General features: G+C 44.5%; 5 protein-coding genes across 10 annotated transcripts; 4 read left to right on the top strand and 1 right to left on the bottom strand.

Annotated features, from left to right (window-relative positions):
* Positions 1–34,734: 34,734 nt before the first annotated feature.
* Positions 34,735–42,779, top strand: LOC112218123 (potassium channel subfamily K member 13-like). The gene is made up of 4 exons (XM_024378718.2): positions 34,735–35,089; positions 39,633–40,186; positions 41,773–42,000; positions 42,506–42,779. Exons 1-4 carry the CDS (start codon positions 34,753–34,755, stop codon positions 42,665–42,667), a joined length of 1,281 nt encoding a protein of 426 aa, XP_024234486.1. The 5' UTR covers positions 34,735–34,752; the 3' UTR covers positions 42,668–42,779.
* Positions 42,780–66,759: 23,980 nt separating this feature from the next.
* LOC112217937 (26S proteasome regulatory subunit 4) lies at positions 66,760–75,439 on the top strand. The gene is made up of 11 exons (XM_024378557.2): positions 66,760–66,893; positions 67,371–67,424; positions 67,560–67,656; positions 68,104–68,228; positions 69,157–69,342; positions 71,227–71,355; positions 71,733–71,829; positions 72,102–72,291; positions 73,177–73,328; positions 73,734–73,888; positions 75,136–75,439. The coding sequence occupies exons 1-11, from the start codon at positions 66,891–66,893 to the stop codon at positions 75,268–75,270; spliced, it is 1,323 nt and encodes a 440-aa protein (XP_024234325.1). The 5' UTR covers positions 66,760–66,890; the 3' UTR covers positions 75,271–75,439.
* A 4,353-nt stretch (positions 75,440–79,792) lies between these two features.
* LOC112217936 (calmodulin-1) lies at positions 79,793–100,845 on the top strand. Its single transcript, XM_042300985.1, has 6 exons — positions 79,793–80,166; positions 85,345–85,375; positions 86,867–87,010; positions 90,772–90,878; positions 91,227–91,362; positions 99,857–100,845. The coding sequence occupies exons 1-6, from the start codon at positions 80,164–80,166 to the stop codon at positions 99,883–99,885; spliced, it is 450 nt and encodes a 149-aa protein (XP_042156919.1). The 5' UTR covers positions 79,793–80,163; the 3' UTR covers positions 99,886–100,845.
* On the top strand, positions 92,822–94,557 carry LOC121839992 (adventurous-gliding motility protein Z-like). Its single transcript, XM_042300986.1, has 3 exons — positions 92,822–93,663; positions 93,735–93,923; positions 93,973–94,557. Exons 1-3 carry the CDS (start codon positions 93,627–93,629, stop codon positions 94,158–94,160), a joined length of 414 nt encoding a protein of 137 aa, XP_042156920.1. The 5' UTR covers positions 92,822–93,626; the 3' UTR covers positions 94,161–94,557.
* A 32,770-nt stretch (positions 100,846–133,615) lies between the features above and the next one.
* On the bottom strand, positions 133,616–140,606 carry LOC112217935 (breast cancer metastasis-suppressor 1-like protein-A). 6 transcript variants are annotated; one of them, XM_024378551.2, is made up of 10 exons: positions 140,272–140,604; positions 139,942–140,032; positions 139,664–139,791; positions 138,135–138,214; positions 137,677–137,773; positions 136,407–136,496; positions 136,237–136,301; positions 136,109–136,157; positions 134,926–135,052; positions 133,616–134,705 (listed from the first exon to the last, which is right to left on the bottom strand). In XM_024378551.2, the coding sequence occupies exons 1-9, from the start codon at positions 140,360–140,362 to the stop codon at positions 134,976–134,978; spliced, it is 768 nt and encodes a 255-aa protein (XP_024234319.1). In that variant the 5' UTR covers positions 140,363–140,604; the 3' UTR covers positions 133,616–134,705; positions 134,926–134,975. The 6 variants fall into 6 exon arrangements, with proteins under 6 accessions (XP_024234319.1, XP_042156918.1, XP_024234322.1 ...); XM_042300984.1 differs by having other exon boundaries at positions 136,109–136,148; XM_024378554.2 differs by lacking the exon at positions 134,926–135,052 and having other exon boundaries at positions 140,272–140,606.
* Between the last annotated feature and the right edge of the window lie 3,573 nt (positions 140,607–144,179).

The raw sequence follows: 144,179 nt of genomic DNA, 5'->3' as shown, positions 1-144,179 counted from the left end.
AGTCCCTCCTGCAGCAAAGCAACCCCACAACATGATGCTGCCACCCCTGTGCTTCACGGTTGGGATGGTGTTCTTCAGCTTGCAAGCCTCCCCTCCCCTTGATCAGACCAGATGACATTTCTCTATAAAAGTACCATCTTTGTCTCCATGTGCAGTTGCAAACTGTAGTCTGGCTTTTTTATGGAGGTTTTGGAGCAGTGGCTTCTTCCTTGCTGAGCGGCCTTTCAGGTTATGTCAATATAGAACTCACCTCTCCTTCTCCTCTCTCTCAACTCTCCTCCTCTCTCTCTCACCTCTCCTTCTCCTCTCTCTCACCTCTCCTTCTCTCTCTCATCTCTCCTTCTCCTCTCTCTCAACTGTCCTTCTCCCTCTCTCCTCTCCTTCTCCTCTCTCACAACTGTCCTCCTCTCTCTCAACTCTCCTTCTCTCTCTCACCTCTCCTTCTCCTCTCTCTCACCTCTCCTTCTCCTCTCTCTCACCTCTCCTTCTCCTCTCTCTCAACTCTCCTCCTCTCTCTCTCTCACCTCTCCTTCTCCTCTCTCTCACCTCTCCTCTCTCTCAACTCTCCTTCTCTCTCTCAACTCTCCTCATCTCTCTCAACTCTCCTTCTCCTCTCTCAACTCTCCTTCTCATCTCTCTCAACTCTCCTCCTCATCTCTCTCAACTCTCCTCCTCATCTCTCTCAACTCTCCTTCTCATCTCTCTCAACTCTCCTCCTCTCTCACCTCTCCTTCTCCTCTCTCTCACCTCTCCTTCTCTCTCTCTCACCTCTCCTTCTCTCTCTCTCACCTCTCCTTCTCCTCTCTCTCACCTCTCCTTCTCATCTCTCTCAACTCTCCTTCTCATCTCTCTCAACTCTCCTCCTCTCTCACCTCTCCTTCTCCTCTCTCTCCTCTCCTTCTCTCTCAACTCTCCTCCTCTCTCTCAACTCTCCTTCTCTCTCTCAACTCTCCTTCTCCTCTCTCTCACCTCTCCTTCTCTCTCTCTCACCTCTCCTTCTCCTCTCTCTCAACTCTCCTCCTCTCTCTTCTACTTCTCCTCTCTATCACCTCCCCTTCTCCTCTCACTCAACTCTTCTCCTCTCTCTCTCTCCTTCTCCTCTCTTTCTCTCACCTCTCATTCTCCCCTCTCTCACACCTCTGCTCTCTGTAAGGTGATCTGTCACGACTCAACTGGCAACCCCCGCCAGGCAACTGCTCCTTTTGTGCCCGCACAAACACACACTCACGCCCGCTGCTGTCACACAGATTTCAGTTAACCCTGTCTCTGTCAACTATCCCTGGGAGCGGCTAGCTAGGGCTAGTACCGCTGGCTGATTTCTGTCACACCAAAACTCCCTGCTAGTGCCACTGTCACATCAAGACCCCTGCTATTACCACTGTCACATTGGTCTCTGGAGGGCCTTTATCAACCACAGTCCCGACTCCTCTTTCTTTCAGCATCACCACAATAAAGAGACAAAAGAGAGATGGGAGGCCATCTGATGCTCAGAGGAGCAAAAAGTAGACAGGTAATGTGTGCGTGTGCATGTGAGTATGTGTGTCTCTGTGTGTGTATTTTCCCAGTGAAAGCCATGTAGAGTTCAGTGTTCCAGACAGTAATGGAGGAGTATATATATAGATATAATATAAAAAAGAATCCTCGGTTTAGGAAAAGGTTATCTTTAGAAGAAGAAGGATGAATGAAGAATGAAGATGGATTCTAAAGTTCTTTTGAGAAGGATTCTAAAGTTCTTTTGAGAAGGATTCTAAAGTTCTTTTGAGAAGGATTCTAAAGACCTTTGTCTAATACACAGAAAGTTGTTTATTCAGAGACAACCTGTTCCAAAAACACAATCTAGTTATGTTTCCGTCATGCATTAGAGTCATGAAGGAACCCCTGTATAGCCAGTCCTGCTGAAATAAAAGTAAAAGTAATAATGTAACCTGGTGATAGCCTTCATAATGTAACCTGGTGATAGCCTTCATAATGTAACCTAGTGATAGCCTTCATAATGTAACCTAGTGATAGCCTTCATAATGTAACCTAGTGATAGCCTTCATAATGTAACCTAGTGATAGCATTCATAATGTAACCTAGTGATAGCCTTCATAATGTAACCTAGTGATAGCCTTCATAATGTAACCTAGTGATATCCTTCAAAATGGTACCTAGTGATAGCCTGTCCTCATTGAATGGAACCTAGTGACAGCCTGTCCTCATTGAATGAACATAGAGATAGCCTCTCCTCATTGACTGGAACCTAGTGACAGCCTGTCCTCATTGAATGGAACCTAGAGACAACCTGTCCTCATTGAATGAACATAGAGATAGCTTCTCCTCATTGAATGAACATAGAGATAGCCTCTCCTCATTGAATGGAACCTAGTGACAGCCTGTCCTCATTGAATGGAACCTAGAGATAGCCTGTCCTCGTTGAATGGAACCTAGAGATAGCCTGTACTCATTGAATGGAACCTAGAGATAGCCTGTCCTCATTGAATGGAACCTATTGAAAGCCTGTCCTCGTTGAATGGAACCTAGAGATAGCCTGTCCTCATTGAATGGAACATAGAGATAGCTTCTCCTCATTGAATGGAACATAGAGATAGCCTCTCCTCGTTGAATGGAACCTAGAGATAGCCTGTCCTCATTGAATGGAACCTAGAGATAGCCTGTCCTCATTGAATGGAACATAGAGATAGCTTCTCCTCATTGAATGGAACATAGAGACAGCCTCTCCTCGTTGAATGGAACCTAGAGATAGCCTGTCCTCATTGAATGGAACCTAGTGACAGCCTGTCCTCATTGAATGGAACCTAGAGATAGCCTGTCCTCATTGAATGGAACCTAGAGACAGCCTGTCCTCATTGAATGGAACCTAGAGACAGCCTGTCCTCATTGAATGGAACCTAGAGATAGCCTGTCCTCATTGAATGGAACCTAGAGATAGCCTGTCCTCATTGAATGGAACCTAGAGATAGCCTGTCCTCATTGAATGGAACCTAGAGATAGCCTCTCCTCGTTGAATGGAACCTAGTGACAGCCTGTCCTCATTGAATGGAACCTAGAGATAGCTTGTCCTCATTGAATGGAACCTAGAGATAGCCTGTCGGTGGTGTCCAGTGCTCTTAACACACAAAAGAGATCCCATCAGATAATGCTCTGGTGGTCAGCCATTGAAATTGAGAAAGAAGGGAAAAAATCTTGATCATTCGTTAAATGAGATGTGTAGCCTTGAGGAGTAGAAGTCAAGGGCTGTGTGTAGCGTCCAGTGTTAATAGAACACAAGTCACGACATCAGATGATTTTATGACTGTTTGGTCATAGAAACAGAGAGAGAAGAGAGGAAGGTCCTGGGGGATATTAGAAGTCATGATAATACTCATCGTCCTGCTAATGTGCCATCTGGAAAACTGACAGCTGATTGGTCCTCTGACCCCACCTCGAGCCCCAGTGACCCAATGATTGACAAGGATACACCTGAGGGTGCCAGGAGCCCAATGTGCCTGTCCCAAACATAATGCTATTCCCAGTGTAGTACACTACTTTAGACCCTATGTGCCCTGGCCAACAGCAGTGCACTTTGTAGTGAATAGGGTACCATTTGAGATGCAGAGAAGGCTATATGTCTCCATAATCATGCTCCTAAAGCGTTACTTTATGTATCTATAATCATGCTCCTAATTTGACAAGTGTTACTTTATGTATCTATAATCATGCTCCTAATTTGACAAGCATAACTTTGTCTCTATAACCATGCTCCTAATTCAACAAGCATTACTTTATGTCTCTATAATCATGCTCCTAATTTGACAAGCATTACTTCATGTCTCAATAATCATTCTCCTAATTCAACAAGCATTACTTTATGTCTCCATAATCATTCTCCTAATTCAACAAGCATTACTTTATGTCTCCATATTCATGCCCATATCCAATGAGCATTACTTATCAAGCATCCACACCTCATCTAGTGCTTTAACCTAGGAGCAACGAGGACAGGCTTCTCTCATCTCTGTGAAATAAAATAACATGCCACCATTCTCTGTTCTTGCATTTTGGTGGAGTGGTTTGGGCAACAGTCAGACAGCCCTAAGTGTGTGTCTCTGTGTGTGTGTGTGTGTGTGTGTGTGTGTGTGTGTGTGTGTGTGTGTGTGTGTGTGTGTGTGTGTGTGTGTGTGTGTGTGTGTGCGTGTGTGTGTGTGCGTCTCTGTCTGTGTGTGTGTGTGTGTGTGTGTACACGAATATGTGTGTGTCTGTGTGTGTGCTTGCATGCATGCTTGCTTGTGTACATGTGTGTGTATGTGTGTGTGTGTATGTGTGTGTGTGTGTGTGTGTATGTGTTTGTGTGTCTCTTGTCATAAGACATCCAGGACGAAGAGGAGGCGACACTCCAAACAGGATTTTACAAATGTAAAATGGAGATGATTCCATTCCAGTCATTTGCATTGTGCCTTAACGAAACCAACACAATAAAACACATTGTTTCTAAGAAACTGTAAAGAAAAAGAAGATTATACGTATTTTAGTGTCTTCTATACGTCTCTTTCATTGTCCTCTCTATATGTAATTGATTTTAGTCCATTTAACTGCCCAGCAGTTCTCTCATTTGGTCCACAACAGCAGAACACAACAGTGTGACAGACAGAGAACAAGAAGCAGGGTCATATTCAATAAGCACCAGACAGAGAACAAGGAGCAGGGTCGTATTCAATAAGCACCAGACAGAGAACAAGGAGCAGGGTCGTATTCAATAAGCACCAGACAGAGAACAAGGAGCAGGGTCGTATTCAATAAGCTCCAGACAGAGAACAAGAAGCAGGGTCATATTCAATAAGTACCAGACAGAGAACAAGAAGCAGGGTCGTATTCAATAAGCACCAGACAGAGAACAAGAAGCAGGGTTGTATCCAATTAGCACCAGACAGAGAACAAGAAGCAGAGTTGTATCCAATTAGCACCAGACAGAGAACAAGAAGCAGGGTTGTATCCAATTAGTACCAGACAGAGAACAAGAAGCAGGGTTGTATCCAATTAGCACCAGACAGAGAACAAGAAGCAGGGTTGTATCCAATTAGCACCAGACAGAGAACAAGAAGCAGGGTTGTATCCAATTAGCACCAGACAGAGAACAAGAAGCAGGGTTGTATCCAATTAGCACCAGACAGAGAACAAGAAGCAGGGTTGTATCCAATTAGCACCAGACAGAGAACAAGAAGCAGGGTTGTATCCAATTAGCACCAGACAGAGAACAAGAAGCAGGGTTGTATCCAATTAGCACCAGACAGAAGAAAACAAACAGCAAAATTGAAGGGATCTACACTACATGACCAAAAGTATGTGGACACCTGCTGATCAAACGGGGCGGTAGGGTAGCCTAGTGGTTAGAGCATTGGACTAGTAACCTCAAGGTTGCAAGTTCATATCCAAGAGTTAACAAGGTACAAATCTGTTGTTCTGCCATGAAACAGGCAGTTAACCCACTGTTCCTAGGCCGTCATTGAAAATAAGAATTTGTTCTTAACTCACTTGCCAAGTTAAATAAAGGTTAAAAAAAAACATCTCATTCCAAAATCATGGGCATTAATATAGAGTTGGTCCCCCTTTGCTGCTATAACAGCCTCTTCCCTTCTGGGAAGGCTTTCCACTAGATGTTGGAACATTGCTGCTATAACAGCCTCCACTCTTCTAGGAAGGCTTTCCACTAGATGTAGGAACATTGCTGCTATAACAGCCTCCACTCTTCTGGGAAGGCTTTCCACTAGATGTTGGAACATTGCTGCTATAACAGCCTCCACTCTTCTGGGAAGCCTTTCCACTAGATGTTGGAACATTGGTGTTATAACAGCCTCCACTCTTCTGGGAAGGCTTTCCACTAGATGTTGGAACATTGCTGTTATAACAGCCTCCACTCTTCTGGGAAGGCTTTCCACTAGATGTTGGAACATTGCTGTTATAACAGCCTCCACTCTTCTGGGAAGGCTTTCCACTAGATGTTGGAACATTGCTGTTATAACAGCCTCCACTCTTCTGGGAAGGCTTTCCACTAGATGTTGGAACATTGCTACGGGGACTTGCTTCCATTCAGCCACGAGAGCATTAGTGAAGTCAGACACTGACGTTGGGCGATTAGGCCTGGCTCACAGTCAGCGTTCCAATTCATCCGAAAGGCTTTCGAGCAGGGTTAAGATCAGGGCTCTCTTCGCTTTGTGCACGGTGGCATTGTCATGCTTGGGCCTTCCCCAAACTGTGGCCACAAAGTTGGAAGCACAGAATCATCTAGAACGTCATTGTGTGCTGTAGCGTTATGATTTCCCTTCATTGAAACTAAGGGGTCGAACCATGAAAAACAGCCCCAGACCAGTATACCTCCTCCACCAAACGTTACAGTTAGCACTATGCATTGGGGCAGGTAGCGTTCTCCTGGCATCTGCCAAACCCAGATTTGTCCGTCAGACTTTCCCATTTAGAAACACTTGTTTTCATTTTACATTGCAAAGCATTTTGCCGCGTCTAAAAATAAGGTGCAGTAATGAATGCAACCCAGGGAACCAGCAAAAACAACCAGCTGATTGAACTGAATGGGGATTTAGCCTTACTGTTATTTATCCCTACTGTTACGTCTCTTTATTAGTATTATTGTTATATATTTACCATTATAAAACTAGGTAGTTTGAGCCCTGAATGCTGATTGGCTGACAGCCGTGGTATATCAGACTGTATACCACAGGTGTGACAAAACATGTATTTTTACTGCTCTAATTATGTTGTTAACCAGTTTATAATAGCAGTAAGGCACCTCGGGGTTTGTGGTACATGGCCAAAATACCCCGGCTAAGGGTCTGTATCCAGGCCCTCTGCGTTGTGTCGTGTGTGAGAACAGCCCTTAGCCGGGGCATGTTGGCCATATACCACACTGTATCCAGGCCTTAGCCGGGGCATGTTGGCCATATACCACACTGTATCCAGGCCTTAGCCGGGGCATGTTGGCCATATACCACACTGTATACAGGCCCTCTGCATTGTGTCGTGTGTGAGAACAGCCCTTAGCCGGGGCATGTTGGCCATATACCACACTGTATCCAGGCCTTAGCCGGGGCATGTTGGCCATATACCACACTGTATACAGGCCCTCTGCATTGTGTCGTGTGTGAGAACAGCCCTTAGCCGGGGCATGTTGGCCATATACCACACTGTATACAGGCCCTCTGCGTTGTGTCGTGTGTGAGCTGTATCACCGCCTGGTATGGCAACTGCACCGCCCTCAACCGTAAGGCTCTCCAGAGGGTAGTGAGGTCTGCACAACGCATCACCGGGGGCAAACTACCTGCCCTCCAGGACACCTACACCACCCGATGCTACAGGAAGGCCATAAAGATCATCAAGGACATCAACCACCCGAGCCACTGCCTGTTCACCCCGCTGCCATCCAGAAGGCGAGGTCAGTACAGGTGCATCAAAGCTGGGACCGAGAGACTGAAAAACAGCTTCTATCTCAAGGCCATCAGACTGTTAAACAGCCACCACTAACATTGAGTGGCTACTGCCAACACACTGTCAATGACACTGACTCTACTCCAGCCACTTTAATCATGGGAATCGATGGGAAATGATGTAAATATATCACTAGCCACTTTAAACAATGCTACCTTATATAATGTTACTTACCCTACATTGTTCATCTCATATGCATATGTTGATACTGTACTCTATATCATCGACTGCATCCTTATGTAATACATGTATCACTAGCCACTTTAACTATGCCACTTGGTTTACATACTTATCTCATATGTATATACTGTACTCGATATCATCTACTGTATCTTGCCTATGCTGCTCTGTACCATCACATATATCCTTATGTACATATTCTTTATCCCCTTACACTGTGTATGACAGTAGTTTTTTTTGGAATTGTTAGTTAGATTACTTGCTCGTTATTACTGCATTGTCGGAACTAGAAGCACAAGCATTTCGCTACACTCGCATTAACATCTGCTAACCATGTGTATGTGACAAATAAAATTTGATTTGATTTGATTTTGAACAGCCCTTAGCCGGGGCATGTTGGCCATATACCACACTGTATACAGGCCCTCTACATTGTGTCGTGTGTGAGAATAGCCCTTAGCCGGGGCATGTTGGCCATATACCACACTGTATCCAGGCCTTAGCCGGGGCATGTTGGCCATATACCACACTGTATACAGGCCCTCTGCATTGTGTCGTGTGTGAGAACAGCCCTTAGCCGGGGCATGTTGGCCATATACCACACTGTATCCAGGCCTTAGCCGGGGCATGTTGGCCATATACCACACTGTATACAGGCCTTATTGCGTAATTCTACCTCGCTCCTAACTAGCCATCATTCACTTGGCTACTTGTATATAACAGTACAATGACATAGTATATTTAAGGCATATTCTGTACATTTTACAATATATCATTCTTGTTTATATTACTTTCTTTTTTTATTACTATATTCTCCACTATTTTTCTGTACATTTTTATTTTTGACATAGTATTTGTATTTGTGACTGTTCTAGTTTTACTGCTTGTTTATACTGCTTTGTTGACGAAGCTCTCAAGTAAGCATTTCATTGCACTGTTTACACTCTATCCTGTGCATATGATGAATGAACTTAAATTAGATTTGATTTACTTCAGCGCCATCTGTTGACTGGTGGAAGCACTACGTTCAGACTGTAATTCATGGATAGATTGATAGGCTGTCTGGCCTCTCTGTGTGTACAGATGCACAGAGGGTAAGAACAGGACAATGTCATTCACTGCAGTCAATCTGTCATTCAGTTTAGAGTCAATCTGTCTGGACTGAAACAGAGTGACATCTGTTGTCAAAGGTTCAACAGCTAACTAGCAACAGAGAGAAAGCCTAAATCTGTAACTGACCCTTAGCTCTTAACCATAACCTTTACAAACCCTTAACTGTGTCCCTAACAATAACCCTAACACTACTAGCAGATACACTTCGACCTTCAGTCATTGTGCTAACACTAACTAACATTGACTTACAAAACTTCCCATCCTTCATACTGGATACAGTATCCATGAGTTCATCTGACTCTGGGGAAGTAGATAAAGGGCCTCATCGCCAGAGATCTACAGGACAGTAGATCTCCAGGAAGAGGGTTGGTCTGAAAACCCACAGGACGGTAGATCTCCAGGAAGAGGGTTGGTCTGAAAACCCACAGGACGGTAGATCTCCAGGAAGAGGGTTGGACTGAAAACCCACAGGACAGTAGATCTCCAGGAAGAGGGTTGGTCTGAAAACCCACAGGACGGTAGATCTCCAGGAAGAGGGTTGGACTGAAAACCCACAGGACAGTAGATCTCCAGGAAGAGGGTTGGTCTGAAAACTCACAGGACGGTAGATCTCCAGGATGAGGGTTGGGCAGCCCTGGTCTATATAGCTCTTTTCCTGCATTGAAGACTCATATATTGAACACACATTCTCTATTATTATGTTATACAGAGAGATAATATTCTTTATACTATTATTATGTTATGCAGAGATAATATTCTTTATACTATTATTATGATATACAGAGAGATAATATTATTTATACTGTTATTATGTTATGCAGTGATAATATTCTTTATACTATTATTGTGTTATAGAGATAATATTATTTATACTGTTATTATGTTATACAAAGAGATAATATTCTTTATACTATTATTATGTCATAGAGATAATATTATTTATACTGTTATTATGTTATTATGTTATACAGAGAGATAATATTCTTTATACTATTATTATGTAATAGAGATAATTATATATTATCTACCTCACTTGCTTTGGCAATGTTAACACATTTCCCATGCCAATAAAGCCCCTTGAATTGAATTGATAATATTCTTTATACTATTATTATGTAATACAGAGAGATAATATTCTTTATACTATTATTATGATATACAGAGAGATAATATTATTTATACTGTTATTATGTTATGCAGTGATAATATTCTTTATACTATTATTGTGTTATAGAGATAATATTATTTATACTGTTATTATGATATACAGAGAGATAATATTCTTTATACTATTATTATGATATACAGAGCGCTTATATTCTTTATACTATTATTATGCTGTAGAGATAATATTCCTTATATAATTATGATATACAGAGAGATAATATTATTTATACTATTATTATGATATACAGAGCGCTTATATTCTTTATACTATTATTATGCTGTAGAGATAATATTCCTTATATAATTATTATGATAATTAGAGAGATAATATTATTTATACCTGGTCAAGAGTGGACTTCACTTGACAACCATCTTGGGGACAGAGAAAGAGGAGAGAGGAGAATAAAGTGACCATAGTGCAGTGGTCCCAAACTTGCTACACACAGGCCACCAAAAGTGGCTTGTGGGCCATATGTGGTTTGTGAGCCGGGAGTTTGAGACCACTACTTATGCAAAACGAATCAAATCAAATCAAATCAAATCAAATGTATTTATATAGCCCTTCGTACATCAGCTGATATCTCAAAGTGCTGTACAGAAACCCAGCCTAAAAACCCAAACAGCAAGCAATGCAAGGTGTAGAAGCATACATACTTTGGTAAAATTGATATATCATGCATGAATACAGAACTTAGAGAAAACCCATAACACATGGAGTGGAGGCCTCTCATCCCTCTATTGCACAGCAGATGTTGTTTCTCTAATGTTGTCATGCCCCTATTTTCCCACTAGATGGCGAAACTCAACTGGAAGAGTGGACATCACCACACTGTAACTAGTGCACAGGGAAGAAAAGTGGTTTAAGAGTGTTGAACGAATACCAGGAAAAGAGTGTACCATGACATTCATTGAGTCTTAATATTTTACAAACAGTGGCCCTAAAAGCACCGAATTCAAAACGAGTTACTTGACCATGTATAGTATCTAACCAGGTCACCCTATAAATCAGTATTAGACGTCTGAGGACGTTGGGAGATGACGTGGAAACCAGCCACTAGGGGCAACAGTGAGCGCTGTTACCTTCAAGTATGAAGCGACGGAGGAGAGCGTTGAGGATTGTGGATGAGCATAAGCATAAGCATCTGATTCCAAAGGTTGAGAGTAACATTAACTTAACCATTTAAGTTAATGCTTAACCTTAAGAATTTGGCGCTAATGCCTGAACTTACATCAAGGTCTCACAGTCTCACGTCAGAATTAGATGTTCATCAATCTTTCTCAAAATGTCACATTTTGAAGTGTTTAAGATTAAGGTTAGACATTAAATTCTATTTTTTTGTTTAGGGTTAAGTTTAGGCATTAACTCGGAAATCCTAAGGTTAGGGATTAACTCTGAAAGGTTAATGTAAGGGTTAAGGTTTGGGATAGGCATAAAACAAAAATCTCAATAACATCTTTGCATCACTGGATTCAAACATGCAACCTTTTGCCCCAGAGGCAGAACGTATCTAGTTGAAGGCAACCGTGCTCACTGTTGCCCCCTAGTGGCCAATTTCCACGTAATCTCCCGATGTCCTCAGATGTGGATGGACGTCTAATATTGACTTGTATCAAGGGTGACCTGGCTGGAACTTAACCTTAAACATTTTGAAATGTGACGTTTGACAAACATGGATGAATGTCTAATTCTGAAGTGAGACTGTGAGACCTGGTAGCAGCAGCTGAGTAATATGTTTACTTGAAAGAGTTGGCTCATAAATGACATATGAGATGACGTAGCCACTTAGCAGAGCCTCCAACAGTTAGCTAATCTCTAAGACAAATTCAACTTCACAGCCACATTATACATTATATATCCAGTCATTAAATCTGGCATTTACTTCGCTCTCGACGGGAACCACTAAAATGGTTGTTTATAGTTCAGGCCATGATTACACTATGACGATGAATCACAAGTAGGTAGTTTGGTATTGTGCACCTAGTGTGTGTGTGTGTGTGTGTGTGTGTGTGTGTGTGTGTGTGTGTGTGTGTGTGTGTGTGTGTGTGTGTGTGTGTGAGGAATGATAAATGCCATGAGTAAACTGTTTAACATGTGAACGTATATATATATATATATATATATATATATATTTTTTTTTTTAATTGACCACTCAACCAAATGTATTTATAACAATATGACGTGTGAAAGTCCCATTAATTCAGTTCCAAAAAGTTGCGTTATTGGAATTCACTCCACAATATAATAGCCACTACTAACAGGAGCCCTGCACTGTCGACCACCTGTCGAGGTGGGGGTTATCATGCCTGTGTAAACAGGGCCTTCGGAAAGTATTCAGACCTCTTCCTTTTTTCCACATTCTGTTACGTTACAGCCTTATTCTGAAACGGATTAAATCAAATGTTTTCCCATCAATCTACGTACAATACCACATAATGACAAAGCAAAAAGAGGGTTTTAGAAATGTTTGCAAATGTATTAAAAATACAAACAGAAATACTTTATTTACATAAGTATTCAGACTCTTTGTTATGAGACTTGTAATTGAGCTCAGGTGAATCCTGTTTCCTTTGGTCATCCTTGAGATGTTTCTACAACTGGATTGGAGTCGACCGGTGGAAAATTCGATTGATTGGACATCATTTGGAAAGACACACCCACCTGTCTATTTGGGTCCCACAGTTGACAATGGTATGTCAGAGCAAAAACCAAGCCATGAGGTCGAAGGAATTGTCCGTAGAGCTCCGAGACAAGATTGTCGGGGCACAAATCTGTGGAAGGTTACCAGCATTGAAGGTCCCCAAGAACACAGTGGCCTCCATTCTTAAATGAAAGAAGTTTAGAACCACCAAGACTCTTCCTAGCACTGGCCGCCCGGCCAAACTGAGCAATCAGGGGAGGGAGGTGGTCAGGGAGGTGACTAAGAACCCTATGGGCACTCTGACAGAGCTCCAGACTTCCTCTGTGGAGATGGGAGAACCTTCCAGAAGGACAGCCATATCTGCAGCACTCCACCAATCATGCATTTATGGTAGAGTGGCCAGACGGAAGCCACTCCTCAGTAAAAGGCACATGACAGCCAACTTGGAGTTTGCCAAAAGGCCCCTAAAGACTCTCAAACCATAAGAAACAAGATTCTTTGGTCTGATTAAACCAAGATTGAACTCCTTAGCCTGAATGCCAAGCGTCACATCTGGAGGAAACCTGGCACCATCCCTACGGTGAAGCATGGTGGCGGCAGCATCATGCTGTGGGGATGTTTTTCAGCGTCAGGATCGAGGCAAAGACGAACGGAGCAAAGTACAGAGAGATCCTTGATGAAAACCTGCTCCAGAGCGCTCAGGACCTGAGACCGGGGCGAAGGTTTACCTTCCAACAGGACAATGACCCTAAGCATACAGCCAAGACAATGCAGGAGTGGCTTCGGGACAAGTCTCTGAATGTCCTTGAGTGGCCCAGCCAGAGTCCGGACTTGAACCCGATCGAACATCTCTGGAGAGACCTGAAAATAGCTGTGCAGCAACGCTCCCCATGGGCTTCCTGTGTGGGCTTCCTGTGTGGACTCAGTGTTTGGGGCCTGCTCCCTAGAGCCTGGGAGCTGGCAGTGTGATAACTCTACTGCCTAAGCATGGTACAGCATAGGCCAGATTTTCACTGACTCCCACTCAGGGTCAATAGAGTATGTCTCTCTCAGCCAGGTCAGTATTGACGTCCATCCATGTCTGGGGACGTCGGGAGATGACGTGTAAATCGACCACTAGGGGCAACAGTGAGCGCTGTTACCTTCAATAAGGTTTTGGTTTTGTCTGGGTGATGAGGATGGGGTCTTTTACTCCAGGTTGGTCTCCCTACTTGTCTTTTACTCTAGGTTGGTCTCCCTTCCTGTCTTTTACTCCAGGTTGGTCTCTCTAGCTGTATTTTACTCCAGGTTGGTCTCTCTCCTTTACTTGTCTTTTACTCCAGGTTAGTCTCTCTCCCTTCCTGTCTTTTACTCCAGGTTGGTCTCTCTCCCTACTTGTCTTTTACTCCAGGTTAGTCTCTCTCCCTTCCTGTCTTTTACTCCAGGTTGGTCTCTCTCCCTACTTGTCTTTTACTCCAGGTTGGTCTCTCTCCCTACTTGTCTTTTACTCCAGGTTGGTCTCTCTCCCTTCCTGTCTTTTACTCCAGGTTAGTCTCTCTCCCTACTTGTCTTTTACTCCAGGTTGGTCTCTCTCCCTACTTGTCTTTTACTCCAGGTTGGTCTCTCTCCCTACTTGTCTTTTACTCCAGGTTGGTCTCTCTCCCTACTTGTCTTTTACTCCAGGTTGGTCTCTCTCCCTACTTGTCTTTTACTCCAGGTTGGTCTCTCTCCCTACTTGTCTTTTACTCCAGGTTGGTCTCTCTCCCTACTTGTCTTTTACTCCAGGTTGGTCTCTCTCCCTACTTGTCTTTTACTCCAGGTTGGTCTCTCTCCCTTCCTGTCTTTTACTCCAGGTTGGCCTCTCTCCCTACTTGTCTTTTACTCCAGGTTGGTCTCTCTCCCTACTTGTCTTTTACTCCAGGTTGGTCTCTCTCCCTACTTGTCTTTTACTCCAGGTTGGTCTCTCTCCCTACTTGTCTTTTACTCCAGGTTGGCCTCTCTCCCTACTCGTCTTTTATTCGAGGTGGAGCCCATATTAATCCTGGTGATACGGTAAATCGGGCTGTATCAAGAAGTCCTCCAGGAACAGAAATTAGGAGAGGAAATGAAAATAATAGCAGCCATTTCGGAGCCGCCAACCTGCTTATGCACAATAGTAATTTAGTCCTTAAACAACAATAATAGATAGAGAAAATAAGAGTGCACTGGAGAATCTATCTTCTCTTCAATATGTGTTTCTCTCTCTCTCTCTCTCTCTCTCTCTCTCTCACTCTATCCATTCTCTCCAACCCGTCTGTTTCCCCTGGCTCTGTAAGACAGATGGGAAGCTAAGCCCTCTGCCATGTTAGTACACATCAGTCATTAACTGGTTCAGATACATCATAAAGTCGGCGCTCTAGCAATCAATGTAACTACTTTATAAAATCTATAAAAAGGTATACTCCTGGTAATGTCTTACTCTCTTTCTCTCTTCCCCACTTCCTTCCCCCATCCTTTTCTCTATCTCCTCTATCTCCACCATATTCCTATCCTCACCACTCTATTTCTCCACATCCCCTCTCCTGTCCTCCCTCCCCAACTTATCTCTCTCTTTATCTCCCCCTCCTCTTCCTCCACTCTCCATCCCTCTAAGGGTAGCCATGCCTTATATTTACCCTCTTAATCTTCCCCTCCTGCCTCCTGTCTCCCTCCTCCTGCATCTTCCCTCTTTGCTCTTCCCTCCTGCCTCCTCCATCTTCCCTCTTCCCTCTTTGCTCTTCCCTCCCCCCTCCTTCCTCCTCCCTCCTGCCTCCTGTTTCCTCCCTCCTGTTTCCTCCCTCCTCCCTCTTCCCTCCTCGCTCCTCCCACATCTCTCTGGGACATGAGACCTTTTCACACACCCACCTACACCTCCTTGAAGTGTGTGTGGGTGGGAGGATGTCTGTGTGTGTGTCTGTATATGCCTGCATGTATTTAGCTTTGTGTGTGTGTGTGTGTGTGTGTGTGTGTGTGTGTGTGTGTGTGTGTGTGTGTCTTTGTGGCTGGATAGGGGGATGCGCCTTTATTCTGTCTTTGTCCCCCAGGGAGATAGCCTCCAGACCAGACTCTATACTTTATTCCTTTATTCTGTCTCCGTCCCCCAGGGAGATAGGCTCCAGATCAGACTCTATACAACATTTCTTTATTCTGTCTTCATCCCCAAGGAGACTCTGTATTGGCCAATTAGATTATTCCTTCTGTCGTGAAATAAATAAATTGGTTTCAAATTCAATAATAGGAACCCTGTGAATTTCTGCACTGTTATGAGCCAATTTGAACTCTAGTTGATATACCCCTGTGACAATATATTCATCTTGCTGGAGAGACAAAGACAGCTTGAGAGTTTCTGTGTGTGCACGTGTCTGCTTGCTCACTTGAAAGTTTCTGTGTGTGCACGTGTCTGCTTGCTCACTTGAGAGTTTCTGTGTGTGCACGTGTCTGCTTGCTCACTTGAGAGTTTCTGTGTGTGCACGTGTCTGCTTGCTCACTTGAGTTTCTGTAACTCCCCTGTTACAGAAACCCCTCCTCTCCCCTGTAACTCCCCTGTAACTCCCCTGTAACTATTCCCCTCCTCTCCCCTGTAACTCCCCTGTAACTATTCCCCTCCTCTCCCCTGTAACTCCCCTGTAACTATTCCCCTCCTCTCCCCTGTAACTCCCTGTAACTATTCCCCTCCTCTCCCCTGTAACTCCCCTGTAACTATTCCCCTCCTCTCCCCTGTAACTATTCCCCTCCTCTCCCCTGTAACTCCACTATAACTATTCCCCTCCTCTCCCCTGTAACTCCCTGTAACTATTCCCCTCCTCTCCCCTGTAACTCCCTGTAACTATTCCCCTCCTCTCCCCTGTAACTCCCCTGTAACTATTCCCCTCCTCTCCCCTGTAACTCCCCTGTAACTATTCCCCTCCTCTCCCCTGTAACTCCCCTGTAACTATTCCCCTCCTCTCCCCTGTAACTCCCCTGTAACTATTCCCCTCCTCTCCCCTGTAACTCCCCTGTAACTATTCCCCTCCTCTCCCCTGTAACTCCACTATAACTATTCCCCTCCTCTCCCTTGTAACTCCCCTGTAACTATTCCCCTCCTCTCCCCTGTAACTCCCCTGTAACTATTCCCCTCCTCTCCCCTGTAACTCCCCTGTAACTATTCCCCTCCTCTCCCCTGTAACTCCCCTGTAACTATTCCCCTCCTCTCCCCTGTAACTCCCCTGTAACTATTCCTCTGTAACTCCCCTGTAACTATTCCCCTGTAACTGCCCTGTAACTATTCCCCTCCTCTCCCCTGTACCCCTGTAACTATTCCCCTCCTCTCCCCTGTAACTCCCCTGTAACTATTCCCCTCCTCTCCCCTGTAACTCCCCTGTAACTATTCCCCTCCTCTCCCCTGTAACTCCCCTGTAACTATTCCCTGTAACTCCCCTTCCCCTGTAACTCCCCTGTAACTATTCCCCTGTAACTCCCCTGTAACTATTCCCCTGTATGTAATGCTCCGGGTGTCGTGGGTGTGGAGTCAACTGCAGGAAACAGAATTTCAATGCTGTGCGTCTTTTTAATCGCGCTTAACACACCACAGGGTGCTCACAAAAGTAACATACAAAAACACAACAGAGCCGAAGGTTACAATGAAATAATCCCGCACAACAACCAGGCGGGCCGGCTGTCTAATAAAGACAAACTAATTAACCCTACACAGGTGCTACCACTAAACATACAAGGAGGGGAGGAAAAAACAATCAGTGGCAGCTAATAGGCCGGTGACGACGACCGCCGAGCGCCACCCGCCCGGGAAAAGGAAACACCCTCGGTCGGACTCGTGACAGTACCCCCCCCCTGACGCGCGGCTCCCGCAGCGCGCCGACACCGGCCTCGAGGTCGCCCCGGAGGACGAGGCGCAGGGCGATCCGGATGGAGGCGATGGAAATCCTTCAACATGGAGGGATCCAAGATGTCTCTCACCGGTACCCAGCACCTCTCCTCCGGACCGTACCCCTCCCAGTCCACGAGGTACTGCAGGCCCCTCACCCGGCGCCTTGAGTCCAGAATGGCCCGGATCCTGTACGCCGGGGTCCCCTCGATGTCCAGAGGGGGAGGGACCTCCGGTACCTCACTGTCCTGCAGGGGACCAGCCACCACCGGCCTGAGGAGAGACACATGAAACGAGGGGTTAATACGATAATAGGAAGGGAGTTGTAATCGATAACACACCTCGTTTATTCTCCTCAGGACTTTAAAGGGCCCTACACACTGCGGACCCAGCTTCCGGCAGGGCAAGCGGAGAGGTAGGTTTCGGGTCGAGAGCCAGACCCTGTCCCCGGTACAAACACGGGGCCTCACTGCGGTGGCGGTCAGCACTCCTCTTCTGCCGTCCACTCGCTTGTCGTAGAGAGTCCTGGACGGCCCTCCAGGTCTCCTTGGAGCGCTGTACCCATTCCTCCACCGCAGGAGCCTCGGTCTGGCTCGGATGCCATGGTGCCAGGACCGGCTGGTACCCCAACACACACTGAAAAGGGGACACGTTAGTAGAGGAGTGGCGTAGTGAGTTCTGAGCCATTTCAGCCCAGGGAATGTATCGTGCCCACTCCCCTGGCCGATCCTGGCAATACGACCGCAGAAACCTGCCCACCTCCTGGTTCACTCTCTCCACCTGCCCATTACTCTCGGGGTGATAACCGGAGGTCAGGCTGACGGAGACCCCCAAGCGTTCCATGAACGCTCTCCATACCCGAGACGTGAATTGGGGGCCCCGATCAGAAACGATGTCCTCCGGCACCCCGTAGTGCCGAAAGACATGGGTGAATAACGCCTCCGCAGTCTGTAGGGCTGTAGGGATACCGGGCAACGGGAGGAGACGGCAGGACTTAGAGAACCGATCCACAATCACTAGAACCGTGGTGTTCCCCTGAGACGGCGGAAGATCGGTCAGGAAATCTATGGACAGATGTGACCATGGCCGCTGTGGAACGGGGAGGGGTTGTAGCTTCCCTCTAGGAAGGTGCCTAGGAGCCTTACTCTGAGCGCACACTGAACAGGAGGAGACATAACCCTTAACGTCTTTAGCCAACGTAGGCCACCAATACCTCCCCCGAAGGCTCCCACTGTCCTCGTCACCCCAGGGTGACCCGAGGAGGGTAGGACGTGAGCCCACCGAATCAGTTTGTCCCGAACACCAAGCGGCACGTACCTTCGCCCCGCTGGACACTGAGGAGGCGCGGGTTCAGCCCGTAACGCCCGCTCGATGTCCGAGTCCACCTCCCATACCACTGGGGCTACCAACTTTGAGGCGGGAAGGATGGGAGTTGGTTCGGTGGACCCATCCTCCGTGTCGTAAAGGCGGGACAGTGCGTCAGCCTTTACGTTCTGGGAGCCCGGTCTATAAGACAAAGTAAACCGGAACCGGGTGAAGAAGATGGCCCACCTTGCCTGACGTGGGTTAAGTCTCCTAGCTGCCCGAATATACTCCAGATTCTGGTGGTCGGTCCAGATGAGAAAGGGGTGCTTAGCCCCCTCAAGCCAGTGTCTCCACACCTTCAGTGCCTTAACCACCGCTAGCAACTCCCGGTCCCCCACATCATAGTTACGCTCCGCTGGGCTGAGCTTCCTTGAGAAGAAAGCGCAGGGGCAGAGTTTTGGTGGCGTACCCGAGCGCTGTGATAGCACGGCACCCACCCCAGCCTCGGACGCGTCCACCTCCACTATGAATGCTAGAGAGGGGTCCGGATGCGCCAACACGGGCGCCTCAGTGAACAGCGCCTTCAACCTGTTGAATGCTCCGTCCGCCTCGGCTGACCACTGCAAACGCACCGGGCCACCCTTCAGCAGTGAGGTAATGGGAGCCGCTACCTGGCCAAAACCCCGGATAAACCTCCGGTAGTAGTTGGCAAAACCCAAAAACCGCTGCACCTCCTTTACCGTGGTCGGAGTCGGCCAATTACGCACGGCACTAATGCGGTCACCCTCCATCACTACCCCGAGGTGGAAATGCGATATCCCAGAAAAGAGACGGCTCGTTTAGAGAACACGCATTTCTCAGCCTTGACGTATAGGTCATGCTCCAGCAGTCTACCAAGCACTTTGCGCACCAGAGACACATGCGCGGTGTGAGTAGCCGAGTAGATCAGAATGTCATCGATATAAACAACCACTCCCTGCCCGCACAGGTCCCTGAGAATCTCGTCTACAAAGGATTGGAAAACGGCTGGAGCATTTTTTAACCCATACGGCATGACGAGGTACTCATAGTGGCCTGATGTAGTACTAAATGCGGTTTTCCACTCGTCTCCCTTCCGAATACGCACCAGACTATACGCGCTCCTGAGATCCAGTTTTGTGAAGAACTGCGCTCCGTGGAACGATTCCACCGCCGTAGCGATGAGAGGTAGAGGGTAACTATACCCCACTGTGATGGCGTTTAGACCTCTATAATCGATACACGGACGCAAACCTCCCTCCTTTTTCCTCACAAAAAGAAACTCGAGGAGACGGGTGAAATGGAGGGCCGAATGTACCCCTGTCCCAGCGACTCCGTGACATATGTCTCCATTGCCAACGTCTCCTCCTGGGACAGCGGGTACACGTGACTCTTGGGAAGCGCAGCGTCTACCTGGAGATCTATCGTACAATCCCTTCCCGGTCGATAAGGTGGTAATTTAGTCGCTTTCACTTTACTGAAAGCGATTGCCAAATCGGCATACTCGGGGGGAATGCACACCGTGGAACCCTGGTCTGGACTCTCCACCGACGTGGCACCGATGGAAACTCCCAAACACCTTCCAGAACACTCCTCTGACCACCCCTGGAGAACCCCCTGTCTCCACGAAATTTTAGGATTGTGCCGGGCCAACCAGGGAGTCCCCAGCACCACTGGAAACGCAGGCGAATCAATAATAAAGAAACTGATACGCTCCCTATGATTCCCCTGCGTCACCATGTCCAGTGGGACCGTGGTCTCCCTGACCATCCCTGACCCTAATGGCCGGCTATCTAGGGAGTGCACGGGGAAGGGAGAATCTATCGGCACCAGCGGAACCCCTAACTTAAGGGCGAGTCCGCGATCCATAAAGTTCCCAGCTGCGCCTGAATCGACTAGCGCCCTATGCTGGGAAGAGGGAAAAAAAGTAAAGGAAAAAGTTAAGACAAACATGTGGCCAACAAGGGGTTCTGGGTGAGTTTGATGCTGACTCACCTGGGGTGACCGAGAAGCGTTCCGCCTGCCATCTCTACTCCCAGACGGACCCCCAGCACCGATCAGACGTGTGTCCTCTCCGACCACAGTTGGTGCAGGGAAGGCCTCCTCCTCCGGTACCCCTCGGCGCAGCCCCTCCCAACTCCATCGGAATGGGAGCGGAGGGGCTGGGTGGTGGAATGCACAGGACCCTCTCTGAACGCCCGCGGGCAGCCAGCAGATTATCCAGTCGAATGGACATGTCAATCAGCTGATCCAGTGACAGAGTGGTGTCCCGACACGCTAACTCCCGGCGGACGTCCTCTCGGAGACTACACCTGTAGTGGTCCATGAGGGCCCTGTCGTTCCACCCAGATCCGGCTGCCAAGGTCCGGAACTCCAGCGCGTAATCCTGGGCGCTCCTCCTCTCCTGCCTGAGATGAAATAGTCGTTCTCCCACCGCTCGGCCGTCTAGAGGGTGATCAAACACGGCACGGAAGCGGCGGGAAAACTCTGGGTAGTGCTCCCGCGCTGAGTCTGGGCCATTCCAGACTGCGTTCGCCCACTCCAGAGCACGACCCGTGAGGCAGGAGATGAGGACACTCACCCTCTCTGCTCCTGAGGGAGTGGGTCTGATGGTGGCCAGGTATAGCTCCAGCTGAAGCAGAAACCCCTGGCAACCCGCCGCAGCTCCATCATAAGCCTTCGGTAGCGTCAGACGGAGGGTGCTGGAGTCGGGAGATGGAGAGTCCGGAACCGTGGGTGCCGAAGGTGGAGAGAGGAGACCACTCCTCTCCCATCGGTCCATTCTCTCCATCACTTGATCCATCGCGGTTCCGATCCGATGGAGGACGGTGGTGTGGTGGAGAACCCGTTCCTCCATCGATGGGAGAGGGTTGGCTGCTGCTCCTGCTGACTCCATTCAATTTGATAGGTGCGGGATTCTGTAATGCTCCGGGTGTCGTGGGTGTGGAGTCAACTGCAGGAAACAGAATTTCAATGCTGTGCGTCTTTTTAATCGCGCTTAACACACCACAGGGTGCTCACAAAAGTAACATACAAAAACACAACAGAGCCGAAGGTTACAATGAAATAATCCCGCACAACAACCAGGCGGGCCGGCTGTCTAATAAAGACAAACTAATTAACCCTACACAGGTGCTACCACTAAACATACAAGGAGGGGGAGGAAAAAACAATCAGTGGCAGCTAATAGGCCGGTGACGACGACCGCCGAGCGCCACCCGCCCGGGAAAAGGAAACACCCTCGGTCGGACTCGTGACACTGTAACTATTCCCCTGTAACTATTCCCCTGTAACTCCCCTGTAACTCCCCTGTAACTCCCCTGTAACTATTCCCCTGTAACTCCCCTGTAACTCCCCTGTAACTATTCCCCCTCCTCTCCCTGTAACTATTCCCCTCCTCTCCCCTGTAACTCCCCTGTAACTATTCCCCTCCTCTCCCCTGTAACTCCCCTGTAACTATTCCCCGCCTCTCCCCTGTAACTCCCCTGTAACTATTCCCCTCCTCTCCAATGTAACTCCACTATAACTATTCCTCTCCTCTCCCCTGTAACTCCTCTCCCCTGTAACTATTCCCCTCCTCTCCCCTGTAACTATTCCCCTCCTCTCCCCTGTAACTCCCCTGTAACTATTCCCCTCCTCTCCCCTGTAACTCCCCTGTAACTATTCCCCTCCTCTCCCCTGTAACTATTCCCCAGGTCGTTGCTCTAAATGAGAACACGTTCTCATTTAGAGCAACGAGGAAGGGAATAGTTACAGGGGAGTTACAGGGGAGAGGTTACAGGGGAGAGGAGGGGGTGAATGAGCCAATCGTAAACTGGGGATTATTAGGTGACCGTGATGGTTTGAGCGCCAGATTGAGAATTTAGCCAGGACACCGGGGTTAACACCCCTACTCTTACGATAAGTGCCATGGGATCTTTAATGACCTCTGAGAGTCAGGACACCCGTTTATTGTCCCATCCGAAAGACGGCACTACACACCCTAAATATGAGTGATCTTCAATCTGCATCAAATTCACATACAGACATTCTGTGTTTCTTAATGTCACTGGGGGTCCATAATCCTGTATGGAGTGTTACAGTGCTACAGTATCTATGTTCGGTGAGGGGGAGGAAGACAGGGTTGACATGAGTGTCCGTGTGTGAATGTTACAATCCTCTGAGTAATGTGGTTTAGTTCACCAGTATGTTCGGAGGAATTGGGGTTTGAACGTGTGTGTGTGTGTGTGTGTGTGTGTGTGTGTGTGTGTGTGTGTTATATAGATCCACCTGTGTTTGTTGACATCACCGCGGCCTCACTGGGTCCACCCGAGGTAGATGGTGTGTGTGTTGTGTTCACCTGGTGTCCCACATATAAATGACTTCCTGATTAGACCTTGATTAGATTGTGAACAGTCCCTGATTAGAAGGGACAGAAAGGAAACCAGAAGTGTCCTCCAGGACCACAAAGCAGCGTGTAAGATGGGCTACATCTACTGCTACTGCTCTCTGCACTACAGATACACATCATCTGTACGTAGTAATAATGTAATGACATGTCATTTAGCAGACGGTTTTTCTTATGGTTGGCCCCAGCAGGAATCAAACTCACGACCCTGGCGTTGCAAGCGCCATGCTCAACCAACTGATCTACACATGATCTATACGTGATCTATACATGTGATCTGCACGTTATCTATATGTGATCTATATGTGATCTACATGTGATCTACATGTGATCTATACTTAGTCTATACATGATAAATATCATAAGCTGTGGTTTGTAACATGTAATAAAACCCACAGCATCCTGAATGTCAACTGTGTTGTCTAGTCAGACTGCTACTACAGCTTCATCCACAAGACTCTGCTGAATGTCAACTGTGTTGTCTAGTCAGACTGCTACAACAGCTACAGCCACAAGACTGTTGTCTTCTGTTGTTTCTGCCTCAGACGACTTTGTCACTTTCTACAATAGCACTTAGATGCTTCGGAGACCAAAACCGAAAGCATCACTTCCACTGTGCTCTACTGATCTTTACTGGAGAGTAAAAGAAAAGTAAGAGAGTAAAAGTATTGTTGACAGTGTTATGACAACCAGTGAACTTGGACAGTGAATATTCATTGTTCAAGTCTGAAGGTTGTCTGGCAGAGTCTGTCAGACAAGTATGTACGTTTCTGTGACTGTGTCCCAATAATCTCTCCTTTCTCTGGAAGTGTGCACTTCTTTACATCCATTCATGCTTTTGGAAGGAAATTAATTGTATATCAAACTCCCTCTCTCCCATGCCTACGCCATTCCAATGCTTTTTTTACATTTTGTGGGGAGTACACTCTAGAACCTAAAATGATTCTTCAGCTGTCTCCATAGGAGAACCCTTTGAAGAACCCTTTTGGTTCCAGATAAGTTCTACATGGAACCCAAAATAGTTCTACATTGAACCAAAAAGAGTTCTACCTGGAACCAAAAACGGTTCTACCTAGAACCAAAAAGGGTTCTCCTATGGGGTCAGCCGAAGAACCCTTTTGGAACCCTTTTTTCCAAGAGTGTGTGAATGACTGCACACTTCAGGAAGGAGACACTATTGGGACACATTGTGTGATACAACGAATTGCAGAGTATTCATAGACTTCCAGATGGCCTCTGATTGGTTTAGTTCACCATCTGTGTTCTCTGTCCTCTGATTGGTTTAGTTTAACAATCTGTCTTATCTGTTCTCTGATTGGTTTAGTTTACCACCTGTGTTATCTGTTCTCTGATTGGTTTAGTTTACCATCTGTGTTGTTATCTGTTCTCTGATTGGTTTAGTTTACCATCTGTGTTCTCTGTCCTCTGATTGGTTTAGTTTACCATCTGTGTTCTCTGTCCTCTGATTGGTTTAGTTTACCATCTGTGTTCTCTGTCCTCTGATTGGTTTAGTTTACCGTCTGTGTTCTCTGTCCTCTGATTGGTTTAGTTTACCATCTGTGTTCTCTGTCCTCTGATTGGTTTAGTTTACCATCTGTGTTCTCTGTCCTCTGATTGGTTTAGTTTACCACCTGTCCTCCCCTATTCTGTTACGTCATGTAACTGTTCCAGGTGCTAGTATGAACCTGGAATCAATAATAATTTGTTTGAGGATTTCTCTGACAATTGGGGCATCAAAGACAGAGGTGTGGCCCCTGGTCAGACACACACACACACACACACAGATATACAGAGACACAGACATACTTCAAAAGGCTCATTGGGGCTCACGATAGAACACTTGATCAGCTGAAACGTTAGCGTATGCTACCCTGATGCAGTGAAAAATCAGAAAATATATATTTATTTTATGAAGTAAGCAGGTAAGTGAGAGAGAATGAAAGACTAACACAGAGTAGGCCATCTACTGCCTGTAAGGTCTGTATGCCAGATCCATACCAATACAAAAACACAGCAGACTCACTGGTCTAGTGAGTGTCGGTTTTGGGGCTTAATGGAGAGCTGAGGAGAGTCTGGTCTGGTCCTGGGTAGCCGATTAGACATGCAGTGACTATTGAGACCCTGTTACAGAGGTGTTACCGAGAGCCATAGCAACAAACCCCAGCTCACACACTGACATCATCAGTGGGTCCATTCACTGCATGTCACAACAATGCTTGATGACAACAGCTTGATGACAATGGGCCACGTTGGCAATTTAGCTTAATTTAACACAATCATGAAATGACATGAGGCTCGTTGATTGAACCTCAATTACCTCAAGTCATTGTGAAGGAATCATAGTACTGAACAATATCCACAAGGAAGGAAAATCAACAACAGTGCAGTTCAGCAAAATCACTTAATCACTTAACCACTTAACCACCTTAATCACTTAACCACTTAACCACTTAATCACTTAACCCTCCTGTTGAAATAGTCCCTGATACATATACGCACAAATATGGATTCATTCGTTTTTTACAAAAACATATATATTTTTTTTTTGCATGAACAACTTGTTATTTGTTTATTCATGCAGTATGGAACCGTGGACTACATGGACTTAAAAAAAGGTTGGACTTATGGTAGTTCAGAATGGGTACGATGAACGTACCCTTTTTCTATCTAGGCAATATGGAGCTTGGGGCTATTTAGACGTAATATCAGGTTTTGATTTAGGGGAAGGTGAAGATGGGTAAGGCCGACCCTTTTTCTATCTAGGCAATATGGAGCTTGGGGCTATTTAGACGTAATATCAGGTTTTGATTTAGGGGAAGGTGAAGATGGGTAAGGCCGACCCTTTTCTATCTAGGCAATATGGAGCTTGGGGCTATTTAGACGTAATATCAGGTTTTGATTTAGGGAAGGTGAAGATGGGTAAGGCCGACCCTTTTTCTATCTAGGCAATATGGAGCTTGGGGCTATTTAGACGTAATATCAGGTTTTGATTTAGGGAAGGTGAAGATGGGTAAGGCCGACCCTTTTTCTATCTAGGCAATATGGAGCTTGGGGCTATTTAGACGTAATATCAGGTTTTGATTTAGGGAAGGTGAAGATGGGTAAGGCCGACCCTTTTTCTATCTAGGCAATATGGAGCTTGGGGCTATTTAGACGTAATATCAGGTTTTGATTTAGGGGAAGGTGAAGATGGGTAAGGCCGACCCTTTTTCTATCTAGGCAATATGGAGCTTGGGGCTATTTAGACGTAATATCAGGTTTTGATTTAGGGGAAGGTGAAGATGGGTAAGGCCGACCCTTTTTCTGTATGGTTTCTTCTTGATTTAAATTGACGACTGCAGAAATAACAAGGCTGTTTTTTTAGTTTGATATGATGTGGCCTAATTGTAAAGGTCAGGTATATTACGACTTAAAAGCTGTTATATAGTGGGGCCCTTGTTCGCCGATGTGAATCGGAAGAACAATTAGCTCTTAAGATAAAACTTAATATGCATTTATTTAGATTTATTATAGGGCTAGGATAAAGGATCATATGATAAAAAACCTGCCCAGGTTCTCTATTGGAATAGGTCTGCACGATCCTAAAATAATTGGTGTTATTACACTTTTACATTTAAAAACACATCTCAATATAAAAAAAATGTAAAGGATGATTATTGTTCCGATACACACCGGCAAATTGATTAGGTATTGTCAACAGGGTTGTTGTCTCCATTAGTGTGTGGTGGGCTGGTTAACACTGGGATAAACTGATTAAAGTTAACAGTAGAACTAACACAACAACTGGCTAATGGAAGCGCTTCTCTAAGTGAGAGAGTGGTATATTATATATTTTTATTTAAGTTAATTTATTTATGCTACCTTTTTATATTTTTGATATTTTTGGCGGAGAGAGGGTTGGTTTTACAGGATTACTCACTCTGGATTGTCAGTACTGCATGTATCCTTGGCTATCGTGCCATGACTGCGTCAGAGTCGATTGTAAGTTAAACTTGGGTATTCCTTTATGGGCAGTGTAATGCATAAGACATTACACTGCACTATTTTTCTCGGAATATAACAGGATATAATGTCTTGCATGTAATGGTGTCAGAAGGTGGGTGTATCTGGTGCATGAAGTCAGGCGCAGGAGAGCAAAATGAGTGAGCAACGTACTTTACTCAAAAATAAAAAGGCACAAAGTAACAAATACACTTAACCAACAATAAACGGTAAATATAACTCAGCCGTCGAAAAACCAGCCATCATGAAGCGAAATAAACATAGAAACAATCACACACAAAGACATGGGGAAACAGAGGGTTAAATACATGAACATGTAATTGGGGAATGAAAACCAAGTGTAGAAAACAAAGACAAAACCAATGGAAAATGAAAGGTGGATCAGTGATGTCTAGAAGACCAGTGACGTCGACCGCCGAATGCCGCCCGAACAAGGAGAGGTACCGGCTTCGGTGGAAGTCGTGACAAATGGACATTAAAAAAAAGGACTGGTCTTGCGATATATTCAGATTGTTTTCTCTTCATTTTTTTTTCCCGAACAATTGAATCAAAAGAACTGAGCAGGCTGGGCTGACATGTTGGGACTCAAAATATGAGCTTTCTGACAGTTTTCCATGTTATTTGGTCATGTCAGGTATCAAGGTAAGACCTTGATGCAGACTGTGTGAAGTAACAGTGTTTCTTGTAACAACAGGGGCAGGCAAATGACAGGTCAAGGCAGGCAGGGGTCGATAATCCAGAGTAGAAGCAAAGGTACAGGACACGGCAGGCAGGCCCAGGGTCAAGGACAGGCAGAGGTTGGTAATCCAGAGTAGAAGCAAAGGTACAGGACGGCAGGCAGGCTCAGGGTCAAGGACAGGCAGAGGTTGGTAATCCAGAGTAGAAGCAAAGGTACAGGACGGCAGGCAGGCTCAGGGTCAAGGACAGGCAGAGGTTGGTAATCCAGAGTTGGAGCGAAGGTACCGGACAGCAGGCAGGCTCAGGGACAGGCATAGTGGTCAGGCGGGTGGGTACAGGGTCAGGACAGGCAAGGGTCAAAAACGAGGAGGACGAGAAAAAGAGAGGCTGGGAAAAGACAGGAGCTGACAGGACAAATGCTGGTAAGCTTGACAAACAAGACGAACTGGCACCGACAGACAGAAAACACAGGTATAAATACCCAGGGGATAAGTGGGGAAGATGGGCAACACCTGGAGGGGGTGGAGACAAGCACAAGGACAGGTGAAACAGATCAGGGCGTGACAGGTTAGTGCTCATAAGCAACCTCATAGATATTTATGTTATCATGGGACTGCCCATATTTCCCTCTGGCCAACGTCAATTGGCGGCCAAGGGTTTGTCTTAGTGACAACGGACCTACAATACCATTCAAAAGTTTGGGGTCACTTAGAAATGTCCTTGTTTTTTAAAGAAAAACACATTTTGTGTCCATTAAAATAACATCAAATTGATCAGAAATACAGTGTAGACATTGTTAATGTTGTAAATAACTATTGTAGCTGGAAATGGCTGATTTTGAATAGAATATCTACGTAGGCTTACAGAGGCCCATTATCAGCAACCATCACTCCTGTGTTTCAGTGGCATTTTATGTTAGATAATCCAAGTCTATCATTTTAAATGGCTAATTGATCATCAGAAAACCCTTTTGCAAGTATGTTAGCACAGCTGAAAACTGTTGTCCGAATTAAAGAAGCAATATAACTGGCCTTCTTTAGACTAGTTGAGTATCTGGAGCATCAGCATTTGTTGGTTTGATTACAGGCTCAAAATGGCCAGAAACAAAGTACTTTCTTCTGAAACTCTATTCTCATTCTAAGAAATGAAGGTTATTCCATTAGAGAAATTGCCAAGAAACTGAAGATCTCGTACAACGCTGTATACTACTCCCTTCACAGAACAGCACAAACTGGTTCTAACCAGAATAGAATGAGGAGTGGGAGGCCCCTGCAAAAGCAGTTTAGGTCAAAAGAGATTAGACTAATAAGGGAAATATAGGAAGTAACAGATGTTCATGGAAACTGTACGATAGAGGCACAAAATAGGTTAAATCAAATCAAAGTTAATATGTCACGTGCGCCGAATACAACAGGTATTCTTACAGGTAACCTTACAGTGAAATGCTTACTTACAGGCTCTAACCAATGGTGCGGGGAAAAAAAGGTATGTGTGTGTGTGTGTTGGTAAGTAAAGAAATAAAACAACAGTAAAAAAAAACATTTGAAAAAAAGAGTAGCAAGGCTATATACAGACACCTGTTAGTCAGGCTGATTGAGGTAGTATGTACATGTAGGTATCGTTAAAGTCACTATGCATATATGATGAACAGAGAGTAGCAGAAGCGTAAAAAGAGTGGTTGGCGGGTGGTGGGACACAATGCAGATAACCCGGTTAGCCAATGTGCGGGAGCACTGGTTGGCCGGGCCATTTAGGTAGTATGTACATGAATGTATAGTTAAAGTGACTATGCATATAAGATAAACAGAGAGTAGCAGCAGCATAAAAGAGGGGTTGGGGGCGGGGAACACAATGCAAATAGTCCGGGTAACCATTTGGTTACCTATTCAGGAGTCTTATGGCTTGGGGGTAAAAACTGTTGAGAAGCCTTTTTGTCCTAGACTTGGCACTCCGGTACCACGTGCCATGCGGTAGTAGAGAGAACAGTCTATGACTGGGGTGGCTGGGATCTTTGACAATTTTTAGGTCCTTCCTCTGACACCGCCTGGTGTAGAGGTCCTGGATGGCAGGCAGCTTTGCCCCAGTGATGTACTGGGCCATATGCACTACCATCTGAAGTGCCATGCGGTTGGAGGCCGAGCAATTGCCATACCAGGAAGTGATGCAACCGGTGAGGATGCTTACGATGTTGCAGCTGTAGAACCTTTTGAGTATCTCAGGACCCATGACAAATCTTTTTCGTTTCCTGAGGGTGAATAGGTTTGTCGTGCCCTCTTCACGACTGTCTTGGTGTGTTTGGACCATTCTAGTTTGTTGTTGATGTGGACACCAAGGAATTTGAAGCTCTCAACCTGCTCCACTACAGCCCCGTCGATGAGAATGGGGACGTGCTCGGTGCTCCTTTTCCTGTAGTCCATAATCATCTCCTTAGTCTAGGTTACATTGAGGGATAGGTTGTTATTTTGGCACCACCTGGCCAGGTCTCTGACCTCCTCCCAATAGGCTGTCTCGTCGTTGTCGGTGATCAGGCCTACCACTGTTGTATCATCAGCAAACTTAATGATGGTTTTGGAGTCGTGCCTGGCCATGCAATCGTGCGTGAACAGGGAGAACAGGAGGGGACTGAGCACGCACCCCTGGGGAGCTCCAGTGTTGAGGATCAGCGTGGCAGATGTGTTGCTACCTACCCTCACCACCTGGGGGCGGCCTGTCAGGAAGTCCAGGATCCAGTTTCCGAGGGAGTTGTTTAGTCCCAGGATCCTTAGCTTGGTGATGAGCTTTGAGGGTACTCTCATGACGTTGGCTTGGGGGTAGGTTTATGACAGTCATAAATACCTCTTCCCCCCTTTTTCCTCTCTCTACCCTACTGAGGTTACATTTGCAAAACCCTTGGTTAACATTGAGATTCTGAGAACATCAGTAGGTGGGGGGAAATTAACTATATTCTGGTAATCCGAACAATTGAACATATGCGGTGGTACTTAATGAATATGATGTCAGTTCGGTTGTCATCTGAGACATTCTAATCAATGATAAGATGACATAAGCTCTACAGTGGAAAGTCTACACATCAGAGTTATCGGATTCACATGGAATTGTTGTTCAATTTAAATGTTTGAATATGAAATTATTCGTGATGGGATGAAATGTGATTTTAGCTTCTAAAATGTGAGATTTGGGTTTTCATAAGATAGGGCTCTGCTCAATCAGTGGCCCGCGCCTGTGAAGGGACATGGGCTATAAAACTTTTCAAACACGCCCTCCTCTCCCTTCTATATAAGCCCTTGACGACAATATAACTTCCTGTTGCGATGATGTGAGGATGACGGTCCAATGTCAGAATGGTTCAGATAATAACTACAGAACGAAGCCAACATCAGTGTGAGCTTGGTTGCGAATGGTATGAACTTTGAACTCTTATTCACTACAGAAGTGATACCTCCTAGCGTTAGCAACAGCAGATGCAACGAGGGTTAGGAAGGAACAGACAGAGTATCCCGTCTATCACCCAAAGACGTTACTACAACGTATCCAATTGACAACCAGAGACATTCTTCAAAGGACTCGGTTTGGCAACACGGCCTTCCATCTACCACCAACCTACAAAAGCGCAGCTCTGAGTAAATATTTATTGCACTTTCCTTTTCCAAATGGGCGGTAATTTAGAATGCATCTAGAATGCATCAGATACTGTATTTACGATAGCACAGCTTCTCCCTGTGTCCCTCAGTCTTCCCACTCTTTCACTCAAACCCAGCCCTTTTCCTTTGTGTAACAAGCTGTCATATCTGTTCCGCCCGCTAGGGACGTTTTCCTTTATGACGTAATTTGTAATCAAGGTATGATTTAATTATGTGTATTTGTAATTCTGTGTGATTAGTTAGGTATTTAGTAAATAAATAATTAAACCCAATTTTGTATTGCTGATTCAAATTGTTAGCCAGGGTTTGTGCAGATAACCAAGAATTTACAACTTTCAGATGAGACTGAATTAAGATGAGGATTGATATTGACTGCTATTGATGTAAAATATTACTAGGTCTTTAAGAGTTTATTTGGAAGATAACAGCTCTATAAATATTATTTTGTGTTGCCTGACTCTCTAGTTAATTACATTTACATGATTAGGTCAATCAGGTGATATTAATTACAGGGAAATTATTTTATAGAATAGCATGTCATATCACGTAATCCGGCATAGCCAAAGACACGACAGTACTGTGGTGTTGAACGCTGAGCTGTAGTCAATGAACAGTATTCTCACATAGGTGTTCCTTTTGTCCAGGTGGACAAAAAAAAGAGGAAAAACAAAAAGAAATGGAGGTACTTATTCAAGAATTATCAAGTTTAATGTATTACAAAAATGAAGCGAATTGGAATCTTCAACATAGAAATTCTACCAAAAATAATTTACAGAAACTCGTTACAAATGATAGAGTTATCCATTATTCACCAAATTATATTTTGAAAGAGGAAGCAAAATATTATTAACTAACTAGCTTTAGAATGGTTCATTAAACACACACAACAAAAAACACACACAAGTTAGAGCCTTCAGATACATACCCTTCAACAGAGCACATCGGGAACCACACACTTTAACTTTATGTTTTTATTTAATACATTTTAGAATAAGGCTGTAACGTTAAAAAAATGTGAAAAAGGGAAGAGGTCTGAATACTTTCCGAATGCACTATATGATAGCTGGCTAGCTTTAGTCTTTAGGTCGATGCTTGCTTGTTTTTAATATAAGCTCCCTGTCTGTTCTGTCAGTAAAGGAAGGCAGGAAGGTAGCTAGTTAGTTAGCTAGCTAGCTAGTTAGCTAACTAACTAAGGTTACTTGTTGGTGGCCCTTATTATAACTAACCTGGTAAAAGCTAGCTAGCTGGAGCGAGGGTCAGGTAAGTAAATAAGTAACGTTAGATAGTCACACAGCTTTTCCTTTGAAACTGCCAAAACATGTATTCTGTTGCAGCCCCTCCTCTCCACGCCTACACCTGGGCTGTGGTGGAGAAACACAGCTCTGACAAACTTTAGGATCTACTGCACAACATGTAGGCCTATGCTGCAAGCAATGTACATTTGACCTCCTGGACTAAATCACGTTCTGAGGCGACACAGATAGGCTACGTTGGTGGGCGAACTGGACTGCTGAGTCTGGCCAGAGGTGTAGGCCTATTAGCTGTCCATGGTTCCAAAATGTTTTGGCCTCAAACTATGCACCAAAGTTACACCAGTAATGTTGAGGTACTGTCAACAAGCATAATCCCTGTCCATGGTGCTGAAATGCTCTGCCTCAAAGTGTGTGCCAAAGTTACCACCACTTCCACTAGAAATGTTGGGGTTAACTAAAAATCTAAATAGTGGCCTCCTGTAAGAGCACAGCCTGGTGGACATGCTGCAAATCTGCCTGTCAAAAGTGTCCACAGGGCTAAACAACTGTCTGAGATCTGGGTGGGTTAAACTCTGTCTGCAAGTATTAGTTCCTCAAATCTTCCTAAAGTCACCATCAGTTACACCAAAAATGTTATGATTATGTTCACTAACCATCCAAAGCAGGATATATTTTTAAAATTGCCTTTTGTTTTCCATCTTCCTCTGATGTGCATAATGCATTTTAACAGCATGTTCCACAGTAGTGACATTTGCTCAGATTGTCCCTGGATGTCCCATGCGCAAACACATGAATGTTCAGACTCAGATCTGAAAGGTCAAGTCATATTGATCCATAACAGAATATGTCACGGTGCCGTTCTCTAATGCTCTGTGGACAGACAGCGGCAGGAGACTGCCCAAATGTTGGAATCATGCTTAGCATTGTTTCTGGCTCCTCAAGTCACATGGTGCCCAGTGTCTTGATCCACTTGATAGTTTAACCAGAATGTTTTCATTCTGTCATTCTTTTATAAATGAATACATAAGTTATGTAATCATTACTGACTTAGTACATTCACAGTTGTTCATATTGTTAAGTTGTGTTATATTAATGTTTTATGAAAGCTGAAGTTTATACAGTAGCTTCATGTTTATTTTATTTTGCGCTCATATGTGAAGGTCTCCACCTGAACAGCGAAGGAGGTGGGTGTGGGTTTGTGACTGGGGCTTGTTCAGAGTGCGTGGCCTAGTCGAGATGGAGGTCAGTTAGACAGACGCGCACTGTTGCAGACGGACATCTTAATGTTGAGTGTAACAGCCTTGAGTTTACCGTGGGTTCATACGGAGTTCACCGTTCAATGAATGCAGTGTAAGCTATTCAAAAGTCTTCTTCTCAACACCCTCTGCGAGAGGGGCGTTCTTTTGAGACAAAGCTGAGGGTACAACTCAAATACATTGTCTTAAACTATTTCGCTATTCACACAGCCATGTTGGTGCTCTTGAAAAACGTCGTGACATTAAAAAAAATGTGTTTGCACACGGTTAAAAGGACATTTTGTTTAATAACATTTGAACTCTATATCAGGGAGGTTAAAAGTAATGTATTTATTTTTGACAAGCGCACAACTGTCAAGGATGACGCCATATGTTTATTGTAACAGATAATAACCAGACATTTTAGACTTGTATTAATGGTCAAAGATCCTTGACAACTTTTGATGGGTACTGTTGTGGTGGGTTTTTTCACAGTGACGTGAACAACTGTTGAATCTCTGAGGAAAACTATTTTATTCTCTCTCTGTCTCTGTGCTCTCCGTGATGAAACATATCACATTTTTTCTCTCTGCTCTCCATGAGGAAAACTCTCATATTTTTCTCTCTGACTCTCTATCCTCACAGCCTCCAACTCTATTTCACCAGTTTCTATCCTGGACCATTTTTTATTTTCAACGATAAACCTAAAAGAGACAGATGATGAGCAGTGTATAATTTGTTCCATAATAAAACGATGCGTCGCGTCCCTAACACCTGTTGAACGGTGATTATCCTACGTAATGGCTTTCCGGAGCGGCTGCTGTTGTGGCTTCGGTCCCTTCAACGAGGATAACGCCAGGTTCCTTATGTTAGCCGTGTTCATAATCCTCTACCTCCTCTGCGGTGCCGCTGTCTTTTCAGCACTGGAACAGCCGATGGAAGCGGAGGCGAAGGAGCGCTGGGGGCAGCGGTTTGAACAGTTCAGCCAAAAGTATAACCTTAGCAAGAAAGAGCTGAACAACTTCTTGAGGAACTACGAGGAGGCGAACGTGGCTGGGATCCGCGTGGACACCATCAGACCTCGGTGGGACTTTACCGGTGCGTTCTACTTCGTGGGGACCGTGGTCTCGACCATAGGTGAGATTTGATGTACCCTATAGATCATATAATTTTCACATATCATTATCACATATCACAACTTAATTTAGACAATATTACATGGCAATTAAAAGTGTAACATATTATAAATGGCCAGTTATTGACAATATTCTTCAGCTCTCCAAAACATGTAGTTCTTAGCCTAATGTTCTTTTCAAATTATTTCTGTTTGCAGGGTTTCCTAACCATCTCCTAAATCAAATCAAATCAAATTTGAGCTTGGTAAACCCTTGTGTAGACTATAGGGATGTTATTATATTATGAATAGGCACCGTTCAATTATTCCAATACTAGAACAATCACAGCCAACTAAATTACGCTTCAATATGCATGTCCATCAAGTTCTAATTAGGCTTATTGTGTGTCTTGTAATTGGTGTGAATATGAAAACCTCTTCAATTAGTGCAGCCTTGAGTGCCAATTACTAGGAATCTCCTCCGCAGGCATAGCAGGATCTCTCTCTCGGTCTGGGTGATATAAGACCCTGACTGTGATGCCAAACAAAAGCCTGGTGGGGAGGGGATGTTCATGACATAAGGGACATTCTTATCTCTGTTCTTTTGTAGCTAAGCAACACAGCTAAAGGCTTTAATGTCTCTTAATTACTTTATTGCTTGTTAACAAATAAAATAAATGGATTTGGACAAACTCAGCTAATGCATTTCTATTCAGTACTGAAATACTAAATACAGCACATTTATGTTCTGTATTTTAAAATACAGTAGGATATATAACCTTATTGCCCACTACAGTAGGATATATAACCTTATTGCCCACTACAGTAGGATATATAACCTTATTGCCCACTACAGTAGGATATATAACCTTATTGCCCACTACAGTAGGATATATAACCTTATTGCCCACTACAGTAGGATATATAACCATACTGCATCCACTACAGTAGGATATATAACCATACTGCGTCCAATACAGTAGGATATATAACCATACTGCATCCAATACAGTAGGATATATAACCTTATTGCGTCCACTACAGTAGGATATATAACCATACTGCGTCCAATACAGTAGGATATATAACCATACTGCATCCAATACAGTAGGATATATAACCTTATTGCGTCCACTACAGTAGGATATATAACCATACTGCGTCCACTAGAGTAGGATATATAAAACCATACTGCGTCCACTAGAGTAGGATATATAAAACCATACTGCGTCCAATAGAGTAGAATATAACCATACTGCGTCCACTAGAGTAGGATATATAAAACCATACTGCGTCCAATAGAGTAGAATATAACCATACTGCATCCAATACAGTAGGATATATAACCATACTGCATCCACTAGAGTAGGATATATAACCATACTGCATCCAATACAGTAGGATATATAACCATACTGCATCCACTACAGTAGGATATATAACCATACTGCGTCCAATACAGTAGGATATATAACCATACTGCATCCACTACAGTAGGATATATAACCATACTGCATCCACTAGAGTAGGATATATAACCATACTGCATCCAATACAGTAGGATATATAACCATACTGCATCCACTAGAGTAGGATATATAACCATACTGCGTCCACTAGAGTAGGATATATAAAACCATACTGCGTCCAATAGAGTAGAATATAACCATACTGCGTCCACTAGAGTAGGATATATAACCATACTGCGTCCAATAGAGTAGGATATATAACCATACTGCATCAAATACAGTAGGATATATAACCATACTGCATCAAATACAGTAGGATATATAATCATACTGCATCCAATACAGTAGGTTATAAAACTGTATTGTGTCCAATAGAGTAGGATATATAACCATACTGCATCCAATACAGTAGGATATATAACCATACTGCGTCCACTAGAGTAGGATATATATAACCATACTGTGTCCACTAGAGTAGGATATATATAACCATACTGCATCCAATACAGTAGGATATATAACCATACTGCATCCACTAGATTAGGATATATAACCATACTGCGTCCAATAGAGCAGGATATATAACCATACTGCATCCAATACAGTAGCATATATAACCATACTGCATCCAATACAGTAGGTTATATAACCATATTGCGTCCAATAGAGTAGGATATATAACCATATTGCGTCCAATAGAGTAGGATATATAACCATACTGCATCCAATACAGTAGGATATATAACCATACTGCGTCCAATAGAGTAGAATATATAACCATACTGCATCCAATAGAGTAGGATATATAACCATACTGCATCCAATACAGTAGGATATATAGCCATACTGCGTCCAATAGAGTAGGATATATAACCATACTGCATCCAATACAGTAGGATATATAACCATACTGCATCCAATAGAGTAGGATATATAACCATACTGCGTCCAATAGAGTAGGATATATAACCATACTGCATCCAATACAGTAGGATATATAACCATACTGCGTCCAATAGAGTAGCATATATAACCATACTGCGTCCAATAGAGTAGGATATATAGCCATACTGCATCCAATACAGTAGGATATATAACCATACTGCATCCACTAGAGTAGGATATATAACCATACTGCATCCAATAGAGTAGAATATATATAACCATACTGCGTCCACTAGAGTAGGATATATATAACCATACTGCGTCCAATAGAGTAGAATATATAACCATACTGCATCCAATACAGTAGGATATATAACCATACTGCGTCCACTAGAGTAGGATATATAACCATACTGCGTCCAATAGAGTAGGATATGTAACCATACTGCATCCAATAGAGTAGCATATATAACTGTACTTCTTGTATACTCCAATAAGGGAACTAATGGATGCCCCGCACTGTAAATCCATTGATTTTGGGTGAAAGCCGAGAGGCAGCCAGAAATTGGAAGTAAATGGAGAGAGATGTTTTTTTACACCCGAGTGCCCATTGTTACTGACAACTCACAGGGAACAGAGAGAGCAGTCAAGGCCTGGACTAGATGAACTGGACTCATCATAGGATTCATCACGGCTTTGCTCTCTGTACATTAGTCCATAAGAGCCATGTGTGTGTGTCTGCATGTTTGTGCGTGTGTAACCCACAGGGAGAGCACCACCTGTAAATGTTTAGAGACAACGTTCACAGTGAACTGAAGGATTAGAAAGCTGGGCATTGGGCAGGCTGGAACATTCACAGTGGACTGAAGGATTAGAAAGCTGGGCATTGGGCAGGCTGGAACGTTCACAGTGAACTGAAGGATCAGAAAGCTGGGCATTGGGCAGGCTGGAACGTTCACAGTGGACTGAAGGATTAGAAAGCTGGGCATTGGGCAGGCTGGAACGTTCACAGTGGACTGAAGGATCAGAAAGCTGGGCATTGGGCAGGCTGGAACGTTCACAGTGGACTGAAGGATTAGAAAGCTGGGCATTGGGCAGGCTGGAACGTTCACAGTGGACTGAAGGATTAGAAAGCTGGGCATTGGGCAGGCTGGAACGTTCACAGTGGACTGAAGGATCAGAAAGCTGGGCATTGGGCAGGCTGCAACGTTCACAGTGGACTGAAGGATCAGAAAGCTGGGCATTGGGCAGGCTGGAACGTTCACAGTGGACTGAAGGATCAGAAAGCTGGGCATTGGGCAGGCTATAACGTTCACAGTGGACTGAAGGATCAGAAAGCTGGGCATTGGGCAGGCTGGAACATTCACAGTGGACTGAAGGATCAGAAAGCTGGGCATTGGGCAGGCTGGAACGTTCACAGACAGACGACATAGTGTACATGTAAAGCAGTCAGTTTCTGTAAACCATTACAATCACGGTCAAAAGGATAGGTTAATGTCTACAGTCTGAAAAGGCACACTAGTATCTAGTGTACTGCTTTGGACTGGAGCCACACAGGGAACAGGGTGTCATTTCAGACATATCCTATATCCCTGTAAACCTTGAAGACTGGCTGTGAATATTTCTACATGTTTTACATGAACAGGGCAATGTTCTCAAATCTTTCATATGCCAAGTCATTGACTTAAAAATGAATCATCGTAAATGACAACAAAAAAAACATTGTACAGCTTTGAAATGATGGTATTGATTCTCCTCCACTGGGCTGAAAGATGACATGCCTAGAGTGCAATGGAGTGGTGGGCCTGGAGCGAGAATGAGAGAAGAAGTGAGAAAAGAGAGAGAAAAGAGAGCTGGAGAGAGTGAGAAATAAAATGTGTGCGTGTGTGATACTTGTATTTGGGGACTGTGTCATGTGAGCTGTATCTGATAAGGTGCTTTTCCACCTTTCTGTGAAAGCTGCCAGTAAACAATATGCTCAGACTGACTGGTTTATCATTGTGAAGAAACAGGATCTTTGAAAATAATTTAACTAAACAAAATACTCAGTTCAATGTGATCCAGTTTCGTTTGTCACACTATTCTATTGGCAATGTATCTATGCAACAATGTAATAGCTAATAAATACAAGCAAAAACATAATTCTTAGTTTTGACCAATATTCTTTTCATTCTGTTTTCTTAATAATATCTTCCTCCATCTTGTTTTCCAGGGTTTGGGATGACCACGCCAGCGACGATCGGTGGTAAGATCTTCCTCATCTTCTACGGACTCATCGGCTGTGCCGCCACCATCTTGTTCTTCAACCTCTTCCTGGAGCGTGTCATCACCGTCATCGCCTTCGTCCTCAAGTTCTGCCATGAGCGCCGCCGCCGCAAGGCCATGCTTCCCCAAAATGGCTGCCGACGCCTCTCTGAGGGCAGCGGTGGGGGCGGGAGAGGTGGCAGGGGGGAGGGGCTAGCTGGGTGGAAGCCTTCAGTATACTGTGTTATGCTGATCCTTGGCGCCGCTGCCATCTTGGTTTCCTGCTGCGCCTCAGCAATGTACTCGGCTGTAGAAGGCTGGGCGTATCTAGACTCTCTGTACTTTTGCTTTGTGGCGTTCAGCACCATCGGGTTCGGTGACGTGGTGAGCAGCCAAAGGTTGGAGTACGAGGAGGGGAACGTGAACCAGACGGCATACCGGCTGGGCAACTTCCTGTTTATACTGACAGGCGTCTGCTGTATTTACTCGCTGTTCAACGTCATCTCCATCGTCATCAAACAGGTGGGATTATTATTATTGTGTGATTGGATGATTTTCATCGATGAATCTGTTTTATTATGTAGAGTGACTCAAGCCCATGGTTGTGCTAGCTTGCCAACTCCATTGTACTTCGGGTGAGTTTGGAAATTCACTCTGGGTGCAGAATAAGTGCTGAATTTACAAATGCTCAACACCCGCTGAATTTGACCCGTGTCAGTAAACGTCAGCAAAAAAACATAATTAAACTGTTGCCAGCAGCACAGTTACAGCCACCAACGCTCTAGATAACGTGAAAACAGCCCAATCAGTTCTGCTAGGGTGAGTGAAATGGTCAGAGTGAGGTGTTCTCTCAAGCCAATTTACGAACACAAACTGTTTGTCATGACAATCCCATAAACACTTGGCAAGAGAGCAGAAACAGACTGGTTAAAATTGTGCTTAGAAATATACTGAACAAAAATATAAATGCAACATGCTGTAACGATTGTCCTCTTCTTCTGACGAGGAGTAAGAGAGGTCGGACCAATGTGCAGCGTGGTAAGTGTCCATTTTAATACATAAAACTGAACACTACAAAAACACAAAATAACAACGTGAATGAACAAGTGAAAATCTAAACAGTCCCGTGTGGTACAAACACAGGAAACAATCACCCACAACTCAAAAGTGAAACCAGGCTACCTAAGTATGGTTCTCAATCAGGGACAACGAATGACAGCTGCCTCTGATTGAGAACCATACCAGGCCAAACACAGAAATCCCAAATCATAGAAAAAGAAACATTGACCACCCACCCAACTCACACCCTGACCATACTAAAACAAAGACATAACAAAAGAACTAAGGTCAGAGCGTGACACATGCAAGAATTTCAAAATGTTTGCTCATTTACAGTTCATATAAGGAATTCAGTCAATAGAAGTAAATGAACTAGGAACGAATCTATGGATTTCACATGACTGAGCAGGGGCACAGAATTAGTTTTTCCAGACAAAAGGGCTTTATTACAGACAGCAATACTCCTCAGCACCGTGACCTCCCCCTGCCCCCTCAGACGATCCCGCAGGTTTAGAAGCCGGATGTGGAGGTCCTGGGCTGGCTGAATACACGTGGTCTGTGGTTGTGAGGCCGGTTGGACATACTGACAAATTCTCTAAAACGATCTTGGACGAGAAATTAACATTATATTCTCTGGCAACATCTCTGGGGAACATTCCTGCAGTCAGCATACCAATTGCACTCACCCTTAAAACTTTTGACATCGGTGGTATTGTGTTGTGTGACAAAATGGCCCATTTTTGAGTGGCCATTTATTGTCCCCAGCACAAGATGCACCTGTGTAATGATCATGTAATGATCATAATCAGCTACTTGATATGCCACACCTGTCAGATGGATGTATTGTCTTGGCCAAAGAGAAATGCTCACTAAAGGGGATGTAAACAAATTTCTGCGCAACATTTGATATAAATACACTTTTTGTGCATATGGAACATTTCTGGGATCTTTTATTTCAGCTCATAAACCATGAGACCAACACTTTACATTTTGAGTTTATATTTTATTTTTGTTCATTATAAATTGTATTATTCTTAATCTCATTCTAGGTGCTGAACTGGCTGTTGAGGAGGATGGAGGCACCATGTCACTGCCCGAGGAGGGGGGGCCACCAACCCCAGCAGAGACTCCCCAGGAGGAACGTGGTGGTGCCCGGACATCTGAGGGCGCAGCGGGACCTGTCCATCGAGACAGACGCGGTGAATGAGAGCGAGGTGGACGGGCGGAGGATGTCTGGAGAGATGATCTCCATGAGAGATTTCCTGGCTGCCAATAAGGTAGAGGGAAGATGGAGGACATGATGTATACTGCTCCCAGATAAGGGCTCCCAAGTGGCGCAGTGGTCTAAGGCACTGCATCTCAGTGCTAGTGGCGTCACTACAGACCCTGGTTTGATCCCAGGCAGTATCACATCCGGCCGTGATCGGGAGTCCCATAGGGCGGCGCACAATTGGCCCAGCGTTGTCTGGGTTAGGGGAGGGTTTGGCCGGGGTAGGCCGTCATTGTAAAATAAGAATTTGTTCTTAACTGACTTGCCTAGTTAAATAAAAATAAAAGATAAGACCCTGTCAAATACTTCGGGCTGCAGATCCTGGAACATTTGGTACTGTGAACCACACTATAAAGCATATGTGGAACACAAACTAATCCTGGTCCCTGCCCAGGTGGTCCGCATTGCTGCTATATCAATGGCTTTCTTTTTCACTGCTATGCTTTGTGTCTGTCTGGCACTTGTTTGAGGGCCATTGAGAGTAGTTCTCTCTCTTTCTCTCCATTTCTCAGGTGAACCTGGCCATCATGCAGAAGCAGCTGTCAGAGATGGCTAACGGTCACCCTCGCCAGTCAGGATCCAACTCTCGCCACGGCCACAACGGCTTCTCTGGAGGGGTGGGTGCCCTGGGCATCATGAACAACCGCCTGGCAGAGACCAGCGTGGATAGATAGACCTGGCAAATCACCATGGTGAACATATAGGCCAGACTGATTAACTGGCCAGAGAGACAGTCACCAGAAATTGGCTGGCCAGAGAGAGACCGTCCTCGCAAAATACATTAATGTCAATGGAACTCAGTTGAATGAATAGAGAAATAAAACAATATTCCATGAAAATAATTGACCTCATGGACTACAGCCTGGTCAGATGTCATTAAGTCAGAATATATATCACATATTTGGCATGGGACTTATATATCATATCAAATTTTATTGGTCACATGGTTAGCAGACGTTTATGCGAGTGTAGCGAAATGCTTTTGCTTCTAGTTCCAACAGTGCAGCAATATCTAAAAATTCCACAACAATGACCTAATACACACAAATCTAAGTAAAGGAATGGAATAAGACGATGTAAATATATGGATGAGCAATGACCGAGCAGCATTGCAGTGTAAGGCACTGAAGAGCTGAGAGCTGAGGGAGTGAATGAAAGACGAGGGCATTGTGTCATAACTAGAGATCCAGGAGAATATTTGACCTGAAGTACTACCTATATGGAGACAAAGTCCCATTAGATACACTACATGGCCAAACGTATGTGGATACCCTTTCAAGTTAGTGGATTTGGCTATTTCAGCCACACCAGTTGCTGACAGGTATATAAAATCAAGCACACAGCCATGCAATCTCCATAGACAAACATTGGCCTTACTGAAGAGCTCAGTGACATTCAATGTGGCACCGCCATAGGATGCCACCTTTCCAACAAGTCAGTTCGTCAAATGTCTGCCCTGCTAGAGCTGCCCCGGTCAACTGTAAGTGCTGTTATTTTCAAAGTAGAAACATCTAGGAGCAACAACAGCTCAGCCGCGAAGAGCTAGACCACACAAGCTCACAGAACAAGACCGCCGAGTGCTGAAAAATCATCTGTCCTCAGTCGCAACACTCACTACCGAGTTCCAAACTGCTTCTGGAAGCAACGTCAGCACAAGAACTGTCTGTCGGCACTTAATGAATGGCCGAGCAGCCGCACACAAACATAAGATAACCATGCGCAATGCCAAGCGTTCACTGGAGGGGTGTAAAGCTCACCCCCATTGGACTCTGGAGCAGTGGAAACATGTTCTCTGGAGTGATGAATCACGCTTCACTATCTGGCAGTCCGACAGACATACAGTGGGGCAAAAAAGTATTTAGTCAGCCACCAATTGTGCAAGTTCTCCCACTTAAAAATATGAGAGAGGCCTGTAATTTTCATCATAGGTACACTTCAACTATGACTGACAAAATGAGAAAAAAAATCCAGAAAATCACATTGTAGGATTTTTAATGAATTTATTTGCAAATTATGGTGGAAAATAAGTAATTCTGCAATGGACAGAAACACCCAGGCAGCACCATTACAAACCAATGGAGCCCTATCTATTCTTACCAAAATTCAAAACATAATATTACTGTAATATTAGTGTTTCACAACACCCCCTACAGCACGCTCTTTTTCTATTTGTTTTGTTGTAGCCCTGGACAAGCACACCTGCTTCAACTTGTCAACTAATCATCAAGCTCTCAGTAAGTTGAATCAGGGGTGGTCGCATGTAGCCACTAGCCAGGAACTCGGTTCAGATGTAACATGGGACAGAGATGGAGAAAGCACAGAGAAGTAAAAATAAAAGCCACACTTGTAAAGTGGGCTAAGGCACAGAAGTTGGGCTTTGGAGAAACGTCATCGGTGCATGTTCTGCAAACAATGCAGTGGATGAAGGCATGGCAAGTGCGTGGTGAACAGATAGACGTGGTTATTGACAGTAAGGATGAAGAAGAAGCTACGAGTGTAGTAGAAGATGTGTGTTGAGGAAGACTGGCGTCAGACATGATAAAGAAGAATCTGGACCAGTAGGAGTGACATCTCTGAGAGAAAGTGGACCCTTGTCTTTTGGATGATCCATTTGTGGTTTCAGGGTGGGTGAGAAAGGAGTTGGGTGTAGGTGAATCAGTAAAGGTAACCAGTACTGGACTTGTGATATTTGTTTGTGTTTCTTCTGACCAGAGGGAGAAGACGCTCCCTGTCACGTAACTTGGGTTAAGATCTGTTTCTTGCTCTTAGGAACAGGGCACCATTATAAGGAGTGATTTCTAGGGTAGTGTTAAGTGTGGAGGTGGAGCAATTAAAGTTGAAAAGTCCTGGTGTCTGTGATGCCCGCTGTGTAATGCGGACCTGATGGGGAATGTGGTGAAACAGAGGAGTCATTGTCCTTTTGAGTCTCTACCAAAGTCATGTTAGGGTGTATCAGTTATATTTTTAGAGCACTTGTCCAGAATCCACTGCGCTGTTTCAGGTGCAACATTTATGGTCCTGTTGCAGCAGTGTGTAGGAGGGAGATTCCAAGATGCCGGAGGTGTGCAGGAGGGCATGGGACAGACGATTGTGTAGTTTTGGTGGATAAAGTACAGAGATGGAACGTAAATAACAGAAAATAGATGTTGTGGTGGCAGCTGCAGAGAAATACCTGGGTGTATGAGATGGCAGTGTCCCGTCCTCCCAGGATGTTGGCATGGTGAACGAGCAGATAGGGTCAAAGTAGTGGAATGGGGTAATGGATTTTTAATGAGTGTATGTGGCAACTGCTGAGAAGTATCTGGGTGTATGAGATTTTACTGCAGAAGAGTTCAGGGGGTGGTGATTTATATTCATGAAATAGGGGTATATAGGTGTAGGGTTAGTTTGTGGTGAAATAGGGGTATATAGGTGTAGGGTTAGTTTGTGGTGAAATAGGGGTATATATGTGTAGGGTTAGTTTGTGGTGAAATAGGGGTATATAGGTGTAGGGTTAGTTTGTGGTGAAATAGGGGTATATATGTGTAGGGTTAGTTTGTGGTGAAATAGGGGTATATAGGTGTAGGGTTAGTTTGTGGTGAAATAGGGGTATATAGGTGTAGGGTTAGTTTGTGGTGAAATAGGGGTATATAGGTGTAGGGTTAGTTTGTGGTGAAATAGGGGTATATAGGTGTAGGGTTAGTTTGTGGTGAAATAGGGGTATATATGGTGTAGGGTTAGTTTGTGGTGAAATAGGGGTATATAGGTGTAGGGTTAGTTTGTGGTGAAATAGGGGTATATAGGTGTAGGGTTAGTTTGTGGTGAAATAGGGGTATATAGGTGTAGGGTTAGTTTGTGGTGAAATAGGGGTATATAGGTGTAGGGTTAGTTTGTGGTGAAATAGGGGTATATATGTGTAGGGTTAGTTTGTGGTGAAATAGGGGTATATATGGTGTAGGGTTAGTTTGTGGTGAAATAGGGGTATATAGGTGTAGGGTTAGTTTGTGGTGAAATAGGGGTATATATGTGTAGGGTTAGTTTGTGGTGAAATAGGGGTATATATGTGTAGGGTTAGTTTGTGGTGAAATAGGGGTATATAGGTGTAGGGTTAGTTTGTGGTGAAATAGGGGTATATAGGTGTAGGGTTAGTTTGTGGTGAAATAGGGGTATATATGTGTAGGGTTAGTTTGTGGTGAAATAGGGGTATATAGGTGTAGGGTTAGTTTGTGGTGAAATAGGGGTATATATGTGTAGGGTTAGTTTGTGGTGAAATAGGGGTATATATGTGTAGGGTTAGTTTTTGAAATAGGGGTTATATGTGTAGGGTTATTTGTGGTGAAATAGGGGTATATAGGTGTAGGGTTATTTGTGGTGAAATAGGGGTGATAATGTGTAGGGTTTAGTACATTAGGTGAAATAGGGGTATATATGTGTAGGGTTAGTTTGTGGTGAAATAGGGGTATATATGTGTAGGGTTAGTTTGTGGAAATAGGGGTATATAGGTGTAGGGTTTTTGTGGGAAATAGGGGTATATATGTGTAGGGTTAGTTTGTGGTGAAATAGGGGTATATAGGTGTAGGGTTAGTTTGTGGTGAAATAGGGGTATATATTGTAGGGTTTTTGTGTGAAATAGGGGTATATATGTGAGGGTTAGTTTGTGGTGAAATAGGGGTATATATGTGTAGGGTTAGTTTGTGGTGAAATAGGGGTATATATGTGTAGGGTTAGTTTGTGGTGAAATAGGGGTATATATGTGTAGGGTTAGTTTGTGGTGAAATAGGGGTATATATGTGTAGGGTTAGTTTGTGGTGAAATAGGGGTATATAGGTGTAGGGTTAGTTTGTGGTGAAATAGGGGTATATATGTGTATGGTTAGTTTGTGGTGAAACGTTTATTTCTCAATTTCTTTTCAATTTTTTGATTTTTATGAACAGGAATAAGGACGATAATGTAATGTAGGTAGGCCGTGACTAATCTCACACTTTAGTACATTAGGTGGTGGTGTATGCACCTTTAAGTTGGATGCGATCCGCCAATCCCGGAGAAGAAGAAGAATTGAATCAGGTGAGTTTTTCTGGGGCTACAAAAATGTGTTCTGTTTGGGCGTAGTCGAGGAGGTGTGAAACACTGCTTTAGAGACTCCATTTTAGAGTTTATTGTGAGGACTGTGATCTTGTAGTGACACACCATAATGTAACAGCATACAGACTAACAATGAAGAATCACTTTTTTTTGTCCACATGTATTCAGGCCTGGTCAGGCATGTATATAATAATACTGTGAAAATGAAACGAGACTCCTCCAGATTCCCTGGCTGTTGTCACAGTGAGCGTTAGTGCTGAGACTCCTCCAGATTCCCTGACTGTTACGTCACAGTGAGCATTAGTGCTGAGACTCCTCCAGATTCCCTGGCTGTTACGTCACAGTGAGCGTTAGTGCTGAGACTCCTCCAGATTCACTGGCTGTTACGTCACAGTGAGCGTTAGTGCTGAGACTCCTCCAGATTCCCTGGCTGTTACGTCACAGTGAGCATTAGTGCTGAGACTCCTCCAGATTCCCTGGCTGTTACGTCACAGTGAGCGTTAGTGCTGAGACTCCTCTAGATTCCCTGGCTGTTACGTCACAGTGAGCATTAGTGCTGAGACTCCTCCAGATTCCCTGGCTGTTACGTCACAGTGAGCGTTAGTGCTGAGACTCCTCCAGATTCCCTGGCTGTTACGTCACAGTGAGCATTAGTGCTGAGACTCCTCCAGATTCCCTGGCTGTTACGTCACAGTGAGCATTAGTGCTGAGACTCCTCCAGATTCCCTGGCTGTTACGTCACAGTGAGCGTTAGTGCTGAGACTCCTCCAGATTCCCTGGCTGTTACGTCACAGTGAGCGTTAGTGCTGAGACTCCTCCAGGTTCCCTGGCTGTTACGTCACAGTGAGCGTTAGTGCTGAGACTCCTCCAGATTCCCTGGCTGTTACGTCACAGTGAGCGTTAGTGCTGAGACTCCTCCAGATTCCCTGGCTGTTACATCACAGTGAGCATTAGTGCTGAGACTCCTCCAGATTCCCTGGCTGTTACGTCACAGTGAGCGTTAGTGCTGAGACTCCTCCAGATTCCCTGGCTGTTACGTCACAGTGAGCGTTAGTGCTGAGACTCCTGCAGATTCCCTGGCTGTTACGTCACAGTGAGCATTAGTGCTGAGACTCCTCCAGATTCCCTGGCTGTTACGTCACAGTGAGCGTTAGTGCTGAGACTCCTCCAGATTCCCTGGCTGTTACGTCACAGTGAGCGTTAGTGCTGAGACTCCTCCAGATTCCCTGGCTGTTACGTCACAGTGAGCGTTAGTGTTGGATGGCTCATTAGTTTCACAGAAAAGCAGATAAAACCAAAGCCTCAGAAATAACAGCGCGCCACAGTTGAGAAGCAGTATAATGGGACTATGGAAGTGTGAATAGGTTACAGTTTAGCCCACAGTAGGCCAGTGAGTCATCACATGAATGTGCTTTGTGATATTTTTTTACCAAATGGTCATGTAATGATTTGAAATGGCAACCAGAATATTATTGAGAATAATAGAATACATCTGCTACTTGTCACTAGAACATTGTTTGCTACTTCGAAATATAATTCATTTTGAAACCACCAATGTATCATAAAATGACTATACTGTTGACAAAGAAATTGTAGAGTGCTGAAACGAATGAGTCAAAAATATGAATACATCTGAAATTACCTGTCTGGTGCTCTTGTTTGTGAGTTTGAGTGAAACCATATTCTGAAAATAAATCTGTTCTGATTGATGAACAATTTAAGTGCCAGGTATCTCCAAACAACACAGGACCAAGTCGTCAAATGGCACTGCTTTGAATCAAAACAAAGTAATCTTCACATAATTCAAAGAACATTGTGAAGTACCACCTCTTCAACTTTGGATAAACTTCAACTGTGTATCACGTACACATACAGTGTACAGTTAGGTTGCTATTTATTTATTCAACCTTTATTTAGCTAGGCAAGTCAGTTAAGAACAGTGGGTTAGCTGCCTTGTTCAGGGGTTGAATGACAGATTTTTACCTTGTCAGCTCGGGGATTTGATCTAGCAAACTTTTAGGTTACTGGCCCAACGCTCTAACCACTAGGCTACCTGCCGCCTGTCATATATATATATATATTCATACACATAGCTCATATATTATACAGCGCCAAACTAAACCGCCTGACTCAAGTCATCTTACGTACCCCTGCTAAAACAGGAACCAGCTCACACACCCAGCAATAAAACTACCCCCCTAAAACTACCCCCCTCAGCTCTGTTGTCTCACGACCCCAGGAAACATAGACATTCCATCGCACAAACACATACACCCAGCCATAAAACTGCCCCCTCTCTGTTGTCCTGCATCACGATCCACTGACACACAAATACCATTGCATAAACACACACACACACACACCTCACCCCCCTCTACTGGTGCTCAGAACAGAAGACTCCCACCAATGGGGCTCCTGCTCTGGCTACAGGTCCGAACCCTTCTGGACCATTCAGAAGGCGATGACAAGACTCTACCTACTTTATTCTATGGATTGTCCTTTGTATAGGTCCCTTTTTCACCTAACTCCCTACTGGGTTAAACCGTGCAGAAACAAGATATCTTTTGACTCATTAAAACTGCCTTTTGTTACAACTGAAATCCACTCTGTCCAGCGTCCGTGATTTGGTCTCAACTCTCCAATAATTGAACACCCAACACGCCCCACATATAGAGAACAAAGAAGACAACGTGCTGAAGATGACAGTTTGGTGTGAGTAATCTCACTTTATCACAGTAGGTGGCTAATGCCCGAGAGAGAGCTCCTGATATATTATTTTTTGTTTGTTTTTAGAATGAGAAACACTCTAATCGAAAAATTATTTCAGACAAGAAGTGATGAAGAACAACTCTATTAATTCAGAATAGAAAAAAGGTAACTTTGCGCCCCAAGTAAAGAAGTTTTTACTCTAGCTAGCTACACAACAAAGACCTAGCCACCAGACTAACAAGCTAGCCAGAAGAAACGAGCTAGAACAGACCTAGCAAGGGGAGCTAATACAACTACATCAAACGACTAAACTGAGTGAGTAAACCAAAAAGGAGCACGGACTAACTTTAAACATATCTTCTGATTTTTTTGTGTGAAGATTTGTCACTCTTTTTGCTGTTTTTTTTAACTAAATTAGCGCGAGCTAGCAACCGCAGCAGACAAACAAACTGGTTGCCATGGCAACATGTCAGCAGGACAGAGCAGCAATTGTAGCAGAGCCCACAAAAGCACCATGTCCCCACTCCCCCTCAATGCTGAATCCATTCTCTACCCTCCAGAGCCCAAAAATGACACAACGAGGAAAGCTTTTAAACAGACACTACTAAAGGGGAGGCCAGAAACCCTTTTTGCAGACCTCTACCAAAACGGTGATGTGGGTAATCTCATCTTCCTCACGGACCAGCCAAATGCATGGCGTTCAGCAGTCTGCTCTCACTACCCATCCATAAAGAAAGAGGGAATCTGTAATGGGTGGATGCTGAAAGTCAAAGAGAGAGATGACACTGACAGCACTATGATAACAATCAACCTCTACAAGACTGGGACTGTCATGGTGCAAGGTAACATTAAGCTGTTTGAAACAGACTTTCAGACCATTAAGGAGAGAGCAGAGAGAGAGAGGACACCACCAGTGACATGCCCTCCCACAAGACAAACTCCACCAGCACCACCCTCACTATGCCCACCCAAAAAGGCACATCCAGCACCTCTATTCCCACCATAGTGGAGGACATGCCCCAGGAGGAGAGCGACCCCCTCAGTGCAGAACAGGCTCAGACCATCCTCACCACCATGGCTGCCATGGGGGATGAGTTCACCAAACTGGAGGGGGAGGTGGTCCTGCTCAGGGAGAGCGTGAGCAAACAGCAACCAGACAACCACACCTTAGAGGAGCTCCTAACCAAGGTCTTAACAGCAACCAGACAACCACACCTTAGAGGAGCTCCTAACCAAGGTCTTAACAGCAACCAGACAACCACACCTTAGAGGAGCTCCTAACCAAGGTCTTAACAGAGCAGGACAGCAGACCTTAGAGGAGCTGAAAGAGGTCTTAACAGCAACCAGACAGCCACACCTTAGAGGAGCTCCTAACCAAGGACAGAGCAGGACAGCAGACTTGCAATACAGCTGAAAGAGGTTCAGCAAGAGAGAGACGGACTAAAGAGAGAGCTGGCTGATCAAAGGAGGTGAGAGAGTTCCAAAAGACAACAAAGGAGGTGAGAGAGTTCCAAAAGACAGGCAGAACAGTAAGGCTGCAAGAGAAAGACCACATTAAGAGGGAGCTGCAGGAGAGAAAGGCTGCAGAACAGAGGACAGGCTGCAGGAGAGAAAGGCTGCAGAACAGAGGACAGGCTGCAGGAGAGAAAGAGAACAAAGGACAGGCTGCAGGAGAAAGAGAAAGAGAAAAGAGAACAGGCTGCAGGAGAGAAAGAGAACAGGCAGGCTGCAGGAGCAGGCTGCAGGAGAGAAACCAGGCTGCATGACCTGCCCTCACACAGCAGAGGAGCCCAGCTGCAGGAGAGAGCCAGACAGGCTCCCCAGCCCTGTCCCACTCACCCTCAGCAGAGCCCAGCTCAACCAGCCAGCCCAGCTCAACCAGCCAGACCAGCCAGACTCCCACAGCCCTGTCCTCACACAGCAGAGAGGAGCCCAGCTCAACCAGCCAGACCTCCCCAGCCCTGTCCTCACACAGCAGAGAAGCCCAGCTCAACCAGCCAGACCTCCCCAGCCCTGTCCTCACACAGCAGAGAAGCCCAGCTCAACCAGCCAGACCTCCCCAGCCCTGTCCCCACACAGCAGAGGAGCCCAGCTCAACCAGCCAGACTTTTCCCTAGACACAAAAGGAGAAAGGTGTGGTGCCCAACAACACAGAGTGCCATGGAGCTGCTTGATAAGGCCCATCTCGGGTCGCCAAGCCACATAATCATACACACCGGAAGCAACGACCTGCGTGCTCAGCAGGAGAGGGTGACGACTTCACTACGGGGAGTGACTGAGAAGGCCTCCGCAATCTTCCCCAACTCAAGAATCGTGGTGTCATGTCTTTACTATCATTAACTGAAGACTTTTAGTTTTTATCAAAGATTCTCTGTAATTAGCATTTCATGATTAACTAATCAGGCAAATGTAATTAACTAGGAAGTCGGGGCACCAAGGAAAATATTCAGATTACAAAGTTATAATTTTCCTAAAACAACTTTTCAGATATTTTAATATCTGATCATTTAGTCTTCTTAATTAATGAATTATTTATTTTACCTCACATTAGTCTCATTCCCAACGCCGTAAATTGTTGATCTGCACGAACCCAGCCTTTACTATGAGTCATCCATACATCAATTGTCTCAATCATTTATTTATTAACTAACTAAACAATCACAGAAGTGCACACAAACAAACAAAGTAAATATGGTTACAAGAAATGATAGGGAAATGTGCCCTAGTGGGCTAAACCGGCATGGCGGCTTGTTAGACAGAAGGGAAATGGGGGTAGATCGATAACACCACAAAGTTGATAATTATAACAATGGAAAGTGATCCTTTGCACATGAACGCGCACTCATTAGGGAATCATTTCAATCAATATATATATTTACGCTCAGTGTGTCGTCTTGATCGCTGTTGAAAAGTTTGTTTCTTTTGTAGAATTGTCCGTCTCTCTGTCGTGGTCAGAATGGATACTTCAGAGTAACATTCAGCGATGTTGTTGTAGAATGGATGTTTCGGCGGTTGTCGGTCTTCGCGTTCAATGATACCGAATTCGTAGCTGCAGACTAGTAATTAGCATCAAATATTTGTTCTTATTCTGTCTGTATCAATAGTCTAAGAGTTTAACCACGTGTGGAGGCAAACTGGTCTGGTCTCAAACCTTGGCCCCCTCGTGGTGAGATAAGCTGGTCTCAACCTTAGTCCTCTCCTAATTGAGACAAACATGGTCTGGTGATAGAAAACCCAGGTGGGGGTTTTATTCGGAAGAGCAGAAAAAACTGTGCTCTCTCCAAAGGGAATTGGAGTATCCTTCATTAAACAGTCCAAAATCACATTACACAATTTCACAAACAGTATCATCCACACTCATTCATCTTATACAACAATTAGATGTAAGCCTCATATCTTAGGCTATTGTATAAACAGCGTTATGGTATTTTTAAAATTTATTTGACCTTTATTTAACCAGGCAAGTCAGTTAAGAACAAATTCTTATTTTCAATGACGGCCTAGGAACAGTGGGTTAACTGCCTGGTAATGTGGCCGTATTGTCTCCCATGAGTTTCACACAATTGTACCAAACGGACCAGTTCGTAGCTGGATTCTTCACCGATCTTTTATACCTTCTCCAAAACATAAATGTTGTTCGGACCTCAAGTTCTGTGAGGTGGAAGAAATTCCTTTGTTCTCTCGATGAAAACTCCCTCTCTCTCTCTATACTGTGGCCATGAGGAGATAATCTCTTCCAGGAATTTATGACCTGAGGTGTTACGTTCTGACAATTTATTTCCTTTGTTTTGTCTTTATTTAGTATGGTCAGGGCGTGAGTTGGGGTGGGCAGTCTATGTTTGTTTTTCTATGATTTGGGGATTTGTATGTTTCGGCCTAGTATGGTTCTCAATCAGAGGCAGGTGTCATTAGTTGTCTCTGATTGAGAATCATACTTAGGTAGCCTGGGTTTCACTGTTTGTTTGTGGGTGTTTGTTTCCGTGTGTGTGTTTGTCGCCACACGGTACTGTTTCGGTTTGGTTATTTCACAGTGTTCAGTGCTTTTCTTATTAAAATCGTCATGAACACTCACCACGCCGCATCTTGGTCCGATCCTTACTCCTCTTCAGACGAAGAGGAGGAAATCTGCCGTTACATGAGGTCGCAGCAGCCTGAGTGTAGGAGACAGAGAGAGGAGGATGGTGCTCGCTGTACCCAAAGAGGGCAACGTCATGACAGTGGTGTCAACCCTTCTACAAAGGAATGACTTCCACCCTGCCACAATCCAAAGGATAAACGACAGCCTCTCCCGGGACTGTGACCTGCGACCCAATGTACACCTGGCCAACCATCTAGACTGTCTCTATGACCATGTTCACCTGTACAGGGAGACAGTCCCCGTCCTTGCCAAGACTCTCAAGGGCGTTGCTTTAAACCGCAGCCCGACCTCTCCACCCAGGAACAGCGGAGCAATCTCCACCCCTCCAAGGTCACCGAGACAACACTCCGGACCAACACCCTGGTCCCCCCCAGCCCCCCAACACCCTGGTCCCCCCCAGCCACTAATGCGATCATAAATGATAAACAAATCACATTTGCATAATAAGAGTTTCCTTTAATTGAAAACAACTATTTTAATAGTTATTGTTGGATTGTGAGTATTTGTCTCATTTTGAAGGTACTGGGGGAAAAAAGTTATAATCTTTTTACGTTGCATGTTGGAATTTGCTAGGTTTGAAGTCCTCTGCTTTTGGGCTAAAGAGCAGAAACCCAGACTTCCTGAAAGAAATTGATGATGTTGATATTGTAGTACTACAGGAAACATGATGCAGAGGTGATGTTTCCACTCGCTGTCCACTAGTTTATAGGGAGATAATCCTACCAACCACTAAATTAAAAGGAATCAGACAGGGCAATGGTAGGCTGAGAGGGGACTCTTTTGGTAGGTACACCTACAGCTCTGTCGAACACTGGGTCTGTACATAGTCAATGGTAGGCTGAGAGGGGACTCTTTTGATAGGTACACCTACAGCTCTGTGGAACACTGGGTCTGTACATAGTCAATGGTAGGCTGAGAGGGGACTCTTTTGATAGGTACACCTACAGCTCATTCCTTGGCAGCAGCACTGTAGACTACTTCCTCACCGACCAAAACCCAGAGTCTCTCAGAGCCTTCACAGTCAGCCAACCAAAACCTTCACAGTCAGTAACACCTCTCAGAGCCTTCACAGTCAGCCAACTAACACCTCAGAGCCTTCACAGTCAGCCCACTAACACCTCTCTCAGAGCCTTCACAGTAAAACCTCACAGAGCCTTCACAGTCAGCCAACTAACACCTCTCTCAGAGCCTTCACAGTCAGCCAACTAACACCTCTCTCAGAGCCTTCACAGTCAGCCCACTAACACCTCTCTCAGAGCCTTCACAGTCAGCCACTAACACCTCTCTCAGACCACAGTAAAATCACTGTGTATCTGAGAAGAGCAGAACCCAACCATGAAGCATCACGGCCAAATAATTACATGTTACTAAACAGGCCTATAGATGGAGTGCAAACAGTACAGACATCTACCAAAAAGCAACTAGTAGCCAAAAAATACAATCTCTCCTGGACAACTTTTTAGCCATAACATTCTCCTACAGCAACGAAGGTGTAAATTTGGCCGTTTGGAATATAAACTTTATATTTGACAAATTACCCTCCTTGGCTAATCTAAAGAAGCATAAGAGCAAACCAGAAATAACAGAACATTAAAAATGGTTTGATAATGATTGCAAAAATCCAAGAAAGTAATTGAGAAATATATCTAATCAAAAACACAGAACCAAGTCCTCCCGGGTGGCGCAGTGGTTAAGGGCGCTGTACTGCAGCGCCAGCTGTGCCACCAGAGACTCTTGGTTCGCGCCCAGGCTCTGTCGTAACCGGCCGCGAACGGGAGGTCCATGGGGCGACGCACAATTGGCCTAGCGTCGTCCGGTTTAGGGAGGGTTTGGCCAGTAGGGATGTCCTTGTCTCATCGCGCACCAGTGACTCCTGTGGCGGGCTGGGCGCAGTGCACAAGGACAAGGTTGCCAGGTGCACTGTGTTTCCTCCGACACATTGGTGGGGCTGGCTTCCGGGTTGGATGCGCGCTGTGTTAAGAAGCAGTGCAGCTTGGTTGGGTTGTGTATCGGAGGACGCATGACTTCCAACCATCTAAAATCAAGTGACCCCAAAACATTCCATCACACAGCTCTACAATGTCAAGAGATGAAACCAGAGAACCAGCCAGCTGGTTCTGAGGCTCAGTTCACCAACCCAAAGCAACCCCATAGAGCCTCAAATCTGGCTCAACCAAATCATCACAAAAATAAAAATATTGGAAAGACACCACAAAAAAAATCCAAGTAAACTTCAATGCTATTTGGCTCTAAACAGACAGTACATGGTGGCAGACTATCTGACCAAACATTTATTGGGTGAAAAGCCTAAATGTGCAGTTTTGGCAGACTGACCATGCCAATAAAGCCCCTTGAATTGAATTTAATTGAATTGAGAGAGAGAGAGAGAGAGAGAGAGAGCTAGCTAACCTGAGGGACAGCCAGTGAAAAGTGCAATGTAATGTCAATTTTTGTCTTGTGTTTTGCCTTTCATGTCATGTGTCTCAGTCATGTCCGGGTTAAACACACCCCACAGAGCCCCAGGACAGCAGCACAATTAGACCCAATCAAATCATGAGAAAACAAAAAGATAATTACTTGACACATTGGAAAGAATAAACAAAAAAACAGAGCAAACTAGAATGTTATTTGGCCCTAAACAGAGAGTACACAGTGGCAGAATACCTGACCACTGTGACTGACCCAAACTTAAGGAAAGCTTTGGCTATGTACAGACTCAGTGAGCATAGCCTTGCTATTGAGAAAGGCTGCCGTAGGCAGACATGGTTCTCAAGAGAAGACAGGCTATGTGCACACTGCCCACAAAATGAGGTGGAAACTGAGCTGCACTTCCTAACCTCCTGTCCAATGTATGACCATATTAGAGACACATATTTCCCTCAGATTACACAGATCCACAAAGAATTCGAAAACAAACCCAATTTTGATAAACTCCCATATCTACTGGGTGAAATTCCACAGTGTACCATCACAGCAGCAAGATTTGTGACCTGTTGCCAAAAGAAAAGGGCAACCAGTGAAGAACAAACACCATTGTAAATACAACCCATATTTATGCTTATTTATTTTCCTTTGTGTACCCTTAACCACTTGTACATCGTTACAACACTGTATATATATATATATATATATATATATATATGTATAATATGACATTTGTAATGTCTTTATTGTTTTGAAACTTCTGTATGTGGTCAATTTTTATTGTTTATTTCACTTTTGTATATTATCGACCTCACTTGCTTTGGCAATGTTAACACATGTTTCCCATGCCAATAAAGCTCCTTGAATTGAATTGAGAGAGAGAGAGAGCTAGCTAGCTAGCGGTTCTTTGTGAAGTTCCTAGCGGTTGATGGGTCTTTGCATCTACCCAGTCACAATTCCCTTTATGCCCAGCACAACCCCACTGCCACCACACTAGATAAACACATGTAGCAGTGCTCGCTATATGAGCTACGTTACAATTAAATGGGTTAACCCTTTTGGCGCGATACGTAAAGCGTTAGTCTTTCACACCAACAACCCGGCTTTGCTTCCCTGCCCCACCGTTTGCTACATTGGTGTCAGAAGTGAGATGGCGTGTAAGGGGGATGAGTAGTCGATGTACGGGGAAATGCCTTCCCATTCAGAGGGGGCAGTGTAGCGCTCATTGCTATATAAGCAAAGTTACAATTAATCAAGTGGGGTGAACCCTATTGGCACGATCTGTAGGGTGTTGACCTTTCACTCCAGCAACCCAGGTTTGTTTCCCTGCTACAACCAATAAAGATGTGTTGACAAGCTGGATGGTCCTGAATTTTACTTCCTTTTCAGGTCATGTGGTTATAGAAAAACTCCCTGGAACAAGAGAGTGAAAAGGGGTTGACATTCTGAGCCTGTTTAACACTGAACAAAAATATAAAAGGATCATGCAAAATGTCAAAGATTTTACTGAATTAATTTCATATAAGGAAATCAATCAATTGAAATTGATTTATTAGGCCTTAATTTATGGATTTCACATGGCTGGGAATACACATATGCATATGTTTGTTACAGATACAGATAAAGTAGAGGCGTGGATCAGACAACCAGTCAGTATCTGGTGTGACCACCATTTGCCTTATGCAGCGTGACACATCTCCTTCACATAGAGTTGATCCGGCTGTTGATATTGGCGGGAGCTGGAACACACTGTTGTAAACGTCAATCTAAAGCATCCCAAACATGCTCAGTGGGTGAAATGTCTGGTGAGTATGCAGGCCATGGAAGAACTGGGACAATTTCAGCTTCTGGGAATTGTGTACAGATCCTTGAGACATTGGGCCGTGCATTATCATGCTGAAACATGAGGTGATGGCGGCGGATGAATGGCATGACTATGGGCTTTAGGATTGTCAGTGGCTTTGTTGTTGAGTTTGGCACCTTTCCCTCTCTCTGGATCTGGCGTGGCTATGCCTGCTGTGGGAGGTCTGGACCTATCGCCGGGAGCTGCAAGCGTACACTATCCTGGTACTTGTGGGCCCGTGAAAGGTTCCACAAATTGTGTGAGGGGTAGAAATGGGCAGATTTCTCAGGCACACTTCCAACTGCAAGACAGCCATTTACATACAGTTGAAGTCAGAAGTTTACATACACCTTAGCCAAATACATTTAAATTCAGTTTTTCACAAATCCTGACATGTAATCCTAGTAGAAATTCTCTGTTTTAGGTCAGTTAGGATCACCACTTTATTTTAGGAATGTGAAATGTCAGAATAAGCCCCCCCCCCTTTTTCCTCCAAACATAACGATGGTCACTATGGTCAAACAGTTCTATTTTCAGAGGACATTTCTCCAAAAAGTACGATCTTTGTCCTCATGTACAGTTGCAAACCGTAGTCTGGCTGTTTTATGGCGGTTTTGGAGCAGTGGCTTCTTCCTTGCTGAGCGGCCTTTCAGGTTATGTCGATATAGGACTCGTTTTACTGTTTCCTCCAGCATCTTCACAAGGTCCTTTGCTGTTGTTCTGGGAATGATTTGCACTTTTCACACCAAAGTACATTCATCTCTAGGAGACAGAACGCGTCTCCTTCCTGAGCGGTATGACGGCTGCGTGGTCCCATGGTGTTTATACTTGCATACTATTGTTGGTACAGATGAACGTGGTACCTACAAGCGTTTGGAAATTGCCAGACTTGTGGAGGTCTACAATTTTTTTCTGAGGTTTTGGCTGATTGCTTTTGAAATTCCTATGATGTCAAGCAAAGAGGCCCTGAGTTTGAAGGTAGGCCTTGAAATAATCCACAGGTACACCTCCAATTGACTCAAATGCATCATTTGACAGAAGCTTCTAAATCCATGACTTCATTTTCTGTAATTTTCCAAGCTGTTTAAGGCGCAGTCAACTTTGTGTATGTAAACTTCTGACCCACTGGAATTATGAGACAGTGAATTGTAACAATTGTTGGAAGAATTGACTTGTGTCATGCACAAAGTAGATGTCCTAACCGACTTGCCAAAACTATGGTTTGTTAACAAGAAATGTGTGGAGTGGTTGAAAAACAAGTTTTAATGACTCCAACCTAAATGTATGTAATCTTCCGACTTCAACTGTATCCCCTTGGCCTTCCACTTCGAGTGATACTGATTGGCTGTTAAACACAAGGCAGTTATGGACTATCATTAAAGGTGAATAGCTCCATACAGTGCATTCAGAAAGGATTCAGACATCTTGACTTTTTCCACATTTTGTTACTTTACAACCGTTTTCTGAAATGTATTCATTTTTCCCCTCATCAATCTACACACAATACCTTTATATGACAAAGCAAAAATAGTATTTTTTTACCTTTTTGCAAATCTATACAAAAAAACTGAAATATCACATTCACATAAGTATTCAGACCATTAACTTAGTACTTTGTTGAAGCACCTTTGTCAGTGTGGCAGGTAGCCTAGTGTTTAGAGCGTTCCCCGAGCTGACAAGGTAAAAATCTGTCGTTCTGCCCCTGAACAAGGCAGTAACCCACTGTTCCTAGGCCGTCATTGAAAATAAGAATTTGTTCTTAACTGACTTGCCTAGTTAAATAAGGTCAAATAAAAAAAATTAAGTGATTACAGGCTTGAGTCTTCCTGGGTATAATGCTACAAGCTTAGCATACCTGTATCTGGGCAGTTTCTCCCGTTCCTCTCTGCAGATCCTCTCAAGCTCTGTTGGATGGGGAGTGTTGCTGCACAGCTATTTTCAGGTCTCTCCAGAGATGTTCGATCGGGTTCAAGTCTGGACTGTGCATGGACTGGACATTCAAAGACGTGTCTGTGTGCTTAGGGTCGTTATCCTGTTGGAAGTTGAACCTTCACCCCCGTCTGAGGTCCTGAGTGCCCTGGAGCAGGTTTTCATCAAGGATATCTCTGTACTTTGCTCCGTTAATCTTTTCTGCGATCCTGACTAGTCTCCAAGTCTCTGCCATTGAAACATCCCCGCTGCCACCACCAGGCTTCACCGTAGGGATGGTGCCAGGTTTCCGACAGACGTGACACTTGGCATTCAGGCCAAATAGTTTAATTTTAACTTCATCAGACCAGAAAATATTGTTTCTCATGGTTTGAGAGTCTTTAGGTGCCTTTTGGCAAACTCCAAGTGGGCTGTCATGTGCCTTTTTCCTGAGGAGTGGCTTCCGTCTGGCCACTCTACCTTAAAGGCCTGATAGGTGGGGTGCTGCAGAGATGGTTGTCCTTCTGGAAGGTTCCCCCATCTCTACAGAAGAACGCTGGGGCTCTGTCAGAGTGACCATCGGGTTCTTGGTCACCTCCCTGACCAAGGCCCTTCTCTCCCCGATTGCTCAGTTTTTCCGGGCAGCCAGCTCTAGGAAGAGTCTTGGTGGTTCCAAACTTCTTCCATTTAAGAATGATGGAGGCCACTGTGTTTTTGGGGACCTTCAATACTGCAGACATGTTTTGGTACCCTTCACCCGATCTCTGCTTCAACACAATCCTGTCTCGGAGCTGTATGGATAATTCCTTCAACCTCATGGCAGAGTTTTTGCTCTGACACTCACTGTCAACTGTGGGACCTTTATATAGACAGGCGTGTGCCTTTCCAAATCATGTCCAATCAATTGAATTTACCACAGACGGACTCCTATCACGTTGTAGAAACATCTCAAGGATGATTAATGGAAACAGGATGCACCTGAGCTCAATTTCAAGTCTCAAAGCAAAGGGTCTGACTAATTATGCTAATAAGGTACTTCTGTGTTAAACATTTCCTGTTTTCGCTTTGTCATTATTTGGGTATTGTTTGTTGAGTAGTAGTATACAGTTGCTGAGATTTAAAAAAATATATATTTAATCCATTTTAGAATAAGGCTGTAATGTAACAAAATGTGGAAAGTCAAGGGGTCTGAACACTTTCCGAAGGCACTGTATGCTACAAGACTGATGAACCAAACTACTCAGTAATCTCCTCCATATAGCCTAACTCTCACACACTCACATACACACGTGCAAACACAAATATAAATAGGTTTTTTTAAATTAATTTATATATTTACAATTAGTAGTTTTGTTATCATTTTAACAAACCTTTTTTATTTTCGTACTTATGTACTTTAAAATGTTTTGTTGTACTGTGTTTTTTTAATACTTTTTTATCTGTATTGTTGTCGATCTCTTGTTTTCTTTGGAGCAAATAAATTAAACTTCAACTTAAAACTTAACTTTGGGTACCATTAATTGACTATTTAGCAGTCTGGCTATTTAGTAGTCTTATGGCTTGTGGGTAGAAGCTGTCTCGGAGCCTGTTGGTCTGAGAGCAGATGCTCCGGTACGGTTTGCCGGACAGTAGCAGAGTGAACAGTCTATGGCTTGGGTGGCTGGAGTCTTTGGCCATTTTTCGAGCCTTCCTGTCACACTGCCTGATATAGAGGTCCTGGATGGCAGGGAGCTTGGCCCCAGTGAAGTACTGGGCTGGGATTGAAAATAAAAATACAAATAAATTGAATAAAAATCTAGGACACAACACTACATAAAGACAACAACAGCATGGCAGCAACACATGACAACACAACATGGTAGCAACACAACACTACATAAAGACAACAACAGCATGGCAGCAACACATGACAACACAACACGTTAGCAACACAACACGGCAACAGCACAACATAGTAGCAGCACAAAACAAGGTACAAATATTGTTGGGCACAGACAACAGCAACAAGGTCAAGAAGGTAGAGACAACAATACATCACGTGAAGCAGACACAACTGTCAGTAAGAGTGTCCATGATTGAGTCTTTGAATGAAGAGATTGAGATAAAACTGTCCGTTTGAGTGTTTGTTGCAGTTCGTTCCAGTCACTAGCTGCAGCGAACTGAAAAGACAAGCAACCCAGGAATATGTGTGCTTTGGGGACCTTTAATAGAATGTGACTGGCAGAGCGGGTGTTGTATGCGGAGGATGAGGGCTTCAGCAGATATCTCAGATAAGGGGGGAGTGAGGCCGAAGAGGGTTTTATAAATAAGCAACAACCAGTGGGACTTGCGACGGGTATACAGAGATGACCAGTTTACAGAGGAGTATAGAGTGCAGTGATGTGTCCTATAAGGAGCATTGGTGGCAAATCTGATGGCCGGATGGTAAAGAATATCTAGTCGCTCGAGAGCACCCTTACCTGCCGATCTATAAATTACATCTCTGTAATCTAGCATGGGTAGGATGGTCATCTGAATCAGGGTTAGTTTGGCAGCTGGGGTGAAGAGGAGTGATTACGTCAGAGGAAACCAAGTCTAGATTTAACTTTAGCCTGCAGCTTTGATATGTGCTGAGAGAAGAACAATGTACAGTCTAGCCATACTCCCAAACACTTGTGTGAGGTGACTACCTCAAGCTCTAACAAATTTTGATGATGGTGCTGGAGTCGTGTGTGGCCATGCAGTCGTAGGGGAACAGAGAGTACTAAGGGGACTAAGCACACACCCCTGAGTGAGATTCAGTGTGGCGGAGGTGTTGCTGCCTACCCTTACCACCTGGGTGCAGCCCGTCAGGAAGTCCAGGATCCAGTTCCAGAGGTAGGGGTTCAGCCCCAGGATGCCAAGCTTGGTGATGAGCTTGGCGGGGTCTATGGTGTTGAACGTTGAGCTGTAGTCTATGGACAGCATTCTCACATAGTTACTTCCCTTCTTGTCCTGTTGGGTGAGGTCAGTGTGAAGTGCAGATCCATCTGTGGATCTGTTGGGGAGGTATGCAAATTCGAGTGGGTCTAGGGTGTCTGGGATGATGGTGTTGATGTGTGTCATGACTAGGGCTATTACGGTACCGCCACACCAGCGGTCACAAGTCATGACTGCAGTCAAATTCCACGTGACCACTTGGTCACAATAACTAGCATTCTCCAAAACTGCGCTCTGATGCTGCTGTTGGTCATTAGTAGCCTACCAAACTTGCTAACTGCCTGATTGTAAGATTGTATCACAAGTAAAGTGGCCAAATAACTTCTTCAAATTAAGCACATTAATTCGCTTTGCAACTGGTGTAGAACCTAACTGGTACACATAGGCGGCATTTGAATTTCAAGTTTGGGGAAGATAATGTTCACCATAAAAATGCACCTTTATAATAAAACACTACATGCATAATAGCATTTGCGGTCATTTTTTAAAATGGTGTTTTCCTGATAATTGATTGCATTTTTGAACATTCGCGCTTATAGCCTACTGCCGTGTGCGCATTGCTGCGCTTATAATGTGAAGAAATAGCCCAATAGTTTATCAACATTTTAAGCGAAACATTCTGATCTGTTGCATCAGCCTCATTTCTTTTAAAAGGTTTTTTGATGCAAGTGGTTGTCATAGTTTGGGATCTTTCGCATCCCACAACTGTCCCAGAGTATGTTTGGAATATTTATTTATCGCACAGGAGGACAAGTTGACCAATAAAATAGGTTAACTTTTGTACTATGGGGGATAGTAGATTGACATAGGCTAGTGCTTTTGCTGTTCGTTAGGACTATTCTTGTTAGTTGACGAAAAGTAAATGTGGACAGTTCTAGTATTTAAATTTGGGCCTTGAAATTCAGTAAGAAAGACATGCGCAGTTGCATCCCTGATGTGTCTGTCTTCACGTGTAGCCTACTTTGGAGATGAGATGACTTCATACTATAAAATAATGTCATGGAATTCTAACCAAATCTTGTCTGCTAAATGAACTAGTGTAGCCCACAGCCATATGGCATAGCCAGGTCAGGGCCTAACATAAGGACAACTCAGAGTATGATATTCTGTTCTTCTGAAAGAGACTGCATTTTCTTCATGTCATGCTTCTTTAGACCTGTCTAAAATAAATAATGGATTTATAGTGAAAGTGTAGGCTATATTAAATGGATTTATTAGACTTTTTCAAATGTAGATGCTCCAAAGGTCTGCATCAGTGGCTTGTAGGCTATGCGTGGAAGCCAGGAGATGTTGTTCATGTTCATTAACGGTCAATTTACCATGAGACCGGCAGTTATTTGCTTGACAATCAGCAGCAGAGAAAATGTCATGACCGGCACAGCCCTAGTCATGGAGGTTTTGGAAAGCAGGACTATGTCTGGCTTTTGTGTCATTGCTGTGACCACTGATGTCTGGGAACTTAAGCTGCCTTCCCAGGTTGACATTCAGCTCCTAGTCTTGAGCTGTTGCGAGAAGACCTGTCGAGTTGGTGTTGGCTTTTTTCCAGCTCTGACGAATGCGATAACCTGCTTCGCTGGTTGAAGGCCCTTTCAGTGGCTGATCCCACTGCTATGGCTTTAAGCACCAGGTCGTTGCACCAGCAGTTGCGACCCTCGCCTATGGCTTTTGAGCAGCAGCTGAGGATGTACTCAAGGGTTCTTCTCTTTAGGCACAGCAGATGGTGAATCAGCCTTACCCCAGCAGAACAGGTTAGATGGGCTTAGTAGGACATGATCTACACCCTGATGAAGAAAGCTTGGCTGTTGAAATATTGGTTACTACCAACGTTCCTGCTGGCTCCGTCCTTGACTGCTGCTCACACTTCCTCCTGCACCAGCTTCCACCTGTCTTTCCCTTGGGCCTTGTCGTAGCAGGCTGTTGTAATGCTACCAAGGCCATAGCCGCTGTGCCATAGCCGTGACTTAGCCTGCTCCCTTTCATTCTGAGCACTCCACTTCCTGTCCTCACCTCTATACCGGCCTAGGAGACTTTCGTCTTGTCTCCCTGTATTGCAGCACCTCCCTTGTACGGGTCAACATGAATTCCCCATTCAGGCTCCTGATGTGTAGCTTCAGTTGTTCTTCTGACTGTGAAGGGCGATGCTGCTCAGGCTTCACGGTAATCCCAGGCCTTTGCGGAGGTAGCTGCTGACTCTTCTCTCAAAGGTTTCGTAGCAGGACACCATGTTGGTATATCCAGGTCTTGAGCTTGCAAGGTAAACCTGACTTGTCCACTGCAGCCAACCACTCTTCTAGCTCCTGGTTGGATGTCTTGATGGATGATGTATCCCTCAGGCTGCTGTGAAACAGCTTGCCCAGACTCTTTACCAGTTTCTCTGTGACGGATGGGATCTGTATGTCTTGAATGATGAAGTGGAACTTGTCCACTGTTTTCCCCATCTTCAGCACCAGGGATCTAGACTTTGCTGGCTTTAAGCTCACCCGTGCCCAGGTCGACAAGCTTATCCAACCGCTTCTGAATCCACCTACTCCCTGGGACAGATGTTATTGTCGAAGTCAAGTTGTCCATGAAGGTTCTGATAGGAGGGTGTCACATGCCAGACCACCTCAGCTGATATGGCAAGGGCGGACAGTTTCACTGAAATTATGCAGCCCGGGATGATTCCTTTCTCAAGCCTGTGCCATTCCGATGTTGTGGATCCAAATGTGACTCTCAAACTGAAACTGTTTTTATTAGTACAGTATGAGATCTCTGATCTTGCCTGGGACGTGGTGCCGATCCAGAGCCACATCAACCAGCTTGTTGGGGAATGAAACGCATTAACTTTTAATTAACAAGGCACACCTGTTAATTTAAATGCATTCCAGGTGACTGACTAACTCATGAAGCTGGTTGAGAGAATGCCAAGAGTGTGTAAAGCTGTCATCAAGGCAAAGGGTGGCTACTTTGAAGAATCTCAAATATAACATATATTTTGATTTGTTTAACACTTTTTTTGGTTACTACATGATTCCATATGTGTTATTTCATAGTTCTGATGTCTTCACTATTATTCTACAATGTATAAAATATTTTTTTTAAATTAAGAAAAACCCTTCAATGAGTAGGTGTGTCCAAACGTTTGACTCGTACTGTATATTTGGGTTATGTGAGTCTCCTATCCAGAGTGGAAGAAGGGAGTAACGTTGAAGAAACCATGGTAGATGGATTAAAGAAAGCAGTAAATGCTACTCGCCAACGGGATCCTGACATCCTGACAAAAAGGTGGACTTTGTATCGGTTTTTTTTGTTGCATTGGTTATAAACTGCACAGCGCAAACCAAGACGAAGGAAGAAGAAGGTTGCCATTTAATCAAAGAAAGCCTCATCAACTGAGGGATAGTGAAATGCTACATGTTAAAAGGTGGACTTCGTATTTTTTATTACAGTGGTCGTAAACTGTACAGCACAAGTGGAGAAGAAGTCTAAGACAATTTGAATCATTGTGAATGCCGCTGAACGTTTTGGGGTCTTTGTGATTTCACAGCCGAGGCCGTGCAAGAAATCCTGTTAGTGAATGTTCCGTCATCACAGACCTCTGAGCCTGTGTAGGGATGTATTTTGGTGTGGACTGTGATTTGAAGAAGTGGGTTTTCTTAGTTGATGTGTTTAATTTTGTATGATATCGTTTTCCCCCTTTCCTGCAATGTTTCTTATTCAATATCCCGCCCAGCTGGTAGCGGTAATGCACCATTAAAATTGGATGCCAACTCCCTTTATACCCCCATCGAAGAAGAAGATCAACGAAGCCTCGTAAAGTTTTCACGCCAGATCCCTTATTCACCGTAGTGACGTCAATTTAGAGCGACACGCAACAATGGTGAGTGAGCAAGCAGATTTCTTTCGGGCTCATGTTTTGATAAGATATTACAAGGATTTACCGAATTTTGTAGCTTAAAATTAAAGATGTAGCTTTTTAATTTATACATAAAACACGATTTTATCCATTTGTTACATTTTTTTAAAACGCCTTCGTTGTATAAAACCCTCATTATTGTCAGCTACCTTAGCTAGCTGGCTAACGTTAGCTAGCTGTTAACTCTTACGTTGAATAACGTTACAGCGTTCAGTTTGCCGGTAGCTAACTAGCTAGCATGTTGATTCCCCGATCAGGAAATACATAGCGGCGATTACGAATCGCACTTAAATAAACTAAAGCTGGCCAACTTAAAGAAACTAAAGATGTCAGCTAGCTAATAAAGTCTAGCGTTACCAACAATAAGCCTGATTCAAGGTACCTCGATTGATTGATTCTACCTCCAGGATATGTAGCTAATGTGTGTGTTTATGATTTCAGGGTCAAAGCCAAAGTGGGGGCCATGGACCTGGTGGAGGCAAGAAGGATGACAAGGTGAGCATGACATGGCAACCATCAGAGCCTCTGACAACGCCATCTCTATAGCTACCAGCTGGATCTTTCAGATTTCTGTGTTAACCTGCATTATTCTACTGCCACAAAACATGTCACCATATCATATGCCAACAGGACAAGAAGAAGAAGTATGAGCCTCCCATCCCCACCAGAGTTGGGAAGAGGAAGAAGAAGAGCAAGGGACCAGATGCGGCCAGCAAGTTACCTTTAGGTAGCGTAACTAATGTCCCATCACTTAGGGAAATGGTTATCTTTATAAATAACCTATAAACTCAATATCTCGCTTGGTGTTTTACATGTTTTTCTGTATGTCATTCCCAACTCTAGCTTTGTAATTTCTTACTCACTCGCTTGTCAAGAGAAACAATATTCATAATGTATGGCAAGGATAGGCAACTAGATTCAGCCGCGGGGGCCATAACACATCTTTTTATTCGTGGGAATACTTGGGAACAGATTTCCTAAACATGTTTTTTTTTAGGAATTCCTGGTGATGTCAGTCTTTTTAGACCAAAACTAACACCACCACCACCCCAGAAACTTTGGGTGGACAAAAATAATCACTTGTGTGCCGGTTTTGGTCCCTGACGTATGCCTGATGTGTGCCTGTTGCCTACCCCTGACGTATGCTCTGTGTGTTTCCCCCTGACGTATGCAGTCACCCCTCACACCCACTGCCGTCTGAAGCTGCTGAAGCAGGAGAGGATCAAAGACTACCTGCTGATGGAGGAGGAGTTCATCAGGAACCAGGAGCAGATGAAACCGCTGGAGGAAAAACAGGAGGTACTGACTACAGATATATATTACTTTATTAGGTACACCATCCTGTTCACGAAAATGGTTAGTTCCTACAGACCGTGAGCCACGTGGCCGTGGCTTGCTAGTTAAAGCAGGCAAACAGGCATCCAGGCATTCAGTTATTGTTTGATTGCACGTTAGAATGGTCAAAATGAGTGACCTAAGTGACTCTGAGCGTGGCGTTATCGTCGGTGCCAGGCGCGTCGTGTTCAGTATCTCAAAAACGGCCTCCTGGGCTTTTTTATCCACGACAGTATCTAGAGTTTACTAGAATTTAGGAGAGAAAAACATTGCCTGGTCCGACAAATCCTGGTTCCTGTTGATGGCAGAGTCAAGATTTGGCGTAAGCAGGATGAGTCCATGGCCCCATCTTGCCTGGTGTCAACAGTACAGTCTGGTAGCGGTGGTGAAATGGTGTGGGGAATGTTTACCTGGCACACATTAGGTCCCTTGATACCAATTGAGCCACATTTCCATGCAACAAAGAATTCAGGATGTTCTGGAGGTAAAGGGGTGTTCGACCCGGTACTAGATGGGTGTACGTAATAAACTGGCCGCTGAGTTTGTAATACCATATTGTATGTATGTATGTGTATATATAATACTATATAACTGTAGTTTATCAGATGAAACCACTAAAGGAGAAACGGTACTGATACAGTAAACTGTGGGACATTTTACTTAAAAATATATATTTTTTTGTAATTTAGCCTACATTCTTATTCAGAGCCACTTAGTTAGTGCATTCGTCTTAAGATGGCTAGGTGGGACAACCATGTGTCTGTTTGCTAAATTAATTTCCCTTTTCACGGGATAATAATGAATCACTTGATTTACTTGAGAAACCTGCCTTAGGCTACATCAATTCAACTCATAAGTTGTCTTCCATGTATTTCCTGTGTCTGTTCTGCAGGAGGAGAGGTCCAAGGTGGATGACCTGAGGGGAACACCCATGTCTGTGGGGAACCTGGAGGAGATCATTGATGACAACCATGCCATCGTGTCTACGTCAGTAGGGTCAGAGCACTATGTCAGCATCCTCTCCTTCGTAGACAAAGACCTGCTGGAGCCCGGCTGCTCTGTACTACTCAACCACAAGGTACTGACATATCTGCTCTGTACCACTCAACCACAAGGTACTGACATATCTGCTCTGTACCACTCAACCACAAGGTACTGACATATAAAATCAGCAAAAAAATAAACGTCCCTTTTTCGGGACCCTGTTCGTAAAAATCCAAGTAACTTCACAGATCTTCATTGTAAAGGGTTTAAACATTGTTTCCCATGTTTGTTCAATGAACCATAAACAATTAATGATCATGGACCTGTGGAACGGTCGTTAAGACACAGCTTACAGGCAGTAGGCAATTAAGGTCACATTTATGACAACTTAGAACAAGGGGGGGGGGTCAAAATCAAAAGTAACAGTCAGTATCTGGTGTGGCCACTAGCTGCATTAAGTACTGCAGTGCATCATATCCTCATGGACTGCACCAGATTTGCCAGTTCTTGCTTTGAGATGTTACCCCACTCTTCCACCAAGGCACCTGCAAGTTCCCGGACATTTCAGGGGGGAATGGCCCTAGCCCTCACCCTCCGATCCAACAGGTCCCAGACGTGCTCTATTGGATTGAGATCCGGGCTCTTCGCTGGCCATGGCAGAACGCTGACATTCCTGTCTTGCAGGAAATCACGCACAGAACAAGCAGTATGGCTGCTGGCATTGTCATGCTGGAGGGTAATGTCAGGATGAGCCTGCAGGAAGGGTACCACATGAGGGAGGAGGATGTCTTCCCTGTAACGCACAGCGTTGAGATTGCCTGCAATGACAACAAGCTCAGTCTGACTAGGCAGTGACACACCGCCCCAGACCATGACGGACCCTCCACCTCCAAGTCGATCCCACTCCAGAGTACAGGCCTCGGTGTAACGCTCGTTCCTTCGACGATAAACGCAAATCCGACCATCACCCCTGGTGAGACAAAACCGCGACTCGTCAGTGCAGAGCACTTTTTGCCAGTCCTGTCTGGTCCAGCGACGGTGGGTTTGTGCTCATAGGAGACGTTGTTGCCGGTGATGTCTGGTGAGGACCTGCCTTACAACAGGTCTACAAGCCTTCAGTCCAGCCTTTCTCAGCCTATTGCAGACAGTCTGAGCACTGATGGAGGGATTGTGTGTTCCTGGTGTAACTCAGGCAGTTGTTGTTGCCATCCTGTACCTGTCCTGCAGGTGTGATGTTCAGATGTACCGATCCTGTACAGGTGTTGTTACATGTGGTCTGCCACTGCGAGGATGATCAGCTGTCCGTCCTGTCTCCCTGTAGCTCTGTCTTAGGCGTCTCTCAGTACGGACATTGCAATTTATTGCCCTGGCCACATCTGCAGTCCTCATGCTTCCTTGCAGCATGCCTAAGGCAAGTTCACGCAGATGAGCAGGGACCCTGGGTACCTTTCTTTTGGTGTTTTTCAGAGTCAGTAGAAAGATCTCTCTAGTGTCCTAAGTGTTCATAACTGTGACCTTAATTGCCTATTGTCTGTAAGCTGTTAGTGTCTTAACGACTGTTCAACAGGTGCATGTCCATTATTTGTTTATGGTTCATTGAACAAGCATGGGAAACACTGTTTAAACCCTTTACAATGAAGATCTGTGAAGTTATTTAGATTTTTCCGAATTATCTTTGAAAGACAGGGTCCTGAAAAAGGGACATTTCTTTTTTTTGCTGAGTTTATATCTGCTCTGTACTAAACCACGATGTAAAGAAAACTGTCTACCCATAGTCAGGAACGTAGCCTCTGAATTGGGCTTTTTGTTGTCGTTAATAGTTTTTACATTAATTCATTGCATTGTAATCCGAGATGTTTTATGTTTTTAATGTTTGACAATATAAGTGTGTTAAGCCAAAGTCCCCATTGTGTGGGGAAACGTATTTCTGTTGTGTGTGAGTGACGTTGATTGACTCTGTTCCATGTTTGTTCTCTAGGTCCATGCTGTGATTGGTGTCCTGATGGACGATACTGATCCCCTGGTCACGGTGATGAAGGTGGAGAAGGCCCCTCAGGAGACCTACGCTGACATAGGAGGTCTGGACAGCCAGATCCAGGAGATCAAGGTACAAGAGCACAGCCTTTATAACACAGCTACTATCGTGACATAGGAGGTCTGGACAGCCAGATCCAGGAGATCAAGGTACAAGAGCACAGCCTTTATAACACAGCTACTATCGTGACATAGGAGGTCTGGACAGCCAGATCCACATGATCAAGGCACAACAGAGGGCATCACCCTACATAACACACTCTATAACACTACATAGACTTTCTAACACTACAAGCTGTAACACAGTAACTACCAGTGGTAATAACCATGTCTTTACCCTGTAACTAACCAGTATAAACAGCCTGAGAGGGACATACTATACTCCACATGTTCGTTAACACTATACATTTCATGGTGACTGCCATAATAACAGTTGATGTTGTACTGTAGGAGTCCGTGGAGCTGCCTCTCACCCACCCTGAGTACTATGAGGAGATGGGCATCAAGCCTCCTAAAGGAGTCATCCTCTATGGGGCACCTGGCACTGGTGAGTTTGATCAATATTTAACCATTCACATTCTTCCACGCTAAGTTGTTTTAGAAAAATGTTCCTGGTTATTCAAGAGGAAATTATTTCCAAAGTTGTTCAAAACTGTTTCCACAACAAGAAGCACCAAAACAACGTACATAATCCCTGAGACGTGCATAGCAACGAGCAGTATGTACAGTCAAACAGACATTGAAATCCTATGACGTAATGAACGGTGTGAGCCTGTTTGTGTGTCTCTGCTGATGTCTCTGTTTGCCTCTCTGTGTTAGGTAAGACCCTGCTGGCCAAGGCGGTGGCCAACCAGACGTCAGCTACATTCCTGCGTGTGGTGGGCTCTGAGCTGATTCAGAAGTACCTGGGGGACGGGCCCAAGCTGGTCAGAGAGCTGTTCAGGGTGGCAGAGGAACACGCACCGTCCATCGTCTTCATCGATGAGATAGACGCCATCGGCACTAAAAGGTACTAAAATACTTCCAGTTGGATCCACTGGTAACACCAGGGCTCCAGAGCTGTGTTCATTAGGCATGGAAGTGGAAGGAAACAGACTGAGACAGAGAGGGACTACCTGGACATGTGTTTATTTTCCATTGTAAAACTTTTTAGATCTTCCTCAGTTGTGTGTCCTAATGAACACAGCCCAGGACTGTTTCTCTACTCTGACTATATCCACTGTGTGGTTCTCTACTCTGACTATATCCACTGTGTTTCTCTACTCTGACTATATCCACTGTGTGGTTCTCTACTCTGACTATATCCACTGTGTGTTTCTCTACTCTGACTATATCCACTGTGTGGTTCTCTACTCTGACTATATCCACTGTGGTTCTCTACTCTGACTATATCCACTGTGTGGTTCTCTACTCTGACTATATCCACTGTGTGGTTCTCTACTCTGACTATATCCACTGTGTGTTTCTCTACTCTGACTATATCCACTGTGTGGTTCTCTACTCTGACTATATCCACTGTGTGGTTCTCTACTCTGACTATATCCACTGTGTGGTTCTCTACTCTGACTATATCCACTGTGTGGTTCTCTACTCTGACTATATCCACTGTGGTTCTCTACTCTGACTATATCCACTGTGGTTCTCTACTCTGACTATATCCACTGTGTGGTTCTCTACTCTGACTATATCCACTGTGTGGTTCTCTACTCTGACTATATCCACTGTGTGGTTCTCTACTCTGACTATATCCACTGTGTGGTTCTCTACTCTGACTATATCCACTGTGTGGTTCTCTACTCTGACTATATCCACTGTGTGGTTCTCTACTCTGACTATATCCACTGTGTGGTTCTCTACTCTGACTATATCCACTGTGTGGTTCTCTCACGCACAGATATGACTCTAACTCTGGAGGAGAACGGGAGATCCAGAGGACTTTGCTGGAGCTTCTCAACCAGCTGGATGGTTTTGACTCTAGAGGAGATGTGAAGGTGATCATGGCCACCAACAGGATAGAGACTCTGGACCCTGCCCTCATCAGGCCTGGTAAGATGCTCTCAGTAGGATCTGAAAAATGGAGCCTATTTTGGACATTTGATATATAAATGGACCAATAGAGCTGTACACTTGGACAGGGATAAAGGTGTATATTGAGGATTGAGATTCTACTATAAAATGAATGCAGATTTAATTTCCTCATTCTGAACTCCATAGCTTGACCTTTTTATTAGTGAACAACAGATTGAGCTCTCAAAGCTCTTCTACACAACTCAAATCAAAAGCAACAACATTCACTGAAGCCATTTGAGCAAAGCAACCTTTATCTCCACACACTGTTGAGTCCATCTCAATAAGTATTCTATTCTAGAATCGGAATGAGTAGAACCGAACAGCCATTCTCTTTGTGATGTTCCATGCCCTCCTCACCCCCTGGTTATGTGGTTCTTCCAGGGCGTATTGACAGGAAGATCGAGTTCCCCCTGCCTGATGAGAAGACCAAGCGGAGGATCTTCAACATCCACACCAGCAGGATGACCGTAGCAGACGACGTCACCCTGGACGACCTGATCTTAGCTAAAGATGACCTATCAGGAGCTGACATCAAGGTAATACGGCTGGCCAGGGTTTCCTCTACCACCATCGCTGTAGGCCAGATGCACTTTTTTTGCAGGATCATTAGTAGTTCTGCGCAGTCTGACTGTAATGTAGTCCATCTCAAACGCACACTATGGCTGTCCAGGGTTCCCACTACCAATACTTACATGAGGTAGGCCCCCCAGTCAAGCACTGTGCATGTCCAAAATGACTGGCCTCTATTGGTTTCAATTGAATGTTGTGTGTTTTTTTTTTAGCTCTGAGTGTTGCCTTACAGATGTTTGAAAACCACCTAGGGGAAACAGGGATGTAGAACACATGACCTAGGGGAAACAGGGGTGTAGAACACATGACCTAGGGGAAACAGGGGTGTAGAACACATGACCTAGGGGAAACAGGGATGTAGAACACATGACCTAGGGGAAACAGGGATGTAGAACACATGACCTAGGGGAAACAGGGATGTAGAACACATGACCTAGGGGAAACAGGGATGTAGAACACATGACCTAGGGGAAACGGGGCTGTAGAACACATGACCTAGGGGAAACGGGGCTGTAGAACACATGACCTAGGGGAAACGGGGCTGTAGAACACATGACCTAGGGGAAACGGGGCTGTAGAACACATGACCTAGGGGAAACGGGGCTGTAGAACACATGACCTAGGGGAAACGGGGCTGTAGAACACATGACCTAGGGGAAACGGGGCTGTAGAACACATGACCTAGGGGAAACGGGGCTGTAGAACACATGACCTAGGGGAAACGGGGCTGTAGAACACATGACCTAGGGGAAACGGGGCTGTAGAACACATGACCTAGGGAAACGGGGCTGTAGAACACATGACTTAGGGGAAACGGGGCTGTAGAACACATGACCTAGGGGAAACGGGGCTGTAGAACACATGACCTAGGGGAAACGGGGCTGTAGAACACATGACCTAGGGGAAACGGGGCTGTAGAACACATTCGTGCCTCGAGGCACACCAGAGGAGTACGATGTTTGGAACATAAGCTCCCATTGACTTGACTGTGCTGCCCTCTTGTGACAGCTCTTTACTTTTACAGTACAGCTTTTGTTCCTCCCTCATGTTCCCACTATATCTATTTTACCATGTTAAATCAGTGATATTTTTAAAGAAATGGAGACGAGGATACAGTTTGAAACCGTCTGAACAGGGCTCTTTTTCTGTTACATTTCTATCTGTATTTGAAAGCCATAATCTTCTGAGACTAACCTGTCCTCTCATCCTTCAGGCCATCTGTACAGAGGCTGGCCTCATGGCCCTGAGAGAGCGCAGGATGAAGGTCACCAACGAAGACTTCAAGAAGTCCAAGGAGAATGTGCTGTACAAGAAACAGGAGGGCACACCAGAGGGCTTGTACCTCTAACCTATAACCCCTGACCTGTCCGCAGTGTGAAAGAGAGGAGTCTGGCTGTCTCCTCACAGAACGGAGTTTTGATATATTTTGTTGCATGTTACGTTGACCTCAACACTCCCACTGTCTACCTTTATGTGCTATGATATGACAGACAATAAATACAAGAATTTGAATGTGAGAGAAGTGTTGTTATTCATTGTCCCATATATGATTATATATTCCCCTCTGTTATCTCACTTTAGTAGAGGTAGTGTTGCGTAGCTAGTGTCTAACCGTTTGGAGAAGCCTGGAAATCTCGGCTACAGTAGAAGCAGTGTTACTTGGCATACCGTCTGCATCATACACACTTGTGGGTCAATTCAATAACTGTGGTTCATTAACTCCAGAAATAATCTTCATATCTTAATTTAAGTTCACAAACTAACACGTCTTTTTTTTTTTTTTTTTTTTGCTCAGCCACTGCAGTTCATTTGATTCATGCAGCAGAAAAGCAACATTGATTTAACTGCTCTTGATGTGGGGCCAAGTGTAACTTGGTACTCAGCACAACGCTTGCTTGAGTGAAAATGCTGCATGCAGCCCTGCCCTCTTTCTCTCTGACATCCTTATTAAATCAGTCACGCAGTTCAAATGCAACACTGGAATGAGACGGTTGGCCTGTCACAGATATTAACAGAGTGACTGAGCTGAGCCACACCAGGCCAGCAGGCAGGGGAGACTGTTGGCCTGCCATGGATAATAACAGAGTGATTGAGCTGAGCCACACCAGGCCAGCAGGCAGGGGAGACTGTTGGCCTGCCATGGATATTAACAGAGTGACTGAGCTGAGCCACACCAGGCCAGCAGGCAGGGGAGACTGTTGGCCTGCCATGGATAATAACAGAGTGATTGAGCTGAGCCACACCAGGCCAGCAGGCAGGGGAGACTGTTGGCCTGCCATGGATAATAACAGAGTGATTGAGCTGAGCCACACCAGGCCAGCAGGCAGGGGAGACGGCCTGTCACAGATAATAACAGAGTGATTGAGCTGAGCCACACCAGGCCAGCAGGCAGGGGAGACGGCCTGTCACAGATATTAACAGAGTGATTGAGCTGAGCCACACCAGGCCAGCAGGCAGGGGAGACGGCCTGTCACAGATAATAACAGAGTGACTGAGCTGAGCCACACCAGGCCAGCAGGCAGGGGAGACGGTTGGCCTGTCACAGATATTAACAGAGTGATTGAGCTGAGCCACACCAGGCCAGCAGGCAGGGAGACGGTCTGTCACAGATATTAACAGAGTGATTGAGCTGAGCCATACCAGGCCAGCAGGCAGGGAGACGGTCTGTCACAGATATTAACAGAGTGATTGAGCTGAGCCATACCAGGCCAGCAGGCAGGGGAGACGGTTGGCCTGCCACGGATAATAACAGAGTGATTGAGCTGAGCCACACCAGGCCAGCAGGCAGGGGAGACGGTCTGCCACGGATAATAACAGAGTGATTGAGCTGAGCCACACCAGGCCAGCAGGCAGGGAGACTGGTGGCCTGCAAGCAGGGGAGACTGGTGGCCTGCAAGCAGGGGAGACTGGTGGCCTGCCACGGATAATAACAGAGTGACTGAGCTGAGCCACACCAGGCCAGCAGGCAGGGGAGACGGTTGGCCTGCCACGGATAATAACAGAGTGATTGAGCTGAGCCACACCAGGCCAGCAGGCAGGGAGACAGTAGGCCTGCAAGCAGGGGAGACGGTTGGCCTGCAAGCAGGGGAGACAGTAGGCCTGCAAGCAGGGGAGACAGTTGGCCTGCAAGCAGGGGAGACAGTAGGCCTGCAAGCAGGGGAGACAGTAGGCCTGCAAGCAGGGGAGACAGTAGGCCTGCAAGCAGGGGAGACGGTTGGCCTGCCACGGATAATAACAGAGTGACTGAGCTGAGCCATACCAGGCCAGCAAGCAGGGGAGACGGTCTGTCACAGATATTAACAGAGTGATTGAGCTGAGCCATACCAGGCCAGCAGGCAGGGGAGACTGCCTGTCACAGATATTAACAGAGTGATTGAGCTGAGCCATACCAGGCCAGCAGGCAGGGGAGACGGTTGGCCTGCCACGGATAATAACAGAGTGACTGAGCTGAGCCACACCAGGCCAGCAAGCAGGGGAGACTGGTGGCCTGTCACAGATATTAACAGAGTGATTGAGCTGAGCCATACCAGGCCAGAAAGCAGGGGAGACTGTTGGCCTGCCACGGGTATTAACAGAGTGACTGAGCTGAGCCACACCAGGCCAGCAAGCAGGGGAGACGGTTGGTGGTGAATGTGTAGGCCTAGCCTACGTGGTTATAACTACTGGTGTTTTTAAATTTTAATTTGGCCAGTCAGTGAAGAAATGATTTACAATGACGACCTAACCCGGACGACGCTGGGCCAATGGGAGTCCCATAGGGCGTAGCACAAATAACAGCCGGTTGTGATACAGCCTGGAAACAAACCAGGGTCTGTAGTGACGCCTCCAGTGCCTTAGACCGTGGTGTTAGCCCCCCCCAGTTATTACTGTGTAATAAAGCCTATGTAGTGTGAAAGTGTCAAAGGACAAAGGTTATCCATCTTGTTTCCATGCTCTGGACATTTCATATTCAGAATTCTTTATTGATGACAAATGCACAGTGTACCACTGAACTGAGATTTGACAGGTCAACTGACAGAGTGGGAATAGAGAGACAGGTGGAATCTCTCTCTCTCTCTCTGCAGGGTGGAGTCATTGGCAGATACGGAGGTTGACCTTTCAGTGATGTCTCGGTCAACTGAAGAGGTAAAGATCATGGACACGCTGTATCTGAGGACATCTCTTCAGTCAGGCTGTCATCGACTTCTGTTTCGAAGCTGACTTTTTTTTTAAACTTCATTTCAGGCAGAGACTTCCTAGGTTATTCAAAGACTAATGTTCTGACAGATTGAATTGATCTGAAATGGATTTCTCTGTGGCCAGAGGGAGAGATCTTTCTCATCATCCACCACAAGGTGGCGCCTTAAGTGCGCGTTTTTATAAAAAAAAGTACACTGACAGACAGGACATGAGAATTAGGCTGATCACACTTCTTGGCCAACAAATGTCGCATAAAATCTGACATTTGCCTTCAGAAATTGAACACCATCTGCAGAATAAGCTACTGTAGCCTATGCCAATCCTAAAATAGCCTTCATTGAAAACATTTGATATTTAGCATACTCAACTCACTAGGAAATAGGTAGAATTTACAACATAAGCAACAAACACAACATACGGACTATTATGCAGGCAAAACTTCTCAAATAAAATATAGAGAGCAGTGTTTTCCCCCATTAAAGGCATTTACACCACCGCAACGATGACGCTCCAGTCTTACGTTCTTACATGTATACATGATTTTCTAGTAGGCAGCGTATCATCCAATGGAAAGTCTTGCACCTCCCAGGATAGAATCTCAGCATTGCCTGCCCGGTAGTCCTCTCCGCTGTCACAAAATACTCACATTTCCAAAGCTTTTAGTAAACCACAATGTAATCTCCATATCTAACAAAATGAGCCGATTGGACAAACTATGGGCGTAAATCGTATTGGTTTTAACTTTGTTACATTTATGGGATTTCCATCTAGCGTTACTGGTGCAATGCAGGTCCGACCTAGCCAATACTTGCGGCCAATACATAATATTGCGGGTCTGCTCTAACCAATCAGACGCAGCGTCACATAACGACACTGCAAATTATCCAGCGTCAGCCAGGTAGCGACTTTATACACTACGAGTATCCTTCCGCTATAGTAAAATAGTCCAGTGTAGAAGTTTTGTACTAGAGAAGAGACCGAAAAGTTTAGTTTGATTTTATGGCCTTTCGAAGTATCATTGATAGTCATAATGTAACTAATGCGAAATGTATTTCTCAATTATTCACCGGCTCACTTGTTGTTGATGTAGTGTGATTAATTATGTCAAAATACAGGGAATATGGAGGTTCCCCTGTCCTTATTCACGAGGAGGCATTATGTTGCACAGGTTACAGGCCTAATGTGTTGTATTTAAGGCAAGGTTTGTAAAATGACTTGAATGAGACATGTAGTTTAGAGTTAGCAAGACCTATAATAGGTGTGGCAGGTAGGAGCAGTGGGCCAGTGATCGAAAGTTTGCAGGATCGAATCCCCGAGCTGACAATGTACAAATCTGTCGTTCTGAAAAAGGCAGTTAACCCACTGTTCCACGGGCGCCGATGACGTTGATCTCGATTAGGCAGCTCTGATTCAGAGGGGTTGGGTTAAATCCCTAATAAAATAATAACACACCAAGGACTGTCTCAAATGACCTTGGTGACTCTTATAATGTTCTTGGCTGTTCTTGCCGTAGTGTATGGAGAGTTGGTGCGCTATGGCGCAAATCAGAATTGAAATGAGGGGATGTGCAGTCTACAATGTGCACAACAGGCCTGCTAACTACAGAAGACGCAGGGCGGTCCTGTGATTGACACGTCTCCGCCTTGTAGCGGGAGGGACTTAAACATAGTATCTGCAGTTGGAGAAATAAGGAAGTGAGTGAACAGGCTGGGGTATTGTCTAGATGGCCTACAGCTTTTGTCAAATAGACTTCAAATGTATATTTTATTTTAGCTAACCATAGATGTAGCTTTTCCTAACTTTAACCTGATCATCCTAACCTGGTACATTAATTCTCCTAACCTGCTGCGTAAATTCTAAACCTACTACGAAAAGTACATTTGAACAAAAGCTGTATCCATTCTAGCCACTACTACATGCTGGGCTAGGGTCGCGGAAGGATACATAGTCCCCATTCTAACCACCGCGAGTATACACCTCTATCCCGCTAGTGGAAACTCCATCTAAAGAACGAGCACACTCCTAGTCTGCTTCATAGATAATCAGCCTAGATCCATCAAACATGGTATGTATTTTGATTCCTTTTTAGATCATTTGTCAATGCATTCAATGCCACGATATAACGGGAAATGAATGGGGCTATTGGTAAAGATTTGAGGAAATCCTCAATTTTGCCACTCATAGATTTACATAATTTTATTTTACCTGGATTTAAAAATTAGGAACATCAAAAGGCGTGCTATTTTGCAGCTATTATGTCGTTGCATGGGATATTTAATTTAGCCTCGATGGTGAGTTGATTAGATTTGGAGGGACGTTTTCCGTGGAGCGGGGATTCCGCGATAACTGCGCAATTCTTACGGCATATTAGCTGGCTCGATGGCAATATCGGGGCATGTAGCCAATGATAGATACTTCATTGCATGTAGCTAACATGTCCCATGTTGCTGCACAGTGTAGATTGAACGAATTATCCGATTAGACTAATAGCATCGGGATAACTAGCAAGTTATACTAGATGATTAAAGCATAGATATGTAGCTAAAAGTTATTACATTTCAGAGTCTGTGTGTGTAGGCTGGAATGGAGTAGCGCGCTACGAATATGGGGGATGCTGCTGATAGATGTCATGTGTCTATGATTGATAACCCGTTTTATTAACTGGCGATCGAGTTACATATATCAACTCCTGTATGATATTGATTAAGATGAATCTAATTTTGAGGCAAATTAATCAATTCAGTAGTTCGATAGGTCTATTAGCTGCTTTTGTCGATGTTGCATCATCGTGTCTTGCTGCCTAGAGACGATGATGATAATGATAATTGCAACAATCTATCTTTCGCCTCTGATCCGTAACATAAATCCCAACATCTACATCAAATGGGGGGATGGGGGGATCAGACAAATTGCAACATTGTATATAGTTTGGCCCACTGGCGTTCTGCAGTACAGTAGTTAGAATGTTTCGGATGCTTCTTCACGCTCCGTTTATGTCAATGTAATGCCGACTGATTTGGTTGTCTTTTGCAAATTCTCAATGCAAATGCTATGATGCTTCTCGTTTCATCGAGTCGCCAAAGCTCTTTGGCAGTCACATAGGCAGCCCACTGTACAGTAACCTAGGCAAGAACATCAACAGCTGTTCAGTCTTGGGTCTGTTTGGAATGAATAAATTCATTTAAATGCAGAATACAGTATTTGTTTGATGTCTTCCTTATCAAATCCGTTTGCAGTTACAAAATTGTTTAATGGGAATTATTATCAGATTAAATCAGCAATGCATTTCAAACTTCACTGTATAACTGTCAAACAGTCCACAATGTTGGAATCAAGCTCATTAAATTCCATATAAAAGCATCTCTCAGCCAAATGTCAGTCCTGATGTAGAAGTGATGCAGCAGGGGTGTGATGAAGCAGGGAAAAGGCCTCTCCCAGTCAGTATATTGATTCTCTGCCCTATGGATCGTTCACAGCTCTGGGGAAGTCAAGACATATAAACTACATTTTTCTCTGTGTGAACAAATATCCCATATATGGTATTGAACGGCATGCCGTAGGTTTCATGTTGCATACCACGGTAATAATTGGAGTATATAAATGGAGCTTTTGAAAAGTTGAATCTGTGCGTGAACCTCTGTGTAGGCCTACCTTACACTTCAACACAATACAGCTATTGAAGTGCAAACAGTGTGTCTCAATTGAGATGGATGTGTCATGTAAGTAGTCTGAGTGTAAACGGGCCTATCCTATTCCTGTGTCGTGTAAACAGGCCTATCCTATTCCTGTGTCGTGTAAACGGGCCTATCCTATTCCTGTGTCGTGTAAGTAGTCTGAGTGTAAACGAGCCTATCCTATTCCTGTGTCTGAGTGTAAACGGGCCTATCCTATTCCTGTGTCGTGTAAGTAGTCTGAGTGTAAACAGGCCTATCCTATTCCTGTGTCGTGTAAACGGGCCTATCCTATTCCTGTGTCGTGTAAGTAGTCTGAGTGTAAACGAGCCTATCCTATTCCTGTGTCGTGTAAGTAGTCTGAGTGTAAACGGGCCTATCCTATTCCTGTGTCGTGTAAGTAGTCTGAGTGTAAACGAGCCTATCCTATTCCTGTGTCGTGTAAGTAGTCTGAGTGTAAACGGGCCTATCCTATTCCTGTGTCGTGTAAGTAGTCTGAGTGTAAACGGGCCTATCCTATTCCTGTGTCGTGGGCCTATCCTATTCCTGTGTCGTGTAAGTAGTCTGAGTGTAAACAGGCCTATCCTATTCCTGTGTCGTGTAAGTGGTCTGAGTGTAAACGGGCCTATCCTATTCCTGTGTCGTGTAAGTGGTCTGAGTGTAAACGGGCCTATCCTATTCCTGTGTCGTGTAAGTGGTCTGAGTGTAAACAGGCCTATCCTATTCCTGTGTCGTGTAAGTGGTCTGAGTGTAAACGGGCCTATCCTATTCCTGTGTCGTGTAAGTGGTCTGAGTGTAAACGGGCCTATCCTATTCCTGTGTCGTGTAAGTAGTCTGAGTGTAAACGGGCCTATCCTATTCCTGTTCCTACCTTGTTTGCTGGTGCATGTGGAGTAACTTAGAGGACATGTGATCCAGTGCATTGAATCATTTATTTGCTTGGCAAATGGTCCCATCCAGGCATGGACGGGTCCGTCTGTAAACTGCTATCAGGATTGTGTTCGTTCCTTAGGCACCTGACTGAAACAGGGAGGGACTACAGGGAGGGGACTCCAATAATAATGTTATTTTTCATTTTTCCGTTGCAAAAAGTTTTCCCTTGTGTGCCCAAATGAACACGACCCAGTTGTAGACTGAACTCAAACCACCACTCAGGTCAACATGGCCTGGTCCTATCCTGCAGACAGCAGTTAGTTAGCTGCTGGTGTTGCTAGTTGGTGACCAGCTGGACTAAAACAAAAGACCCGTATTAGCACATTATGAGCTGAAAAGCCTCCCGGTACAAAAGTGCGTGTTTGGGTGTGTAGTGTTTCCCCGGGGACTAAGGGTTTCCTTTGTTATGAGTCATATTGATAAGCTATAGGGGAAGCAGGTCCTTTGAAAGAGGCCTGTTGGTTTGCATAGTCCATATATTGTACGGTGCCTCCGCTGTCACTACCTACACTCCTGTAGCCTACGGCTGTAAAACTGTAGCCTACGGCTGTAAAACTGTAGCCTACTGCTGTAAAACTGTAGCCTAGAGAGCAGAAACACCAGAATAATACCTGCCCTGTCAATGATGTTTGAGAAGAATGGTGCACTGCATACCAGACTGAGCTAGCTAGTTTCTCCTGTAGGCTACTGCTGTAAACCCAAGCCTGTATTGTAACCTAAAGACAGACACCAGAATACTAAGGGGGGGTGGGTGCTGTGTGTCAGCCTGTTGAGTCCTGTCTCTAGTCCCATACTGAGGTTGACACAACACCCTCATGTCCATAGGCCACGGTGAATCAGAGGGAGTGTGTGTGTCTGTGGTCGTTGGGGTTGTTCTGTGTTGTGTAAATTCACCAGTACTTTGCTGCCTACCAACAGATTGCACATCCACCCAGCCCCTGTTGCCTTCCTGCTAGACTGGCCAGAAGAGCGAGGGAGGGAGGGAGCCCCAGAGAGGAAAGGCCTGTAGTAGGAGTGTGGGCATGGTTCCAGACAGACCTAGCCATGCCAAGGGAAAGGAAAGGGAAGGGCTGGAGAAGGCCTGGTCGCGTAGCAGCACTGTGAGGCCCAGTCATGGAAAGGCAAGGGAAGGCATGGGCGGGTGTAGGCCTGGCTGTGCAGCAGCACGGTGAGGCCTAACTGTCTGAGAAACAGCCACAGGATCTCTGCCACTGAACCCACCCAATGCCCAGCCTTTCAGAGGGAAGAACAGTTAGAGAGAGAGAGAGACACAACATTTCACAAACCTCACAGATGGAGAGAACGAGGGAGACCAGAAGAATGAGGAAAGGAAAGCAAAGGCTATTGTCCTCCATTTTATTGAATCACGTCAGCTAATATATGGACCTGGGCCAGTGATGCAGCATCAGAGCCATGTAGAGACTATTTTGCTATCAGCCAAAGTTAAAGAGCATCTCCAAAACAAAATAATGTAAGTTGAGGTCTAGGACTTCAGATGAATCCCCTTCTCTATTGCTCTGTGTGATTTATCAGAACCAACAGACCTTATCACAAGGAAGGGAAACCTCACCCCACACACACAGTATGCCTACGCTACAAGGAGTGGTGGTTGTGTCATGGTGTCACGTGACCATTCATGTTGTGGGCTGAGGCAGGTCTATGTTTAGTGTTCTCAAACCCCAGATATTGAATACACACAGATCTATCTATAAAGACACATGCTGTAGGATATTTCTTCTACTTTGTGACAGAACTGGTTGCTATTCTGTGTGACTAATTTCACAGGAGACCTGGTGATGGAAACTATTGGCATACAGGGGAATGTCACTGAGTGTGTGTGTGTTCTGCTTTTCCCACTGCCAGCACCAGGCACTCTGTTACGTCAGTGGTTTGTTTGCCGTAATCATAAGCATGGGGGCACCTGTGGCATTAACCATTCACTCACACACCCCACACACCAACAGGCTTTAGGTGCTTTCCTTATACCTACGCTGCTGCCGCCACTGTGTGAATGTTTGTTTGAAAGCTGTGGCCCTGTGTGTCTAAACTCTAAAGACGTCATTCATCTGTGGGTCACTACTAAAAAGAAGTGCTGCCAAGTCACTCACACACACACACACCTCTGACTCAGCTGTTAAATGGCACTAACAGAGAACATACAGGGAGGTAGTCAGGCAGACCAAGCCAACTGAATACACCCCTACAGCCATTGTTTTTTCATGTTACAGCAGGCCAGGGCCAGAAATCATTTAGAAATCATGAAATAGGACAAAACACATTTTAAACAGAGTCGGTTCTATCTGGGTAATGTTCAGAAGGGAGAAAATGCTACGTACTACCTGAGCTTGGTCAATAAGAACACTCTTTCTGTTTCAAAAACATGTTTTTGTGTCCACTGACTGAACACATCCCAGGCTAGTCTAGCCTCTGGAACAAGGTTGCCTCTGTCTGGGCCAAGGTTGCCTCTGTCTGGGCCAAGGTGGGGGATATTCTGGTTCCCCATCCAAGTCACTGGTCTGTAGAGGTCCCTGGTCTGAGCCTTGAACAGTGTCCTCACTGTGGGGCAGGTGACAGCCAGGAGAACATGGTTAAGTAGTTTGGTATTGAGTGATGTTGGTTCCCTCTCTTTTTTTCCTCAGGCCGATCAGCTAACAGAGGAACAGATTGCAGGTAGGAACCACTGAGTAATCACTCCAGCATGCTTTTAACACGGCTGACTCATTTAATGAACAGCACAAACACAGACATACAGGGAAAACACACACACACATATACACACACACACAGATATACACGTCCACACACACACATATACACACACACACATATACACGTCCACACACTCACACACACACACACACATATACACGTCCACACACACACTCACACACACATGTCCACACACATACACATATACACGTCCACACACAGACACACACACACACACACACACATACACGTCCACTCACACACACACACACATACATGTCCACACACATACACATATACACGTCCACACACAGACACATATACACGTCCACACACACACACGTACACACACATGTCCACACACACACATATACACGTCCACACACAGACACACACGTCCACACACACACACATACACGTACAGACACACATACACGTCCACACACACACATATACACGTCAGACACACACACACACACACACATATACACGTCCACACACTCACACACATATACACGTCCACACACACATATACACGTCCACACACATATGCACGTCCACACACACATACACGTCCACACACACACACACACACACACACACACACACACATACACGTCCACACACACCCATATACACGTCCGCATACACGTACACACACACATATACACGTCCACACACATATATATATATATATACATACACAGTGAGCTCCAAAAGTATTGGGACAGTGACCCATGTGTTGTTGTTTTGTCTCTGTACTCCAGCACTTTGGATTTGAAATAATACAATGACTATGAGGTTAAAGTGCAAACTGTCAGCTTTAATTTTGGGTATTTTCATACATATCGGGGGAACCATTTAGAAACTACAGCACTTTCTCTACATAGTCGCCCCTCCCCCCATTCTAGGGGACCAAAAGTATTGGGACAAATTCACTTAGGGGTAGAAAAGTTTACAATTTGGTCCCATATTCACATCACTCAATAACTACATCAAGCGTGTGACTCTACAAACTGGTTGGGCGCATTTGCTGTTTGTTTTGGTTGTGTTTCACATAATCTTGTGGCCAATAGAAATTAATGGTAATTAATGTATTGTCATTTTGGAGTCACTTTTATTGTAAATAGCAATAGAATATGTTTCAAACCACTTCTACATTAATGTGGATGCTGCCATGGTTACAGATAATCCTGAATCAATATTGAATAATGATGCGTGAGAAAGTTACAGACACACAAATATCATTCACTCAAGACGTGCTAACCTCGCACCATTACCATAGCTGGGGAGGTTAGCATTTTTTGGGGGGGGGTATGATATTTATGCCTCTTGTTTTCTACATACTCCCTTTTTAAAATATAGCTTAATGTAAAGTGATACCCATCCCACAACCAGAGCTTGAGCGACAGCCCAAGAAACACGTTCATTCTCCTCCCTCCCTTCTCACAGAGTTCAAAGAGGCGTTCTCCTTATTCGACAAGGATGGTGACGGCACCATCACGACCAAAGAGCTGGGCACCGTGATGAGGTCGCTGGGACAGAACCCCACAGAGGCGGAGCTGCAGGACATGATCAATGAGGTCGACGCTGACGGTGAGTGGAGAAGTAAACACACTCGATATGTCAAAAAGGCAGGAAACAGGAAGCTTATAGACAAACCCGATTGGTGGAAAGTGGCCAGAGGAAGCTGGGGTAGTCATGGACACTTGTTTTGTGTCATCAGAAGAAGATACATTCAGTTGCTGGATCTAAATGCATCTCCTCTGGATGCTGAAGTACATTATGACAACCTAACTGTTACCTGCCTTACGGGCTTCTGGAGTGTACCAGCTCGCTGTCACAGTGTCAGCTTTACCAACAAGAGTCAGGCCTGTCACCGTGGTGAGTGACAGCTCTTCAAGAAGCCTGTCCCACCCCATAAACTTATCAACCCAACTCCCTCCTGCCTAGATAGTTCTGGCTGAGTCAACAGAGACTCATGAATGGCACCCTATTCCTTTTCTAGTGCACTACTTTTGACCAGGTCCTATAGGGGGATGCCATTTGGGACGCACTTTGAGTGATTGAGAATGAGGGTGATCGTGGTGGATGTCAGTCGGCAGCGTCTTTGACTCTTAATGATGTTGGAAATGGAACCTGACAGCTTCTAGGTGGCTGGTCAGACCTACCAAACTGAGGTGATGTCCTGTCAGTCATCTAGGGGGCTGGTCAGACCTACCAAACTGAGGTGATGTCCTGTCAGTCATCTAGGGGGCTGGTCAGACCTACCAAACTGAGGTGATGTCCTGTCAGTCATCTAGGTGGCTGGTCAGACCTACTAAACTGAGGTGATGTCCTGCCAGTCTTCTAGGTGGCTGGTCAGACCTACTAAACTGAGGTGATGTCCTGTCAGTCTTCTAGGTGGCTGGTCAGACCTACTAAACTGAGGTGATGTCCTGTCAGTCTTCTAGGTGGCTGGTCAGACCTACTAAACTGAGGTGATGTCCTGTCAGTCTTCTAGGTGGCTGGTCAGACCTACTAAACTGAGGTGATGTCCTGTCAGTCATCTAGGTGGCTGGTCAGACCTACTAAACTGAGGTGATGTCCTGTCAGTCTTCTAGATGGCTGCTCAGACCTACTAAACTGAGGTGATGTCCTGTCAGTCATCTAGGTGGCTGGTCAGACCTACTAAACTGAGGTGATGTCCTGTCAGTCTTCTAGGTGGCTGGTCAGACCTACTAAACTGAGGTGATGTCCTGCCAGTCTTCTAGATGGCTGCTCAGACCTACTAAACTGAGGTGATGTCCTGTCAGTCATCTAGGTGGCTGCTCAGACCTACTAAACTGAGGCGATGTCCTGTTAGCTTCTAGGGTTTTGGTAAATGGGGCCTTATCGATCGGACTGCCATATTGATCGATCTCACCGTGGCTTGGCTCGCTGTATATATCCAAAGTTCTCCCTTCTCTCTCTGTTCTCAACAGCAGGGCCACCGATTATCCCTCTCCTCTCTCCTCTTTGTACATTCAGTTGCCTCAGTGATGTCAACAGCAGGGCTATAGATTCTTTACTAAACAAGCAGAGTGCATGACAAAGGAAGTAGAGAATGAGGTTAGCTTTACCCCAGAGAGCTGTGCTGTTGGTCTTTGAGAGGAGAGCGGCTTTACCCCAGAGAGCTGTGATATCACCTCTGAGAGGAGAGGCTTTACCCCAGAGAGCTGTGATATCACCTCTGAGAGGAGAGGCTTTACCCCAGAGAGCTGTGATATCACCTCTGAGAGGAGAGGCTTTACACCAGAGAGCTGTGATATCACCTCTGAGAGGAGAGAGGCTTTACCCCAGAGAGCTGTGATATCACCTCTGAGAGGAGAGGCTTTACCCCAGAGAGCTGTGATATCACCTCTGAGAGGAGAGGCTTTACCCCAGAGAGCTGTGATATCACCTCTGAGAGGAGAGGCTTTACCCCAGAGAGCTGTGATATCACCTCTGAGAGGAGAGGCTTTACCCCAGAGAGCTGTGATATCACCTCTGAGAGGAGAGGCTTTACCCCAGAGAGCTGTGATATCACCTCTGAGAGGAGAGGCTTTACCCCAGAGAGCTGTGATATCACCTCTGAGAGGAGAGAGGCTTTACCCCAGAGAGCTGTGATATCACCTCTGAGAGGAGAGGCTTTACCCCAGAGAGCTGTGATATCACCTCTGAGAGGAGAGGCTTTACCCCAGAGAGCTGTGATATCACCTCTGAGAGGAGAGGCTTTACCCCAGAGAGCTGTGATATCACCTCTGAGAGGAGAGGCTTTACCCCAGAGAGCTGTGATATCACCTCTGAGAGGAGAGGCTTTACCCCAGAGAGCTGTGATATCACCTCTGAGAGGAGAGGCTTTACCCCAGAGAGCTGTGATATCACCTCTGAGAGGAGAGGCTTTACCCCAGAGAGCTGTGATATCACCTCTGAGAGGAGAGGCTTTACCCCAGAGAGCTGTGATATCACCTCTGAGAGGAGAGAGGCTCTGAAGTAGTGTTTATGTTGCCCTGTCATTTTTTTTCTTATCATTCACTGTTATCCCCTCCCATTCACTGTTATCCCCTCCCATTCACTGTTATCCCCTCCCATTCACTGTTATCCCCTCCCATTCACTGTTATCCCCCCATTCCCCCCTCCCATTCACTGTTATCCCCTCCCATTCACTGTTATCCCCCCCATTCCCCCCTCCCATTCACTGTTATCCCCTCCCACTGTTAAAATCCCCTCCCATTCACTATCCCTCCCATGTGAAAAATAGTTGGACTTCATTGGTTTCAGCTGTTTTCCTAGAGGCCTTTCTGCCTTGCCTATGAAAAGCTATTCTGTGGAATGAATGTCGTCACAGACAATAGAATGAGTCTGCTTCCTATAATTTGCGATAGCAGTGCCTCCTTACATAGGCTATATAATCACACCATCTCCCACTAGTTCCGTCTCTCCTCTTCTCTCCCTCTCTCCATCTTTCTCCCACCCACTCCATTTACCCTCTGGTACACCACAGGCAGAGTCATAGCCAAGAGTCAGTCAGCCAGCTCTCCATCTCCCCCTCTCGTACGCCACAGGCAGTCATAGCCAAGAGTCAGTCAGCCAGCTCTCCATCTCCCCCTCTCGTATGCCACAGGCAGAGTCATAGCCAAGAGTTAGTCAGCCAGCTCTCCATCACCCCATCTCCCCCTCTCGTATGCCACAGGCAGAGTCATAGCCAAGAGTTAGTCAGCCAGCTCTCCATCTCCCCCTCTCGTATGCCACAGGCAGAGTCATAGCCAAGAGTCAGTCAGCCAGCTCTCCATCACCCCCTCTCGTACACCACAGGCAGAGTCAAAGCCAAGAGTCAGTCAGCCAGCTCTCCATCACTCCACACCTCCTCTTCCAGGGGTGCTTTTCCTGCCTTGCTACCTAATGTCTAAACACAACTCACCTAGTTGAGTGTGTTTCCCTGTCTGTGTCCCTGTCTATGTCTCTGAGTGTTAGTTAACAGGTCATTATCTAGATACATGGGCTCCGATACTATACAGAAACGATACGTTTTGTTTGAAACGATTCGGTTTGATTAGAGAACAAATCGATTTGATGCTTCTCACATTTGTTGCATAAACACATTCATTTTCCATTCTAAACGAAAACCTGCCGCTGATGGAGCTCATGAGCTGGGGCCTCTCTGAGCTGGGGCCTCTCTGAGCTGGGGCCTCTTTGAGCTGGGGCCTCTCTGAGCTGGGGCCTCTCTGAGCCTGTGTGTGTGTAAATTACAAATCAGCTATGACATAGCCAAGCCAATGAATATATAGCACCATTTTGGATTTGCATTGCACTCTGCACCTTAACTGAATGTGGTAGTTCTATCTCCTCCAATCCAGGCAACGGCACCATTGACTTTCCAGAGTTCCTGACCATGATGGCCAGAAAAATGAAGGACACGGACAGTGAGGAGGAGATCCGTGAAGCCTTTAGGGTATTCGACAAGGTAAGGTACTACATGTATTCAGTGCTAATTTTACCATGTACATTTTTGGCAACCCCCCCATCCTTGGAGAGTAGATACTATTATCATCATACTCAATTTTGCTTCGTTCTAAACTAGTAAACAGTCAACTTTCATAAGATGTACCTACCTTTAATAAACACATCGTCAAACTCTTCCTGTTGTGGTGACGCTATATATATATCATTAACCGTCCAATGGGATTTAATTCTCCACTCATCATTACCCATTGGGGATTTGCCCCTCGGTTATATCCTGATTGCTCACCCAATGGGAATGCCTTTCCATCTATTCTCACCCAATGGGATTCCTTCTCTCCTGTGTCTCCAGGACGGAAACGGCTACATCAGTGCTGCAGAGCTCCGCCACGTCATGACAAACCTGGGGGAGAAGTTAACAGACGAGGAGGTAGACGAGATGATCAGAGAAGCAGACATTGATGGAGACGGACAGGTCAACTATGAAGGTAAGAGGACAAACCCTGTATGGTTAACCAGCCACACGTAGCAGTGGTTATTAGATGGGAGACAAACGGACAGGTCAACTATGAAGGTAAGAGGACAAACCCTGTATGGTTAACCAGCCACACGTAGCAGTGGTTATTAGATGGGAGACAAACGGACAGGTCAACTATGAAGGTAAGAGGACAAACCCTGTATGGTTAACCAGCCACACGTAGCAGTGGTTATTAGATGGGAGACAAACGGACAGGTCAACTATGAAGGTAAGAGGACAAACCCTGTATGGTTAACCAGCCACACGTAGCAGTGGTTATTAGATGGGAGACCTGTCCGTTTGTCTCCCATGAATGTAAGAGGGCAGAAGGGGAGAGTGGGGTAAGTTGAGCCACCCTTGTTTCTAGGAAACCATACACAAAGTTAATAATTTGACCTAATATTTAGGTACAGGTCATCATATAAATGGAGTCTGAGAAGGAAGAAACCACGGTAACACTTTAATTGACACCCAGTGTCATAACCATGTTATAATACTTTTGTATATATAGTGTATGTGGACACCTTCAAATTAGTGTATTCGGCTAGTTTAGCCACACCTGTTGCTGACAGGTGTATAAAATCCAACAGGTCAGTTCGTCAAATTTCTGCCCTGCTAGAGCTGCCCCTGTCAACTGTAAGTGCTGTTATTGTGAAGTGGAAACGTGTAGGAGCAACAACGGCTCAGCCGCAAAGTGGTAGGCCACACAAGCTCACAGAACAGGACCGCCAAGTGTTGTAGCGTAAAAATCGTCTGTCCTCAGTTGCAACACTCACTACCGAATTCCAAACGGCCTCTGGAAGCAACGTCAGCAAGAACTGTTTGTCAGGAGCTTCATGAAATGGGTTTCCATGGCCGAGCAGCCACACACAAGCCTAAGATCACCATGTCCAATGCCAAGCGTGGGCTGGAGTGGTGTAAACCTCGCCGCCATTGGACTGTGGAGACTTGGAAACGCGGTCTCTGGAGTGATGAATCACGCTTCACCATCTGGCAGTCCGACGGACAAATCTGGGTTTGGCGGATGCCAGGAGAACGCTATCTGCCTTAATGCATAGTGATAGCTGTAATGTTTGGTGGATGGCGAATAAGGATCTGGGGCTGTTTTACATGGTTCGGGCTAGGCCCCTTAGTTCCAGTGAAGGGAAATCTTAACCCTACAGCATACAATGACATTCCAACATTGTGGCAACAGTTTGGGGAAGGCCATTTCCTATTTCAGCATGACAATCCCTTCATGCACAAACCATATAGAAATGGTTTGTCGAGATCAGTGTGGAAGAACTTGACTGGCCTGCACAGAGCCCTGACTGCGAGCCGGCCCGATCGCCCGACCTCACTTATGTTCTTGTGGCTGAATGGAAGCAAGTCCCCACAACAATGTTCCAGCATCTAGTGGAAAGCCTTCCCAGAAGAGTGGAGGCTGTTATAGCAGGAAAGTGGGGACCGACTCCATAATAATGCCCATGATTTTGGAATGAGATGTTTGACGAGCAGGTGTCCACATACTTTTGGTCATGTAGTGTATGTCATAACTGCTGATAACATGTCATTATATGGTCACTGTCATGACCCTTATTTACACCGGTTGTGACCTATACTGCATTATGTAATGGCCGGTTATGACACTTACATAACAGTTTTCAAAACACACATTTTTTTCAAATGAGTTTTTTTCCCTGCAAAGAAGTTTCCTTTCGTTTTGAAAGTTTGTTTCATAAATCCTTTGTGTCTGTTTTTTTCTTCATATTTTAAATAACTTGTAGAAAAGACACTTTGGCCATCCTGTGTCACTTTACTTAGACTAAGAAAATACACATTATGACCATCATAATTATTTAAGCCAGATAGAAGGGCATGTATGTGATAGGCCTATCAATCATCAGTCAAAAAGAGGGTGTCTTTTCCTGATCCTGAAATCTGCTCCTACATTCATCCCAGTCATCAGCAACAGAGCAATGGTGTAGGTGCATGTCTGACATCAATTGCAATGATAATTCAATATTGTACATTTTCAGGAACTGTTATATAACATAGCCTACTTGTCAACAGTATGTTTATGATGGTGTAATGGAATGTTTTACCTTGTTTTGTGGGTTTTGACACTCATGTAGGTGTCAAAACCAGCCATAAAATAACGCAATACATGTCACAACAAGTCTAACTATTTCATGACAGTGTTATGACCATAATATAACAGGTTATGTCAGCTGTTATCAGGTGTCATAAGGTGCTATGGCCGTGTCAGAAGGTGCTATGGCCGTGTCAGAAGGTGTTATGGCTAGGTGCTATGGCCGTGTCAGAAGGTGTAATGGCTAGAAGGTGTTATGGCCGTGTCAGAAGGTGTTATGGCCGTGTCAGAAGGTGCTATGGCCGTGTCAGAAGGTGCTATGGCCGTGTCAGAAGGTGTAATGGCCGTGTCAGAAGGTGTTATGGCCGTGTCAGAAGGTGCTATGGCCGTGTCAGAAGGTGCTATGGCCGTGTCAGAAGGTGCTATGGCCGTGTCAGAAGGTGCTATGGCCGTGTCAGAAGGTGCTATGGCCGTGCTATGGCCGTGTCAGAAGGTGCTATGGCCGTGAAGGTGCTATGGCCGTGTCAGAAGGTGCTATGGCCGTGTCAGAAGGTGCTATGGCCGTGTCAGAAGGTGCTATGGCCGTGTCAGAAGGTGCTATGGCCGTGTCAGAAGGTGCTATGGCCGTGTCAGAAGGTGCTATGGCCGTGTCAGAAGGTGCTATGGCCGTGTCAGAAGGTGCTATGGCCGTGTCATAAGGTGTAATGGCCGTGTCATAAGGTGTAATGGCCGTGTCATAAGGTGTAATGGCCGTGTCATAAGGTGTAATAGTGAAGTGTTACCGAAACCACATTGAAAAAGTGGTGAGCAAGTTAGGTCTAAAAAAACACATTTTCACCAAGTCAAATGAATTGGTCTTAGAGGTTTCATGATGCTTGTATCTAAACCAAAGTAGATCATTTAAAGATTGTTCTATACATCAGTTGGGGTCTCTATATGCTTCGATATGAGGTCCTGAACCTAGCATGAACGTGTATCCTTATACAGTGCCTTGCGAAAGTATTCGGCCCCCTTGAACTTTGCGACCTTTTGCCACATTTCAGGCTTCAAACATATAGATATAAAACTGTATTTTTTTGTGAAGAATCAACAACAATTGGGACACAATCATGAAGTGGAATGACATTTATTGGATATTTCAAACTTTTTTAACAAATCAAAAACTGAAAAATTGGGCGTGCAAAATTATTCAGCCCCCTTAAGATAATACTTTGTAGCGCCACCTTTTGCTGCGATTATAGCTGTAAGTCGCTTGGGGTATGTCTCTATCAGTTTGCACATCGAGAGACTGACATTTTTTCCCATTCCTCCTTGCAAAACAGCCCGAGCTCAGTGAGGTTGGATGGAGAGCATTTGTGAACAGCAGTTTTCAGTTCTTTCCACAGATTCTCGATTGGATTCAGGTCTGTACTTTGACTTGGCCATTCTAACACCTGGATATGTTTATTTTTGAACCATTCCATTGTAGATTTTGCTTTATGTTTTGGATCATTGTCTTGTTGGAAGACAAATCTCCGTCCCAGTCTCAGGTCTTTTGCAGACTCCATCAGGTTTTCTTCCAGAATGGTCCTGTATTTGGCTCCATCCATCTTCCCATCAATTTTAACCATCATCCCTGTCCCTGCTGAAGAAAAGCAGGCCCAAACCATGATGCTGCCACCACCATGTTTGACAGTGGGGATGGTGTGTTCAGGGTTATGAGCTGTGTTGCTTTTACGCCAAACATAACGTTTTGCATTGTTGCCAAAAAGTTCAATTTTGGTTTCATCTGACCAGAGCACCTTCTTCCACATGTTTGGTGTGTCTCCCAGGTGGCTTGTGGCAAACTTTAAACAACACTTTTTATGGATATCTTTAAGAAATGGCTTTCTTCTTGCCACTCTTCCATAAAGGCCAGATTTGTGCAATATACGACTGATTGTTGTCCTATGGACAGAGTCTCCCACCTCAGCTGTAGATCTCTGCAGTTCATCCAGAGTGATCATGGGCCTCTTGGCTGCATCTCTGATCAGTCTTCTCCTTGTATGACCTGAAAGTTTAGAGGGACGGCCAGGTCTTGGTAGATTTGCAGTGGTCTGATACTCCTTCCATTTCAATATTATCGCTTGCACAGTGCTCCTTGGGATGTTTAAAGCTTGGGAAATCTTTTTGTATCCAAATCCGGCTTTAAACTTCTTCACAACAGTATCTCGGACCTGCCTGGTGTGTTCCTTGTTCTTCATGATGCTCTCTGCGCTTTTAACGGACCTCTGAGACTATCACAGTGCAGGTGCATTTATACGGAGACTTGATTACACACAGGTGGATTGTATTTATCATCATTAGTCATTTAGGTCAACATTGGATCATTCCGAGATCCTCACTGAACTTCTGGAGAGAGTTTGCTGCACTGAAAGTAAAGGGGCTGAATAATTTTGCACGCCCAATTTTTCAGTTTTTGATTTGTTAAAAAAGTTTGAAATATCCAATAAATGTCGTTCCACTTCATGATTGTGTCCCACTTGTTGTTGATTCTTCACAAAAAAAATACAGTTTTATATCTTTATGTTTGAAACCTGAAATGTGGCAAAAGGTCGCAAAGTTCAATGGGGCCGAATACTTTCGCAAGGCACTGTAGCTGTGTGGGCAAAAATGGTTCCTTGGGGTAAGTTTAGCAAGTTGAGCAAATGAAAGTGTTTTCTTTCCAGGTGTAATGCAAGGCATTATCGCTGGGATATGAGGTAACGACAGGGCCTGTCCTGTCCTCTGTAATGTGTTGTGTTGGATTTGCCCCAAACACAACACTTTGTATTCAGGACAAAAAGTTATTTGCTTTGCAACATTTTTTTGCACTTACTATAGTGCCTTGTTGCAAACAGGATTCATGTTTTAGAATATTTTTTTCCTGTGCAGGCTTCCTTTTCACTCTGTCAATTAGGTTAGTGTTGTGACTACAATGTTGTTCGATCCTCAGTGTTATCCTATCACAGCCATTTAACAGTTTTAAAGTCACCATTGGCCTCATGGTGAAATCCCGGAGCTGTTTCCTTCCTCTCCGGCAAATAAGTTAGGAAGGACGCCTGTGTATTTGTAGTGACGGTGTATTGACACACCATCCAAAGTGTAATTAATAACTTCACAATGCTCAAAAGGATATTCAATGTCTGCTTATGATATTTACCCATCTACCAGTAGGTGCCCTTCTTTGAGAGTCATTGGAAAACCTCCCTGGTGTTTGTGGTGGAATCTGTGTTTGAAATGCACTGTGTTTGAAATGCACTGCTCGACTGAGGGACCTTACAATTATCTGTATGTGGGGTACAACGATGAGAGAGTCATTCAAAAATCATGTTAAACATTTATTATTGCACATGGAGTGAGTCCATGCAACATGTGACTTTTGAAGCACATTTTTACTCCTAAACTTATTTAGACTTGCCATAACAAAGGGGTTGAATACTTATTGACTCAAGACATTTCAGCTTTACATAATAATTGAAAAACATAATTCCACTTTGACATTATAAGGTAAGCAAAAATAATGATATCTCAATGTTAACATTCAAAATGTAGAATAAGCCCAAGGGTGATGAATACTTTCTGAAGGCACTGTAGATATCTTTGTTAGAAAGAATACTATATTTCCCTCTTGTCTACACCTAACCAAGCCACATGTAGCAGTGGTTATTAGATGGGAGACAGACAGGTCAACTATGAAGGACAGTAGTTGAGCCAGACTAGCTATGTGTAGTGTTCATTAGGGCTCACAACAGAACGTTTCAAATCGCTTTGCAATGGTTTACAAAACATCTGTTTCTTTATTATAAGTCCAGGTAACCCTTCTCTGTTTCAGTCCATTTTAATCTAGAACCAGCTTCATGTAACGGTCAGTGCTAGCCCCGGAGCAGGCATGTAAACTCATATTTTACCACTGGCTGCCTCAACTTAAAAAATGGCCTGAGTCGCTCCCCTACTCGAGAAACCAACATTCGACCCCTCTGACGTCAAACTACTGACTGGTATCCCTTCTTTTCTTTCCAAAATACTTGACCGTGCTGTCTCTGACCAACTCTCTATATCTCTCTCAGAACGATCTTCTTACCTTAACCAGTCAGGCTTCAAGACGGGTCACTCAACTGAGACTGCTCTCCTCTGTGTCACGTAGTCTCTCTCCACTCCACTCAACCTCATAGACCTTTGACGCCGTGAACCATCAAATCCTCCTCTCTACTCTCTGAGCTGGGATTCTCAGGCTCTGCACGCTCCTGGATTGCATCCTACCCACTATTGGTGTCCCCCAGGGCTCGGTTCTAGGCCCTCTCCTCTTCTCTCTATTTACTAAGTCACTCGGCTCCGTCATATCCTCACATGATCTCCTATCATTGGTATGCGGATGACACTCAACTCCTTTTCTCCTTCCCCCTTCTAGCACTCAGGTGGCAACACGCATCTCTGCGTGCTTGGCAGATATCTCTGCTTGGATGTCGGCCCACCACCTCAAGCTCAACCTCGATATGATGGAGTTGATCTTCCTCTCGGGGAAGGCCTGCCCCGCTCTAAGACCTCTCCGTCATGGTTGACAACTCCACGGTGTCCCCCTCCGAGTGTAAAGAACCTTGGTGTGACCCTGGACAACACCCTGTCGATTTCTGCAATCATCAAAGCAGTGCCTGCAAGTTCATGCTCTACAATATCCTTAGAGTACGACCCTACCTCACACAGGAAGTGGCACAGGTCCTAATCCAGGCTCTTGTCATCTCCCATCTGGAATACTGCAACTCGCTAATGGTTGGGCTCCCCGCTTGTGCCATCAAACCACTGCAACTCATCCAGAATGCCGCAGCCTGCCTGGTGTTCAACCTTCCCAAATATTCCCATGTCATCCCACTCCTCCGCACACTCAACTGGCTTCCAGTTGAAGCTCGCATCCATTAAAAGAACAAGGTACTTGCCTACGGAGCAGCAAGAAGAACTGCCTCTCCCTAACTTCAGACTCTGCTCAAATCCTACACCCCAACCCGAGCCACCTTTTGGTCTTCTCCCGCTCAGCCCTGTCCAAGCTCTCCTCTGTCTCCACAGCAGAGTCCCTGCCCATCTTCCGAAAGCACATGAAACCCCACCTCTTCAAAGAGTATCTTTAATAGTCCCACAGCACCCCCTTCTCACCCCCTATTAGATAGAACCGTTCCCAGATGGAGATACCATGAGGCCATTTGAATGAATCATCGTCACCATGCTAGAAGGCAGCCTTTTACTCTTTTTCTTGTGCTCTCTCTCTCTCTCTCTCTTTCTGTCATTTTCTATCTCCTCCCTCTCTCTCTCTCCCTCTCTCTCCCTCCCTCCCTCCCTCTCTCTCTCTCTCTCTTCCTCTCCTCTCCTCCCTCCTCTCTCTCCCTCTCCCTCTCTCTCCTCTCTCTCCTCTCTCCCTCTCTCTCCCTCTCTCTTCCTCTCTCTTCCTCTCTCTCCCTCCCTCTCTCCCTCCCTCTCTCCCTCCCTCTCTCTCTCCTCCCTCTCTCTTCCCCTCTCTCTTCCTCTCTCTCTCCCTCTCCCTCCCTCTCTCCCTCCCTCTCCTCTCTCCCTCTCTCTTCCTCTCTCTCTCTCTCTCTCCCTCTCTCTCTCCCTCTCTCTCCCTCTCTCTCCCTCCCTCTCTCTCTCTCTCTCTCTCTCTCACTCTTATTCCCACAGAGCATTACACTGTTCACTAATATTCTAGAAGGAGCTGTTGACACAATAAACAGTCCATACATCTTCCCTACTTCCTCCCTCCCTCAATGTGCCATTAAACACCGTACAGTATGTACTCTATAAGCGCTTGAAAGACTTCTTTATTTTGGTTGGACGTCGTTGTGTTGTATTCACAGTGCAGTGACTTTTTAATTAAATAAACTTAATGAGGTGAACATGGAAGCTGTTTGGAAACGGGACATTAATTAGAATGATGTGCGTTCTGTTCCTACACTGCTTGATGTAAAAAAAATAATTAAAAAGGAATAAAACAATTTAGCAGGTGACTGCCCCGCCTAGTCCTGGGCTAATGGGGCCCAATGAGCTACAGTACGTTCCTAATCTTTGTCTTTTCTCTGACACTCTCTAATTGTTTTATATTTTTGAAATTTTGTCATGAAATGCAGCTCCGTCTCAGGTTCTGCTGTTGTACAGTGGTTGCACAGCCTTTCCTCTACAGGGAGCCAGGTTTTCCTGTGTCTACCCTTCTCAATGGCAAGGCTGTGCTCACTGAGCCTGTACTTTGTCAAGGTTTTTCTAAGGTCAAATATTTAGCCACAGTGTACTGTCGATTTAGTTCCAGATATCACTGCATTTTGCTTTGACTTTCCCAATAAGCAATATAGTTTTGTTTTGACTGTGTTGTAATTTGGTTTATCCTGATTGATCTCTTTCTCTCTCTCTCTTACAGAGTTTGTACAGATGATGACTGCAAAGTGAACCTCGCCTGACTTGCCCTGTTCCCTCTTAGAGAGGAAAAAAAAATATCTGTTTTACTTACCTCTTGGGGAAAAAACTGTTTTCATTTATTCATACTGTTTCTCTATAGAAAATAAACAAATGTTGAAATAAAATCTCTTTCCACACAGAGAGAAAAAAATATATAAAACGTATACAAAAAGTGTCTGCATGATATGGTTAGTGACCCTGTCCCCCAAAATATGAGTTCAGCATCAGTACTTTAAAAGATGCAAATACAAACCCTGTAATAACTACCTTCAAACCGAAGCAAGGCATTTAGATCCCATGGAACCTTGGAACCCCTTCCAGGTTCCATCTATCTGCTAGTGGTAATGTTTGGGCTGGCCGTCTCTCTTTCTCTCTCTCTTCTCGGTTCTCTGATCTTTATGCATGCAGCTTGTGACTGGAGCACTCCCTGCAGCCAATCAGAGCGTGCTGATTCCACAGGGGCATCGTTGGTCTGGTACAGTTTTTTTGTATTTGGAGAGGAATCCTAGTGATATGGTATATGAAAGGAAATATGGTTCTTATTCAAGCTGAATGAAACTTACTTGTATGCTAGATTAAAATATATATTTTAAAAAATATATTACATTTTCAAAATGTTTGGCATGTTTGTTTTTGTTGTTCTGTTATTTGGAGGTCCATGTTAGGTATGTGTGTACCTGTTCTGAATAGGAGGGATAGAAGGAGTCTTTGTTTTTTCATCTTTCTGGCTCTAAGGGAGATTCACTGGCCTTTTTTTCCCTTCTGTTTTCTCGACTCCGACAGGAGTGTGGCGAGGTTGTTGTGTTTATCTGCGGTATGCATTCTGTAGGTAGGAGTTTCAGCACGACTCTTATCCACTGTTCATCGGAGTTCACTTTACATTCATTCCAAGTTGTAAATGCTAGTCTTCATTTTTATTTTTATTTCCAAATAAAAAGACCATGGACTTGACTGGGTTTCTCGAGTGGTTATTTTAGGGGCATGATAAGATGTCGTGTTTGACCACATGTGACAGTTTAAAAAAAAATCTATTCTGAAATATCAACTGATATTGGATTATACCTGATAAAGGTCAATTAGGCATATTTCAATAATAGTCCTAGCAAATTCAATTGTTCAAGATCACTGTTTATCCTTCGTAGGCTAAAGTGTCATGTGACAGTGTTACATTTAGCATTACCACTCACAGCAACATTTGAGCCTCTCGGGAAAGAACACCGCTGTTTTCTTTCTTACTGAGCCCTAGATATACATACACATCTTCGGCTGTGCTTCATCAGTTCTCTCGCTCTAGATCTGAGGGAGTTGCTAGGCAACAGCCGCATGTTGTTGGGGTTTTGAAAAAGGCAAGTGGGAGGTTAAATAAACCTCAACTGGAGGGAGAAGCTTCTGTGCTGTGAGCAACCTTGTCCTCGTAAAGCAAACCCAGGCTAACCTGTTAATGTTTCAAACCCAGGCTAACCTGTTAATGTTTCAAACCCAGGCTAACCTGTTAATGTTTCAAACCCAGGCTACCCTGTTAATGTTTCAAACCCAGGCTAACCTGTTAATGTTTCAAACCCAGGCTAACCTATTTAATGTTTCAAACCCAGGCTACCCTGTTAATGTTTCAAACCCCACAGTAATGGGGACAAAGGGTTGGTTTGCCATGCTACAATATTACCTACAAGTCAAAGAAGACAACCACATTGTTTAACCATATTTGGGTCATGATTACAGTGCGGCTGTCTGTCCACCCCCCACAGGCTATCCCAGCTCCATTCTGACCTTGTGTTTTAAAGTTTTCCATGAGTACCGATAGGAGTTTGAGCACATGTTTCTCCATACAGTGGAGTGGCTCTGCTTCTGTCCATGAAAGGGCTAGCATGCATCATTATTTAGCATACAGGTCCTATGTCAATAGGCTATAGAATGTGCACATTCATTTTATGTGGATTCCAGATCCACACCTGTTCTGCGTAGATGAGGCCCATAGGATTGTTACATCATGTTTGTGGTTTGTGTGATATATTAAACACATCTCCTAGCATTGTAGACATCTGGAAATATACACCGCCATCTGTGACAAAAATGTGTTCTAAGAACCATGTAGAGGACCCACAAGACATAATAACTCACTGGCACAGCTGACACTACTGGAGCACCAGCAGAGAAATACATCCACCTTTACCCCTTAGGGACCAGTTAACTAAAGGCTCCATGACAACCCACCTTCACCCCTTAGGGACCAGTTAACTAAAGGCTCCATGACAACCCACCTGTAAGGACCGACTCTGGAAACGAGAAGCAGGTACAGGGAGTGAACATTTAATGGAAGACAGACATCAAACAAAACAAGAAAAGCGTCTGGATGAAGGGAACAAAACAACATAACAATAATAATGCTGAGGCAGGCAACAAAACTGAGGAACAGACAGATATAGAGGGGGCAATCAACAATGTGAAGGAGTCCAGGGTGAGTCCAATGAGCGTGGATCTGCGTAATGATGATGACAGGTGTGCGTAATGAAGGGCAGCCTGGCGCCCTCGAGCACCAGAGAGGGGGAGCCGGAGCAGGCTTGACACCACCCCATAGGGACCAGTTTGCTCCATTTCATGGTTGTGTGGTGCAGTCTATGAGGCTCTCCTGGTTAGCTTGATGCTAGTGGTGAGACCTGTCACTCACACTCACAAAGAGCTGTTAGACTGCTCTAAATTCCAGTACTGATTGTGGACAGATGGAGGTACTGATTATACCATGAACAAAACCAGTGGACGTGACAATGAACAATACCCGACTACAGACAACCGGACAGTGTGGCAGGGCAGGGAGTGGGGAGTAATAACTTTAGTGGGAAAATATATATATATTTTTACATTTATTATTTTTTAATTGTGATTTATCAGGTGGTGGTGCAGTACTCCTACTTCCAGCGGCTATGACCAAGGGCCTCATTCATCAAAGGCGTGTGTGCACAAAACAATCTAAACCTGGCGTGCTCCAGTTTTGGTTGGTATTTGGTTGGTTGGTATTTGACTGGAAAATGTGCATATCCACGCAAATCTCAGACCATGCGTATGCACGACTTCTAGTGGTTGATCAATTGTATTGCAAGCAAATATTGTTATTTTGAGGGAAATTTGAGTTGTTTGATGCACATGAATGATGTATAATGGTTGGCTAATAAAAACATAAAGTAGGCATGAAGATAAAACAGATGTGTTTGCTGTTGGTAAGGAGATCGCATGGCAGCATGTAGACTATTGTGTTTATAGGCCTAAATCATCATTATATTGCAGGTCATGTCTCTCCTTTTCTGACATGACTGGTTTAGGGGTAATGGGACACCTAGTCAGTTCAACTGAATGCATTCAATGGAAATGTGTCTCCCGCATTTAGCCCAACCCCTCTGAATCATTGGTGTGGGGGGCTGCCCGATGTCAACGTCATCAGTGCTGGGGAGCAGTTGTTTTTGGGAGTTGATTTCCTTGTTCAAGAGTGGAATGTTTTTGGGGGTTAACTTTCTTGTTCAAGGACAGAATGTTTTTGGGGGTTAACTTTCTTGTTCAAGGACAGAATGTTTTTGGGGGGTTAACTTCCTTGTTCAAGGACAGAATGTTTTTGGGGGGTTAACTTCCTTGTTCAAGGACAGAATGTTTTTGGGGGGTTAACTTCCTTGTTCAAGGACAGAATGTTTTTGGGGGTTAACTTCCTTGTTCAAGGACAGAATGTTTTTGGGGGTTAACTTCCTTGTTCAAGGACAGAATGTTTTTGGGGGTTAACTTCCTTGTTCAAGGACAGAATGTTTTTGGGGGTTAATGTTTTTTTTGGGGGTTAACTTCCTTGTTCAAGGACAGAATGTTTTTGGGGGTTAACTTCCTTGTTCAAGGACAGAATGTTTTTGGGGGTTTTCCTTGTTCAAGGACAGAATGTTTTTGGGGGGTTAACTTCCTTGTTCAAGGACAGAATGTTTTTGGGGGGTTAACAAGGACAGAATGTTTTTGGGGGGTTAACTTCCTTGTTCAAGGACAGAATGTTTTTGGGGGGTTAACTTCCTTGTTCAAGGACAGAATGTTTTTTGAGGAACAGCAGTTTTTTTCCACCCAGAGGGGCCCCAGGACCGACTTTAGGAAACCCTGCTCTAGGCTACGTGCTGCACCACTTCTTCCTGCTACACAACAAGCCATTTATCCATGGCTCATTTAATAGCTAAACATGCTTCAAAGTAAATAGACGTAAGAAAATAGCCTATTTAAAATATTTCACAGTCCATCTACACATAAAACACGCACGCGCACACACACACACACACACACACACACACACGCACGCACACACACACACACACACACACACACACACACACACACACACACACACACACACACACCTCTTCTCTGCTGTGACATCCTGAGCTCCCCAGGGGTTAAATTAAGAACATCAATTTTTCAGGTGTAAATGAAGCAACACAGTGGTGTGGCGCTGGCAGTAAGAGGAGAAGCACTGACCAGAAAGAGACGGAGAAGGGGAGATATCACGTATCACAGCTGCTACTGCTAGAAAGAACTAGACACACTGATGAGACAGGCCTGTGAGTTACGTGTCTGTGTGTGTGCGTGTGTGTGTGTGGGGGGGGGTCACTTCTCTTTTTCTGGGCTCTAGAATCAATTGGACCCACTTTTCTTCATATAGGGTCCTGTCAGGAGTTTTCCTGACTGCGGTGACTGGTCAGTACCAGGAAGAATGGAAAAACAACGGCCCTATAATGATTACTGTGCAGTATTGGGGTAGTCTCACAGAGCTGAGTCCCACAGGGTTCTCCAGTAATCTAACACCTTACAGTGCAACAACTCTGATCCCTAGTCATCCCAAATCAACTTATAACATCTCTATTCCCTAGTCAACCTATATAAACTTATAACATCTCTATTCCCTGGTCAACCTATATAAACTTATAACATCTCTATTCCCTGGTCAACCTATATAAACTTATAACATCTCTATTCCCTAGTCATCCCAAATCAACCTATATAAACCTATAACATCTCTATTCCCTGGTCACCCCAAATCAACCTATAAAATCTCTATTCCCTAGTCAACCTATAAAAACCTATAACATCTCTATTCCCTAGTCAACCTATATAAACCTATAACATCTCTATTCCCTAGTCATCCCAAATCAACTTATAGAACATATTGGCATTCTGTATGTCCTTTTGAAATCCAAGTTTATCCAACTCTAAATCTATATACAGTATTTATCATTCTCTCTCTCTGTGTCTCCCTCTCTCTCTGTCTCTCTCTCTCTCTCTGTCTCTCTCTTTCTCTCCCTCTGTCTCTGTCTCTCTCTTTCTCTCCCTCTGTCTCTCTCTCTCTGTCTCTCTCTTTCTCTCCCTCTGTCTCTCTCTTTCTCTCTCTCTGTCTCTCTCTCTCTCTCTCTCTCTCTCTCTCTCTCTCTCTCTCTCTCTCTCTCTCTCTTTCTCTCCCTCTGTCTCTCTCTCTATGTCTCTCCCTCTGTCTCTCTCTCAATTCAATTCAATTCAATTCAAGGGCTTTATTGGCATGGGAAACATGTGTTAACATTGCCAAAGCAAGTGAGGTAGACAACATACAAAGTGAATATATAAAGTGAAAAACAACAAAAATTAACAGTAAACATTACACATACAGAAGTTTCACTTTCTCTCCTCTGTCTCTCTCTCTCTGTGTCTCCCTCTCTAACAGTAAAGACATTACAAATGTCATATTATATATATATACAGTGTTCTAACAATGTACAAATGGCTAAAGGACACAAGATAAAATAAATAAACATAAATATGGGTTGTATTTACAATGGTGTTTGTTCTTCACTGGTTGTCCTTTTCTCGTGGCAACAGGTCACAAATCTTGCTGCTGTGATGGCACAGTGTGGTATTTCACCCAGTAGATATGGGAGTTTATCAAAATTGGATTTGTTTTCAATTCTTTGGGGGTCTGTGCAATCTGAGGAAAAAATGCGTCTCTAATATGGTCATACATTGGACAGGAGGTTAGGAAGTGCAGCTCAGTTTCCACCTCAGTTTGTGGACAGTGTGCACATAGCCTGTCTTCTCTTGAGAGCCAAGTCTGCCTATGGCGGCCTCTCAATAGCAGGGCTATGCTCACTGAGTCTGTACATAGTCAAATCTTTCCTTAGGTTTAGGTCAGTCACAGTGGTCAGGTATTCTGCCACTGTGTACTCTCTGTTCAGGGCCAAATAACATTCTAGTTTGCTCTATTTTTTGGTCAATTCTTTCCAATGTGCCAAGTAATTATCTTTTTGTTTTCTCATGATTTGGTTGGGTCTAATTGTGTTGCTGTCCTGGGGCTCTGTTTGTGTTTGTGAACAGAGCCCCAGGACCAGCTTGCTTAGGGGACTCTTCTCCAGGTTCATCTCTCTGTAGGTGATGGCTTTGTTATGGAAGGTTTGGTAATCGCTTCCTCTTAGGTGGTTGTAGAATTTAATGGCTCTTTTCTGAATTCTGTCCCATTTTGTGAATTCTTGGTTGGTGAGAGGACCCCAGACCTCACAACCATAAAGGTCTCTCTCTCTCTTTCTGGGGTGACTTATGACCATGCAGAGCTCCCTTCATCACTAGGGCACCCCTCTCACTCTCCATCTCTCTATCTTAATCCCCCTATTGCTCTCTCCCTCTCCCTCGCTCCCCAAGTTCTGTTTGTCTTATTGTGCATTTCTCTTTTTATTTCTCTTCATTTTTCCTTGCTGGTACTCGTCGTCTTCATTTTTCCTTGCTGGTACTCGTCGTCTTCATTTTTCCTTGCTGGTACTCGTCGTCTTCATTTTTCCTTGCTGGTACTCGTCGTCTTCATTTTTCCTTGCTGGTACTCGTCACCTTTGGGGCTTTTCCTTGTTTCATTATTGTCTCTCCTTCCATGTACCTATGAGACTACACTCATCTTTGATCGTTGTGAGATATTGCTACACTGTCACGACAACAGCGCCTCTGAACTCATGCAATATTCACAGACGATGATATAACTTTCCCTCTAATGAAAAAGCAAAACGCCAGGCTGAGGCAATACAAAACAGCTTTTAATAATAATAATAGCCAGACTGTCCCTCCGTGTGTGTGTGCGTGCGTGTGTACACGTACATGTGTGTGTGTGTGCGCGTGTGTGTGTGTACGTTCGTGCGTGCGTGTGTGTGTGTGTGTGCATGCACCAGCAGTGTTATCCGACCATCTATGGCTAGTGGCGTATAGATCACCAGTTCTGTAGAGCTCATACATTGTTAAGTACATCTGCACTATGGGGAGAACCTGCACCGTGGGGCCCACTACCACCACAGTGCTTATCTGCAACACATGGATTAACTGCGCCATGGGACCCATCTACACCATGGGGCCTACCAGCACCACTGTATTCATGTTTGCACCATAGGGACTACCTCCACCATGGGCCCTTCCATCACTTTGATAGGTTATGTATATCATGGAGCTATGGTGATGTTAACATCAACAGTCTGAAGTGCACCTAAAACGTTCTAGTCCCCCCTCCCCTATCACACACTCCCTATGTCCCTTATGTAATACCATCGACCAAATACACATACACACAGAGAGAGAGAGGGGGAAGAGTATTGCAGCAGCATCAGCAGCTCTTCCTGGGGATGAACCTCAGGCAGCATTGCAGAGAGGCAGTGTGTGTGTCTATGTCTGTTTATGTGCTTGTGTGAGTATGTGGTCAGAGAGGGATTTCCCCCCCCCTTTTTAACCGCACAGTATCCTGGGATTCTCTCTCTCACTCACACACACACACCAGCTGTTGCCCATTGCAGACTGGAGAAGACCTTGCAGTGGGGCAGAGTATGGAGGGAAGAAGGTAATGGACCGGTCTTGTAGAGACAATTATAATACAGTACCAGAGGACAGGACAGGACAGGACAGGACAGGACAGGACAGGACAGGACAGGAGAGGAGAGGAGAGGAGAGGAGAGGAGAGGAGAGGAGAGGAGGAGAGGAGGGAGAGGGAGGAGAGGAGAGGAGAGGAGAGGAGAGGAGAGGAGAGGAGAGGAGAGGAGAGGAGAGGAGAGAACAGGAGAGGAGAGGAGAGGAGAGGAGAGAGGAGAGGAGAGGAGAGGAGAGGAGAGGAGAGGAGGGAGAGGAGAAGAATGGACTGACGTGATACAGCATCAAGGATGTTCTGGGAATATCTGATTTGAATACCTCAGTGATGATGATTAGAATGTATCTGTTATGAAGCTATGTCAAGGGCCTACGCAGTGCTGTATAACATAATTAAACAATCAAACATACTTGAATATCTGTCCTTCAAGACAATTAGAACTCTATGGACCTTTTGGGATTTGTTGAGTGAATTTGAGGGGACATTTTTATTACATTTCTGACTCCAAAACACTACTACACCCCCATCTAGTAACCCCACAGGTCAATTATCATTAGGAGCACTGGGCCTTGACACACACAAGAAGCGACCAATGCCAGCCTTTGGAATGTCTTCATCAACACTAACATTTTCACCATCAAAAATAATAACTAGACCAACTCTACTGAAAACCAAAGAGCCAGCAGTCTTTATCTAAGATTTTCTAGATTTCAGTCATCTCATCATAGTACCGCAAAACAAAAGGTAAGCAACTTCTAAAATTCAGAACAGATCTTGTATGTCTTTGTCTGGCAGGATGCACCACTACTCTCCTTTCTTTCTGAACAAGTCTAGATAATGTTCTTGTTAAATGTTAATGTTCTCTTCCGACTAAATAATTGAATAAAACTCAATTTAAAGTGATCTGTTCTCTCTGGCATTCAGAGGAGATTTAGATAGTTACACAATGTGTTTTAACAGGGTTGTTTAAGCTTGTGTTGTTCTAGTGCTTGATGTTGTGTTTTTCCCTTCTATTCTGCATTTTCAGTTGTGGATTGACGAATCTGGCAACAATAACCAGTCGACACAGTGGCTTTTACAGTGACGGACATGTCGAGGACCAGTAAACATTTTATCTCTGCTGTGGAAAAACAAGAGAAGAGACGCACGCACACACCCTCTCAGAGATGAGAGGGAAAGGATGTGAAGGATGAGGTCAGAGGAGAGTGGTTTGGACAGACTGACTGGTGTATTCTGTGACGGACGGACGGACGCACAGACAGACAGACAGACAGACAGACAGACAGACAGACAGACAGACACACAGCCAGACAGACAGACAGACCCGTCTGTGTGTGCTAGTGCTCTTTTCTCTCTTAAGACAGTGGTTCCCAAACTCCCCCATTTTGAAATTGGGCAGTTCATCATCAGTTTTCCTCAGTCATTGCATACCTTAGAGAGCACAGGTGGCACCTTAATTGGGGAGGATGGGCTCGTGGTAATGACTGGAGTGGAATCTGTGGAATGGTATCAAATACATCAAACACCTAGTTTCCAGGTGTTTAATACCATTCTACTTGCTCCGTTCCGGCCATTATTATGAGCCGTTCTCCCCTCGTCAGCCTCCACTGTTCGAGAGCTATTTATAACTTAAATGGCCAGATCAACTAGCCCCTGTCAGCTAACTTTTTTTAGAAAGGTTATTTTGCCCATAGATTTTGTAGTAATGTTTGAATCCCTCAAATATCACATTAATACATATTCGACATGGCAAAATGTTTAGAATTTCAAGAAAATTTGCTTTATAACTGCAAAATGTTCTCTGCACCAACTAGAGGGTTGTGAACAGTTTGTGTCATGAACAGTACTAGTGCCTATAGAAAGAGATGCTGAAAGGGATGTAACATTCCGGATGTTCCCCGATGCTGGAAGAGGGGCCTGCATTGGTGAAGCCCTGTCTTAAGGCACAGGGACATAGCAGTTCAAATAGAACAGAGACCGGTGAAATGTTGACACTACAGTTAGCCTGGTCCCAGATCTGTTTATGCAGTATAGCCTATTCCTATGGCTGTTGTCAAGGCAAACAAAGGAGCAAGCTACAGAAGACAATAGGTAGAAAACATCTAATAGTTTATTTGAAAGACTGTCTGTGTGAAATCAATGTCAAATCAATCCATCGCATGGAATGACATGGTAAGATCGTCTATAGAGAATGGATGTGCTGCTAGTGCTGTCATCAGAGTGCTGCCTGTGTGATCAAAGAGGTTGATGAGCAGCAGGTGTACACTGGCCACGTCCACACACACACAAACACACACACACACACACACACACACACACACACACACACACACACACACACACACACACACACACACACACACACACACACACACACACACACACACACACACACACACACACACACACACACACACACACCTAGTCACCAGGTGGGTGGCTCACAGTTCAGTCTGATTGGCTAATCGAGCTAGGCTCGCAGCAAGGGAAAAGCAGATAAGATCGTTTTCTGATCCAAAGAAAAGCAGGTTCCATCTCTGATGAACACACACACACCCGTGCACACACACACGCTGGAGAGATTAGTAGGACCGATTTAGAATGAAAGATGTGAGAGGCAACATTGACGTACGCTCACTTTGCCATAAGGACTGAGGCTGAGCCATTCTACCTTAACAATAGAAACAAAAATATGATCAAATCAAATCACATTGTGTTTGTCACAATGCACCAAATACAACAGGTGTAGTAGACCTTAAAATGAAATGTTTACTTACCAGCCCTTAACCAACAATGCAGTTAAGAAAAATAAGTGTGAAGAAAGTATTTACTAAAATAAACTGAAGTAAAAAATATATAAAATAAAACATTTGAAAAATATCAAATAATTAAGGAGCAACAATAAAATAACAGTAGGGAGGCTATTTTCAGGGGGTACCGGTACAGTCAATGTGCAAAGGTTAGTCGAGGTAATTGAGGTAATATGTACATGTAGGTAGAGGTAAAGTGACAATGCATCTTAATGGTGAAGCTGTAGAATATTTTGAGGATCTGAGGACCCATGCCAAATCTTTCCAGTCTCCTGAGGGGGAATAGGCGTTGTCGTGCCCTCTTCACGACTGTCTTGGTGTGCTTGGACCATGAAAGTTTGTTGGTGATGTGGACACCAAGGAACTTGAAGAGCTCAACCTTCCTCACTACAGCCCCTTCGTGCTCGGCCCTCATTTTCCTGTAGTCCACAATCATCTCCTTTGTCTTGATCACGTTGAGGGAGAGGTTGTTGTCCTGGCACCACACGGCCAGGTCTCTAACCTCCTCCCTATAGGCTGTCTAGTCGTTGTCGGTGACCAGGCATACCACTGTTGTGGTGTCGGCAAACTTAATGATGGTGTTAGAGTCGTGCTTGATGGTATGCCAAAACAGTCCTGTAGCATCTGCTTCATCTGACCACTTTTTTTGACAGAGTCACTGTTGCTTCCTGCATTCATTTTTGCTTGTAAGCAGGAATCAGGAGAATATAAGTATGGTCAGATTTGCCAAATGGAGGGCGAGGGAGAGCTTTGTACGTGTCTCTGTGTGTAGAGTAAAGGTGGTCTAGAGTTTTTTTCCTCTGGTTGCACATTTAACCTGCTGGTAGAAATGAGGTCAAACTGATTTAGGTTTTCCTGCATTAAAGTCCCCGGATACTAGGAGCGCCGCCTCTGGATGAGCATTTTCTTGATTTTCCAGATCCTCACAAGGCACCCCGACCTACGTCCCCGACCTACGTCCCCGACCTACGTCCCCGATATCTCCATCTCTTCTTCGTGTGAATGAGGGCCTTGTCGGGTGTCTGAAGTAAATCCTTTGCGTCAGACTCGTTGAATAAAAAAATCTTTGTCCAGTACGAGGTGAGTAATCACTGTCCTGATATCTTAAAGCTCTTTTCGGTCATAAGAGATGGTGGCAGAAACATTATGCACAAAATGAGCTACAAATAACACGAAAAAACACACACAATAGCACAATTGGTTAGGAGCGAGTAAAACGGCAGCCATCTCCTCCGGCGCCATCATTCAATTATTAGCAACAGATAACTTGATATTACTCATATCGATGACGAAGCATGGTGTGTACAAAACCACATGTTGTGGGTATGAGTGGGCCACCAATACTCAACATATATTTTAGGAAATACAGTTGACTCAATTTGGATAAATGCAGCTGCCACAGTATCTATTAATTAATACCATATTATCATCAGTCCTGAGTGAGAAACAGACATCTACCACTATAGGGCCAGCCGGGCATCTGAGTGAAGAGTGAAGAGTCAGGATTAGAATAAGTGCTGTTACTCTCTAATTACTGACTTCTATCTAATGAGGAGGAATCAGTCGTTAACAACAAACACCAGCCTGGCCTTTAATTAACAGGCTCACTTGTTTTTGAAAACACAGAGCACAGAGCAAGCATATAAAGCCATGTTGTAAGACATTATAAAGGCTCAAACATGCTTAAAACAAGTTATAAAGCATTATAAACCAGGTAGTTTGGGTGCTGATTGGCTAAAAGCCGTGGTATATCAGACCATATACCCTGGGTATGACAAAACATTTATTTTTACTGCTCTAATTACGTTGGTAACCAGTTTAGAATAGCAATAAGGCACCTCGGGGGGTTTGTGATATATGGCCAATATACCAAGGCTAAGGGCTGTATCCAGGCATAAGAACAGGCATAAGAACAGCCCTTAGCCTTGGTATATTGGCCATATACCACACCTCCCTCAGGTCTTATTGCTTAATTATACCTTCAGACTTTTAAAATAAGTCTTTGCGGAAAATAAAAGGATCATGCAGGCCAATGTAAACTTCTATAGTAAAAGTAAAGCCTGAGCCTGATTTAAGAACGTACAGAGCTAAGAGTTTAGTGGAAGTGGGGTCAACATCTAACCTTATAGTGTGAGAGATCAGGGTTAGGGAGTAACAGATTGCATGTAATCTGTTACATGTAAGGGATTACGAAAAACGGTAACTGTTATCAAAAATATTGTAATCAGATTACAGATACTTTTGAAAAACTAAATGATTACTTAGAGGATTACTTTTAAATTCAGAAAGGATGTTTGCAAAAAAAACAAACATGTTTTCTCAATGACATTCAAATCAGCATTGAAAAAAGGCGCTAGTTTAAGTTTGTTCCTCCTGAGTGAGTCTAACCACAAGTGAGAGACCACTATGATGTCACACCAAATGTGTTTGATGGATCCCGGGAAAAGAGCAGGAATAGGCTTTTGTAGCCTACAGTCCAAGCTACGTCTTCCAATGGTGCGACTGCTGTCGGAATCCAAAGATTATCCAAGTTGAATAAACTCTTGGAGGTAATGATGACAGCAGTGATGTAGTCTACGGCGATACAGATATCACTTATTATTGATATCTACATAGAGCATTGATGTGAATCACACTGCTGCTCTCTCATTTATATATTTGCACCTTACGGATTGTGGTTGTTGTGGATGGCTGTTCACAAATCTAAATGTGTATTTGAGCCCAATAATGGTTGAATACAAGAAGTTGAAGCTGCCTATCGATCATTGGTTTTGAAATCAGTAGACAGCCAGTGAAAAATGCGCTCTTGCAACAGCAGCGTAGTGCGGATCGAAGCCTATGGATTAAAAGTGGGGCTTTTATTGTTCAATCTTATCCATAGGCCTAATGGACACATGCTCAAACTGGCACACTTTTCATAGACTTAAAGGGGCAATCTGTAGTTGCTACATCCATTTTTGGATTTATAAATTATAAATAAATTATAAATATATATATATATATATATATATATATATATATATATATATATATATATATATATATATATATATATATACACACACACACACACACACAGTGGGGCAAAAAGTATTTAGTCAGCCACCAATTGTGCAAGTTCTCCCACTTAAAAATATGAGAGAGGTCTGTAATTTTCATCATAGGTACACTTCAACTATGACAGACAAAATTAGAAAAAAAAATCCAGAAAATCACATTGTAGGATTTTTATGAATTGATTTGCAAATGATGGTGGAAAATAAGTATTTGGTCAATAACAAAAGTTTATCTCAATACTTTGTTATATACCCTTTGTTGGCAATGACAGAGGTCAAATGTTTTCTGTAAGTCTTCACAAGGTTTTCACACACTGTTGCTGGTATTTTGGCCCATTCCTCCATGTATATATATATATATATATATATATATAGTGTTTGTTTACATTTACAATGTTTACAAACATTGTAATAAAAAAACGTATATTTTGGGTTCTCATGGAGTGTGACAGTTAAACTAAGCTCATGAGACATTTATAAGTTATATTCTTCAAGAATCAATGGATATATATATATATATTGATTCTTGAAGAATATAACTTATAAATGTCTCATGAGCTTAGTTTAACTGTCACACTCCATGAGAACCCAAAATATACGCTTTTTATTACAATGTTTGTAAACATTATAAATGTAAACAAACACTGTATAGCCTCATAACATGGTTAAAACAATATGTTTTACATAATGCAGGGTCAGTCCTTGCAATCATAGCTCTGTGTATTAATCTGAGAGTGGTTCCATTTCTCCAGGCCCATCCCTCAGCTGTTTACCAAAACAGAGGCGGGGCACCCATTTAGTTATTGTTTCATCTGTGGAGTTGCCCTTTAAACAGCTGCATATTATCAAGATATCAAAGTGTCACCAACAAAAAGGTCAACAACAAGCCGATAGCAAATGCAGCATACGACATTCATTTTTCACATGTAAATAGCACTTTACAGTAGTGCTCAAAGCATGCCATTCCACTGGTTCGAATCCCCGAGCCGACTAGGTGAAAAATCTGTCAATGAGCCCTTATTTCTAAATTCTTGCTGTAAGTTGCTCTGGATAAGAGCGTCTGCTAAGTGACTGAAATGTAAAATGTAGACCAAACATCAGGAACACATTCCTAATATTGAGTTGCACCTCCTTTTGCCCTCAGAACAGACTCAATTCGTCGGGGTAAGGACTCTACAAGGTGTCAAAAGCGTTCCGCAGAAATGCTTCCCACAGTTGTGTCAAATTGGCTGGATGTCCTTTGGGTGGTGGATCATTCTTGATACACACGGGAAACGGTTGCGAGTGAAAAACCCAGCAGCGTTGCAGTTCTTGACACAAACTGGTGCGCCTGGCACCTACTACCATACCCATTTCAAAGGCACTTCAATCTTTTGTCTTGCCCATTCGCACACACAATCCATGTCTCAATGTTTAAAGGCTTAAAAATCCTTCTTTAACCTTTCTCTGCCTGGTACGTCTATGTCATGGAAGGAAAGAGAAAGGGGGAGACCTAGTCAGTTGTCCAACTGAATGTATTCAACTGAAATGTGTTTTCCGCATTTAACCCAACCCCCCCTCTGAATCAGAACAGGTGTTCTTAATGTTTTGTACACTCAGTGTATGTTCAGGCTATGAAGTGCTCCTTAGTCCATCTGACCACACCTCTGTCTTTCACTTCAACACCCACAGACAGACAGACAGCTTTGTTTTCTTTCTCTGTGTCGTTGAGTGAGCGCCAAAGCAGACAGATAAATAAAAGAAGGCCTTTTCAGTGTTGACACGGGGACATAGCAGGGACTCAACATGGATAAAGAACCTGAGATGTGCAGGGACGCAGAGCAGAGCACTGCATGGAAACTCACCACCACATAACCAACCTGGCTTCAGTTTCCCCTGGATTGGAGCTTGTCACATCTCTCTCCCTGCTCGGGCCCAATCGGTCTGCTCCCTGCCACTTCCTGGATGACAAATGGGCAGGCTATCAGACCGGGGTTCAAATACTATTTCAAATCTTTCAAATACTTGGAGCGTTTGCTTTAGCCTGCCTGGAGTGCCAACGGGATGGGGGTTGCCCAATTAGCAACCAGTTTGTTTTATTACTCCAGACAAGCTCAATCAAACCCAGATAAAGTATTTGGAATGATTTCAAACAGTATTTGAACCCAGGTCAGATACAAGCAGAACTGAGCTATGGAGGTAATAACTCCTTAACCTTGGTGTGGTAATGAGACACTGGATCCGACATGATAACAGAGTGTTTATCAGCTGCCATGTGAGACCAGACATCTCTTTAATAATGGAGGGCTATGGCCGGTTGACTGGGGTCAGAGTCAGAGCTCAGTGCTGCTGGAGCACCAGGAAGGCATGGCCAGGAGAGGGTTAGGACCATGGAGAGTTAGGAAAGTGTTAGGACTATGGAGAGTCAGGAAAGTGTTAGGACAGGGTTAGGACCGTGGAGAGTCAGGAAAATGTTAGGACAGGGTTAGGACTATGGAGAGTCAGGAAAGTGTTAGGACAGGGTTAGGACCATGTAGAGTCAGGAAAGTGTTAGGACAGGGTTAGGACCATGGAGAGTCAGGAAAGTGTTAGGACAGGGATAGGACCATGTAGAGTCAGGAAAGTGTTAGGACAGGGTTAGGACCATGGAGAGTCAGGAAAGTGTTAGGACAGGGTTAGGACCATGGAGAGTCAGGAAAGTGTTAGGACAGGGTTAGGACCATGTAGAGTCAGGAAAATGTTAGGACAGGGTTAGGACCATGGAGAGTCAGGAAAGTGTTAGGACAGGGATAGGACCATGTAGAGTCAGGAAAGTGTTAGGACAGGGTTAGGACCATGGAGAGTCAGGAAAGTGTTAGGACAGGGTTAGGACCATGGAGAGTCAGGAAAGTGTTAGGACAGGGATAGGACCATGGAGAGTCAGGAAAGTGTTAGGACAGGGTTAGGACCATGGAGAGTCAGGAAAGTGTTAGGACCATGGAGAGTCAGGAAAGTGTTAGGACCATGGAGAGTCAGGAAAGTGTTAGGACCATGGAGAGTCAGGAAAATGTTAGGACCATGGAGAGTTAGGACCATGGAGAGTTAGGAGAGTGTTAGGACCATGGAGAGTTAGGAGAGTGTTAGGACCATGGAGAGTTAAGAGAGGGTTAGGACCATGGAGAGTTAAGAGAGGGTTAGGACCATGGAGAGTTAAGAGAGGGTTAGGACCATGGAGAGTTAAGACCATGGAGAGTTAGGACCATGGAGAGTTAGGAGAGTGTTAGTCCATGGAGAGTTAGGACCATGGAGAGTTAGGAGAGGGTTAGGACCATGGTGAGTTAGGAGAGTGTTAGGACCACAGAGGGGTAAGAGTTAGAACCATGGAGGGAGCATTGAAAGGCCATTGGACATCATGACTAGTATTGTGAGTGGAACTAGCTAGGGCTGAGCTCAGTAATACAGAGCAAGGTCCCAAAGTTTACAGAGCAAATTCCCAGTATCCTACATACTATGCTGTGTTCAGTCAGTCTGCTCGCTGTGGTCAGTCAGTCTGATCGCTGTGGTCAGTCAGTCTGCTCGCTGTGGTCAGTCTGCTCGCTGTGGTCAGTCAGTCTGCTCGCTGTGGTCAGTCAGTCTGATCGCTGTGGTCAGTCAGTCTGCTCGCTGTGGTCAGTCTGCTCGCTGTGGTCAGTCAGTCTGATCGCTGTGGTCAGTCAGTCTGATCGCTGTGGTCAGTCTGCTCGCTGTGGTCAGTCAGTCTGCTCGCTGTGGTCAGTCAGTCTGATCGCTGTGGTCAGTCAGTCTGCTCGCTGTGGTCAGTCTGCTCGCTGTGGTCAGTCAGTCTGCTCGCTGTGGTCAGTCAGTCTGATCGCTGTGGTCAGTCAGTCTGCTCACTGTGGTCAGTCTGCTCGCTGTGGTCAGTCAGTCTGATCGCTGTGGTCAGTCAGTCTGCTCGCTGTGGTCAGTCTGCTCGCTGTGGTCAGTCAGTCTGCTCGCTGTGGTCAGTCAGTCTGATCGCTGTGGTCAGTCAGTCTGCTCGCTGTGGCTCAGTCTGCTCGCTGTGGTCAGTCAGTCTGCTCGCTGTGGTCAGTCAGTCTGCTCGCTGTGGTCAGTCTGCTTGCTGTGGTCAGTCAGTCTGATCGCTGTGTTCAGTCTGCTCGCTGTGGTCAGTCAGTCTGATCGCTGTGGTCAGTCTGCTCGCTGTGGTCAGTCAGTCTGATCGCTGTGTTCAGTCAGTCTGCTCGCTGTGTTCAGTCAGTCTGATCGCTGTGGTCAGTCTGTCTGCTCGCTGTGGTCAGTCAGTCTGATCGCTGTGGTCAGTCAGTCTGATCGCTGTAGTCAGTCTGATCGCTGTGGTCAGTCTGCTCGCTGTGTTCAGTCAGTCTGATCGCTATGGTCAGTCAGTCTGATCGCTGTGGTCAGTCAGTCTGCTCGCTGTGGTCAGTCAGTCTGCTCGCTTTGGTCAGATTGTCTGATCGCGTGGTCAGTCAGTCTGCTCGCTATGGTCAGTCAGTCTGCTCGCTGTGGTCAGTCAGTCTGCTCGCTGTGGTCAGTCAGTCTGCTCGCTGTGTTCAGTCAGTCTGCTCGCTGTGGTCAGTCAGTCTGCTCGCTGTGGTCAGTCAGTCTGATTGCTGTGGTCAGTCAGTCTGATCGCTGTGGTCAGTCAGTCTGCTCGCTGTGGTCAGTCAGTCTGATCGCTGTGGTCAGTCAGTCTGATCGCTGTGGTCAGTCAGTCTGATCGCTGTGGTCAGTCAGTCTGCTCGCTGTGGTCAGTCAGTCTGCTCGCTTTGGTCAGATTGTCTGATCACCTGGTCAGTCAGTCTGCTCGCTATGGTCAGTCAGTCTGCTCGCTGTGGTCAGTCTGTCTCTGTCTGTACCCAAACCAATTACATTGTCCATTTCACACTAAAGGCTTTTCACCACAAATAACACCCCAGCCCTGTGCATCTGGTCCCTGACAGATAAAGGGAACACCACACGTAACACCCAGCCCTGTGCATCTGGTCCCTGACAGATAAAGGGAACACCACACGTAACACCCAGCCCTGTGCATCTGGTCCCTGACAGATAAAGGGAACACAACACGTAACACCCAGCCCTGTGCATCTGGTCCCTGACAGATAAAGGGAACACCACACATAACACCCAGCCCTGTGCATCTGGTCCCTGACAGATAAAGGGAACACCACACGTAACACCCAGCCCTGTGCATCTGGTCCCTGACAGATAAAGGGAACACAACGTCTCCCTTTAAAGCCACGTGGACCACATCCCTCCGTCCCTCCCCTTCCAATATTTCGCTTCAAACATGTTTATATATGGGTCTTTAAACATGTTTATATATGGGTCTTTAAACATGTTTATATATGGGTCTTTAAACATGTTTATATATGGGTCTTTAAACATGTTTATATATGGGTCTTTAAACATGTTTATATATGTATTCTCTCTCTCCATCTTGCTTACATAAGAGGTGGATGCAGGGAGCCCAGGCGGTGCTGGTGGAGCCTGGGGGTGAAAACAGGGATGTTAAGCTGAAGGGGTGTTAGAGCTGTATTGTTTTACAATGCAGTGGTGAGATACAGCCATGTCAATGAATGAACAGAACAGAGATACATTAAATGGGGGCTGGTTGGTTGGCGAGCTATTTTGTGTACTTTGTGTACTCAAAAAGAACTCTGGGGCTGGTGCTCCACATGTTAGATCTTAATTTGATCACTCTTTTTTGTTGCTGAGAATTTTCCTGCACAGCAGGAAATCCAACCTTGTCGTGTATTTTATGTTTAGAGGCTTCTAAAGTTTATAATTTCCACTTAAAATTTTCAGACTTGATTTGCCCAAATTAAAAATGTATCAACCCTGACAAAAATGGCCATTAATTATAATCCACATAATAATTCACAATCCTATTGCTGCAAGATTATTTTTCATGGTTTAACAAACTGACTCAAATGACGACCCCCCCCCCAAAAAACAGACAGATTTCTGTTTCCTCCAAAAATTGCCACAAAATAGACACATTAAATCCATGATGCAGTGTATTACCATAGCTTCAGTGTGTTTTATCAGGTGAACAGACAGAAAGGGAACTAGTCTGTATGTATGGGTGTCATCTGATCATTTACATAATGTTGGATAAAAACAGTGGGAAGCAGCCATGTCTGGATATAACCCAACTGTGTGTGGGAGTCGGGTTATACATGCCCAGGATGTCTGGCTCAATTTGTATTAAGTACTAGGCTAACTCTGTGTGTATGTGTGTGTGTACATGTATGTGTGTGTGTGTACATGTGTGTGTGTGTTTGTGTGTGTGTGTACATGTGTGTGTGTGTGTGTGTGTGTGTGTGTGTGTGTGTGTGTGTGTGTGTGTGTGGTGTGTGACACATGTGTGTGTGTGTGTGTGTACATGTGTGTGTGTGTGTGTGTACATGTGTGTGTGTGTGTGTGTGTGTGTACGTATGTGTGTGTGTGTATGTATGTGTGTGTGTGTGTACATGTGTGTGTGTGTGTACATGTGTGTACACGTGTGTGTGTGTGTGTCTAAAAGCCAAGAGCTGGGCTTTAACAGAAAAAAAAATAAGCAAACATGTTTGGTGTTTGCCAAATGGGGAGTCCCCAAACATATGGAAGAAAGAACTCTGGTCAGAAGAGACTAAAACTGAGATTTTTGGCCATCAAGGAAAACGCTTGTCTGGTGCAAACTCAACACCTCTCATCACCTCGAAACACCATCCCCACAGTGAGGCATGGTGGTGGCAGCATCATGCTGTGGGGATGTTTTTCATCGGCAGGGACTGGGAAACTGGTCAGAATTGAAGGAATGATGGATGGCGCTAAATACAGGGAAATTTTGAGGGAAATCTGTTTCAGTCTCCAGAGATTTGAGAATGGGACGGAGGTTCACCTTCCAGCAGAACAATGACCCTAAGCATACTGCTAAAGCAACACTTGAGTGCTTACCAAACATTCAAATGTCTTGGAATGGCCTAGTCAAAGTCTAGACATCAATCCAATTGAGAATCTGTGGTATGACTTAAAGATTGCTGTACATCAGTGGAACCCATCCAACTTAAAGGAGCAGGAGTTCTTAAGAATGGGGTGAATAGTTAGCTAAAGTTGTCTTTTTTTTGTCGTATTTTTGTTCCATAAAAAAAAAATTTTTGCTTCAAAGTGTAGGCATGTTGAGTAAATCAATGACAAAAAAAATGGCCATTAATTATAATGTATGTGTAATAATGTGTAATTGTGTGTACATGTGTGTGTATTTTGTGTACATGTATGTGTGTCTGTGTATGTGTGTGTGTGTGTACATGTACAGTGCCTTGCGAAATATTCGGCCCCCTTGAACTTTGCGACCTTTTGCCACATTTCAAAACATAAAGATATAAAACTGTTTTTTCAACAAAAGTGGGACAAATCATAAGACACATTAAATTTCCAACAAATCAAAAACTGAAAAATGCAGTGTTATTACCATTTCAGCTTCAGAAGTTCAGTGTTTTATCAATGTTGAACAAATGACAATGAATAAATACAATCCACCTGGTGAACTAGTCTGTATAAATATGCACTGGATAGTCAGAGGTCCGTGAGAGAGCATCATGAAGAACAAGGAACACACCAGGCAGGTCCGAGATACTGTAAGAAGTTTAAAAACAGCCGAATTTGGATACAAAAAGATTTCCCAAGCTTTAAACATCCCAAGGAGCACTGTGCAAGCGATAATATTTAAATGGAAGGAGTATCAGACCACTGCAAATCTACCAAGACCTGTGTCCCTCTAAACTTTCAGCTCATACAAGGAGAAGACTGATCAGAGATGCAGCCTAGAGGCCCATGATCACTCTGGATGAACTGCCAGCTGAGGTGGGGAGACTCTGGCCATAGGACAACAATTGTATTGCAAAATCTGGCTTTATGGCTGGCAAAGAAAGCCATTTCTGTGATATCCATAAAAAGTGTTGTTTAAAGTTTGCCACAAGCCACCTGTATGTGTGGAAGAAGGTGTGTGTACAAAATGTTTGTGTGTTTGTTTGGCGTGTCATCACCCTGAACACACCATCCCCACTGTCAAACATGGTGGTGGCAGCATCATGGTTTGAGCCTGTTTGTTCAGTGGGACAGGGTGATGGTTAAAATTGATGGGAAGATGGATGGAGCCAAATACAGGACCATTCTGGAAGAAAACCTGTGGAGTCTGTGAGACTGGGACATGTGTCTTCCAACAAGACAATGATCCAAAACATAAAGTCTACAATGGAATGGTTCAAAAATAAACATATCCAGGTGTGAATGGCCAAGTCAAAGTCCAGACCTGTAATCGAGAATCTGTGGAAAGAACAGAATACTGTGTATGTATCCAACCTCACTGAGCTGTGTTTTGTGGGAAAAATGTCAGTCTCTCGATGTGTGATAGAGACATGTTACATGTAATTTTGCACGCCCAACTTTTCAGTTTTTGATTTGTTAAAAAAGTTTGAAATATCCAATAAATGTCGTTCCACTTAATGATTGTGTCCCACTTGTTGTTGATTCTTCACACAAAAATACAGTTTTATATCTTTATGTTTGAAGCCTGAAATGTGGCAAAGGTCGCAAAGTTCAAGGGGGCCGAATACTTTCGCAAGGCACTGTATGTGTTTGTACATGTATGTGTGTGTACATGTGTGTGTCTGTATGTGTGTACATGAATGTGTTTGTGTGTGTGCACATGTATGTGTATGTCTGTACATGTATGTGTGTGTACATGTATGTGTGTGTACATGTATGTGTGTGTATGTGTGTGTACGTACATGTATGTGTGTGTATGCATTTGTGTGTGTTTGTGTGTGTGTACATGTAAACTCAGCAAAAAAAGAAACATCCCTTTTTCAGGACCCTGTCTTTCAATTATAATTCATAAATATCAAAAAAACTCCACAGATCTTCATTGTAAAGGGTTTAAACACTGTTTCCCATGCTTGTTCAATGAACCATAAACAATTAATGAACATGCAGGTCGTTAAGACACTGCTTACAGACGTTAGGCAATTAAGGTCACAGTTATGAAAACTTAGGACACTAAAGAGACCTTTCTACTGACTCTGGAAAAACATTGAAAGAAAGATGCCCAGGGTCCCTGCTCATCTGCGTGAACGTGCCTTAGGCATGCTGTAAGGAGGCATGAGGACTGCAGATGTGGCCATGGCAATAAATTGCAATGTCTGTACTGTGAGACGCCTAAGACAGCGCTACAGGGAGACAGGACGGACAGCTGATTGTCCTCGCAGTGGCAGACCACGTGTAACAACACCTGCACAGGATCTGTACATCCAAACATCACACCTGCTGGACAGGTACAGGATGGCAACAACAACTGCCCGAGTTACACCAGGAACGCACAATCCCTCCATCAGTGCTCAGACTGTCTGCAATAGGCTGAGAGAGGCTGGACTGAGGGCTTGTAGGCCTGTTGTAAGGCAGGTCCTCACCAGACATCACCGGCAACAACGTCACTTATCGGCACAAACCCACCATCGCTGGACCAGACAGGACTGGCAAAAAGTGCTCTTCACTGACGAGTCACAGTTTTGTCTCACCAGGGGTGATGGTCGGATTCGCGTTTATCGCCGAAGGAACAAGCTTTACACCGAGGCCTGTACTCTGGAGTGGGATCGGAGCGGGAACTTGATGGCCTTGGTGGAAGAGTGGGATAACATCTCACAGCAAGAACTGGCAAATCTGGTGCAGTCCATGAGGAGGAGATGCACTGCAGTACTTAATTCAGCTGGTGGCCATGGAAAATTTCTAGGATCTTTCAGCTCATGAAACATGGGACCAAAACTTCAATTTATGCCTCAGTTGTTGAGTCTTGTTATGTTCATACAAATATTTATACATATTTGTTTGCTGAAAATAAACGCAGTTGACAGTGAGAGGATGTTTATTTTTTTAGCTGAGTTTATGTGTATGTGTGTGTGTGTGTGTGTGTGTACATGTATGTGTGTGTTTACATGTATGTGTGTGTGTTTGTGTGTGTCCAGGCTGGGTGGGGCAACATGCAGTATAACACACTGCCTGATAAACTGAGAAACACAAAGCAGTACTTTTCTAAGGCTGTGTTGTTATGGTGAAAATGAGTACGGTAGGGAACTCCTAGTTGGAGGGAAGACACACACACACAGAGAGAGAGAGCGAGAGAGAGATCAGAGAGGCTAAAACAGAGAAACAGAACAGAGTAGCTACCTGTCTGAGGTGCACTATCAGCATCCTGCCAACTCAACCAACTAGGACTAGAGTCTGTGTTGCACTGTCCCGTACGCATGCACGCAAACACACCAACAGTACACACATGCACACAATACACTCACACCTCTAAAAAACAAAACAAAAAAACAAATTCTATCTCAGTACTGCCTGACTGCCTCTGCAGTCTCTCAATGGCCGACCAAAGCCAGTAGAACATTTGACTACTTTTCCATATTTCTGTGCTTCTGTACCACTGTGCTGTGGGGACGATGTTCAACTTGAAACCTTTGCTATGTAAACCCTGTCTACGGTACCCATACTACTGCCACCCTACAGCCCTGTCTGTCTTCATAGGGTGGTTATAGGGGCTGCTTTCCCTATCACACTTTTTACATTCTATTATTATATGCCACTTCGCACTTTAAAGTATAAGCATACGGTTTACAGCATACACATACGGTTTACAGCATACGGTTTACAGCATACACATACGGTTTACAGCATACGGTTTCCAGCATACACATATGGTTTACAGCATATGGTTTACAGCATACACATACGGTTTACAGCATACGGTTTCCAGTTTACAGCATACGGTTTACAGCATACACATACGGTTTACAGCATACGGTTTACAGCATACACATACGGTTTACAGCATACGGTTTACAGCATACACATACGGTTTACAGCATACACATACGGTTTACAGCATACGGTTTACAGCATACACATACGGTTTACAGCATACGGTTTACAGCATACACATACGGTTTACAGCATACGGTTTACAGCATACACATACGGTTTACAGCATACGGTTTACAGCATACACATACGGTTTACAGCATACGGTTTCCAGCATACACATACGGTTTACAGCATACGGTTTACAGCATACACATACGGTTTACAGCATACGGTTTCCAGCATACACATACGGTTTACAGCATACACATACGGTTTACAGCATACGGTTTCCAGCATACACATACGGTTTACAGCATACGGTTTACAGCATACACATATGGTTTACAGCATACGGTTTACAGCATACACATACGGTTTCCAGCATACACATACGGTTTACAGCATACGGTTTCCAGAATACACATACGGTTTACAGCATACGGTTTACAGCATACGGTTTACAGCATACAGGTTTACAGCATACACATACGGTTTACAGCATACACATACGGTTTACAGCATACGGTTTCAGCATACACATACGGTTTACAGCATACGGTTTACAGCATACACATACGGTTTACAGCATACGGTTTCCAGCATACACATACGGTTTACAGCATACGGTTTACAGCATACACATACGGTTTACAGCATACACATACGGTTTACAGCATACGGTTTACAGCATACACATACGGTTTACAGCATACGGTTTACAGCATACACATACGGTTTACAGCATACGGTTTACAGCATACACATACGGTTTACAGCATGCACATACGGCTTACAGCATACACATACGGCTTACAGCATGCACATACGGTTTACAGCATACACATACGGTTTACAGCATGCGGCTTACAGCATACGGCTTACAGCATACGATTTACAGGATACATACGTTTATACACATACAGCATACAGCTTACAGCATACGGTTTACAGCATACGGTTTACAGCATACACATACGGTTTACAGCATACGGCTTACAGCATACACATTTTACAGGATACGGTTTACAGCATACACATACGGTTTACAGCATACGGTTTACAGCATGCACATACGGTTTACAGCATACGGCTTACAGCATGCACATACGATTTACAGCATGCACATACGGCTTACAGCATACGGCTTACAGCATGCACATACGGCTTACAGCATACGATTTACAGCATACGGTTTACAGCATACGACTTACAGCATGCGGTTTACAGCATGCACATACGACTTACAGCATAAACATACAGTTTACAGTATAAACATACAACTTACAGTACCATATAAACATACGACTTACAGTATAGTATAAACACAACTTACAGTACAGTATAAGCACAACTTACAGTACAGTATAAGCATACAACTTACAGTACAGTATAAGCATACAACTTACAGTACAGTATAAGCACAACTTACAGTACAGTATAAGCATACGACTTACAGTATAGTATAAACACAACTTACAGTATAGTATAAACACAACTTACAGTATAGTATAAACATACAACTTACAGTATAGTATAAACATACAACTTAGAGTATAGAGAGAAGCTTCTCTTCACCTCGCTTAAGAGAGACAGGAACGACGGAGCGTATTGACACAGACGCCATGACAGTTCATCTTTAATCAAGCCAAGGTTGAATTCGTTAGGCACCAAACATAAGAAAAAAGACTGAAACAGGGAGGGACTACCAGACTTCTCCAATAAGAAACTCTGTCATTTTAGTTTTCCATTTCTAAATATTTTAAACCGTTTTCTGTTGTGTACCCTAGCCTAGCAAATGTGACAGGGTGATGGTGACTCTTGGCTGCACTGGGCAGGGCAAGGAACACCTGGTTTCTGTATCACACCGACAGTGAGGCAGATACCTGAGAGAGTGCCTTTGTTCCAAAGTAGCACCAAGGTGAAAGGTAATCCTGGATAAGAAAGACAGGAAGGTGTGAGTGCCAGTGCAGTGGGTGAGGGGACTCTGGGGCAGTGCCAGTGACATTGACACAGATACAGGTGACTCATTTGGTTGGTAGGGTGCAGTCTGTGCTCTACCATGCTGAAGATAAATCACCCTTGAGGGTGCAGTCGTTGTGGTGAATCCTTGATGAAGCCCAGCATGCTGTACATGTTAACTTATACATTTGACATTGTCTTATACAATCACATCCGCATTCAAATACACACACACACAAACGGAAGCACACTCGCGCACACACGTACAAACGCACACACTGCAGTGGAGCAGGTTGAGAGCTTCAAGTTCCTTGGCATCCACATCACCAACAAACTAAGCAGACCAAGACAGTCGTGAAGAGGGCACGACAAAACCTATTCCCCCTCAGGAGACTGAAACAATTTGGCATGTGTCCTCAGATCCTCAAAAGATTTTACAGCTGCACCATCGAGAGCATCCTGTCGGGTTGCGTCACTGCCTGGTATGGCAACTGCTCGGCCTCCGACCGCAAGGCACTACAGATGATAGTGTGTACGGCCCAGTACATCACCGGAGCCAAGCTTCCTGCCATCCAGGACCTCTATACCAGGCGGTGTCAGAGGAAGGCCCTAAAAATCATCAAAGACTCCAGCCACCCTAGTCATAGACTGTTCTCTCTGCTACCTCACGGCAAGCGGTACCGGAGTGCCAAGTCTAGGTTCAAGAGGCTTCTAAACAGCTTCTACCCCCAAGCCATAAGACTCCTGAACATCTAATCAAATGCCTATCCAGATGATTTGCATCTCAACTACCTCGACACCGGTGCCCCCGCACATTGACTATGTACCGGTTTCCCCTGTATATAGCCCTGCTATTATTTACTGCTGCTCTTTAATTATTTGTTTTTCTTATCTTTTTCGTAACTTTTGTTTTTAGCTATTTTCTTAAAATTGCATCGTTGGTTAAGGGCTTGTAAATAAGCATTTCACTGTAAGGTCTACCTGTTGTATTCCGCGCATGTGACAAATAACATTTGATTTCATTTTGTTTTATTTGACATACAGGGACAGGATACTGTCAGTAATTTAGCGGAGTGTCACACTTTCACAGTCTAATTAGCTCCTATGTTGCTGTGAACACATCCCACTGACCTTCTGAGCCTGGTGGCCCCTGCTTCGCTCTCATTCATAATAGCTCTGCAGTCACATTTAAAAAAAAAATTTTTTTTTTTTTTTTGTTACCTTTATTTTACTAGGCAAGTCAGTTAAGAACAAATTCTTATTTTCAATGACGGCCTAGGAACAGTGGGTTAACTGCCTGTTCAGGGGCAGAACGACCTGCCTTTGACACGGTTATGGGGATTTCTCTCTCTGGTTCTTGTTCTCTCTCTTTCTCAGTCTCTCTCGCTCCCTCTCTCTCTGGCAGCAGCAGACATGGGAGCTGTGTTGTGATGAAAGCGTGCCTCCACAGCAGGCCTGTGCCCCTCCCTCCCTTCCCCTGTCCCAACCATCATCAGTTTCAGGCACCACTTCCCTCATCTTCTATGGGGGGTGAGAACGCCCCCATCCACATCGACAGGGCTGTAGTGGAGAGCTTCAAGTTCCTCGGTGTCCACATCACTAAGGAATTGACATGCTAGCTGTGCCACTAGAGATTCTGGGTTCGAGTCCAGGCTCTGTCGCAGCCGACCGGGAGGCCCATGGGGCAGCGCACAATTGGCCCAGTGTCGTTAGGGAGAGTTTGGCCGGCAGGGATGTCCTTGTCTCATCGCGCACTAGCGACTCCTGTGGCGGGCCGGGCGCAGTGCGCGCTGACCAGGTCGCCAGGTGCACAGTGTTTCCTCTGACACATTCGTGCGGCTGGCTTCCGGCTTGGATGTGCATTGTGTCAAGAAGCAGTTGGGTTGTGTTTCGGAGGACGCATGGCTCTCGACCTTCGCCTCTCCCGAGCCCATATGGGAGTTCCAGCGATGAGACAAGACTGTAACTACCAATTGGGGAGAAAAAAGGGGTGAAAAATACAACGACAAAAAAATTGTCAAAGACTCCAGCAACCCAAGTCAGACTGTTCTCTCTGCTACTGCATGGTAAGTGGTACCGATGCACCCATTCTGGAACCAACAGGAACCTGAACAGCTTCTACCCCCAAGCTTGCTAAATAGTTAGTCCAGGTTGGTTAACTATCTGCATTAACTCTTTTGACTCATTACATACGGTGTTTATCTATCCTGTCACTTTACCCCACTTAGAGTATATGTCAGTGGAGGCTGCTGAGGGGAGGACGGCTCATAATAATGTCTGGAATGGAGTGTATGGAATGTTATCAAACACATGGAAACTACATGTCTGAAACCATTCCATTTATTCCGTTCCATCCATTACACTGAGCTGTCCTCCCCTCAGCAGCCTCCAGTGTTATATGTATACTGAACAAAAATATAAATCACAAGTTTTGGTCCCATGTTTCATGAGCTGAAAGATCCTAGAAATGTTCCATATTCACAAAAAGCTTCTTTCTCTCAAATGTTATTCACAAATTTGTTTACATCCCTGTTACTTTAGCGAATTTGTCAGTACGTCCAACCGCAGACCACATGTAACCCCGCCAGCCCAGGACCTGCACATCCGGCTTCTTCACCTACAGGATCGTCTGAGACCATGCACCCAGACAGCTGGTGAAGCTGAGGAGTCTTTAATAAAGCCCTTTTGTGGGGAAAAACTCATTCTGAGTGTCTGGGCCTATGCACAACCATGGCTGCGCCCCTGCCCAGTCATGTGAAATCCATAGATTAGATTGTTGCATTTATATTTTTGTTCAGTATACATATCTACCTCAATTACCTCATACCCCTGCACACGGACCCGGTACCGGTACCCTGCGTATATAGCCAAGTTATCGTTACTCATTGTGCATTTATTAATTTTATTATTTCAAATTGTTCTCTCTGCATTGTTGAAAAAAATAATGTTTTGTCACATATACCAGATAGGGGCAGTGAAATGTGTTGTTTTATAGGGTCAGTGAAATGTGTTGTTTTATAGGGTCAGCCAAAGGCAAACAATATTAGATTTGATCTAGTGCAGCACTGCAACACGACCACAATAGAGCTTTGCTGACACCAACTGGTCAGGATTTGAGTAGTGCACTGAGAAATGTGATTTTTGTATAACTGCAATATTATTTCTCTAGTCTAAGATATTGGGGGTTAATTTCAAAAATATGTTTATTTAACTAGGCATGTCAGTTAAGAACAGATTCTTATTTACAATGACGGCTTACCAGGGAACAGTGGGTTAACTGCTTTGTTCAGGGACAGAACAACAGATTTTTAACTCATCAACTCAGTGATTCGATCCAGCAACCTTTGGGTTACTGGCCCAACACACTAACCACCTGTTATAAGCTGAGATATGGAATTGTTTTGAGACTGTCATACCATGGATCAGTTAGCTTTTTGACTTTGGCCTTAAGTACCAAATCCCATTGAATAACATTCATAAATGGCACAAAAAAACAAACTTTTTTTTTTTTTGAAGTGTCCGTCTTATATCTAGGATATATAAGACGGCTCAGGATATATATACACATATACACACACACATATATACACACACACACACAGCATTTGAACATTTTTCAACTTTCTCCATATTTTGTTACGTTACAGCCATATTCTAAAATGGATACAATTATTTATTTTTTCTCAACAATCCTCACACAATACCCCATAATGACAAAGCGAAAACAGGTTTAGCCATTTTCACAAACAGAAATACCTTATTTACATAAGTATTCAGCCCCTTTGCTATGAGACTCGAAATTGAGCTCAAGTGCATCCTGTTTCCATTGATCATCTGAGGTTGCTCTATTACTCGATTGGAGACCATCGGGGTGAATTCGATTGAGTGGACATTATTTGAAAAGGTCCCACTGTTGATAGTGAATGTCTGAGCAAAAACCAAGCCGAGGTTGAAGGAATTGTCCGTAGATCTCCGAGACAGGATTGTGTCGAGGCACAAATCTGGGGAAGGGTACTAAAAAATGTCCGCAGCATTGGAGGTCCCCAAGAACACAGTGGTGTCAATCATTCTTAAATGGAAGAAGTATAAACCATCAACTCTTCCTAAAGCTGGCCCCATCGACCAAACGGGAGAGAAGGGCCTTGGTCAGGGAGGTGACCAAGAACCCAATGGTCACTCTGACAAAGCTCCAGAGTTCCTCTGTGGAGATGGAAGAACCTTCCAGAAGGACAACCATCTCTGCAGCACTCCACCAATCAAGCCTTTATAGTAGAGTGGCCAGACGGAAGCCACTCCTCAGTAAAAGGCACATGACAGCCCGCTTGGAGTTTGCCAAAAGGCACCTAAAGGACTCGCAGACCATGAGAAACAAGATTCTCTGGTCTGATGAAACCAAGTTGAACTTTTTGAACCTAATGCCAAGCGTCACGTATGGACGAAGCTGTGGGGATGTTTTTCAGAGGCAGGGACTGTGAGACTTGTCGGGATCGAGGGAAAGATGAACAGAGCAAAGTAGAGAGCAATCCTTGATGAAAATCTGCTCCAGAGCAAAGGTTCACCTTCCAACAGGACAATGACCCTAAGCATACGGCCAAGACAATGCAGGAGTGGCTTTGGGACACGGCTCAATGTCCTGTAGTGGCCCAGCCAGAGTTCAGACTTGAACCTGATCGAACATCTCTGGAGAGACCTGGAAATAGCTGTGCAGCAACGGTCCCCATCCAACCTGAAGGAGCTTAAGCTGCAGAGAAGAATGGGAGAAACTCCCCAAATAGAGGTGTGCCAAGCTTGTAGCATCATACCCAAGAACACTTGATACTGTAATCGCTACCAAAGGTGCTTCAACAAAGCACTGAGTAAAGGGTCTGAATACAAAAGTGATATTTTAGTTTTCTGAAAACATGTTTATGCTTTGTCATTATGGGGTATTGTGTATTTTCCTCAAATAATTTGATCCATTTTAATATAAGGCTGTAACGTAACAAAATATGGAAAATTCAAAAGATCTGAATACTTTCTGAACGCACTCCATTTAACCCCTTTTCTTGGGTAAACTACTACCTCCATTCACCCATAAAACAAATTCAACCGGTCATACAGCAGAACAGAGGATGTCATCGTGTTTGTGAGAATCACCCCTTTCCACAGTGGCGTTAGTTCGTAGCCCAAAAGGTTCGTAGAGCAAAATGGGAAGCCAAATTGTTCGGAAGCTACAGCCATTTTCGTGAATAGACCGATTTCCGGGATGTCTCAGTCTGACAAACACCGCTGTAGCTCGGCCACCTTCCACCGCAGATGGGTTGTCTCAGTCTGACAAACACCGCTGTAGCTCGACCACCTTCCACCGCAGATGGGTTGTCTCAGTCTGACAAACACCCTGTAGCTGGGCCACCTTCCACCGCAGATGGGATGTCTCAGTCTGAAAAACACCGCTGTAGCTCGGCCACCTTCCACCACAGATGGGTTGTCTCAGTGGATGCTGACAAACACCGCTGTAAACCAACAGATTGATGGTGACCTTTTTACCACAGATGGGTTGTCTCAGTCTGACAAACACCGCTGTTGAGCTCGATTTAAGTTGCCACCTTCCACCGCAGATGGGTTGTCTCAGTCTGACAAACACCGATCTGTGCTCGACCACCTTCCACCACAGATGGAGTTGTCTCAGTATGACAAACACCGGAATGTAGCTGGACCAGAATTCCACCGCAGATGGGTTGTCTCAGTCTGACAAATGGACCGAGAATGGTAGCTCGACCACCTTCCACCGCAGATGGGTTGTCTCAGTCTGACAAACACCGAATGGAATGGTAGCTGGACGACCACCTTCCACCACAGACAGAGAATGGATGTCTCAGTCTGACAAACACCGAATGGAATGGTAGAGAATGACCACCTTGGAATGGTAGATGGACAGAGAATTGTCTGGAATGTCTGACAAACACCGCTGTAGCTCGACCACCTTCCACCACAGATGGAATGCAGAACGTCACAGGTGGATGCGGTGGAATGGTAGAGAATGACAGATGGAATTCTGGAATGGTAAAATGCACAGATTGAATGGTGATGTTTTTATTGGAATGGTTGGAATGGTAGAGAATGGAATATATCGACGAATGGACCGGAATGGTAGAGAATGGACAGAGAATGGAATGGTAGAGAATGGACAGAGAATGGAATGGTAGGCATTTAAAATGGACAGCAATGGAATGGTTTTGAGTGCTTTGAATTTGGACAGAGAATGGAATGGTAGAGAATGCACAGAGAATGGAATGATGGACAGGGAATGGATGGAATGGTAGAGAATGCCAGAGAATGGAATGGTAGAGAAAGGACAGAGAATGGAATTGAGGGAATGGTAGAGAATGGACAGAGAATGGAATGGTAGAGAATGGAAGAGAATGGAATGGTAGATCTGTGCTGGAATGGTAAACTTCTGGACCTAGAAGGCTGGACAGAATGAAGGAAAGGACAGTTTTTGCTCAGTAATGGAGGACTGGAAGGTGGAAGAGAAAGGACAGAGAATGGAAGAGAATGGAAGAGAAAGGACAGAGAATGGAATGGTAGAGAATGGACAGAGGGGGATAAGTGAGATATTTGAGTGGATCCTGCATCGATCCCAATACAGTGTGTTAATCCATTGAGTTCCCCTCTGGCAGAAAACCCTGGCTAAACAGTTGAACAGCAGAGCAGACTTTGGCCATTATAAAGCCACGCTGAGCATATGAAGTGGGGGGTGGTTGCATTGGACTAAACCTTGAGATTGACTTTGGGATCAGCATTGCCAGGCAGTTTTGCCTCTATAAAAGGAGGTATATAGATTATATCTAGTGATTTGGGGTTGGGTTGTGTATACAGGTTAAATCCACTATGGAACCTGCTAAGCAATGAGAGGTAATGCACTATCATTTCACATCATTTGTTCTAGGACTCAGAGAGCAGGAAGGAATGGCTTGTGCTGAGCAAGTTGATTTAGCTATCACTAGACATGCTGTCAGCTTTACTGACTACGGACAACGTAAAAAGGAATTATGATATGGCCTTCTATTCCACCCAGACTATTTCGCTTTAATCAATGGCTGTAAATCCATTTTTTCCCCCTATAGGATTGCGTCAAGGTTCTACAATCTTTACAAACTAAGGCAAATTACATGTTTACTACAAAATTAAATATTTTATTTGCTGTACATGAATTGTGACTGACATTTTATTCAGATTTTCCTCCCGCATAACATGACAATGAAGTGTAGACGGAGCGTAAATAAAACAACTCTACAACTAAAACCTCAAGGCAGCAGGACTACTGTTCAACTGATGGCAGTGAAACATTTGGTCTGGTCGTACTCAGACGGACATAAGTAGAATTCTTCATAGGCTGCAAAAAAAAAACAGCAGATGCTCCCATTATATACAGCATGTAACATCTACACAATTCATAATATGTTGAGAATCCTTAAGATGTAAAAAAAATAATAATAATTAAAAAAAATTAAAAAAGTTGGCAGGTGGTACTTTATACACAGACAAACAAATGTTCTCACAATATCCAATAATGTGCAAAAGACTGGGATTGCATGGACGTGATTGTACAACAACCAGACATTTTGACACATCTCTACTGACCTTGGCCATGCTAAAATACAGTTAACATCCATCCTTCCTTCCTTGAATTGATAACACATCTGACAGCATTGGTTAGGTGAAAATGGTCTCATGTCCCCTTGAGAAGGGCAGGAAGACAGAAAAAGCGAGAGCGGTGTATCCGTATCAGAATAGTAACAGAGACATGAAAGATGACAACAAGAGGTGGGGGTCTCACAGTGAAGGAAACACATCACTAGGGCCAGGGTTTAGCCAGCCATCCAGTCACAACCAATTGTCCTGGACTTGATCCTCGTCCTGTTCTCACCGGCCAGAAGAGCAGGGTTAGTTCAAGACTGTAGGTATCACCTTGTTAAAAAAAAAAGGCACACTATGGGGCCTCCCGAGTGGCGCAGCGGTCTAAGGCACTGCATCGCACGGGGGGGGGTTGACCAGGCTTGCTTAAGTCCACTGACATAAAGGAGAGGACATTATGGCAGTGGAGTTCATCTGTTATCCAGGGTGAAAGAGTACGGCAGGCTGTGAGGGACATTAGGAATGTTTGATGGTGTATTTGCCTTCCTGCAGCTGAGGGACGTAGAGTTTGGACAGTCAGGCTGTTTGAACCACACCTCGTCATGGTTTATGGCGGTTATTATGGCGCTGTGCGGAGAGACGGAAGAGGATTGGATAATAAAATATATGAATTTACAATACATACACCAATTCACTTACAACACCTGAATCTAGTGTATGAACGACAACAGTGTATCCACACAAGATCATGCTCCCACGCTCAAATGCGTCACATGCAAATATACATACAGAAACACACACACCATTTGAAAACATACATTTCCTACACAGACACCAAGACACACACCTGGTAGTGTGTTGGTCCTTCTTGTTGATACACAAGGCCTGTCCTCTGCACTACCACTGGCTGTCATAGAACAGTCTGCCCTCCTCTGACCTCGCCACATGGTGGTGTCTGTCCACCTTGGTAGGGACTACACACACACACACACACACAGCACAAACACTTCATAACGAAGGTACAACAGTTGTTAGCACTATGTATGAACATATACCCACACCATCTAAATACATTCAGAAAGTCTTAAATAAGGGGTGAAACTAAGCTGCTACCGGGTGGGGCTACGCCATACCGGGTGGGGCTACGCCATACCGGGTGGGGCTACGCCATACCGGGTGGGGCTACGCCATACCGGGTGGGGCTACGCCATACCGGGTGGGGCTACGCCATACCGGGTGGGGCTACGCCATACCGGGTGGGGCTACGCCATACCGGGTGAACAATAATTAACACAAAGACGCCAAGGAAACTGTAGGCTGCTACACTATTATTTAGCATTACAGCATGTCACCTACATGAAACACTGGCAAATGGACTTAAAACCTGGAGAAGAATAAATAAAACTATCGTTATAAGGAGTGGACCAAAGCGCAGCGTGGTTTGGGTTCATCATCATTTATTTTAAATGTGAACCAGCAACAAAGCAATAGAGTAACAAACAAAACGAACGTACAGCCTTGTAGGGCTCAAAAGCAACAACACAAAAACAAGATCCCACAAACAGGTGGGAAAAGGCTGCCTAAGTATAATCCCCAATCAGAGACAACGATAGACAGCTGCCTCTGATTGGGAACCATACCCGGCCAACAAAGAAATAGAAAACATAGAAATAATAAACTAGAACACCCCCCCAGTTGCACCCTGACTTACTCCACCATAGAAAATAAAGGCTTTTTATGGTCAGGACGTGATATATATATACACATAGTTGAAGTCAGAAGTTTACATACACTTAGGATGGAGTCATTAAAACAAATGTTTTAACCCCTCCACAAATTTCTTATTAATTAACAAACTATAGGTTTTGGCAAGTCGGTTAGGACATCTACTTTGTGCATGACACAAGTCATTTTCCCAACAATTGTTTACCGTACAGATAAAAAATTCAATCTACTTTTCATCCCTGCTCTTAATATAATGTGGGACCAGATACTGTAACAAATGAAAGACATAAATCTGAGATTCTTACCATCAACCTTGACCCTGTGCGACCCTAATGTCACCTCCACCTGTGGTGCATACAGAACAAGATTGAAAAGTTAAATTCCAACCCTAACAAAATTACAACAAAGACTTACATTTGGTTAACTCAAATACCTTTCGTATTGCTGTCCAGTCTTCAAGTACATCGAGGTCTTGCAACATGTAAACAATATATGGACGTGGGAAAGGGTTAAGTAAAAAGCTCAAGTTCTTTATTGATATTAGCACTGACCGTATCTGTATCTAATACAACATCGATAGAGTAAGACGGGTAGAAAGGATATCTGAGACAACAACAGGCTTCTTTTTCTTGACAGGGCAGAAGGGATCCTTCGTCTTGTTCTTCCGTGAACATAAACCATCGTTCCACAGTTCTGGAATGCAGAGACAGAGCAAGAAGAGCGCAAAGCCACTCAAGACAGTTAGTGCCTTCAGAAAGTGTTCCCACCCCTTCACTAAGCACAGACAAACATCCTAGAGGAAAACCTGGTTCAGTCTACTGTCCACCAGACACTGGGAGATGAATTCACCTTTCAGCAGGACAATAACCTAAAAACACAAGGCCAAATCTATCATTGAGTTGCTTACCAAGAAGACCGTGAATGTTCCTGAGTTGCCACGTTAGTTTTGACTTAAATCTGCTTGAAAATCTATTGCAAGATCTGAAAATGGTTGTCTAGCAATGATCAACAACCAATTTAACAGAGCTTGAAGAATTTCGAAAATAATAAATGGGCAAATGTTGCACAATCCAAGAGAGAAAAGCTCTGAGAGACTTACCCAGAAAGACTCACAGCTGTAATCACTGCCAAAGGTGCTTCTACAAAGTACTGACTCAGGGGTGTGAATACTATTGTAAATTAGATATTTCTGTACTTAATATTCCAAGTAATTTGCAAAAATGTTTAAAAAAATGGTAACCCATAATTCACTTTGTCATTATGGGATACCATTTGTAGATGGGTGAGAGAAAAAAATATATAAATTGAATACATTTTGAATTCAGTCAAACAAGATAAGAAAAGAAAACCCACTGCTCTTGATAGCATCACTGCTCTTTAATAAGCGTTACGTATCGACCTCAAGGCCTTCGTCAGAGCTTGTGTGTGTGTCTCGAATTTGCACCCTTATGCATCATCGGTTCAATGATAATCGAATGTGGTTGGAGTCGAGGGAAAATAAGCAAGTTGTACCAAATATAACCATGTGCATTTCATAAGTATTCACATCAAAATGTGGAATAAGTCAAGGGGTATGAATACTCTGCGAAGGCACTTTCAATCCGAGCTGGTATACCTGAGATTGTAGGTTATGCAGGATTTTTCCCTCTCCAGCCCTGCATTTAAACACCTAATTCAACACATCACCTACCCTCAATGCCCTTCATTTAGTTCAATCAGGAGTGTCAGTAATAGCATTTACTTAGATTAACAGGCTTTAAAGTCATTTCCAACTAATATTGACTGTACAGCAATAGCCCTTCCTCATCGTCCTCTGTATGTAGTAAACAGGATCAGAGTATTGCATATAGCCCGGGGCTATAGCCTCCTGTACCTGAGGTGATGTCGATACTGTGTCGGTCCTCCTCCAGGCGTCTGATCTTCTCCTCCAAGTCACTGTGCACCGTGTCAAACAGCAACAGCTTCTCGCTCTGGGAGGAAACACAGAACATGGATGAGTACTGTAGTACTACCAAAACCATGGCGAGAGACCCTGGTCCAATACATACAAAAATGTAACTTTGCTGATTGCATAACTGCAAAGCATTCTACGTTATTGTCCAGTAGTTTGCCATGCAACCTTCATTCCTTGAGGTAGCCATATTGGTGACCTGTATGTGACTAGACAAGGGAAAGCAAGGATTCAAACAAACTGCTTTCCACAGCCCGAAACCTCAGACAAGGCCAGAGACAATGATTTAATTCCACGTTTGATCACTGTCACATTATTCACTGGCCCAACAATTGGCCCTTGGGGATCAATAAAGTTGTATCGTATTGAATTGACCCGACCTCCCAGTGTTGGCAGGCAGCCTGGATCTCACAGTCGTACTTGTTCTTCACAGACTCCAGACACAGCTCTTGGTAGATCCCTAGAGAAGATACAAGACAAGGAAAACATCTCTTTAGTCTTGGCACCCTTCAGAAGGTTGGACGTCACTGAGAACAGAGCCATACATCTACAGTGTAACAGTACATTGTATATAAGACACGATAGTACTTTATTCATTTCATAGGGGGGGACATATTATTGCACCAGCCAACACATACATTACCAATAAATACACCATTAAAAACACAAGGACACACAGGCATTACCAATAAATACACCATTACAACACAAGGACACACAGACATTACCAATAAATACACCATTACAACACAACAAGGACACACAGGCATTACCAATAAATACACCATTAAAACACAAGGACACACAGACATTACCAATAAATACACCATTACAACACAACAAGGACACACAGACATTCCAAGCATCACATCAATGAATATAAAAAGTGTTTGTGTTAAAAAGGATGAGCGGAAACATTATGCTTTAGACCTGGCTAAAATAAATCTGTCTGCCATAGCGCTCTGATGCTCCAGGTACTGTGGAGGGGGTGGCTAGTGTTGGCCATAGCGCTCTGATGCTCCAGGCAGGTACTGTGGAGGTGGTGGCTAGTGTTGGTGCGCTCTGATGCTCCAGGTACTGTGGAGGGGGTGTCTAGTGATGGGCCATAGCCAGGCTCCAGGTACTGTGGAGGGGTGGCTAGTGTTGGCCATAGCACTGTGATGCTCCAGGTACTGTGGAGGGGTGACTAGTGTTGGCCATAGCACTGTGATGCTCCAGGTACTGTGGAGGGGTGGCTAGTGTTGGCCATAGCGCTCTGATGCTCCAGGTACTGTGGAGGTGGTGGCTAGTGTTGGCCATAGCACTGTGATGCTCCAGGTACTGTGGAGGGGGTGGCTAGTGTTGGCCATAGCACTGTGATGCTCCAGGTACTGTGGAGGGGGTGGCTAGTCTTGGCCATAGCACTGTGATGCTCCAGGTACTGTGGAGGGGGTGTCTAGTCTTGGCCATAGCACTGTAATGCTCCAGGTACTGTGGAGGGGGTGGCTAGTGTTGGCCATAGCACTGTGATGCTCCAGGTACTGTGGAGGGGGTGTCTAGTCTTGGCCATAGCACTGTAATGCTCCAGGTACTGTGGAGGGGGTGACTCGTGCTGGCTTCTATGCGCCTCATTTTTCTGAGGATCCGCTTATCCAGGATGGGCTCTAGATTGTCCTGGTGGGTGCCGATGATAGATCCAGCCTTCTGAGACTATAGACAATGTATATAAACAAATGTCTGTTAGTTATATTTGGAGGTAGCCTACCCAGGAACCCAGTAGGTAGGTCATCTAAGGAACACACAACTAAAATGTTAGAAAACCACTGATCTTTCTGACGTTGACATCAGCCGCCTGTCACAACTAAAGTTAAAATGCAATGTGGGACGTTAGTATCCAATCTAGTGTAGGCAAAGTGACATGGAAACCCACCGCCCACTTTAGTTCTGATCTGCATATTCTCCTGTAGGTTGGCCAGTGGTTCCAGATACTCTTGGGCACAGGCTGCTATGACCTCCTGTAGCTTTATATCCACCTGACAGAGCCTCTCCTTGTACAGCCTAGTCATAACGGGATAGACAGGGGTGAGTCAATATAGCAGCATCATCAGTAGCTAGTTGACTTGGCTTAAACATGCACGTAAACATGGATCAGAAAGAAATCAATCTGGTAAGACTGAATCAATTTGCGAAGTAGCCAATTTTATTTACTGTTCTTTCAAGTCGCCGAATTGCTTCTCCAGGGTAGTCATCTCGTCCATGCATTCCACTCGTCTCCTCTCGCAGTCCTCGTCGTTCATCTCTGTTGGCAAAATAAACATGTCAACTGTCAGACAACTCCAACACAGTAAACAAAGTAGAAGTAGCAAGCTAACAACTATAGCAACATGGCCACGCATCACTTTAGTCATAAAGGAGACCATAACCAAAATCGCCATGCATACTGTACTAACACACACGTAAAACATTTTGAAACTGCATAACAGCAAGCTGCATTTGGCCTAGTTAAATCTAGTTAGCTACATTTACTGTATTCCTTACCCGAGCTGTCTCCATCTTCAGATACAGAAGAGCTGACGGTGTCTTCTTCGTCCGTGCTACTAGCGTCTTGCTCTGTGAAATCAACCTCCATATTCTTCGTGGTTGCTTTCTTTCTTTTCGCGAACTTGCACTTATTAAATGACTGACGATAGGTTGGCGACCTAAATTGTGTCAAAATAAGAGTGTTTTATCAATATAAACAAAGACGGCTAAACAACTAACTAGATTGTTAGTTAGCTAAAACAGAGCGGAAACTGGACAACGATTTTTTTAAATAAGTAACCCAAAATAGACCACAGTCTGTCGTTTCTAATGGGAAGAAATGAGTCTTCTTCTGTGGATTTTATATGGCGGTTGGCAACCAACTTTAAGGTGCATTACCGCCACCAATCGGTCTGGATTCTGGACCAGAGACAGTGAAGGTTTTATTCTACCCAATAATCTCGTCTCCCAAACGAAACGAAATACATAATTAAAAACTACATCCCCTGAAGATGTCTCAGCAGTTCACTTAATCCTGGCTCTTCAGCCCCATTACTCCTCAAATCTAATAACAATCGCTACCTTTCTCTCACATATTTCTGGCACTGAAATAGAATATCCACTGTCTCCATCACCTCCTGACAATGATCACACCTCCCAGCCGGATGTTTCCCCACCACTTTCAATGTACTTGTGTGTAACAGTCTCAGCCTTGTGACAACACTTTACCTCCCTTCTCTAGCGGCCTGAGGACCAACCTGCCCCCACCTTTTCCTTGATCTTATACAGGTGTCAAAATAAATCAAATCAAATTTTAATTGGTCACATACACATGATTAGCAGATGTTATTGCGGGTGTAGCGAAATGCTTGTGCTTCTAGCTCCGACAGTGCAGTAATATCTAACAAGTAATATCTAAAAGAAATTACACAGCATATACCCAATACACATAAATCTAAGTAGGAATGAATTAAGACTATATACATATGGATGAGCGATGTCAGAGCGGAACGGACTAAGATACAGTAGAATAGTGTAGAATACAGTATATATGTGTGATGCAAGATATGTAAACATTATTAAGTGAATCAGATACCGTAAAATAGTACAGAATACAGTATATACATATGAGATGAGTAATGCCAGATATGTAAACATTATTAAAGTGACTAGTGTTCCATTCCTTAAAGTGGCCAGCGATTTCTAGTCTATGCCTACAGGCAGCAGCCTGTAATGTGCTAGTGATGGCTGTTTAACAGTCTGATGGTCTTGAGATAGAAGCTGTTTTTCAGTGTCTCTGTCCCAGCTTTGTTGCACCTGTAGTGACCAAAGCTTTCTGGATGATAGTGGGGTAAACAGGCAGTGACTCTGGTGGTTTATGTCCTTGATGATCTTTTTGGCCTTCCTGTGACATCGGGTGCTCTAGGTGTCCTGGAGGGCGGGTAGTTTGCCCCCGGTAATGCGTTGGGCAGACCGCACCACCCTCTGGAGACCCTTTCGGTGCAGTTGCCGTACCAGGCGGTGATACACCCGACAGGATGCTTTCAATTGTGCATAAGATTGTGAGGGTTTTAGGTGACAAGCCACATTTCTTCAGCCTCTTGAAGTTGAAGAGGCTCTGTTGCTCCTTCTTCACCACATTGTTGTGTCGTCTGCACACTTGATGATTGAGTTGGAGGCATGCTTGGCCACTCAGTCATGGGTGAACAGGGAGTACAGGAGGGGGCTGAGCACGCACCCTTGTGGGGCCCCAGTGTTGAGGATCGGCGGAGTGGAGATGATGTTTCCGACCTTCACCACCTGGGGGATTCCTGTCAGGAGGTCCAGGACCCAGTTGCACCGGGCGGGGTTCAGACCCAGAGCCTCGAGCTTAATGATGAGCTTGGAGGGTACTATGGTGTTGAATGCAGAGCTATAGTCAATAAACAGCATTCTTACATAGCATCCTCTTGTCCAGATGGGATAGAGCAGTGTGCAGAGTGATGGCGATAGCATCGTCTGTGGATCTATTGGGGCGTTAAGCAAATTGAAGTGTGTCTAAGGTGGCAGGTAACAGGTAATATGATCCTTGGCTGGTCTCTCAAAGCACTTTGTGATGTCAGAGGTGAGTGTTCCAACAGGTTTTTAACCACTGTTCCTAATAATTCCTTGGCTTCTGTTTTACTGATGGACAATTCCATCTCAACATTAGGATGTTTAAGAGCCTGCTTGGCAATAATATCCACTTCCTCATTCCCCTCTACTCCCACATGAGCTGGTACCCAGAGGAACATCACAAATACCCCCATCTGTTTCACCCTATACAAGCACTGCAAAACCTCATACAATACATTCTGTCTGTTCTGAGACAGAAATGAATTTAAGTTCATCAGTGCTGCACAGGAGTCAGAGCAGATGACTACCCTGTCTGGCCTCACCTCCTCCACACACACTGCAGTCAATAGTATGGCCAACAACTCCATTGGGTAAACAGATAAATGATCTGTAGCTCTTTTTGTCGCTGCCACCTTAAACTCAGGAACACTAAAATCTGCTCCTGCCCTCCCTGTTTTGGGGTCCTTAGATCCATCTGTGAATTTATTAAAGAGAGCATAGTATTGTGTTATTAAGTGTTCACTTACAACTGAATCTACTCCTTCCTCAACATCTCTTACCCTCTCAAGCAACCATAGATCTATCGGTGGTTGAGGGAGAAACCAATGTTACAGCAGGAAGAAGCACAGAGGGACTAAACTCCCTCCCAAACAACCCCATCTCTCTCGCCATGCAATTGCCTATCCAACCAAAGCTTGTATTCAGATTTCGTCCATGTTCCCAACACTCTAGGAGCACCTTTTTGTAGGATGTCCTTGTAGATTGTAGATTTACCCAATATGTCATGGCTAGCTGTTGTCTTAACCGACATCTCTCCCAACACTACCTGCATCGCTGCCACCGGGAGGTCCTGAGGGCTCCACAACATATTCTTAGGGCTTGGGACTGGATAACATCTAGCTTTATGATCCATATGCTATACTTCCATAATCCAATGATGATTTAACAGCGCTATATATAACATTTTTAACACCTCTCCATTCCTGACAAGCAAAGCATCACATCCAATATTTTCCTTGCTTTGACAACGACTCTGTTAATATGCTCCGCCCATGTCAATCGAGTGTCAAACCAAACGGCCAGAAACCTAAACCCCTCCCACCCTCTCCAGATTCCTTCCATTCAGCTTCAGGTATATTTCCTCCACAACCTTCCTTCTAGAAAAAAACACAGTCGTTCTGCCCCTGGACAAGGCAGTTAACCCACTGTTCTGAGGCCGTCAATGAAAATAAGACTTTGTTCTTAACTGACTTGCCTAGTTAAATAAAGGGGGAAAAAAATGTTACCCCAGCTTTAGCTAATGCACTCTTCATCTCAGCCAACGTAAAAGGGCCATTCAATGTATCCCCCACCATCTCTTTCTGATCCAGCAACCCCAGATGTTCTCCTCTGACCCTCTCTCTCCCCCACCATCTCTTTCTGATCCAGCAACCCTGGATGTTCTCCTCTGACCCTCTCTCTCCCCCATGCTGCCCCTGTTCTGTCAGATTATTAGAGCTGTGCACCTTCCTGGGCTAGAGCTCAGCCCTACCTGGGCTGACATCTCTGCCTTCTCCACATCTCTCACTACAACAATCCCCCCACTTTTCAGCACAAGGAGATCCCAATCTCTTCTGACCCCACTCATCCTTTTAATCATCCCCCATACCTCTCCCACAGGAGTGGTCCTGCCTATGTTTCCACAGAACCAGTGCCAATACTCCCTCTTAGCTGTCCTAATGATCCTCCTTACTACTGCTTGTGCTTGTTTATACTGAATCAGGTGCTGGTAATTATGGGACCTTATCAACATTCTGAAAGCGCTGTTTCTAGTCTTCACTGCTTCTCTACAC

The sequence above is a fragment of the Oncorhynchus tshawytscha genome, linkage group LG18 (assembly GCF_018296145.1).
Source record: "Oncorhynchus tshawytscha isolate Ot180627B linkage group LG18, Otsh_v2.0, whole genome shotgun sequence".
NCBI classification, from domain to species: domain Eukaryota; kingdom Metazoa; phylum Chordata; class Actinopteri; order Salmoniformes; family Salmonidae; genus Oncorhynchus; species Oncorhynchus tshawytscha.
The sequence above is the reverse complement of the archived record's forward strand: the minus strand, read 5'-3'. Positions and strand labels throughout refer to the sequence as shown.

Excerpts from the sequence above, each read along its gene's own strand:
- LOC112218123 (XM_024378718.2), top strand. The coding sequence starts at position 34,753 with ATGGCTTTCCGGAGCGGCTGCTGTTGTGGCTTCGGTCCCTTCAACGAG. Across the intron at positions 40,187-41,772 it reads TCTCCATCGTCATCAAACAG|GTGCTGAACTGGCTGTTGAG; the intron begins GTGGGATTATTA and ends ATCTCATTCTAG. Across the intron at positions 42,001-42,505 it reads ATTTCCTGGCTGCCAATAAG|GTGAACCTGGCCATCATGCA; the intron begins GTAGAGGGAAGA and ends TCCATTTCTCAG.
- LOC112217937 (XM_024378557.2), top strand. Across the intron at positions 69,343-71,226 it reads CTGTACTACTCAACCACAAG|GTCCATGCTGTGATTGGTGT; the intron begins GTACTGACATAT and ends TTTGTTCTCTAG. Across the intron at positions 71,830-72,101 it reads CTATGGGGCACCTGGCACTG|GTAAGACCCTGCTGGCCAAG; the intron begins GTGAGTTTGATC and ends TCTCTGTGTTAG.
- LOC112217936 (XM_042300985.1), top strand. Across the intron at positions 85,376-86,866 it reads AACAGAGGAACAGATTGCAG|AGTTCAAAGAGGCGTTCTCC; the intron begins GTAGGAACCACT and ends CCCTTCTCACAG. Across the intron at positions 90,879-91,226 it reads CCTTTAGGGTATTCGACAAG|GACGGAAACGGCTACATCAG; the intron begins GTAAGGTACTAC and ends CTGTGTCTCCAG.
- LOC121839992 (XM_042300986.1), top strand. The coding sequence starts at position 93,627 with ATGGCCGTGTCAGAAGGTGCTATGGCCGTGTCAGAAG. Across the intron at positions 93,664-93,734 it reads TGCTATGGCCGTGTCAGAAG|GTGTTATGGCCGTGTCAGAA; the intron begins GTGTTATGGCTA and ends CCGTGTCAGAAG. Across the intron at positions 93,924-93,972 it reads TGCTATGGCCGTGTCAGAAG|GTGCTATGGCCGTGTCAGAA; the intron begins GTGCTATGGCCG and ends ATGGCCGTGAAG.
- LOC112217935 (XM_024378551.2), bottom strand. The coding sequence starts at position 140,362 with ATGGAGGTTGATTTCACAGAGCAAGACGCTAGTAGCACGGACGAAGAA. Across the intron at positions 140,033-140,271 it reads TGAAGATGGAGACAGCTCGG|AGATGAACGACGAGGACTGC; the intron begins GTAAGGAATACA and ends TTTTGCCAACAG. Across the intron at positions 137,774-138,134 it reads CTGCCTGCCAACACTGGGAG|AGCGAGAAGCTGTTGCTGTT; the intron begins GTCGGGTCAATT and ends GTTTCCTCCCAG.